Source organism: Acipenser ruthenus, chromosome 51, assembly GCF_902713425.1.
Source record: "Acipenser ruthenus chromosome 51, fAciRut3.2 maternal haplotype, whole genome shotgun sequence".
In the NCBI taxonomy this organism is placed as follows: Eukaryota; Metazoa; Chordata; class Actinopteri; order Acipenseriformes; family Acipenseridae; genus Acipenser; species Acipenser ruthenus.
This window is the reverse complement of record NC_081239.1, coordinates 7,004,773-7,148,951: the sequence shown is the minus strand read 5'-3', so window position 1 is coordinate 7,148,951 and position 144,179 is coordinate 7,004,773. Positions and strand designations below refer to the sequence as shown.

The 144,179-nt window shown below is 42.5% G+C and overlaps 2 protein-coding genes across 2 annotated transcripts; both read right to left on the bottom strand.

Annotated features, from left to right (window-relative positions):
• Positions 1-49,953: 49,953 nt before the first annotated feature.
• On the bottom strand, positions 49,954-66,688 carry LOC131722751 (Fc receptor-like protein 6). The gene is made up of 10 exons (XM_059015821.1): positions 66,558-66,688; positions 65,128-65,163; positions 61,739-62,032; positions 59,946-60,227; positions 58,182-58,448; positions 52,891-53,184; positions 51,645-51,920; positions 51,177-51,278; positions 50,919-50,949; positions 49,954-50,425 (listed from the first exon to the last, which is right to left on the bottom strand). Exons 4-10 carry the CDS (start codon positions 60,142-60,144, stop codon positions 50,338-50,340), a joined length of 1,257 nt encoding a protein of 418 aa, XP_058871804.1. The 5' UTR covers positions 60,145-60,227; positions 61,739-62,032; positions 65,128-65,163; positions 66,558-66,688; the 3' UTR covers positions 49,954-50,337.
• A 17,501-nt stretch (positions 66,689-84,189) lies between these two features.
• On the bottom strand, positions 84,190-139,081 carry LOC117419783 (macrophage mannose receptor 1-like). The gene is made up of 6 exons (XM_059015736.1): positions 139,015-139,081; positions 137,466-137,789; positions 132,791-133,132; positions 89,973-90,061; positions 84,607-84,729; positions 84,190-84,375 (listed from the first exon to the last, which is right to left on the bottom strand). Exons 1-6 carry the CDS (start codon positions 139,079-139,081, stop codon positions 84,190-84,192), a joined length of 1,131 nt encoding a protein of 376 aa, XP_058871719.1.
• Positions 139,082-144,179: the final 5,098 nt, after the last annotated feature.

The window sequence follows — 144,179 nt, the reverse complement described above, 5'->3', positions numbered from 1 at the left end:
GTGTCTAACTAACCTACTTGATTTTTTTGAGGATGCAACATCGACAATGGATAACTGCAAAGCATATGACTTGGTTTATTTAGAGTTCCAGAAAACATTTGACAAAGTTCTGCACAAAATATTAATTCAGCACGGAGAATCCGCAATGATGAATGATTGCAATTGTAAAATGATTTAATGGCTGAGAAGGGTGCTCAGGGCCTGATGAAATTGTAAATGATTTAATGGCTGAGAAGGGTGCTCAGGACCTGATGAAATTGTAAATGATTTAATGACTGAGAAGGGTGCTCAGGACCTGATGAAATTGTAAATGATTTAATGGCTGAGAAGGGTGCTCAGGACCTGATGAAATTGTAAATGATTTAATGGCTGAGAAGGGTGCTCAGGGCTGATGAAATTGTAAATGATTTAATGACTGAGAAGAGTGGTCAGGGCTGATGAAATTGTAAATGATTTAAAGACTGAGAAGGGTGCTCAGGGCCTGATGAAATTGTAAATGATTTAATGACTGAGAAGGGTGCTCAGGGCTGATGAAATTGTAAATGATTTAATGACTGAGAAGGGTGCTCAGGGCTGATGAAATTGTAAATGATTTAATGACTGAGAAGAGTGGTCAGGGCTGATGAAATTGTAAATGATTTAAAGACTGAGAAGGGTGCTCAGGGCCTGATGAAATTGTAAATGATTTAATGACTGAGAAAGGCGTTCAGGGCTGATGAAATTGTAAATGATTTAATGACTGAGAAGGGTGTTCAGGGCTGATGAAATTGTAAATGATTTAATGACTGAGAAGGGTGCTCAGGGCTGATGAAATTGTAAATGATTTAATGACTGAGAAGAGTGGTCAGGGCTAATGAAATTGTAAATGATTTAAAGACTGAGAAGGGTGCTCAGGGCCTGATGAAATTGTAAATGATTTAATGACTGAGAAAGGCGTTCAGGGCTGATGAAATTGTAAATGATTTAATGACTGAGAAGGGTGCTCAGGGCTGATGAAATTGTAAATGATTTAATGACTGAGAAAGGCATTCAGGGCTGATGAAATTGTAAATGATTTAATGACTGAGAAGTGTGCTCAGGGCTGATGAAATTGTAAATGATTTAATGACTGAGAAAGGCGTTCAGGCTGATGAAATTGTAAATGATTTAATGACTGAGAAGGGTGCTCAGGGCCTGATGAAATTGTAAATGATTTAATGGCTGAGAAGGGTGCTCAGGGCTGATGAAATTGTAAAAGATTTAATGACTGAGAAGAGTGGTCAGGGCTGATGAAATTGTAAATGATTTAAAGACTGAGAAGGGTGCTCAGGGCCTGATGAAATTGTAAATGATTTAATGACTGAGAAGAGTGCTCAGGGCTGATGAAATTGTAAATGATTTAATGACTGAGAAGGGTGCTCATGGCCTGATGAAATTGTAAATGATTTAATGACTGAGAAGGGTGCTCAGGGCCTGATGAAATAAATATTTATAGTGTCTCGTATAGCCGTTTTCTTTTATTGTATCAGTGATCAAATTCAGCTCTCTAAATAGTGTGCATGTACTGTACAGCAAGGACTATGGTTTCTTTATATTCAAATCCTGTTCCAGATTGTATGATTGAACCGATTAGACCTCCATCCAAACACTGAAATAATGAATGATATCATTTTTCCTGTTAAACATGGAGTGAACTGGCTTTCCACTTGCACTGTGGATCAAAAAGCTAAAAACAAAAAATGAATTCTGAATTAGTAATGGATTGTATTATCCAAAGCCAAAGCCTATTGCCAGCTGTTGGATACAAATATTGATATAAACACTGTTTTATTATTCAGGTGTTACAGGTGTAGACAAGCAAATAAGTCAGATAAGGTAATAAATGACCTTTGTATTATTATTATTTGTTTATTTAGCAGACGCCTTTATCCAAGGCGACTCACAGAGACTTGGGTGTGTGAACTATGCATCAGCTGCAGAGTCACTTACAACTACGTCTCACCCGAAAGACGGAGCACAAGGAGGTTAAGTGACTTGCTCAGGGCCACACAATGAGTCAGTGGCTGAGGTGGGATATAAACTGGGGACCTCCTGGTTGCAAGCCCTGTTCTTTAACCACTGGACCACACAGCCTCCTATTTCTTAGCAGACGCCCTTATCCAGGGCAACTTACAATTGTTACAAGATATCACATTATTTTTAGATACAATTACCCATTATACAGTTGGGTTATTACTGGAGCAATCTAGGTAAAGTACCTTGCTCAAGGGTACAGCAGCAGTGTCTCCCACCTGGGATTGAACCCATAACCCTCCAGTCAAGAGTCCAGAGCCCTGACCACTACTCCACACTTATACCCTAGATTCGTGTTACTTTACGGTTCCAGAGTTAATAAATGTACAAAGCAGGTATAAAGAGACATGGGCAGCACTGCTATGAAGTCCACAGTGAACCATTCTACAATGAAGGCGATTCTGCTGGCACTGTTCTGCTTGTGCTTTCTTGCAGTGTCCAGAGCAGAAGAGTTATCTGGACGTGGAAACCACAATAATGAAGAGCTCAATGCCTTAAAATTACGTTTGGCAAAAGTGGAAAAGGAACAACAGAGTCACATGACATATAATGGTATTGCTAATGTTACTCTTTTACAGTACAGTATTAAGTGGTTCCATGTTAATAATAATAATGATGTTGTGACACTAGTTTAGCCAGGATTGCTTGTGTTTATTTGAACTGATAACCTTGTTTTATTCTTGTTGATTCAGAGAAAATGAAGATTGCTTTTTCAGTAACCCTGAATAATGGAAATCGCCGACAACTGGGTCCTTTCACTACAGCCATAACCATAGTGTATCCTAAAGTTCACACTAATGTTGGGAATTCCTTCAACGTTCACACAGGTACATTAAAAATGACTACAATGTGTTTATATAATGTTCTTTATTCTGTCAAAGTTCATTGCCACTATCTGTATACACTGTATTACATATTGGAAAGCCTGGTTTTCTTTCAATTAGTATTGATAGTAAACAATTCAGAAAAGCACTGCAACATGCATTAAAGAAGTTCTGGGCACCAGGGTATACTTTATGAATTCATTATAAAAGAGAAACCCTGAAGCCTACATTAATAAAAGGAGTATTATGGGTTGTAAGCTTCGGGGGGGTGGGGTGGGTTGAGGCCTTCCAGCCTGTTTCTTCATCTTCTGGGACGATTGATAGGTTAATATTTTGTTCGCTACTGAAACAAAATCAAGTTAGCTTCGAAGAACACCAAAGTGTAATTCCTGATTTCACTGATTTTTCTGATGTGAGACCCTATCCATTGCTGTTAGAGTAATATATCAGAGAACTGAACTCGGAAAGTAATTGTATCTGTATAATAATTCCACAGTGTCTCTGACAAGCACATCCATTCCTTGTGTAGGTCTCAAGAGTGCAGTTCTAAAGAAACATTAGGGCCTGATTAAATCAAGCACAATTGCACACATTAACATCCTTCGTGACATCTCTTGTACTTTCTGGGTCCAAGTGGAATAAAGCATGGTAGAGTGCTGGTAAACATTGCAAATCCCAGAGAGATATGGTAAAGCATGTTCATTGACATGGCAAAGCCAGGTAAACCAGCATAGCATCACTTGGGGGGAAAACTATACAGCTGTAATACAATACAAAAGGATGGTTTCTGATGAGTGATTCTTTTTTGTATTTTTATTGCAGGTATTTTTACAGCAACTGTAAAAGGGTTTTACTTCTTTAGCTACACTGCATATACAGCACATGTTGTCAACACATTTGTGAGTTTGATGAAAAATAATGAGAAAGTGGCTTCCTTATGGGATACTGAATCTAGTGACCTCAATGACAGCGTGAGCAGCTCTGCCATCCTTAAACTAGAAGTAGGGGATCATGTCTACATGAGACTACATGAAGGAAAACAGCTTTATGATGACACTGCAAATTATAACACTTTCAGTGGATTTCTGTTGTTTCCTTTTTGAGTTTCCTTTGCACAGGGAACTATTTTTAAGTAGAAAATACTCGTCCTATTTGCTCATGTTTGTAATAGTTACGATTAATAGCATGATTACCATAATAACGAACAGAAGTTGCAGGATATAAATGTCTGTCATCACTCAAGGTTGTTTTACTCGGATCTATGATAATGTATTAACACTGTCTGTACTGCATGTTTTACTCTCTATTAAACAGTTTTTGAACCCCTTTGAAAGAATTTGTCATTTTTTTAGCAATGTCAATTTTGTAATTATCGTACATTATTTAAATAACATTTGTAATATTTCTTATATAGTATGATAGGGAACGGTGTTCGCTCCTCCAGGTGAACACAATGCTGTCGTCACAAGGAACAAAAAATCCTAGGAAGCCTGATAAACTACTAGAGGGTTTCATTCTTAACATTGAACATTCCCACATTGTAGAAGACCAGTCATTTCTTCTCTATGCTATGATAGAGGTGAAATGTCAAGGCAAATGCTACCTTTGACATTGTGGTTCTGTCCTTGCTTTTGAGGCTTTTCTACACCTGCAACAATTGAAAGCAGGCTGGGCTCTGTGGTATTAGCAAGATGCAGGTAATTAGGGTGCCAGGGGACACAACAGCAAGCATATGAAAATACAGCTTTACTATAACTTAGAATGGCAGCTCCTGGGTACTATAATAGAACAGTCATAAAAACAACAGTTGTCTGCTTCACTGAACTGTTGGCAAAACCCCAGTTGTAAAGTTGGCTCTGGCATAGTATCAACTTAAGATGTTTGACAGCATAACCTTTGAAAAAAGGTTGCTTTAGAGGTAAAGCTTCTCAGGTCAAACCTACTAGCAAACCTACTACTTTGTATCTGTCTCTGCTGCAGGCTTTCCTTGTGTGAGATGCACCTCAGAAAAGCCCTGAGTTGTGCAGTTCCCTGGGTGACAGTGAAGTGCAGTGCAGGAAGGTTAGGGTCAGGGTTGTAGCGGTTGCTTGTTTTAGGGAGTCAGGTATACAATTAGGACTACCAAAAAGAAAAAAAGAGAAAAGAAATGAAATGCAACACGCCACTAGAACTCAGTCCATCTAACAGACCCAAACTTCATTTACAAATAACTCCAAACCAGGGTAACATGGAATTCAACTTGTGTGTGTTTATTAGGGACTCAGCACTCTTTAAGCTGTTATTAGAATTAAAAAAAGAACCCATAAAACTGACAGATGGTTCCGATTTGGTAACAATAACTTTCAAACAAATAGACACATCATAATATTCATTTCCTGAGAAGACTTGGATGAAACATATTTTCTTTTTAATATATATATATATATATATATATATATATATATATATATATATATATATATATATATATATACAGGGACGTCACTAGAGATTCATGGATAGGGGGTGTGGCAATGTGCCCCGCCCCTGTGTGCATATTATATGTTGTATGTTGCGTGCGTGTGTTAATGTTGGTGTATAGTCATTGGTACACGGGATATAAACGGGTCTGTGTTTCACGTGTATTTAAAAAGGTAGATTTGTATTTAGGCACGAGGAGGGCACAAATCACTTCACGTGCTGGTTAAATGTAATATGTGAGCACGAGGTTGCACAGAATTAATTCACGTGCTGGGATTCAAGTGAATAATTAATTAGTAATTGAATCTCAGCACAACAGTATATATAGATGCACATTTCTGTCACTCGGGGTTGGGTGTTCGTGAGTGGAGAACGGGTGAGAGAGAGAGAGGATAAATAAAAGTTAGTTTAAATATCAATTGCTATTACGATACTTGTTTATTTAAAACTCACCGTGTTTGTTTGTGTGTCTGTCCGTGCACCGTTTGTTTACTGTATAGTCCATTTTGTTTGTCTCTTTATTTTGGCGTGAAGTGCTGTGTCCTGTTTTTGTGTTTAAAACCTTTTATTTTCTGTTCGGTTTATTAAATGCTGAGCGAAAGCATTCGCTCAGCTTCACCAAACTACATCTCTGTCTGTTTATTTCCTGCTTCTGGTCTGACGCCACCCACTCCGGCCGTCTTTGTGACAGGGGGCTAAGCCTCTTTTAGGGGGGGTCTGAGCATACTCTTTGTCTTTGTCACCTAAATCGCTCTCATTTCTGGAAGGAGTTGCTGCAGCGGCTTGATTACTTTCTTTCTCTGGATCTGTTTGTTGTCCCTCCCTCTCTGGATCTGTTTGTTGTCCCTCCCTCTCTGGATCTGTTTGTTGTCCCTCCCTCTCTGGATCTGTTTGTTGTCCCTCCGTCTCTGGATCTGTTTGCTGTCCCTCCCTCTCTGGATCTGTTTGTTGTCCCTCCCTCTCTGGATCTGTTTGTTGTCCCTCCCTCTCTGGATCTGTTCGCTGTTCCTCTCGCTCTGGATCTGTTTCTTGTCCCTCTTTCTCTGGACATGCTTGCTCTCTCTCACTTATACAGCTCACCTGTTGATCTCTGCCTTGCACAGAAGCCTCTCTTTCTGCATGACCCTTTAAGATATCATGAACATCATTTATTTATGCCTAACAAAAGTAAGACATATGCTGTCATATGCTTTACAAATTTAACTGAAAGCTTAAACATCTACTCGCTTTTTTTATCACTAACCTTCATCAGACATGCTCCCTCAGCCCTGTCAGCCTCCAGCTTCTTTCCCTCATTCTTGTCTGCTGTGTTTTGACATGTATTGTTATTAAACTCATATTTACAATAACTCAAGGCTTAATAGGTGATTAATCAGTTTAAGTTTTAATTTGTTTGTTTGAACTGGTAAAATCTTCATTTCTCACCGGACTGGCCTTCGGCAGAGCTGCTGGCACTGCCTCTCTTGAAGAATTTCCGTATATCCATCTAACGTGATTCGTTAGCTAGCCTACAGTTGAGAAATTGAGGATAATACAATGACATTGTTATCAACACTATGTCACCTTTTCTACACATGACCTACTGATAATTGTTTTGCAATGGCCTACTGAATGAAAGCAACTGAGTATGAAAAGATATGTGCATGATGTTACGTCATCTGTCCCATTTATAGCCTGGCACGGATTGCAAAACTACATTAAATACAACGTTAATTAGATACCATCGCTACATAACTTATGTCGAATTTAAAAGACACCGTTAACGTTACCGTTAGCTAGCTCGCAACGTCTGTTACACTGTAACTTACAGGCAGCCTCACATAAAAACGTATTGGGTAACAAAGCTTTGATTATGACCAAAGTCTATAGTAGTGAATACTCTCTCTCTCTCTCTGTTCTAACTTACCACAAATTCACATCGTAGCCTATCTGCATGAATCCGTCCTGTCAGAGCCTTTTCCTGTCCGTTTACTGTTAGCTAGCAGTCTCCAGCCACAGAAGTAGCTAACGTTAACCAACATGTTAGCTACAAGTAGGCCTAACAGTCACTAGCGTGTGCAGCAGCCTCCCCCAGGTCCTAGTGCACCCATTGCTCCCCTTAAGAAGTTTAACATGCGATGGAACGGTTGACGAAAAATAAATAAATCACAGAGAAAATATATTGACTGATATATTGATTTATTTAGGGGGGCTAATGAATATTTTAGGGGGGCTAAAGCCCCCCTAAAATAGGCCTAGCGACGTCCCTGGCTAAAAGTATACCTTTTTATCTCTATAATCGCTGTATTGCCAGTTCTGGAAGCTCGCCCCCTAGTGTGTTGGGCTGGTGTTACACTCCTGCTAGCTCTACAGTATTTTGAATTGGAATTTAAGTAATTGCGTGTGATTTATTGTGTGGTCTAGTGTGTTTTCTCTCTTTGACTTTATTTATTTATTCATTCACTTTTGTAGAAGTAGTTATCGTTTATTTTGTTTTGGAGTGTTTATTTTGTTCATTCGCTTGTTTATTTTGATTTGTTTCGTTGCTCTGCTGTGGGTCGAGCAGAGCTGCGTCTCCAGCCACCCACCCCTTCTGGTAGAGCCGTAAACATAATAAAAACCAAGGGATCTGTATTTCTATAAAACTTGTGTCGTGGGCTTTCATTGAGAGAACTTACCTGATTTCCAAAAGAGTCTGTGATGATGTGTATATAATACATACAGATAACATGTCTTCCTGCGTTATAATCTTTCCCTGGGATTGTAGTTGATATTACCCTTGCCTTATTGGCGAGGTGTTACAATATCAATGGATTCTAGAAATCATCTGTGCTAGTCTGCCCCTCAAACGGTTTAAAATATAATTTAGATTTAAATGGCAGTTAGTATATCAATCCATTTCTAAAACGGGTCGCATTTTGTAATTTAAATACGTATGAGCTACCAAAACGTATTTTTGTTTCATGACTTTACAATGCATTAGTAAGACCTCACCTAGAATATTGTGTTCAGTTGTGGTCACCTCGTTACAAAAAGGATATTGCTGCTCTAGAAAGGGTGCAAAGAAGAGCAACCAGAATTATCCCAGGTTTAAAAGGCATGTCGTATGCAGACAGGCTAAAAGAATTGAATCTATTCAGTCTTGAACAAAGAAGACTACGCGGCGATCTGATTCAAGCATTCAAAATCCTAAAAGGTATTGACAATGTCGACCCAGGGGACTTTTTCAACCTGAAAAAAGAAACAAGGACCAGGGGTCACAAATGGAGATTAGATAAAGGGGCATTCAGAACAGAAAATAGGAGGCACTTTTTTACACAGAGAATTGTGAGGGTCTGGAACCAACTCCCCAGTAATGTTGTTGAAGCTGACACCCTGGGATCCTTCAAGAAGCAACGGTAACGTTAACGGTGTCTTTTAAATTCGACATAAGTTATGTAGCGATGGTATCTAATTAACGTTGCATTTAAGGTAGTTTTGCTATCTGTGCCAGGCTATAAATGAGACAGATGACGTAACATCATGCACATATCTTTTCATACTCAGTTGCTTTCATTCAGTAGGCCATTGCAAAACAATTATCAGTAGGTCATGTGTAGAAAAGGTGACATAGTGTTGATCACAATGTCATTGTATTATCCTCAATTTCTCAACTGTAGGCTAGCTAACGAATCACGTTAGATGGATATACGGAAATTCTTCAAGAGAGGCAGTGCCAGCAGCTCTGCCGAAGGCCAGTCCGGTGAGAAATGAAGATTTTACCAGTTCAAACAAACAAATTAAAACTTAAACTGATTAATCACCTATTAAGCCTTGAGTTATTGTAAATATGAGTTTAATAACAATACATGTCAAAACACAGCAGACAAGAATGAGGGAAAGAAGCTGGAGGCTGACAGGGCTGAGGGAGCATGTCTGATGAAGGTTAGTGATAAAAAAAGCGAGTAGATGTTTAAGCTTTCAGTTAAATTTGTAAAGCATATGACAGCATATGTCTTACTTTTGTTAGGCATAAATAAATGATGTTCATGATATCTTAAAGGGTCATGCAGAAAGAGAGGATTCTGTGCAAGGCAGAGATCAACAGGTGAGCTGTATAAGTGAGAGAGAGCAAGCATGTCCAGAGAAAGAGGGACAAGAAACAGATCCAGAGCGAGAGGAACAGCGAACAGATCCAGAGAGGGAGGGACAACAAACAGATCCAGAGAGGGAGGGACAACAAACAGATCCAGAGAGGGAGGGACAGCAAACAGATCCAGAGAGGGAGGGACAGCAAACAAATCCAGAGAAAGAAAGTAATCAAGCCGCTGCAGCAACTCCTTCCAGAAATGAGAGCGATTTAGGTGACAAAGACAAAGAGTATGCTCAGACCCCCCCTAAAAGAGGCTTAGCCCCCTGTCACAAAGACGGCCGGAGTGGGTGGCGTCAGACCAGAAGCAGGAAATAAACAGACAGAGAGGTGTAGTTTGGTGAAGCTGAGCGAATGCTTTCGCTCAGCATTTAATAAACCAAACAGAAAATAAAAGGTTTTAAACACAAAAACAGGACACAGCACTTCACTCCAAAATAAAGAGACAAACAAAACGGACTATACAGTAAACAAACGGTGCACGGACAGACACACAAACAAACACGGTGAGTTTTAAATAAACAAGTATCGTAATAGCAATTGATATTTAAACTAACTTTTATTTATCCTCTCTCTCTCTCACCCGTTCTCCACTCACGAACACCCAACCCGAGTGACAGAAATGTGCATCTATATATACTGTTGTGCTGAGATTCAATTACTAATTAATTATTCACTTGAATCCCAGCACGTGAATTAATTCTGTGCAACCTCGTGCTCACATATTACATTTAACCAGCACGTGAAGTGATTTGTGCCCTCCTCGTGCCTAAATACAAATCTACCTTTTTAAATACACGTGAAACACAGACCCGTTTATATCCCGTGTACCAATGACTATACACCAACATTAACACACGCACGCAACATACAACATATAATATGCACACAGGGGCGGGGCACATTGCCACACCCCCTATCCATGAATCTCTAGTGACGTCCCTGTATATATATATATATATATATATATATATATATATATATTAAAAAGAAAATATGTTTCATCCAAGTCTTCTCAGGAAATGAATATTATGATGTGTCTATTTGTTTGAAAGTTATTGTTACCAAATCGGAACCATCTGTCAGTTTTATGGGTTCTTTTTTTAATTCTAATAACAGCTTAAAGAGTGCTGAGTCCCTAATAAACACACACAAGTTGAATTCCATGTTACCCTGGTTTGGAGTTATTTGTAAATGAAGTTTGGGTCTGTTAGATGGACTGAGTTATAGTGGCGTGTTGCATTTCATTTCTTTTCTCTTTTTTTCTTTTTGGTAGTCCTAATTGTATACCTGACTCCCCAAAACAAGCACCCGCTACAACCCTGACCCTAACCTTCCTGCACTGCACTTCACTGTCACCCAGGGAACTGCACAACTCAGGGCTTTTCTGAGGTGCATCTCACACAAGGAAAGCCTGCAGCAGAGACAGATACAAAGTAGTAGGTTTGCTAGTAGGTTTGACCTGAGAAGCTTTACCTCTAAAGCAACCTTTTTTCAAAGGTTATGCTGTCAAACATCTTAAGTTGATACTATGCCAGAGCCAACTTTACAACTGGGGTTTTGCCAACAGTTCAGTGAAGCAGACAACTGTTGTTTTTATGACTGTTCTATTATAGTACCCAGGAGCTGCCATTCTAAGTTATAGTAAAGCTGTGTTTTCATATGCTTGCTGGTGTGTCCCCTGGCACCCTAATTACCTGCATCTTGCTAATACCACAGAGCCCAGCCTGCTTTCAATTGTTGCAGGTGTAGAAAAGCCTCAGAAGCAAGGACAGAACCACAATGTCAAAGGTAGCATTTGCCTTGACATTTCACCTCTATCATAGCATAGAGAAGAAATGACTGGTCTTCTACAATGTGGGAATGTTCAATGTTAAGAATGAAACCCTCTAGTAGTTTATCAGGCTTCCTAGGATTTTTTGTTCCTTGTGACGACAGCATTGTGTTCACCTGGAGGAGCGAACACCGTTCCCTATCATACTATATAAGAAATATTACAAATGTTATTTAAATAATGTACGATAATTACAAAATTGACATTGCTAAAAAAATGACAAATTCTTTCAAAGGGGTTCAAAAACTGTTTAATAGAGAGTAAAACATGCAGTACAGACAGTGTTAATACATTATCATAGATCCGAGTAAAACAACCTTGAGTGATGACAGACATTTATATCCTGCAACTTCTGTTCGTTATTATGGTAATCATGCTATTAATCGTAACTATTACAAACATGAGCAAATAGGACGAGTATTTTCTACTTAAAAATAGTTCCCTGTGCAAAGGAAACTCAAAAAGGAAACAACAGAAATCCACTGAAAGTGTTATAATTTGCAGTGTCATCATAAAGCTGTTTTCCTTCATGTAGTCTCATGTAGACATGATCCCCTACTTCTAGTTTAAGGATGGCAGAGCTGCTCACGCTGTCATTGAGGTCACTAGATTCAGTATCCCATAAGGAAGCCACTTTCTCATTATTTTTCATCAAACTCACAAATGTGTTGACAACATGTGCTGTGTATGCAGTGTAGCTAAAGAAGTAAAACCCTTTTACAGTTGCTGTAAAAATACCTGCAATAAAAATACAAAAAAGAATCACTCATCAGAAACCATCCTTTTGTATTGTATTACAGCTGTATAGTTTTCCCCCCAAGTGATGCTATGCTGGTTTACCTGGCTTTGCCATGTCAATGAACATGCTTTACCATATCTCTCTGGGATTTGCAATGTTTACCAGCACTCTACCATGCTTTATTCCACTTGGACCCAGAAAGTACAAGAGATGTCACGAAGGATGTTAATGTGTGCAATTGTGCTTGATTTAATCAGGCCCTAATGTTTCTTTAGAACTGCACTCTTGAGACCTACACAAGGAATGGATGTGCTTGTCAGAGACACTGTGGAATTATTATACAGATACAATTACTTTCCGAGTTCAGTTCTCTGATATATTACTCTAACAGCAATGGATAGGGTCTCACATCAGAAAAATCAGTGAAATCAGGAATTACATTTTGGTGTTCTTTGAAGCTAACTTGATTTTGTTTCAGTAGCGAACAAAATATTAACCTATCAATCGTCCCAGAAGATGAAGAAACAGGCTGGAAGGCCTCAACCCCCCCCCACTCCCCCCCCCCCGAAGCTTACAACCCATAATACTCCTTTTATTAATGTAGGCTTCAGGGTTTCTCTTTTATAATGAATTCATAAAGTATACCCTGGTGCCCAGAACTTCTTTAATGCATGTTGCAGTGCTTTTCTGAATTGTTTACTATCAATACACTATTGCTGTTTGGTGGAAGTTAAAGTACAGAAAAAAACAATCTTAATTCTATTCTACTATCTATTCTATTCTACTATCTCACTCTATTCTACTATCATCTCTTGCTGACCTGGGGATCTCTGGCACTGCTCTGGCCTGGTTCTCCTCCTACCTCTCCAACCGCACTTACCAGGTAACCTGGCGTGGAGCAACCTCCACACCTCACCCTCTCTTGACTGGAGTCCCCCAAGGGTCAGTCTTGGGTCCTCTCCTGTTCTCTCTCTACACCCGCTCCCTGGGCCCCCTCATCGCATCCTATGGTTTCTCATACCATTTCTATGCTGATGATGCTCAGATTTTCCTCTCCTTCCCCACCTCTGACTCCACCATCTCCTCCCGTATCTCTACCTGTCTGTCTGCTATTTCCTCCTGGATGCACTCGCATCACCTCAAACTCAACCTCTCTAAATCTGACCTCCTTTTCTTTCCCTCCTCCTCCCCCTCCTCTGATCTCTCTATCTCTGTTCCTCTGGAATCTACCACACTCTCTCCCTCTTCCTCAGCTAAGAACCTTGGAGTCACCCTGGACCCCTGCCTCTCTTATTCCCAGCACATCTCCACTCTGGCACGCACTTGCAGATTCTTCCTGAGCAACATCCGAAGAATCCGACCCTTCCTCACCAACTATGCTACCCAGCTCCTGGTCCAGGCCCTGGTACTCTCCCGCCTAGACTACTGCAACTCCCTCCTGGCTGGCCTCCCTGCGTCCGCCACCCGTCCGCTCCAGCTCATCCAGAACTCTGCTGCTCGCCTGGTGTTCTCTCTACCTCGCTTCGCCCACGCTACTCCACTACTCCGCTCGCTCCACTGGCTCCCGATCACCGCTCGCATCCAGTTCAAGACTCTTGTACTAGCCTACAGATGCCTTGATCAGACTGCACCCAGCTACCTCCAGACCCTCATCTCTCCCTACACCCCCACTCGACCTCTCCACTCCGCCTGCACTAGAAGACTGGCTCTACCTCCGCTACGCTCCCCTGCCTCCCGAGCCCGCTCCTTCTCCACCCTTGCTCCGCAGTGGTGGAACGACCTTCCTACAGATGTCAGGACTGCCCAGTCCCTGACCACATTCCGGCGCCTCCTTAAGACTCACCTCTTCAAACAGCACCTGTAGAACTCCTCTGTTGTATCCTGGGACACTATCACCCTTCATTTAAATATGCTTTATTTTGCTCTTATCTGCCCCCTATTTTACTGCATTTAATCCTGTACCTCAGAATATTGTAATCTGCCAAGTGTTTAATCTGTAGTATTTTGTACTTAATCATATCCTGATGTAACTATCACTACTTAATCATATCCTGATGTAACTTTCACTATTATCTGCTGTATTATTGAATTGTGGTTTGTCACACTTGAGAATTATTGTATTTCTTGTTCTTATTGTATGACTTATATTGTAACACTTGAATGTATTTGTATTTGCTTGCGATTGTAAGTCGCCCTGGATAAGGGCGTCTGCTAAGAAATAAATAATAATAATAATAATAATTACTAAGTGAAAGAAAACCAAGCTTTCCAATATGTAATACAGTGTATACAGATCGTGGCAATGAACTTTGACAGAATAAAGAACATTATATAAACACATTGTAGTCATTTTTAATGCACCTGTGTGAACATTGAAGGATTTCCCAACATTAGTGTGAACTTTAGGATACACTATGGTTATGGCTGTAGTAAAAGGACCCAGTTGTCGGCGATTTCCATTATTCAGGGTTGCTGAAAAAGCAATCTTCATTTTCTCTGAATCAACAAGAATAAAACAAGGTTATCAGTTCAAATAAACACAAGCAATCCTGGCTAAACTAGTGTCACAACATCATTATTATTATTAACATGGAACCACTTAATACTGTACTGTAAAAGAGTAACATTAGCAATACCATTATATGTCATGTGACTCTGTTGTTCCTTTTCCACTTTTGCCAAACGTAATTTTAAGGCATTGAGCTCTTCATTATTGTGGTTTCCACGTCCAGATAACTCTTCTGCTCTGGACACTGCAAGAAAGCACAAGCAGAACAGTGCCAGCAGAATCGCCTTCATTGTAGAATGGTTCACTGTGGACTTCATAGCAGTGCTGCCCATGTCTCTTTATACCTGCTTTGTACATTTATTAACTCTGGAACCGTAAAGTAACACGAATCTAGGGTAGAAGTGTGGAGTAGTGGTCAGGGCTCTGGACTCTTGACTGGAGGGTTATGGGTTCAATCCCAGGTGGGAGACACTGCTGCTGTACCCTTGAGCAAGGTACTTTACCTAGATTGCTCCAGTAATAACCCAACTGTATAATGGGTAATTGTATCTAAAAATAATGTGATATCTTGTTACAATTGTAAGTTGCACTGGATAAGGGCGTCTGCTAAGAAATAGGAGGCTGTGTGGTCCAGTGGTTAAAGAACAGGGCTTGCAACCAGGAGGTCCCCAGTTTAAATCCCACCTCAGCCACTGACTCATTGTGTGGCCCTGAGCAAGACACTTAACCTCTTTGTGCTCCGTCTTTCGGGTGAGACGTAGTTGTAAGTGACTCTGCAGCTGATGCATAGTTCACACACCCAAGTCTCTGTAAGTCGCCTTGGATAAAGGCGTCTGCTAAATAAACAAATAATAATAATACAAAGGTCATTTATTACCTTATCTGACTTATTTGCTTTTCTACACCTGTAACACCTGAACAATAAAACAGTGCTTATATCAATATTTGTATCCAACAGCTGGCAATAGGCTTTGGCTTTGGATAATACAATCCATTACTAATTCAGAATTCATTTTTTGTTTTTAGCTTTTTGATCCACAGTGCAAGTGGAAAGCCAGTTCACTCCATGTTTAACAGGAAACATGATATCATTCATTATTTCAGTGTTTGGATGGAGGTCTAATCGGTTCAATCATACAATCTGGAACAGGATTTGAATATAAAGAAACCGTAGTCCTTGCTGTACAGTACATGCACACTATTTAGAGAGCTGAATTTGATCACTGATACAATAAAAGAAAACGGCTATACGAGACACTATCAATATTTATTTGATGCCTCAGAAATGACTTGCATCTTGCTAATTCCACAGAGCCCAGCTTGCTTTCACTCATCACAGGTATACAAAAGCATCAGAAGCAAGGACAGACCCAAACTGCCAAAGGTAGCATTTGCCTTCACATTTCACATTATCAAAGTAAATACAAGAAACACATTATCTTCTACAACATGTGACTGTTCATGGTTAAAAATGAAAGCCACTAGTTTATCAGGCTTCCCAGGATTTTATTTTATTTGATGAAAGCAACGTGTTCACCTGGAGGAGCCAACACCAATTCAAAGGGGTTAAAAAATGGTTTAACGGAGAGCAAATCTTCCTAAAAATATGCAGTATAGACAGTGGCGGGTTTACAGGGACAAATCATAACTTTTTTCTCTTGATGATTTGCTTGTCCATTTCAGGAATTGGGGCCCTGAATGCCTTTCTCAGTCATTAAATCATTTACAATTTCATCAGCCCTGAGCACCCTTCTCAGTCATTAAATCATTTACAATTTCATCAGCCCTGAGCACCCTTCTCAGTCATTAAATCATTTACAATTTCATCAGCCCTGAACGCCTTTCTCAGTCATTAAATCATTTACAATTTCATCAGCCCTGAGCACCCTTCTCAGCCATTAAATCATTTACAATTTCATCAGGCCCTGAGCACCCTTCTCAGTCATTAAATCATTTACAATTTCATCAGGCCCTGAGCACCCTTCTCAGTCATTAAATCTTTTACAATTTCATCAGGCCCTGAGCACCCTTCTCAGTCATTAAATCTTTTACAATTTCATCAGGCCCTAAGCACCCTTCTCAGTCATTAAATCATTTACAATTTCATCAGCCCTGAGCACCCTTCTCAGTCATTAAATCATTTACAATTTCATCAGCCCTGAATGCATTTTTCAGTCATTAAATCATTTACAATTTCATCAGGCCCTGAGCACCCTTCTCAGCCATTAAATCATTTACAATTTCATCAGCCCTGAACGCCTTTCTCAGTCATTAAATCATTTACAATTTCATCAGCCCTGAACGCCTTTCTCAGTCATTAAATCATTTACAATTTCATCAGGCCCTGAGCACCCTTCTCAGTCTTTAAATCATTTACAATTTCATCAGCCCTGACCACTCTTCTCAGTCATTAAATCATTTACAATTTCATCAGGTCCTGAGCACCCTTCTCAGTCTTTAAATCATTTACAATTTCATCAGCCCTGACCACTCTTCTCAGTCATTAAATCATTTACAATTTCATCAGGTCCTGAGCACCCTTCTCAGTCATTAAATCATTTACAATTTCATCAGCCCTGAGCACCCTTCTCAGTCATTAAATCATTTACAATTTCATCAGGTCCTGAGCACCCTTCTCAGCCATTAAATCATTTACAATTTCATCAGGTCCTGAGCACCCTTCTCAGTCATTAAATCATTTACAATTTCATCAGGTCCTGAGCACCCTTCTCAGCCATTAAATCATTTACAATTTCATCAGGTCCTGAGCACCCTTCTCAGCCATTAAATCATTTACAATTTCATCAGGTCCTGAGCACCCTTCTCAGCCATTAAATCATTTACAATTTCATCAGGCCCTGAGCACCCTTCTCAGTCTTTAAATCATTTACAATTTCATCAGCCCTGACCACTCTTCTCAGTCATTAAATCATTTACAATTTCATCAGGTCCTGAGCACCCTTCTCAGTCTTTAAATCATTTACAATTTCATCAGCCCTGACCACTCTTCTCAGTCATTAAATCATTTACAATTTCATCAGGTCCTGAGCACCCTTCTCAGTCATTAAATCATTTACAATTTCATCAGCCCTGAGCACCCTTCTCAGTCTTTAAATCATTTACAATTTCATCAGCCCTGACCACTCTTCTCAGTCATTAAATCATTTACAATTTCATCAGGTCCTGAGCACCCTTCTCAGTCTTTAAATCATTTACAATTTCATCAGCCCTGACCACTCTTCTCAGTCATTAAATCATTTACAATTTCATCAGGTCCTGAGCACCCTTCTCAGTCATTAAATCATTTACAATTTCATCAGCCCTGACCACTCTTCTCAGTCATTAAATCATTTACAATTTCATCAGGTCCTGAGCACCCTTCTCAGTCTTTAAATCATTTACAATTTCATCAGCCCTGACCACTCTTCTCAGTCATTAAATCATTTACAATTTCATCAGGTCCTGAGCACCCTTCTCAGTCATTAAATCATTTACAATTTCATCAGCCCTGAGCACCCTTCTCAGTCATTAAATCATTTACAATTTCATCAGGTCCTGAGCACCCTTCTCAGCCATTAAATCATTTACAATTTCATCAGGTCCTGAGCACCCTTCTCAGTCATTAAATCATTTACAATTTCATCAGGTCCTGAGCACCCTTCTCAGCCATTAAATCATTTACAATTTCATCAGGTCCTGAGCACCCTTCTCAGTCTTTAAATCATTTACAATTTCATCAGCCCTGACCACTCTTCTCAGTCATTAAATCATTTACAATTTCATCAGGTCCTGAGCACCCTTCTCAGTCATTAAATCATTTACAATTTCATCAGCCCTGAGCACCCTTCTCAGTCATTAAATCATTTACAATTTCATCAGGTCCTGAGCACCCTTCTCAGCCATTAAATCATTTACAATTTCATCAGGTCCTGAGCACCCTTCTCAGTCATTAAATCATTTACAATTTCATCAGGTCCTGAGCACCCTTCTCAGCCATTAAATCATTTACAATTTCATCAGGTCCTGACCACTCTTCTCAGTCATTAAATCATTTACAATTTCATCAGGTCCTGAGCACCCTTCTCAGTCATTAAATCATTTACAATTTCATCAGCCCTGAGCACCCTTCTCAGTCATTAAATCATTTACAATTTCATCAGGTCCTGAGCACCCTTCTCAGCCATTAAATCATTTACAATTTCATCAGGTCCTGAGCACCCTTCTCAGTCATTAAATCATTTACAATTTCATCAGGTCCTGAGCACCCTTCTCAGCCATTAAATCATTTACAATTTCATCAGGTCCTGAGCACCCTTCTCAGCCATTAAATCATTTACAATTTCATCAGGTCCTGAGCACCCTTCTCAGCCATTAAATCATTTACAATTTCATCAGGCCCTGAGCACCCTTCTCAGTCTTTAAATCATTTACAATTTCATCAGCCCTGACCACTCTTCTCAGTCATTAAATCATTTACAATTTCATCAGGTCCTGAGCACCCTTCTCAGTCTTTAAATCATTTACAATTTCATCAGCCCTGACCACTCTTCTCAGTCATTAAATCATTTACAATTTCATCAGGTCCTGAGCACCCTTCTCAGTCATTAAATCATTTACAATTTCATCAGCCCTGAGCACCCTTCTCAGTCTTTAAATCATTTACAATTTCATCAGCCCTGACCACTCTTCTCAGTCATTAAATCATTTACAATTTCATCAGGTCCTGAGCACCCTTCTCAGTCTTTAAATCATTTACAATTTCATCAGCCCTGACCACTCTTCTCAGTCATTAAATCATTTACAATTTCATCAGGTCCTGAGCACCCTTCTCAGTCATTAAATCATTTACAATTTCATCAGCCCTGACCACTCTTCTCAGTCATTAAATCATTTACAATTTCATCAGGTCCTGAGCACCCTTCTCAGTCTTTAAATCATTTACAATTTCATCAGCCCTGACCACTCTTCTCAGTCATTAAATCATTTACAATTTCATCAGGTCCTGAGCACCCTTCTCAGTCATTAAATCATTTACAATTTCATCAGCCCTGAGCACCCTTCTCAGTCATTAAATCATTTACAATTTCATCAGGTCCTGAGCACCCTTCTCAGCCATTAAATCATTTACAATTTCATCAGGTCCTGAGCACCCTTCTCAGTCATTAAATCATTTACAATTTCATCAGGTCCTGAGCACCCTTCTCAGCCATTAAATCATTTACAATTTCATCAGGTCCTGAGCACCCTTCTCAGTCTTTAAATCATTTACAATTTCATCAGCCCTGACCACTCTTCTCAGTCATTAAATCATTTACAATTTCATCAGGTCCTGAGCACCCTTCTCAGTCATTAAATCATTTACAATTTCATCAGCCCTGAGCACCCTTCTCAGTCATTAAATCATTTACAATTTCATCAGGTCCTGAGCACCCTTCTCAGCCATTAAATCATTTACAATTTCATCAGGTCCTGAGCACCCTTCTCAGTCATTAAATCATTTACAATTTCATCAGGTCCTGAGCACCCTTCTCAGCCATTAAATCATTTACAATTTCATCAGGCCCTGAGCACCCTTCTCAGCCATTAAATCATTTTACAATTGCAATCATTCATCATTGCGGATTCTCCGTGCTGAATTAATATTTTGTGCAGAACTTTGTCAAATGTTTTCTGGAACTCTAAATAAACCAAGTCATATGCTTTGCAGTTATCCATTGTCGATGTTGCATCCTCAAAAAAATCAAGTAGGTTAGTTAGACACGATCTCCCTTTCCTAAAACCATGCTGGCTGTCTCCCAGGATACTGTTCCCATATAGGTAATTTTCCATTTTGGATCTTATTATAGTTTCCATAAGTTTACATATTATAGAAGTTACCTGGTTTGTTTTTTTCCCCTGTTTGTGGATCGGTATTACGTTTTCTATTTTCCAGTCTGTCGGTACAACCCCTGTGTCAAGAGACTGTTGCATGATCTTGGTTAGCAGTTTGTAAATAACTTCTTTCATTTCTTTTTTTGTGATCAAATGTTTTTATTTTTTATTTTTGTGTAATTTTAAAGAAAACAATACAAACTTACAATGTAATAATAACAGAGTAACTAAACCCTCCCCCTGATGACATTAACTTTATTCGATGTAATAGCATGTAGGGAGGAGTGTATTTCTACACCGAGATATCGAAAATGCTTGACCACCAGTATATTGGAAGGCAGGATACATGTTCTCATTGCAGTATTCAGGGGCATTAGGACAGACTTAGACCAATTGATCTTATAACCTGATAACAAACTAAAATCATCAAAAATGGACAGTAGATGAGGAAGTGATTGGGACACGTTATCAACAAATAACAGCACATCATCGGCGTAAATCGAAATGTGATGCTGAGTGTCATTGACATTAATAGGATTAAACATAGTCGACTGGCGGACAGTCTGAGCTAATGGTTCAAGTGGCAGAGTGAACAGAAGCGGAGAGAGCGGACAACCTTGGCGAGTACCTCTAGAGATCGTAAACTGGGAAGAGCACTTGCTGCCAGTTAGCACCATGGGGCGTAATTTCCTCCTTAAACATCTCAAATACGGCGGACATGTCGTGAGTGGCAGCAGCGGGTTTTGCAGCTTTTTGGGTTGACAAAAGCAGGTCGGCAGTTTGCTTTTTCAGAGAGTTCGACATTCCTGGGCACATCAGAGAACGAATAGCCGACAAAAAAGTGGGTAAAATCAATCCTTCGTGGTTGAGATACAGATAAATTGGGCGAGATGAGGCAGAGCAAAACACTAAGCTGCCATCTTGATCAAAGGGTCACGTGATCTCCCCCTTCTTTCATTTCTTTGAGTACTATTGGGAGGATCTCATCCAGCCCAAGGGATTTGTTTATTTTAAGAGCGCCTAGTCCCTTTAACACTTCTGCCTCTGTTATGCTAAAGTCATTTAAAACTGGATAGGAACAGGTTGACATGTGTGGCATGTTTGCTGCTGATGTTACAGTATTCAACCATGCACTTAACCCAATCTGTAGTACTGTTTTACCTGCACTTGTATCTAACCTTTATATAACTATCTACACTAATCAGCTCTTGAACTGCCCTGATATCAAACTGTACTGTGCTTCTGTATTTGCCCTTACTAGGACTAAGTCATTGTATTTTGTATCTTGCTCTCAACTGAACTGTAATTGATGTATCTTGTATTATAACTGAAGTGATTGTATCTTGCTCTTAATTGAACTGTAATTCCTGATGTATTTTATTTGTACACAACTGTAAGTCGCCCTGGATAAGGGCGTCTGCTAAGAAATAAATAATAATAATAATAAAATAATAATAATGTTGTCTTGTAACAGGGCGAGCAGTCCTGTACATTGTTTATTTATTTTTAGATCGGGGTCTCCCCCTCCGCCCCTGTGCAGTGTATTTATTTTGTATTATTGTATTATTTATGACGGCGTAGCGCCGTGTTATTGTTTTGTTTATTTTTAAAACGTGTCCTGGCAGAGGCGAGATCGGTGCTCGTCCTCTGCCAGGAGTAATAATTAAAACTCGTGCAGAAGGTGGCCATCTCCCGAATTAATTAGGTGATTTAATTTATTGCTAATCGGGAGATGGTCACCTGTTATAAAAAGCCTGCAACTCACTAGTTCAAGGTGGGTGTCAGAAGGAGAGTGTGCGAGAGGAGTGACGGAGAAACGAGAGAGAAAGTAAACATAGGAACAGTGAAGGCAATCTGCCCAGCCTGACCTGTGTTGCAGTTATTATTTTGTGTTCGTGATTTGTTTTTGTTTACCCTTTTATTTTTGCTCTGTGAGCGAGTGTTTATTTTTGTTTAAATATTTATTTTTGGATTGCTTTAAATAAAACGGCGCCCGCACCACTGCACCATACCTTTTGTTTTGTTGTGCCTTCTTCTGGTCTGACGTCACCCACTCAGCCATTCCTGCCACACGTGGTGTCCTGCGTGGGATCGCAGCGCCTCCAGGACGCAGGCAGAAGAGGGTACTACATCTTTTTCATTTTTTTTTCGTTTTTTGATTGTGTGGAGTGAAGAGGAGGAAGGAAGATGGGAGGAAGAAGGAGGATGAGGAGACAGCAGCCGCTGCAGCAACAACAGCAGGCACAGGAGGAGATGAGCTGGGAAGCCCTTCTCCATAGCATAAGCCAGCTGAGTTGTTGCTGCATCTGTAGGGAGCAGGGGCATTTCCCAGTTAATTGCCCCCTCCCTGAAGACTGGGATTACAGCTGCTGGGGAGACAAGAGGGAGGAGTTGGTGCGTCCTACACCTAAAAGGGAGGAGCCCGAGCGTCCTGCGCCTAAAAGGGAGGAGCCCGAGCGTCCTGCGCCCAAGAGGGAGGAGCCCGAACGTCCTGCGCCCAAGAGGGAGGAGCCCGAACGTCCTGCGCCCAAAAGGGAGGAGCCCGAACGTCCTGCGCCTAAAAGGGAGGAGCCCGAACGTCCTGCGCCCAAGAGGGAGGAGCCCGAACGTCCTGCGCCCAAAAGGGAGGAGCCCGAACGTCCTGCGCCCAAAAGGGAGGAGCCCGAACGTCCACGGCCCAAGAGGGGGGAGTCGGTGCGTCCACGGCCCAAGAGGGGGGAGTCGGTGCGTCCACGACCCAAGAGGGGGGAGTCGGTGCGTCCACGGCCCAAGAGGGGGGAGTCGGTGCGTCCACGGCGCCTGAAGGGGAGGCCTTGGCCACCTGAAGGGGAGGACTGTGAGTCGCTCCCACCTCCGCCAGCAGAGGGAGCATTCCTGCTGGTTCCATCTCCATGGGAGGACTGTGAGTCGCTCCCAACTCCGCCAGCAGAGGGAGCATTCCTGCTGGTTCCACCTCCACCTCCGTGGGAGGACTGTGAGTCGCTCCCACCACCACCAGCAGAGGGAGAATACCTGCTGGTGCCGTCGCCGTGGGAGGACGACGTGTCGCTCCCACAACCACCAGCAGAGGGAGAATACCTGCTGGTGCCACCTCCGTCTCCGTGGGAGGATGACATGTCGCTCCCACCACCACCACCAGCAGAGGGAACATGCCTGCTGGTTTCCCTGTTGCAACCTGAAGGGGAGGAAGCCCTGCCGCCTTGGCAGCCTGAAGGGGAGGAAGCCCTGCCGCCTTGGCAGCCTGAAGGGGAGGAAGCCCTGCCGCCTGAAGGGGAGGAAGCCCTGCCGCCTTGGCCGCCTGAAGGGGAGGAAGCCCTGCCGCCTGAAGGGGAGGAAGCCCTGCCGCCTGAAGGGGAGGAGCCCCTGCCGCCTTGGCCGCCAGAAAGGGAGCAGCCCCTGCCGCCTTGGCCGCCAGAAGAGGAGGAGCCCCTGCTGTCTTTACCGTCAGGAGGAGAGGAGCAGGAGCTACCTCTACCTCCACCACCACCATCATTGGGAGAAGTGGAGCTCCTGCTGCCGCCTTCATGGCCAGGGGCTCCCCTCCCGCCGTCGGCATCGCCTGGGGTTGCCTGTGTCTCCCTTGCGTCTCCTAGGTTTGCTGCCGGTCCTGTGTCGCCTCCCGAGGGTCCGCTGCCGTCGCCTCCCGAGGGTCCGCTGCCGTCGCCTCCCGAGGGTCCGCTGCCGTCGCCTCCCGAGGGTCCGCTGCCGTCGCCTGGGGTCGCCAGGGATCCGGCTTCGCCTGGGGTCGCCAGGGATCCGGTTTCGCCTGGGATCACTACGTTATGGCCGGAGCCCCATGGAGGGGAACTGCCGGCCATGAAGAAGGTGGGGGAGGTCAGGAGACCAGCTCTCCCAGCCGCACTTTCGCGGCAGGAGTTTGTGTGGTCGGAGCCCCACGGAGGGGAACTGCCGGCCATGAAGAAGGGGGGGGAGGTCAGGAGACCAGCTCCCCCAGCCGCACTTTCGCGGCCGGAGTCTGTGTGGTCAGAGCCCCACGGAGGGGAACTGCTGGCCATGAAGAGGAGGGGGAAGGTCAGGAGACCAGTTCCCCCAGCCGCAATTTCGCGGCAGAAGAGAGTGTGGAGGGAGCTGCCGGCAACGAAGAATTGGGGGGTGCCGGAGATTCCACCATGGCCACCCCCCAGAAGCAACTTGCTTCCCCCTCTTCCAGGACATTGAGACTGAGGGGGGAGGTGGCCGTTGGGGCCATGTGTGCTTCGCACAAGGGGGGGGATATGTAACAGGGCGAGCAGTCCTGTACATTGTTTATTTATTTTTAGATCAGGGTCTCCCCCTCCGCCCCTGTGCAGTGTATTTATTTTGTATTGTATTATTTATGACGGCGTAGCGCCGTGTTATTGTTTTGTTTATTTTTAAAACGTGTCCTGGCAGAGGCGAGATCGGTGCTCGTCCTCTGCCAGGAGTAATAATTAAAACTCGTGCAGAAGGTGGCCATCTCCCGAATTAATTAGGTGATTTAATTTATTGCTAATCGGGAGATGGTCACCTGTTATAAAAAGCCTGCAACTCACTAGTTCAAGGTGGGTGTCAGAAGGAGAGTGTGCGAGAGGAGTGACGGAGAAACGAGAGAGAAAGTAAACATAGGAACAGTGAAGGCAATCTGCCCAGCCTGACCTGTGTTGCAGTTATTATTTTGTGTTCGTGATTTGTTTTTGTTTACCCTTTTATTTTTGCTCTGTGAGCGAGTGTTTATTTTTGTTTAAATATTTATTTTTGGATTGCTTTAAATAAAACGGCGCCCGCACCACTGCACCATACCTTTTGTTTTGTTGTGCCTTCTTCTGGTCTGACGTCACCCACTCAGCCATTCCTGCCACATGTCTGTATCCTCCTTTGTAAAAACTTGTAAAAGTAATCATTTAATATATTTGCTATTTTTTTCTCATCGTCTATGATTTTGCCATTTGTATCTCTTAGACATTTAACCTCCTCTTTGAATGTTCTCTTGCTGTTATAATATTGGAAACACGTTTTGGAATTGGTTTTAGCCCCCTTAGCAATATTGATTTCTGTAAATTGGAATATGAAACGTGAAAGGGTAAACTTAAAAATGCATTCAAAGTTATTATTAGCTCAATCATTATCAAAAATATAATTGTATGTGTGAATCAATTTTCTAACAACCCGTAGCAATGTGCCCCGCCCCTGTGTGCATTTCTGCGTTGTATGTTGCGTGTGGTGTGTTAATGTTGGTGTATAGATATGGCTGCACGGGATATAAATGGGTGTGTGCAGCACGAGTCTTTAAAATGTATTATTGTATTTAGGCACGAGGATGGCACATCACTTCACGTGCATTTAAAGTATTTAATATGTGAGCACGAGGTTGCACATAATTAATTCACGTGCTGGGATTCAAGTGAATAAATAATTAACTAGAATCCCAGCACAACAGTATATACAGATGCACATTTTACTCACTTGGGGTTGTGTGTTCGGTGAGTGGAGAACGGGTGTGGAGAGGAGAAAGTAAAGTAAGTGTTTGTCCACCCTGTTTGTTTATTTTACTCGCCATGTTTGTTTGTCTTGTCACGAAATCCGCATGTTCAGATTCTTTTACGTACTCTTTTTATTTGCTCAGCACACACTCTTATCTCAGGGGAGACGTTAGGAGGACAGAGATGTTATTACTCCTAGTGGGATACAGTTCGTGCTCTGGACCCGCAGTATATTCGGATGACCAATATAGTACCCAAGAAATTGACAGACTCATGTATCTAAAGTGTTTTTACAAATCAGAGTATGGCCAGTACTCCTTCGGTTTATTAACAGTTAAATATTGGATTGAGTAGCTACAGGCTACTTCATATCCCCAGCTGACAGACGTTCTGGGCAGTCCAGTGTCTTAACAGATATTAACGTTAACACTTTAATACATCTTTATGTATTCGTGCAGCCGGCAGGCCTGGCCACGACCACGACACTAAATACACCCAGTAGCCTCTTTTCAGCACATTCAACAAATGTTCTCCTATCTTCTAAACATAGTGTGAGTCCCTTATAGCAATACATGCAATACATGTGAGATAAAATAATAATTGATTAATGCTTACCCTTTAATATAAATCGTAAAAGGATATGACTGTCTTCACCAGGCAAATTAAACTGAGTTAAATCAGTTCAATTGTGTTTTTGGTTTGCAGAAGATGGACCACCTTGCCCTGTCTGAGATGAGTGTGGTACTCCATTGAAATTACTCTGGAGTTAAATAGGTTTTTCGTCTCATTGGAATACATGGGACGCCTCAATTAAATCCAATCATTAATCAGGTGGGACAGTTCTTATCCATTTTACAAATAATAGTTTTCAAAAGATCCAGACTAACTTTTCAGAATTAATAGGTGTCATGTACTTAATAAATTCAAGACTTCACATTTGTTTCAACTCTTATGATCTCATTTCTTTGCTTTCCTCCGAGCCCCTCCTTTATCTGAAAAGTTAAGTGAACCAAGGTTCCCAGGATCTTGGTTTATAATATAATATAAAAACACTACTGCATGCAAAACACTATTTTTATATGTGTTATATATGAGAGATGTTCTTAATATGTGACATCATCTTCTAAGTGATTATATTATGCTAAATTAAAGGTATGTGTTTCTTTTAACTTCATATTGTTTCATCATTTTGTTAATGAGTCAGTTTTTATCAATTAGCACTGAACCTGTTTCATTATAAGATAATCTTTCAATTAATTTACCTCTGTTTATCAGTTGCTATAATATTACTTTGGTGAATCCCTCTTAAGATTTCAATCCAAATATAGGCCAGTATAACTGCATTCAACTAGGCTTGACCCTTCTCTTTGTTCATACAAAATCCAGCCAAGACCTCTGGCTTGTTAGTTAATCTTTTGGTCATAAAGAGTCTTTTCTTATCTTGTGTTTTTAGGGCATAAATTTGTAGATTAACGTTCACTTTTAGCCGGAATGGTGCTTTTTTATCAAACGTCATACTTTCTGAAGATAAGATATACAAGTGGTAAATCGTTACTAAGTATTTAATTAAATGTCAAATCCATAACAAGAGTGGACTGACCTATTTCATGGAGCAAGAGAGCCATCCATTGGTGGTACAAGGATACTCTTTCTTTATCCTTCCTAATATCTTTGACACTTCATTTTATAATACATTCCATATTTGAAATTGCCTAGTACATATTCAGCATATCCCCACGTTTCCAGCAGGATTCTTCTGTGCCGGGTTCAGCTCTGGTTGGTTCCGCGAAAACGACAACAGGCCCCTTTATCCAAAGTTTAGCATCACAGGTGTGAGACACCATCTTCCTCACTTCGTACCTACAAGATACTTGGACACGTTTAGCTGGGACACCTTCTACACATTCCAATTTACCTAGATGTGCCCATTTCACTAAATGACCTCCTTCACAATTTATGCATTTAATCCTCTTAATATCCTTTGGATCTACATTTAGATGAGAAAAAGAAATTCCTTCAGAATCATTACATTCAAACAAGATTCTACAGTGTTTAGCTAAATGACTACAGGCTGGACAAAATTTAGGCCCAGTCACTGATGTCTTGCTTTGGCACATATTACATGCACACATAACAAGAGGATTATGTTTCAATTTGTGTGTCAGGGTTAATTCTGCACCATGTACAATAGTTCTGGATCTGTATACATTGTTACTATACATTCCCTTCTGTTCGCACAGAGTTACTTTGCGAGGTACGCCTTCCATCCAGAACACTGAAGGAGGCCAAAACTCACTGTTATTCATATTTTCTGGTTTCCAATTACTGTTCTGCCTCACATCATCAGTTGGTAGACACAATACAACTGAATCTGATTCAATTGATGAACCAACAGCTGTAGCTACTGAGATCCTCCATGCAAAAGGTGTCAATGTTTTACTATATGGAATAACTAGTTCAGCGTCACCTGCGACAGTCTGTCCGTTCATTGTTTAGTGTCAGTCCATTTTGTTTGTCTGTTTATTTTGGCCTCAAGCGCCGTGTCCTGTTTTCTGTTTAAACCTTTTATTTTGTTTATTAAACGCTGAGCGCAGCCATCGCGACTCAGTTTCACTCTTCAGCACTGTGTCTGTGTGATTCTCTCTGGTCTGAAGTCCTCCCTGCAGTTAGCCTGTCACACAACCCTATTAAAATTGTACAATATAGTGGTTCAGAAATCTAATTTCCTGTAATGGCAAAAGAGAGGGCAGCAATAGAGACGTAGACTTATCCTTCCAATTGCATGCATTGTTTCCTTCTTGAACACCCGAGAATGGCTTGCTAATCCCAGCTGGGACCATCTTCACTGAACACAGGGATCATCCTAATGGAGTTTCAGATCCTGGTAGAACACAAGAAGAAGCCTTAATAAGATTTGTGTTTTCCTTCAGAGCATCCTGGACATGTTTCTTTGCCATTTGGGAGACTTTGCTAGTGATTTGGTTAATTACTGCCTCCCAGCTACTCCCACTTAAGATTCCCTGCACCACAGAGGCATACTCAGTTATTTCTGTTTTGTTAATGAAATCCCCAGGGCACAAGGCTGGGCCCTCAGTGTATAGTGGTTAGGGCTCTGGACTTGCCTGGAGGAATGTTGGTTCAATCCCAGGTGGGGGACACTGCTGCTATACCCTTTGGAAAGGTACTTTAGATAGATTGCTCCAGTAAAAATCCTATTGTATTGGGTAATTGTATGTAAAAAATAATGTGATGCAATTCTAATTGTAAGTTGCTCTGGATATGGGTGTCTGCTAAGAAATGAATAATAATAATAATGAAATGTAACCTCATTACAAGAAATAAATAATAATTACAAGAGTGATTAATTACAGAATGCAGGTTCTGTTACATTTTTATCGTGGACTTAAACTTTTTCCACTCCATGGTGCTAGTTCTATAGATCTATAGTATAGTAGATTAGTGCAATTTCATATTTCATATGTGTACATTCTTGACCTTCTATTGTTGTCTAGGTTAATATATTTTTGTGGCATGATATTGATCCAAGGCAGTTACTTCAATAAAAAAGATTAAGTATGGGATAGGTAAGCATTAGCAGAAATCTGGATGTGAAGTAGTTATAAAATGACAGCGTGTCCTGTTTGCACTGGGAAGTCATTTGCATTTAACCACTGAAGATGTGTGATCATTTTGTAACTATTGCATACACTGTTTGCATTGGGAAGTCATTTGCATTTAACCACTGAAGATGTCTGATCATTTTGTAACTATTGCATACCCTGTTTGCATTGGGAAGTCATTTGCATTTAACCACTGAAGATGTCTGATCATTTTGTAACTATTGCACTCCAGGGAGTGTGACATTGTGCTTATAAAATATAAGGATAAAAAATAGCACATATTATTGTCAAACGTATAGTCCTTATCGCTATACCGCCTGGTGGATTATGGGAATTTAAATTAAAACCCCAGAGTGCATTCACCAACTAAAAGACTAGAGCAGTGAGGCAGGCACAGGTATGCAAAGCACCTTCCTTTATACAAATCCTGTCCCAGGCAGTTAGATGAGATCTGAGCCGTGAGCACCAGTGGGGCTTCATAGGGTTGGGCCACTTTTACTGCTTTCTTCTATTTTTCCCCCAGTCAAAGCTCTCAGTATATCACTGCTGTCTAATCTGTGTGTCTGTCTAAACTGACAATAATGTTTGTGTTTGTGTCATTATTTCAATCCTATTGAGTATTAAAGGGTATGTAGTGCCCTACCCCTAACCCTAGTGTTATACCTTCCCATGTGTTGCTGCTGCTGTACAAGTAATGGACCTGTCATGTTTCTTTTCATTGTTCTCATTTTGACAGCTTCTTACTCTTCTAAATGGAACATCTACTTCACTGTCTTTCACAGGCCTTTCCAAGATGTACCTTGAACTGCTACGAGTGCGTTTTCATGATTTCAATCATGCTAATATTTAACAAGCCAGGGGAAAAGGTAGAAAACTCATGTATTGATTTCTTGATTGATTGATTGATTGATGTGTGTGAAAGGGCGCACACAGTGACTGATCACACTTCATTGCCATGGCAATCCCAGCTCACTGAGAAACGCATGGCTCTTGTATTGACATGTTGTTTTGAGAAAGATTGGAACAAACCAGCTTTCTTTCATTAGGAATGAGACTGAATTAGTGGGGAGTCTGTGATGTAGGGAATTCAAGTGAATATTATGAAGGTGTTATAAATATTGCATTACCTCTTGCCAACTCATTTGTAGACATGCTCATTCTCTAATGTATTTGTATTCTCAAACAGCATTTCCTAGCTGTGTGTTGCTCTTTCCCATGTCTGTGTCCTGCAGTCCCTGGGAGGGCTTCTTCATTCACAGACCACACTTCATACTGTGTTGTGTTACTGATTGAAAGTCTTTTATTTTGTGTTTAACACAGTACTGGCTCAGGTTCAAGCATCTCTGTCTTGTTTTGGCTCCTTTCTTGAAATCGCTTCTTGCCGGGCGATTGCAGGTAAAATATATACTGCTGTGACATAATGGAATTTAATGATAGTTTCTAAATAAAACAGCATGTATTTCAATCCATATATGAAATAAAATATTTACCTTGAAATATTATCAAAATGTATACCATTTTAATATGAAATTGTTAAAAAAAAGCCTAGCCTAATTAATATACCTACAGTGACGTGACAAGGTTTCACATTGTATTTGGTCAGATTTTTTGTGGGTTGTAGTAGTATATAGGAGTCTGAGAGAAAAAAATGACACCAAAGTTTGGTGCTTCTTTCATTTGTTTGGTGTGCAAGGTAATCAAACATGCAATCTTCAGGTGTGAAAAAGTTATTGCCCCCCCCCTAGTTAACTCAACCCAATTAAAGGGATAATTAGGGTGAGCTGTTTGAGTACTTTGGTTAACAACCAGGCCTGATTTGGGCCAGCCCTGCCTAATATAAATCTGACTAACTTTGGCCCTTGTCATCAGAGTGAAGTTGTCAGCACACAGGTTCTAGAGGCACATCATGCCATGAACAAAAGAAATTCCCGAAGACCTCCGGAAAATAGATGTTGATGCCTCTCAGTCTGGAAAGGGTTACAAAGCCATTTCTAAGGCTCTGGGGCTCCACCGAACCACAGTCAGAGCCATATTGTCCAAATGGAGAAAGTTTGGGACAGTAGTGAATCTTCCCAGGAGTGGCCGTCCTGCCAAAATCTTTCCAAGAGCAAGGCGTAAAATCGTCCAGGAAGTCACAAAGAACCCTAGAACAACATCCAAGGATCTGCAGGCCCCTCTCGCCTCGGCTAAGGTCAGTGTTCCTGACTCCACCATCAGAAAGACACTGGGCAAAAATGGGATTCATGGCAGAGTAGCAAGGCGGAAATCATTGCTCACTAAGAAGAACATGAATGCTCGTCTCAAGTTTGCCAGAAAGCACATGGATGATCCTCTAGAGTTCTGGAACAATGTTCTATGGACAGATGAGTCAAAAGTGGAACTTTTTGGCCGACATGGGCCCCGTTATGTCTGGTGAAAACCAAACACTGCATTCCACAGTAAAAACCTCATACCAACGGTCAAGCATGGTGGTGGTAGTGTCATGGTTTGGGGATGCTTTGCTGCATCAGGACCTGGATCCCTTGCCATCATTGAAGGAACCATGAATTCTGCTCTGTATCAGATAATTCTACAGGAGAATGTCAGGCCATCCGTCCGTGAGCTGAAGCTGAAGCGCAGCTGGGTCATGCAGCAAGACAATGATCCGAAACACACAAGCAAGTCTACATCAGAATGGTTGAAGAACAAGAGATTTAAAGTTTTGGAATGGCCTAGTCAAAGTCCACACCTAAACCCCATTGAGATGTTGTGGCAGGACCAGAAACGAGCAGTTCATGCTCGAAAACCCACAAATGTCACTGAGTTGAAGCAGTTCTACATGGAGGAGTGGGCCAAAATTCCTTCACGGCACTTTCAGAGACTAATCAATAACTACAGGAAGCGTTTGGTTGCAGTTATTGCTGCTAAAGGTGGCGTAACCAGTTATTGAGTCTATGGGGGCGATTACTTTTTCACACGGGGGCATTGGGTGTTGCATAACTTTCTTTAATAAATAAATGAAATATGTATCAAATTTTTGTGTTATTTGTTCACTCGGGGTCCCTTTTATCTAATATTAGGTTTTGGTTGAAGATCTGATAACATTCAGTGTCAAAAATATGCAAAAATGCAGAAAATCAGACAGGGGCAAATACTTTTTCACAGCGCTGTATCCTGCGTAGCGGACGCTCTCCTCCTCGAGGTAAATAAAGCAAGCTTTCACTCAGCGCCTGTCTGTGTAGCTACGGCCGTGGCGCACTAGACTCGAACTGGCGCTGCTGCATTGAGGCTCCAGGGAATGCCCCCCAGCCAATCAGGACCTCCCGACTCCCGGGGCACGCCCCCCAACCAATCAGGGCCTCCCGATCAGCTCAGCTCCGGGCAGCCTTCCTGTTTATCAAAGCAGCAGCAATTCATTATGAGGCTCAGTTCTAATCAGAGCCCAGTGTTTTTCTACTTGCCAAGCAAAACTACAGTTCACAAAAAGGTAGAAAAATGTGCGAGTAATCACAACTTTAAATGAGAAGCAGCTCATAACTGTAATGCTGTGTGTGACAGCAGACTGGAAATGAGAAGCAGCTCATAACTGTAATGCTGTGTGTGACAGCAGACTGGAAATGAGAAGCAGCTCATAACTGTAATGCTGTGTGTGACAGCAGACTGGAAATGAGAAGCAGCTCATAACTGTAATGCTGTGTGTGTGTGACAGCAGACTGGAAATGAGAAGCAGCTCATAACTGTAATGCTGTGTGTGTGACAGCAGACTGGAAATGAGAAGCAGCTCATAACTGTAATGCTGTGTGTGTGACAGCAGACTGGAAATGAGAAGCATAACTGTAATGCTGTGTGTGACAGCAGACTGGAAATGAGAAGCAGCTCATAACTGTAATGCTGTGTGTGACAGCAGAGTGGAAATGAGAAGCAGCTCATAACTGTAATGCTCTGTGTGACAGCAGACTGGAGATGAGAAGCAGCTCATAACTGTAATGCTGTGTGTGACAGCAGACTGGAAATGAGAAGCAGCTCATAACTGTAATGCTGTGTGTGTGACAGCAGACTGGAAATGAGAAGCAGCTCATAACTGTAATGCTGTGTGTGTGACAGCAGACTGGAAATGAGAAGCAGCTCATAACTGTAATGCTGTGTGTGTGACAGCAGACTGGAAATGAGAAGCAGCTCATAACTGTAATGCTGTGTGTGTGACAGCAGACTGGAAATGAGAAGCAGCTCATAACTGTAATGCTGTGTGTGTGACAGCAGACTGGAAATGAGAAGCAGCTCATAACTGTAATGCTGTGTGTGTGACAGCAGACTGGAAATGAGAAGCAGCTCATAACTGTAATGCTGTGTGTGTGACAGCAGACTGGAAATGAGAAGCAGCTCATAGCTGTAATGCTGTGTGTGTGACAGCAGACTGGAAATGAGAAGCAGCTCATAACTGTAATGCTGTGTGTGTGACAGCAGACTGGAAATGAGAAGCAGCTCATAACTGTAATGCTGTGTGTGACAGCAGACTGGAAATGAGAAGCAGCTCATAACTGTAATGCTGTGTGTGTGACAGCAGACTGGAAATGAGAAGCAGCTCATAACTGTAATACTGTGTGTGTGACAGCAGACTGGAAATGAGAAGCAGCTCATAACTGTAATGCTGTGTGTGACAGCAGACTGGAAATGAGAAGCATAACTGTAATGCTGTGTGTGACAGCAGACTGGAAATGAGAAGCATAACTGTAATGCTGTGTGTGTGACAGCAGACTGGAAATGAGAAGCAGCTCATAACTGTAATGCTGTGTGTGTGACAGCAGACTGGAAATGAGAAGCAGCTCATAACTGTAATGCTGTGTGTGTGTGACAGCAGACTGGAAATGAGAAGCAGCTCATAACTGTAATGCTGTGTGTGACAGCAGACTGGAAATGAGAAGCAGCTCATAACTGTAATGCTGTGTGTGTGACAGCAGGCTGGAAATGAGAAGCAGCTCATAACTGTAATGCTGTGTGTGTGACAGCAGACTGGAAATGAGAAGCAGCTCATAACTGTAATGCTGTGTGTGACAGCAGACTGGAAATGAGAAGCAGCTCATAACTGTAATGCTGTGTGTGTGACAGCAGACTGGAAATGAGAAGCAGCTCATAACTGTAATGCTGTGTGTGACAGCAGACTGGAAATGAGAAGCAGCTCATAACTGTAATGCTGTGTGTGTGTGACAGCAGACTGGAAATGAGAAGCAGCTCATAACTGTAATGCTGTGTGTGACAGCAGACTGGAAATGAGAAGCAGCTCATAACTGTAATGCTGTGTGTGACAGCAGACTGGAAATGAGAAGCAGCTCATCACTGTAATTCTCTGTGTGACAGCAGACTGGAAATGAGAAGCAGCTCATAACTGTAATGCTGTGTGTGTGACAGCAGACTGGAAATGAGAAGCAGCTCATAACTGTAATGCTGTGTGTGTGACAGCAGACTGGAAATGAGAAGCAGCTCATAACTGTAATGCTGTGTGTGACAGCAGACTGGAAATGAGAAGCATAACTGTAATGCTGTGTGTGTGACAGCAGACTGGAAATGAGAAGCAGCTCATAACTGTAATGCTGTGTGTGACAGCAGACTGGAAATGAGAAGCAGCTCATAACTGTAATGCTGTGTGTGTGACAGCAGACTGGAAATGAGAAGCAGCTCATAACTGTAATGCTGTGTGTGTGACAGCAGACTAGAAATGAGAAGCAGCTCATCACTGTAATGCTGTGTGTGTGACAGCAGACTGGAAATGAGAAGCAGCTCATAACTGTAATGCTGTGTGTGTGACAGCAGACTGGAAATGAGAAGCAGCTCATAACTGTAATGCTGTGTGTGACAGCAGACTGGAAATGAGAAGCAGCTCATAACTGTAATGCTGTGTGTGACAGCAGACTGGAAATGAGAAGCAGCTCATAACTGTAATGCTGTGTGTGTGACAGCAGACTGGAAATGAGAAGCAGCTCATAGCTGTAATGCTGTGTGTGTGACAGCAGACTGGAAATGAGAAGCAGCTCATAACTGTAATGCTGTGTGTGACAGCAGACTGGAAATGAGAAGCAGCTCATAACTGTAATGCTGTGTGTGTGTGACTGCAGACTGGAAATGAGAAGCAGCTCATAACTGTAATGCTGTGTGTGACAGCAGACTGGAAATGAGAAGCAGCTCATAACTGTAATGCTGTGTGTGACAGCAGACTGGAAATGAGAAGCAGCTCATCACTGTAATTCTCTGTGTGACAGCAGACTGGAAATGAGAAGCAGCTCATAACTGTAATGCTGTGTGTGTGACAGCAGACTGGAAATGAGAAGCAGCTCATAACTGTAATGCTGTGTGTGTGTGACAGCAGACTGGAAATGAGAAGCAGCTCATAACTGTAATGCTCTGTGTGTGTGACAGCAGACTGGAAATGAGAAGCAGCTCATAACTGTAATGCTGTGTGTGTGACAGCAGACTGGAAATGAGAAGCAGCTCATAACTGTAATGCTGTGTGTGACAGCAGACTGGAAATGAGAAGCAGCTCATAACTGTAATGCTGTGTGTGACAGCAGACTGGAAATGAGAAGCAACTCATAACTGTAATGCTGTGTGTGTGACAGCAGACTAGAAATGAGAAGCAGCTCATCACTGTAATTCTCTGTGTGACAGCAGACTGGAAATGAGAAGCAGCTCATAACTGTAATGCTGTGTGTGTGACAGCAGACTGGAAATGAGAAGCAGCTCATAACTGTAATGCTGTGTGTGACAGCAGACTGGAAATGAGAAGCAGCTCATAACTGTAATGCTGTGTGTGACAGCAGACTGGAAATGAGAAGCAGCTCATAACTGTAATGCTGTGTGTGTGACAGCAGACTGGAAATGAGAAGCAGCTCATAACTGTAATGCTGTGTGTGTGTGACAGCAGACTGGAAATGAGAAGCAGCTCATAACTGTAATGCTGTGTGTGACAGCAGACTGGAAATGAGAAGCAGCTCATAACTGTAATGCTGTGTGTGACAGCAGACTGGAAATGAGAAGCAGCTCATCACTGTAATTCTCTGTGTGACAGCAGACTGGAAATGAGAAGCAGCTCATAACTGTAATGCTGTGTGTGTGTGACAGCAGACTGGAAATGAGAAGCAGCTCATAACTGTAATGCTCTGTGTGTGTGACAGCAGACTGGAAATGAGAAGCAGCTCATAACTGTAATGCTGTGTGTGTGACAGCAGACTGGAAATGAGAAGCAGCTCATAACTGTAATGCTGTGTGTGACAGCAGACTGGAAATGAGAAGCAGCTCATAACTTTAATGCTGTGTGTGTGACAGCAGACTGGAAATGAGAAGCAGCTCATAACTGTAATGCTGTGTGTGACAGCAGACTGGAAATGAGAAGCAGCTCATAACTGTAATGCTGCGTGTGACAGCAGACTGGAAATGAGAAGCAGCTCATAACTGTAATGCTGTGTGTGTGACAGCAGACTGGAAATGAGAAGCAGCTCATAACTGTAATGCTGTGTGTGACAGCAGACTGGAAATGAGAAGCAGCTCATAACTGTAATGCTGCGTGTGACAGCAGACTGGAAATGAGAAGCAGCTCATAACTGTAATGCTGTGTGTGTGACAGCAGACTGGAAATGAGAAGCAGCTCATAACTGTAATGCTGTGTGTGTGACAGCAGACTGGAAATGAGAAGCAGCTCATAACTGTAATGCTCTGTGTGACAGCAGACTGGAAATGAGAAGCAGCTCATAACTGCAATGCTGTGTGTGTGTGACAGCAGACTGGAAATGAGAAGCAGCTCATAACTGTAATGCTGTGTGTGTGACAGCAGACTGGAAATGAGAAGCAGCTCATAACTGTAATGCTCTGTGTGACAGCAGACTGGAAATGAGAAGCAGCTCATAACTGCAATGCTGTGTGTGTGTGACAGCAGACTGGAAATGAGAAGCAGCTCATAACTGTAATGCTGTGTGTGTGACAGCAGACTGGAAATGAGAAGCAGCTCATAACTGTAATGCTGTGTGTGACAGCAGACTGGAAATGAGAAGCAGCTCATCACTGTAATTCTCTGTGTGACAGCAGACTGGAAATGAGAAGCAGCTCATAACTGTAATGCTGTGTGTGTGACAGCAGACTGGAAATGAGAAGCAGCTCATAACTGTAATGCTGTGTGTGACAGCAGACTGGAAATGAGAAGCAGCTCATAACTGTAATGCTGTGTGTGACAGCAGACTGGAAATGAGAAGCAGCTCATAACTGTAATGCTGTGTGTGTGACAGCAGACTGGAAATGAGAAGCAGCTCATAGCTGTAATGCTGTGTGTGTGACAGCAGACTGGAAATGAGAAGCAGCTCATAACTGTAATGCTGTGTGTGACAGCAGACTGGAAATGAGAAGCAGCTCATAACTGTAATGCTGTGTGTGTGTGACAGCAGACTGGAAATGAGAAGCAGCTCATAACTGTAATGCTGTGTGTGACAGCAGACTGGAAATGAGAAGCAGCTCATAACTGTAATGCTGTGTGTGACAGCAGACTGGAAATGAGAAGCAGCTCATCACTGTAATTCTCTGTGTGACAGCAGACTGGAAATGAGAAGCAGCTCATAACTGTAATGCTGTGTGTGTGACAGCAGACTGGAAATGAGAAGCAGCTCATAACTGTAATGCTGTGTGTGTGTGACAGCAGACTGGAAATGAGAAGCAGCTCATAACTGTAATGCTGTGTGTGTGACAGCAGACTGGAAATGAGAAGCAGCTCATAACTGTAATGCTCTGTGTGTGTGACAACAGACTGGAAATGAGAAGCAGCTCATAACTGTAATGCTGTGTGTGTGACAGCAGACTGGAAATGAGAAGCAGCTCATAACTGTAATGCTGTGTGTGACAGCAGACTGGAAATGAGAAGCAGCTCATAACTGTAATGCTGTGTGTGTGACAGCAGACTGGAAATGAGAAGCAGCTCATAACTGTAATGCTGTGTGTGACAGCAGACTGGAAATGAGAAGCAGCTCATAACTGTAATGCTGCGTGTGACAGCAGACTGGAAATGAGAAGCAGCTCATAACTGTAATGCTGTGTGTGACAGCAGACTGTAAATGAGAAGCAGCTCATAACTGTAATGCTGTGTGTGACAGCAGACTGGAAATGAGAAGCAGCTCATAACTGTAATGCTGTGTGTGTGACAGCAGACTAGAAATGAGAAGCAGCTCATCACTGTAATTCTCTGTGTGACAGCAGACTGGAAATGAGAAGCAGCTCATAACTGTAATGCTGTGTGTGTGACAGCAGACTGGAAATGAGAAGCAGCTCATAACTGTAATGCTGTGTGTGACAGCAGACTGGAAATGAGAAGCAGCTCATAACTGTAATGCTGTGTGTGACAGCAGACTGGAAATGAGAAGCAGCTCATAACTGTAATGCTGTGTGTGTGACAGCAGACTGGAAATGAGAAGCAGCTCATAGCTGTAATGCTGTGTGTGTGACAGCAGACTGGAAATGAGAAGCAGCTCATAACTGTAATGCTGTGTGTGACAGCAGACTGGAAATGAGAAGCAGCTCATAACTGTAATGCTGTGTGTGTGTGACAGCAGACTGGAAATGAGAAGCAGCTCATAACTGTAATGCTGTGTGTGACAGCAGACTGGAAATGAGAAGCAGCTCATAACTGTAATGCTGTGTGTGACAGCAGACTGGAAATGAGAAGCAGCTCATCACTGTAATTCTCTGTGTGATAGCAGACTGGAAATGAGAAGCAGCTCATAACTGTAATGCTGTGTGTGTGACAGCAGACTGGAAATGAGAAGCAGCTCATAACTGTAATGCTGTGTGTGTGTGACAGCAGACTAGAAATGAGAAGCAGCTCATAACTGTAATGCTCTGTGTGTGTGACAGCAGACTGGAAATGAGAAGCAGCTCATAACTGTAATGCTGTGTGTGTGACAGCAGACTGGAAATGAGAAGCAGCTCATAACTGTAATGCTGTGTGTGACAGCAGACTGGAAATGAGAAGCAGCTCATAACTGTAATGCTGTGTGTGACAGCAGACTGGAAATGAGAAGCAGCTCATAACTGTAATGCTGTGTGTGTGACAGCAGACTGGAAATGAGAAGCAGCTCATAGCTGTAATGCTGTGTGTGTGACAGCAGACTGGAAATGAGAAGCAGCTCATAACTGTAATGCTGTGTGTGACAGCAGACTGGAAATGAGAAGCAGCTCATAACTGTAATGCTGTGTGTGTGTGACAGCAGACTGGAAATGAGAAGCAGCTCATAACTGTAATGCTGTGTGTGACAGCAGACTGGAAATGAGAAGCAGCTCATAACTGTAATGCTGTGTGTGACAGCAGACTGGAAATGAGAAGCAGCTCATCACTGTAATTCTCTGTGTGACAGCAGACTGGAAATGAGAAGCAGCTCATAACTGTAATGCTGTGTGTGTGACAGCAGACTGGAAATGAGAAGCAGCTCATAACTGTAATGCTGTGTGTGTGTGACAGCAGACTGGAAATGAGAAGCAGCTCATAACTGTAATGCTCTGTGTGTGTGACAGCAGACTGGAAATGAGAAGCAGCTCATAACTGTAATGCTGTGTGTGTGACAGCAGACTGGAAATGAGAAGCAGCTCATAACTGTAATGCTGTGTGTGACAGCAGACTGGAAATGAGAAGCAGCTCATAACTGTAATGCTGTGTGTGTGACAGCAGACTGGAAATGAGAAGCAGCTCATAACTGTAATGCTGTGTGTGACAGCAGACTGGAAATGAGAAGCAGCTCATAACTGTAATGCTGCGTGTGACAGCAGACTGGAAATGAGAAGCAGCTCATAACTGTAATGCTGTGTGTGTGACAGCAGACTGGAAATGAGAAGCAGCTCATAACTGTAATGCTGTGTGTGACAGCAGACTGGAAATGAGAAGCAGCTCATAACTGTAATGCTGCGTGTGACAGCAGACTGGAAATGAGAAGCAGCTCATAACTGTAATGCTGTGTGTGTGACAGCAGACTGGAAATGAGAAGCAGCTCATAACTGTAATGCTGTGTGTGTGACAGCAGACTGGAAATGAGAAGCAGCTCATAACTGTAATGCTCTGTGTGACAGCAGACTGGAAATGAGAAGCAGCTCATAACTGCAATGCTGTGTGTGTGTGACAGCAGACTGGAAATGAGAAGCAGCTCATAACTGTAATGCTGTGTGTGTGTGTGACAGCAGACTGGAAATGAGAAGCAGCTCATAACTGTAATGCTGTGTGTGTGACAGCAGACTGGAAATGAGAAGCATCTCATAACTGTAATGCTGTGTGTGTGTGACAGCAGACTGGAAATGAGAAGCAGCTCATAACTGTAATGCTGTGTGTGACAGCAGACTGGAAATGAGAAGCAGCTCATAACTGTAATGCTGTGTGTGACAGCAGACTGGAAATGAGAAGCAGCTCATAACTGTAATGCTGTGTGTGACAGCAGACTGGAAATGAGAAGCAGCTCATCACTGTAATTCTCTGTGTGACAGCAGACTGGAAATGAGAAGCAGCTCATAACTGTAATGCTGTGTGTGTGACAGCAGACTGGAAATGAGAAGCAGCTCATAACTGTAATGCTGTGTGTGTGACAGCAGACTGGAAATGAGAAGCAGCTCATAACTGTAATGCTGTGTGTGACAGCAGACTGGAAATGAGAAGCAGCTCATAACTGTAATGCTGTGTGTGATAGCAGACTGGAAATGAGAAGCAGCTCATAACTGTAATGCTGTGTGTGACAGCAGACTGGAAATGAGAAGCAGCTCATAACTGTAATACTGTGTGTGTGACAGCAGACTGGAAATGAGAAGCAGCTCATAACTGTAATGCTGTGTGTGTGACAGCAGACTGGAAATGAGAAGCAGCTCATAACTGTAATGCTGTGTGTGTGACAGCAGACTGGAAATGAGAAGCAGCTCATAACTGTAATGCTGTGTGTGTGACAGCAGACTGGAAATGAGAAGCAGCTCATAACTGTAATGCTGTGTGTGTGACAGCAGACTGGAAATGAGAAGCAGCTCATAACTGTAATGCTGTGTGTGTGACAGCAGACTGGAAATGAGAAGCAGCTCATAACTGTAATGCTGTGTGTGTGACAGCAGACTGGAAATGAGAAGCAGCTCATAACTGTAATGCTGTGTGTGACAGCAGACTGGAAATGAGAAGCAGCTCATAACTGTAATGCTGTGTGTGTGACAGCAGACTGGAAATGAGAAGCAGCTCATAACTGTAATGCTGTGTGTGTGACAGCAGACTGGAAATGAGAAGCAGCTCATAACTGTAATGCTGTGTGTGTGACAGCAGACTGGAAATGAGAAGCAGCTCATAACTGTAATGCTGTGTGTGTGACAGCAGACTGGAAATGAGAAGCAGCTCATAACTGTAATGCTCTGTGTGTGTGACAGCAGACTGGAAATGAGAAGCAGCTCATAACTGTAATGCTGTGTGTGTGACAGCAGACTGGAAATGAGAAGCAGCTCATAACTGTAATGCTGTGTGTGTGACAGCAGACTGGAAATGAGAAGCAGCTCATAACTGTAATGCTGTGTGTGACAGCAGACTGGAAATGAGAAGCAGCTCATAACTGTAATGCTGTGTGTGTGTGTGACAGCAGACTGGAAATGAGAAGCAGCTCATAACTGTAATCCTGTGTGTGACAGCAGACTGGAAATGAGAAGCAGCTCATAACTGTCATGCTGTGTGTGTGACAGCAGACTGGAAATGAGAAGCAGCTCATAACTGTAATGCTGTGTGTGTGACAGCAGACTGGAAATGAGAAGCAGCTCATAACTGTAATGCTGTGTGTGACAGCAGACTGGAAATGAGAAGCAGCTCATAACTGTAATGCTGTGTGTGTGACAGCAGACTGGAAATGAGAAGCAGCTCATAACTGTAATGCTGTGTGTGTGTGTGACAGCAGACTGGAAATGAGAAGCAGCTCATAACTGTAATGCTGTGTGTGTGTGACTGCAGACTGGAAATGAGAAGCAGCTCATAACTGTAATGCTGTGTGTGACAGCAGACTGGAAATGAGAAGCAGCTCATAACTGTAATGCTGTGTGTGACAGCAGACTGGAAATGAGAAGCAGCTCATAACTGTATTGCTGTGTGTGACAGCAGACTGGAAATGAGAAGCAGCTCATAACTGTATTGCTGTGTGTGTGTGACAGCAGACTGGAAATGAGAAGCAGCTCATAACTGTAATGCTGTGTGTGACAGCAGACTGGAAATGAGAAGCAGCTCATAACTGTAATGCTGTGTGTGTGACAGCAGACTGGAAATGAGAAGCATAACTGTAATGCTGTGTGTGTGTGACAGCAGACTGGAAATGAGAAGCAGCTCATCACTGTAATTCTCTGTGTGACAGCAGACTGGAAATGAGAAGCAGCTCATAACTGTAATGCTGTGTGTGTGTGACAGCAGACTGGAAATGAGAAGCAGCTCATAACTGTAATGCTGTGTGTGTGACAGCAGACTGGAAATGAGAAGCAGCTCATAACTGTAATGCTGTGTGTGTGACAGCAGACTGGAAATGAGAAGCAGCTCATAACTGTAATGCTGTGTGTGACAGCAGACTGGAAATGAGAAGCAGCTCATAACTGTAATGCTGTGTGTGACAGCAGACTGGAAATGAGAAGCAGCTCATAACTGTAATGCTGTGTGTGTGACAGCAGACTGGAAATGAGAAGCAGCTCATAACTGTAATGCTGTGTGTGTGACAGCAGACTGGAAATGAGAAGCAGCTCATAACTGTAATGCTGTGTGTGTGTGTGACAGCAGACTGGAAATGAGAAGCAGCTCATAACTGTAATGCTGTGTGTGTGACAGCAGACTGGAAATGAGAAGCAGCTCATAACTGTAATGCTGTGTGTGACAGCAGACTGGAAATGAGAAGCAGCTCATAACTGTAATGCTGTGTGTGACAGCAGACTGGAAATGAGAAGCAGCTCATAACTGTATTGCTGTGTGTGACAGCAGACTGGAAATGAGAAGCAGCTCATAACTGTATTGCTGTGTGTGTGTGACAGCAGACTGGAAATGAGAAGCAGCTCATAACTGTAATGCTGTGTGTGACAGCAGACTGGAAATGAGAAGCAGCTCATAACTGTAATGCTGTGTGTGTGACAGCAGACTGGAAATGAGAAGCATAACTGTAATGCTGTGTGTGTGTGACAGCAGACTGGAAATGAGAAGCAGCTCATCACTGTAATTCTCTGTGTGACAGCAGACTGGAAATGAGAAGCAGCTCATAACTGTAATGCTGTGTGTGTGTGACAGCAGACTGGAAATGAGAAGCAGCTCATAACTGTAATGCTGTGTGTGTGACAGCAGACTGGAAATGAGAAGCAGCTCATAACTGTAATGCTGTGTGTGTGACAGCAGACTGGAAATGAGAAGCAGCTCATAACTGTAATGCTGTGTGTGACAGCAGACTGGAAATGAGAAGCAGCTCATAACTGTAATGCTGTGTGTGTGACAGCAGACTGGAAATGAGAAGCAGCTCATAACTGTAATGCTGTGTGTGTGACAGCAGACTGGAAATGAGAAGCAGCTCATAACTGTAATGCTGTGTGTGTGACAGCAGACTGGAAATGAGAAGCAGCTCATAACTGTAATGCTGTGTGTGACAGCAGACTGGAAATGAGAAGCAGCTCATAACTGTAATGCTGTGTGTGACAGCAGACTGGAAATGAGAAGCAGCTCATCACTGTAATGCTGTGTGTGACAGCAGACTGGAAATGAGAAGCAGCTCATAACTGTAATGCTGTGTGTGTGAAAGCAGACTGGAAATGAGAAGCAGCTCATAACTGTAATGCTGTGTGTGTGACAGCAGACTGGAAATGAGAAGCAGCTCATAACTGTAATGCTGTGTGTGTGACAGCAGACTGGAAATGAGAAGCAGCTCATAACTGTAATGCTGTGTGTGTGACAGCAGACTGGAAATGAGAAGCAGCTCATAACTGTAATGCTGTGTGTGTGACAGCAGACTGGAAATGAGAAGCAGCTCATAACTGTAATGCTGTGTGTGTGACAGCAGACTGGAAATGAGAAGCATAACTGTAATGCTGTGTGTGTGACAGCAGACTGGAAATGAGAAGCATAACTGTAATGCTGTGTGTGACAGCAGACTGGAAATGAGAAGCAGCTCATAACTGTAATGCTGTGTGTGTGACAGCAGACTGGAAATGAGAAGCAGCTCATAACTGTAATGCTCTGTGTGTGTGACAGCAGACTGGAAATGAGAAGCAGCTCATAACTGTAATGCTGTGTGTGTGACAGCAGACTGGAAATGAGAAGCAGCTCATAACTGTAATGCTGTGTGTGACAGCAGACTGGAAATGAGAAGCAGCTCATAACTGTAATGCTGTGTGTGTGACAGCAGACTGGAAATGAGAAGCAGCTCATAACTGTAATGCTGTGTGTGTGACAGCAGACTGGAAATGAGAAGCAGCTCATAACTGTAATGCTGTGTGTGTGTGACAGCAGACTGGAAATGAGAAGCAGCTCATAACTGTAATGCTGTGTGTGACAGCAGACTGGAAATGAGAAGCAGCTCATAACTGTAATGCTGTGTGTGTGACAGCAGACTGGAAATGAGAAGCAGCTCATAACTGTAATACTCTGTGTGACAGCAGACTGGAAATGAGAAGCAGCTCATAACTGTAATGCTGTGTGTGTGACAGCAGACTGGAAATGAGAAGCAGCTCATAACTGTAATACTCTGTGTGACAGCAGACTGGAAATGAGAAGCAGCTCATAACTGTAATGCTCTGTGTGACAGCAGACTGGAAATGAGAAGCAGCTCATAACTGTAATGCTGTGTGTGACAGCAGACTGGAAATGAGAAGCAGCTCATAACTGTAATGCTGTGTGTGTGACAGCAGACTGGAAATGAGAAGCAGCTCATAACTGTAATGCTGCGTGTGACAGCAGACTGGAAATGAGAAGCAGCTCATAACTGTAATGCTGTGTGTGACAGCAGACTGGAAATGAGAAGCAGCTCATAACTGTAATGCTGTGTGTGACAGCAGACTGGAAATGAGAAGCAGCTCATAACTGTAATGCTGTGTGTGACAGCAGACTGGAAATGAGAAGCAGCTCATAACTGTAATGCTGTGTGTGACAGCAGACTGGAAATGAGAAGCAGCTCATAACTGTAATGCTGTGTGTGTGACAGCAGACTGGAAATGAGAAGCAGCTCATAACTGTAATGCTGTGTGTGTGACAGCAGACTGGAAATGAGAAGCAGCTCATAACTGTAATGCTGTGTGTGATAGCAGACTGGAAATGAGAAGCAGCTCATAACTGTAATGCTGTGTGTGACAGCAGACTGGAAATGAGAAGCAGCTCATAACTGTAATGCTGTGTGTGTGTGACAGCAGACTGGAAATGAGAAGCAGCTCATAACTGTAATGCTGTGTGTGATAGCAGACTGGAAATGAGAAGCAGCTCATAACTGTAATGCTGTGTGTGACAGCAGACTGGAAATGAGAAGCAGCTCATAACTGTAATGCTGTGTGTGACAGCAGACTGGAAATGAGAAGCAGCTCATAACTGTAATGCTGTGTGTGTGACAGCAGACTGGAAATGAGAAGCAGCTCATAACTGTAATGCTGTGTGTGTGACAGCAGACTGGAAATGAGAAGCAGCTCATAACTGTAATGCTGTGTGTGTGACAGCAGACTGGAAATGAGAAGCAGCTCATAACTGTAATGCTGTGTGTGTGACAGCAGACTGGAAATGAGAAGCAGCTCATAACTGTAATGCTGTGTGTGTGACAGCAGACTGGAAATGAGAAGCAGCTCATAACTGTAATGCTGTGTGTGACAGCAGACTGGAAATGAGAAGCAGCTCATAACTGTAATGCTCTGTGTGTGTGACAGCAGACTGGAAATGAGAAGCAGCTCATAACTGTAATGCTCTGTGTGTGTGACAGCAGACTGGAAATGAGAAGCAGCTCATAACTGTAATGCTGTGTGTGTGACAGCAGACTGGAAATGAGAAGCATAACTGTAATGCTGTGTGTGACAGCAGACTGGAAATGAGAAGCAGCTCATAAGTGTAATGCTGTGTGTGTGTGACAGCAGACTGGAAATGAGAAGCAGCTCATAACTGTAATGCTGTGTGTGTGTGACAGCAGACTGGAAATGAGAAGCAGCTCATAACTGTAATGCTGTGTGTGACAGCAGACTGGAAATGAGAAGCAGCTCATAACTGTAATGCTGTGTGTGACAGCAGACTGGAAATGAGAAGCAGCTCATAACTGTAATGCTGTGTGTGTGACAGCAGACTGGAAATGAGAAGCAGCTCATAACTGTAATGCTGTGTGTGTGACAGCAGACTGGAAATGAGAAGCAGCTCATAACTGTAATGCTGTGTGTGACAGCAGACTGGAAATGAGAAGCAGCTCATCACTGTAATTCTCTGTGTGACAGCAGACTGGAAATGAGAAGCAGCTCATAACTGTAATGCTGTGTGTGACAGCAGACTGGAAATGAGAAGCATCTCATAACTGTAATGCTGTGTGTGTGACAGCAGACTGGAAATGAGAAGCAGCTCATAACTGTAATGCTGTGTGTGTGACAGCAGACTGGAAATGAGAAGCAGCTCATAACTGTAATGCTGTGTGTGTGACAGCAGACTGGAAATGAGAAGCAGCTCATAACTGTAATGCTGTGTGTGTGACAGCAGACTGGAAATGAGAAGCAGCTCATAACTGTAATGCTGTGTGTGTGACAGCAGACTGGAAATGAGAAGCAGCTCATAACTGTAATGCTGTGTGTGACAGCAGACTGGAAATGAGAAGCAGCTCATCACTGTAATTCTCTGTGTGACAGCAGACTGGAAATGAGAAGCAGCTCATAACTGTAATGCTGTGTGTGACAGCAGACTGGAAATGAGAAGCATCTCATAACTGTAATGCTGTGTGTGTGACAGCAGACTGGAAATGAGAAGCAGCTCATAACTGTAATGCTGTGTGTGTGACAGCAGACTGGAAATGAGAAGCAGCTCATAACTGTAATGCTCTGTGTGACAGCAGACTGGAAATGAGAAGCAGCTCATAACTGTAATGCTGTGTGTGACAGCAGACTGGAAATGAGAAGCAGCTCATAACTGTAATGCTGTGTGTGTGACAGCAGACTGGAAATGAGAAGCAGCTCATAACTGTAATGCCCTGTGTGACAGCAGACTGGAAATGAGAAGCAGCTCATAACTGTAATGCTGTGTGTGTGATAGCAGACTGGAAATGAGAAGCAGCTCATAACTGTAATGCTGTGTGTGTGACAGCAGACTGGAAATGAGAAGCAGCTCATAACTGTAATGCTGTGTGTGTGTGACAGCAGACTGGAAATGAGAAGCAGCTCATAACTGTAATGCTGTGTGTGTGACAGCAGACTGGAAATGAGAAGCAGCTCATAACTGTAATGCTGTGTGTGACAGCAGACTGGAAATGAGAAGCAGCTCATAACTGTAATGCTGTGTGTGACAGCAGACTGGAAATGAGAAGCAGCTCATAACTGTAATGCTGTGTGTGACAGCAGACTGGAAATGAGAAGCAGCTCATAACTGTAATGCTGTGTGTGTGACAGCAGACTGGAAATGAGAAGCAGCTCATCACTGTAATGCTGTGTGTGTGACAGCAGACTGGAAATGAGAAGCAGCTCATAACTGTAATGCTGTGTGTGACAGCAGACTGGAAATGAGAAGCAGCTCATAACTGTAATGCTGTGTGTGTGATAGCAGACTGGAAATGAGAAGCAGCTCATAACTGTAATGCTGTGTGTGACAGCAGACTGGAAATGAGAAGCAGCTCATAACTGTAATGCTGTGTGTGACAGCAGACTGGAAATGAGAAGCAGCTCATAACTGTAATGCTGTGTGTGACAGCAGACTGGAAATGAGAAGCAGCTCATAACTGTAATGCTGTGTGTGTGACAGTGACGGCTGCAAACTGCCTCGTGTTCTTATATGGGTAATGCATCTTTGTAAATGCATCTTTATTTGATTTTTTATTTTTTTTCCCTCAAGTTGAAGGTGGGAAATTTAGGCTGCATGTTAAATTCGAGTGTGTCTTAAATTGTTAGGAATCCGGTCTATGGTAATCCCAATTACAAATACAATGACTGTTATTTGGCTCTTCATAGTCATGCACATACACTAGGTACTGCAGGAGCGCTTGTGTTCAGACTGCACTGCACAGCTCTTGATCCGCCCCTCCTGCTCTGCACTGGACTTGCCTGAACTGACCACCATGTCACTGGATCCTCAGCTGATGGACACGTTAGGACACAGAAACGCGTTGACCTGGGCCGGTCAGGGCCGGCCAGCACCAATCCGGCCCGCAGTGGAAACAAGGTAATAGTGCTGCACATGGAGCAGGTGCACAGCAGCAAGGACAGGCATGATAGTGCTGCACATGGAGCAGGTACACAGCAGCAAGGACAGGCATGATAGTGCTGCACATGGAGCCGGTGCACAGCAGCAAGGACAGGCATGATAGTGCTGCACATGGAGCAGGTGCACAGCAGTAAGGACAGGCATGATAGTGCTGCACATGGAGCAGGTGCACAGCAGCATGGACAGGCATGATAGTGCTGCACATGGAGCCGGTGCACAGCAGCAAGGACAGGCATGATAGTGCTGCACATGGAGCAGGTACACAGCAGCAAGGACAGGCATGATAGTGCTGCACATGGAGCCGGTGCACAGCAGCAAGGACAGGCATGATAGTGCTGCACATGGAGCAGGTGCCACAGCAGCAAGGACAGGCATGATAGTGCTGTACATGGAGCAGGTGCACAGCAGCAAGGACAGGCATGATAGTGCTGCACATGGAGCAGGTGCACAGCAGCAAGGACAGGCATGATAGTGCTGCACATGGAGCAGGTGCACAGCAACAAGGACAGGCATGATAGTGCTGCACATGGAGCCGGTGCACAGCAGCAAGGACAGGCATGATAGTGCTGCACATGGATCTGGCATGCTGCTCAGCTGCTCCAAGACATCAGAGTGGATAAGCAATGGCAAAACAAAGGGGCTGTTTGTTAAAGAATCGATGTGTTTATTTCCACAATGACTGTGGGGTCTCCCCTGCAATGCACTGTATTTGTATTTTTTATTATTCATTCTTGTTATTATTAGTGATGATACTGTTCACATTACACATTACTTTTTCTGGGTTAAATGCCCAGACTCAGCCAGTCTTGTCTGTATTGTCACTTTACCTTAGGAGGTGCAGCTCCCCCCTAGTGGGCACATAAAGAACACAATTAATTTTATACAGTATGTTGGTTTACAGAGCTACTGTCAAATCTAATACTGTACATAAACAAAGGTTTCATTTATTTAATACAACACTCCCAATGATTAGGAAACATATTATGTAATTAACCATTAATTTCTATAACCATTGTTGTTTGTTACCTCAAACCCCAATACTTTGAGTTCAAATCCATGCTGAAGGTGTATCATTAATAATGATATAAAACACCAGTAGAGTAAAGCAGTTTATTGATTACAGAATAGTTTACGAATACAGAAATAGTTCAGTTATGAACTTCAGTTAAAAATGCAATCAATCAAATAAATCAAAGAATTAAATCAATCAATAAGTAATCAACCATTACAAAATCCTCCAGTCTCTGGTAATGCAGCACTATTCCAGTTCCACTCCAGTCTCTGGTAATGCAGCACTATTCCAGTTCCACTCCAGTCTCTGGTAATGCAGCACTATTCCAGTTCCACTCCAGTCTCTGGTAATGCAGCACTATTCCAGTTCCACTCCAGTCTCTGGTAATGCAGCACTATTCCAGTTCCACTCCAGTCTCTGGTAATGCAGCACTATTCCAGTTCCACTCCAGTCTATGGTAATGCAGCACTATTCCAGTTCCACTCCAGTGTGCTGCACACGGCTGGAGAGCTCAATCCCCTCTGCTGACTGCTCCTGATCCTGATCCGAGGTTTTCCTGAGACAGATGTCAGAGACACACAAGGAGGGCTCAGAGTTTAACTGCAGCAATAACAAAAGCTTTAAAGGATGATGACACATCTAGGCGTCAGAGTAATCAAGTCCCATTGAAATCACAGAGTGCATTTCAGGGTAAGGAGCAGCTGTGTATCAACTGTAAAGACACTCTGTGGAGGCAGCAGCTTTGTGACATTACTGACAAAGGGTTATTATCAATACTCTAGATGGAAGAATCAAAGAATAAAGATTATGAGTCAAATATGTCAAAGCCTTAGATCTTTATCATCTGGAAACCAAAAAGCCAAATTAACCCCGTATAGCATCTTAGGACACAGGTCTAAGTGAAGGGTACCGTTAGAGTTCGCAAGAGGGATTCTTAAAGAGTGACTCAAAGTTTCCATCTCCATTTTCAGTGCTGTAAAGGATGATGACAGGTAGAGATAGCGAGTGCTGCCCCCTGTCTGTACACATACTGGCTAATACTGACTTACCTTGACTTACCACCAGCGAGACACGAGGAACCTGGAAAAATATATACAGATTGTTCAGTTTCTTTCTTATAATTGTGTTAACAAAAATAAATACAAACTTGCAAAATGTTTATTTTGTAAATGAGCTGTGCATGTTTAATGATGAAATAATGATTCTTAATGAACTATCTCTAAGACTGGGCTGTGCTGTTTAAGAAGAAGCCTGCATGTGTGCTGTGACAGGCCAGGTGAAATGTGTGCACTGACTGGGAGTCTCACCTTGGATCCTGCAGTATTGAAGGAGCATCAGATTGAACACAATGAAATGAATCAGAGTGAAGCTCACTCTGTAGCCAATAGCAACAGCGCTGTGCCAGGATGCTGGGGGAAGGAAGGTACAGTATGAGTGTGTGCGGGTGACTTCCATACACCTTGACTGAGCTGATAGGGATTCAAGAACATTACCCTGCTCACACTCGCTCTATAGGAACAGCCTTCAACTTGCCACTCTAAATCTAAAACATTAGTGGGAAATATACACCACTGAATTTGCAAGGTATAAAAACAGTGTCTGTGCTGTGCAGTATTTGTTACCAATCCATTGTGTTGGAAATGCTGGTAATTCTGTGGTCTGTTTATTCTGTTTCTTCAGGGAATGGGAATATAATGGGATCACAATGTGACCTATTTTACTGTGAGATCACTTTCAATCAAGGACAGTCATGTAGGACGGGTTTGTAATCTTACTTTGCAGTTCAATGTGTAGCTCCTGGCTGCTCTTCTTCACTCCCTGTGACTCCACAGCACACGTGTAGCTCCCAGTGTGGCTCTTCTCAGTGCTGGCTATGCTGTACAGTGCAGAGTCAGTGCTGTTAGTCACAGGCTCCCCGTCTCTCACAATGGTGTAGTGGAGTTCAGGGCGGGGGGTTTTGTTCACTGCTGCCTCACAGGTCAGGTTAAGAGCCTCTCCCTCCTTCACTGAGGCTCCTGGAGATGCTGTCAGAGTCACCCTGGAGAACAGAGCTATGAAAAGATGACATGAAGACAGGTTAGTGATTGTGAAACTGTCTGACCAAGATATTCAAACCAATCAGAACCAGCATCTTCCATAGAGTGGGATTCCCAGAACCTCCTGCTCCTTAGAGAGACAGAGGCAGTGCTGGAGTATAGAGGCTCCTTAGTGAGACAGAGGCAGTGCTGGAGTATAGAGGCTCCTTAGAGAGACAGAGGCAGTGCTGGAGTATAGAGGCTCCTTAGAGAGACAGAGACAGTGCTGGAGTATAGAGGCTCCTTAGAGAGACAGAGGCAGTGCTGGAGTATAGAGGCTCCTTAGAGAGACAGAGGCAGTGCTGGAGTATAGAGGCTCCTTAGAGAGACAGAGGCAGTGCTGGAGTATAGAGGCTCCTTAGAGAGACAGATGCAGTGCTGGAGTATAGAGGCTCTTTATCGCTTTGCCTGTAAAGGTAACACCAAATGTTTCAGTCAAGACAGGAACAAGCTATAAACAGGTCATTGAAACATCCCACAGCATCCTGCCCCCTCCCCTCCCTAGGTTCTAAACCCTTAGATGTATCTGCATTGATAATCTGCAAGTCATTCAAACACCACTATGAAGCATAATGAGTTGAGTCCTCACTTACAACAGTTAGTCATGAGTTTAAGTCCCACTCAAATCATTAAATTAATATGTCTGTGTTTTTTTTCTTGGTATTCAAAAATCAGCAATGAGATTATTATTGTTTTTAATATGCTTTGTCATGGTGTTCTATATATCAGATATTGCTTTGATTTTAGCTACTGTGTGGTAGAGTAGTTGAGAAACTTAGATATTTTAGTAGACAGAGAAGCACAGAGAGGAATATAATTAGAAATAGAGAATTAGAGGAATGCTGGAGGATTGAGGCTCCCAATCACCTCTAGCACAACCAAACAGCACCCCCTACTGCTGAGGGCAAAGCTTTAGTGAAAAGGAAGGAGATTCTGTATTACTCACCAGTTACATTTACCCAGTTGGGATCGCTGTATTGTGAGTAAGACGTGTTCCTGCCCCGTCCAGCTCCACACCAGTACTCTCCACTGTGGGACAGAGCAGCAGCACTAATTGTGTATCCGGCTCCAGTTCCACTGCTGCTGTCAGTCTGGTACACTGGAGCTCCCTGCCTGTCTTTGTACCAGAGATATCTCCAGCCACCAGAGCCCCCCTCAACCACACAGCTCAGGGTGACCGTGTCTCCTTCAAATATCTCTCCTGCAGGCTCCCGGGTCAGTGCAGGCTTTGGTCGTCCCTCTGAAATACAGAAGATGACAAATAAGGGCTCCTGTTTCCCTCAATTTGAGTGGCTTTGGGTAACACGATAACATAGTAAATATTTTGAACTTAAAAAAACGAATTACTACAAAATTTGAATAATTATAAAGAAAATACATGAATCTACTGGAATTACTTTTAATGTATTTGTTATTAATAAAAAGTAATTATAACAGCCATTACTAGGAAGTCTACAAAGTCGTCCATTCTTCAAGATGATATCCTACTAATGCCTTGGATCACTTCCTTTAACTGGCTTGAAGTATTACTGTTTCCAGTGCAGCTCCAATCAGTAACTGTTCTGTTCTGACACAAAGATAGTGTGAAAGATAAGAGGACAGAAATCCACAGGACTGAATGAATAGAATAACTTCCTATTAAAACAGCCCATATGAAACTGTTATATTTATACTTCAGTCCTGGGTAATTCTGTACTCCTATCTTAGTAATAAAAAGTATTTTAGAGTTAAGATACTTCCATCCCTCGGCCCTCTATAGTTAATTTCCATTACAGTTAATGTAACAGCAGCTCCGAGAGGACAGGACTGTGGTTAACATTGCTGTCTGTGAGGGGTCTGTATTGAGAGCACTGCTCTGTATTCAGCTCTGGCAGCTCTGGGTAAAGAAAGGAAAGAAGGCATGTTAGGAACACAGACCTGCCTGCCAAGGACAGAAATAAAACCCAGTTCAGCATGACCTGCACCCACAGGCTCTGTTCACATGGACTTGTTAACTGTGGTGGTCTCTAATAAAAGCATCTCGATGTTCCTGTCTCTCACGGGTATCGAGGGCATAGCTCTGGATTCTTGTAACATTTGTAGATTTTCTCTGTCTGTGAATTTGTTCTCTTGGTTGATTAGCCCTTATTTCCACACATAGACAGACAGTGCTGGACAGCACAGTGCAACATACCTATTCACAGCATGTAAAAACATGCATGATAATTCAAAATAATTCAAAATAATTATGTATTACCATTAGACGTTAACAAAGGACTGACTGATTCATAATTAAACTTGTTTAAAAGTGTTTCATAAAAAAAATGTTGACATGGATGACAAAAGCATGGATTCTATTTGTTTTTGTTTATAAATAAATGTTGGGGCACATTAGAAAATATGTAATTCAAAAGCATACATTTCCTGTATTAAAATGTATTGTTTAATAATAATAATAATAATAATAATAATAATAATAATAATAATAATATAAAGAGAGCCTGAGAGATGGGATGTGAATCAGATAATGTGGAGGCATATCAGCAATGTTAACATTCACTATTAATACCAGGAGTATTATTAGTAGGGACATCAGACTTATTAGCACAGCCCCACATCAATTACAGTACATGAACCCTCCTAATAAAGCAGGTGAATCTGACATGTGATTGTATTGAAGGCACTGCAGCAGCATATCACTGTGTTTTTACTGACATGTCAATGGTTCTGATTCACTGTGTTGCTGCTCCTGTGTGGCGTTTATAATTATGACTCATTATCACTCTGAATGATACTTTGCTGCTGCTTTGATTTTTAATACAATAATATAACTCACATGACTTACATGTTTAGTATCTGTGTCTTTCTTGGGTATTCTGTTTCATACGGTGTGTGTGTCACAGTAAAGTGAACAGATATGTATTCTATTTAAAACTATTTCATTTGAGCAGAATCTCTTCTGTGGTATAATCTGCAGTGTAATAATGTATAGAACCAATTTCTTATATCCAATCTGTACCCCCCTGTCTAGGGAGGGGTTACACATGATTAAAGATACAGTTTGCAATGGCAATACACATTCTATTACTACCACAATCAAACAGTAATACATTTTGAGAGGAAAAAGGCTTGAACATAACTAATGACAACTGTGACAGGCAGAGACCCTGCACACTGGGGAAGGCGGGTTCAAGGGGTTCAATCATAACTCATGACAACTGTGACAGGCAGAGACCCTGCACACTGGGGAAGGTGGGTTCAAGGGGTTCAATCATAACTCATGACAACTGTGACAGGCAGAGACCCTGCACAGCGGGGAAGGCGGGTTCAAGGGGTTCAATCATAACTCATGACAACTGTGACAGACAGAGGCCCTGCACACTGGGGAAGGCGGGTTCAAGGGGTTCAATCATAACTCATGACAACTGTGACAGGCAGAGACCCTGCACAGCGGGGAAGGCGGGTTCAAGGGGTTCAATCATAACTCATGACAGCTGTGACAGACAGAGGCCCTGCACACTGGGGAAGGCGGGTTCAAGGGGTTCAATCATAACTCATGACAACTGTGACAGGCAGAGACCCAGCACACTGGGGAAGGCGGGTTCAAGGAGTTCAATCATAACTCATGACAACTGTGACAGGCAGAGGCCCTGCACACTGGGGAAGGTGGGTTCAATGGGTTCAATCATAACTCATGACAACTGTGACAGGTAGAGGCCCTGCACACTGGGGAAGGCGGGTTCAATCATAACTCATGACAACTGTGACAGACAGAGGCCCTGCACACTGGGGAAGGCGGGTTCAAGGGGTTCAATCATAACTCATGACAACTGTGACAGGCAGAGACCCTGCACAGCGGGGAAGGCGGGTTCAAGGGGTTCAATCATAACTCATGACAACTGTGACAGGCAGAGACCCTGCACACTGGGTAAGGCGGGTTCAAGGGGTTCAATCATAACTCATGACAACTGTGACAGGCAGAGGCCCTGCACACTGGGGAAGGTGGGTTCAAGGGGTTCAGTCATAACTCATGACAACTGTGACAGGCAGAGGCCCTGCACACTGGGTAAGGCGGGTTCAAGGGGTTCAATCATAACTCATGACAACTGTGACAGGCAGAGGCCCTGCACACTGGGGAAGGCGGGTTCAAGGGGTTCAATCATAACTCATGACAACTGTGCATGGAGCTTTAATTAATGCCATTACGTGCACTCACTATTTAAGAGATAGGAACTTTTGGCAGAGGCAGACCAGACACTAAGAAACGCAAAGCAGACAGGAAGAAAAATACGAGCAGACGGGAACGCGAGACAGGGAGAAGACAGAACGGGGCAGTGCAAATCGAGGAATAGAGCGGAAGAGAGGCGCTGGCAGGAAGGGGAAGCGTTGGCGAAACGGTGAACAAGAGGGTTGAAAAGGAAGAACAGCGTGGTCAGGACTGTGACAGCCACCAGCCGGGACCAGACCAGGGATGGAAGGACAGCGGGTCGGCACTGTACAGTGACCAGTGTATGCGCCGCGAAGCACACCCCCTGCGGCTGCTGCTGATTTACAGAGATAAGTCGCGTATTAGTTTCGCTCTGTGTTATTTTAAAACAATTGTTTTAGTTACGCCTTGTTATTGATGCCTGTTTGTTTTAGGATTTTTAGTCTTTTGTTTTAAACTGTTGCTGTGGTCACCTATCGGGTTTTTATATTCTTTCCCTTTTAAAATCATAAAAGTATTTATGGAACAACTTTCTTGTAAGGTACAAATGTTGTAGTATCAATTATGGAAGGTAGGAATTGGGGCAACTGTGGCGAGTGGGAGCGACTGTAGCTAGTTTGTATATATTTTTTTGGTTGGAATTGATTTGTGTTTGTTTCTTTATTTCTGTTTGTTTGTAGTGGTTATTTTTAGCCTGGAGATGTTTTCCTGGTTTGATCCAGCGCCTCACTGTCTGCTACAGGAGGACGCTGGATGTATTCTTTCTGCACATTGGATTGCACCCTTTTTCCCTGAGTTTTCTTTGAATGGACACTGGAGTTTGCTGGACACTAGTTTGGTTATTGTTATAGTAAATTTTGTGTTATTTTTATTTGCTACTTTGGCTTCCAGTTAACTGAGGGAGCCCCTCTTATCTTTTTTGTTACTCCCAGCCAAGTGATGGAGTCTCTTAAACTTGTGTGTGATAATCTCTGTTTTGTGCAATAAACTTGGTATCAGGTTTGGACACGCTCCAAACTAGTGACAATTTGAACCTGTGGCAAGAGTGGGATAAAGTGCCTCTTAATATTTCCTTTCTTGTATCTAGGGTCCTAGTGCCCTGCAAAACACTGGGTGGCGTAGATCGGCAGACTACATTACTTAGATTGGGTGACACTAGCCAATATTATATTATATTGGGTGACACTAGCCATTTGAGTCAGGGCTGTGAAGGCTCTTGAGACGTAGCAGCTTGTGTCGCATAAGCAGGTCAAAAGGTGGGTCTCTTGTCTTTGTGGTGGCTAAGGCCTGGGGAGAGAGACCTGTGTGTGAACCTGAAGAGAAGGCACTGTGTTTAATGCTTGTATAGTACAGGTGTTTTGTTGCTGGTAAACTGCTTAGACGTCCAGTTGAGAAGTTAGGACTTGCAAAGTTCAATAAGCACTCTTTGGTACGGCCTCTTTCTGCTTTATTACAGCTTCTACACTACTCAGAGTATGAGAGTTACTCAGACCAGGAAGAGCTTTCATATTCATAAAACTTTGCAAGGACCTGTTACTTCAGCACCTGAGTTGTGTTGAGAACATTAACACAGCTGGAATAGACTCCAGTGTGAATGTATCTGTGAGACATTACAGACAGAGAAGGGGGTGAGGACTCTCTCTGTTAGAATGAACCTACCTCTCACTGACATCCGCACCTCTGCAGAGTCACATTAAACACAGCTGGAATAGACTCCAGTGTGAATGAATGTATCTGTGAGACATTACAGACAGAGAAGGGGGTGAGGACTCTCTCTGTTAGAATGAACCTACCTCTCACTGACACCCACACCTCTCCAGAGTCACATTAACACAGCTGGAATAGACTCCAGTGTGAATGTATCTGTGAGACATTACAGACAGAGAAGGGGGTGAGGACTCTCTCTGTTAGAATGAACCTACCTCTCACTGACACCCGCACCTCTGCAGAGTCACATTAACACAGCTGGAATAGACTCCAGTGTGAATGTATCTGTGAGACATTACAGACAGAGAAGGGGGTGAGGACTCTCTCTGTTAGAATGAACCTACCTCTCACTGTCACCCGCACCTCTGCAGAGTCACCAGAGTAAGGGGAGGAGTTCCACCACCACCATGCTTTGCACTTGTAGGACCCCTCGTCACTCTTTGAAACACGATCCACACTCAGCTCTGTATCAGCCCGGGACTGTAACTGTCTATTATCTTTATAAAATATAACCATGGTAGCTTTATAACCATAGCGTACATGACACCTCAGAGTCAGAGAGTCTCCCTCAAACACAGGCTGGGGGGGAGTCTGCAGGATCATCCGTCCATCTGAAAAGACAGAAAGAGTTCAGATCAGCAGGGCTGAGAGACGGGTCAGGATTGAGGAGTCTGCAGGATCACCCATTGATCTGAAAAGACAGAAAGAGTTCAGATCAGCAGGGCTGAGAGACAGGTCAGGATTGAGGAGTCTGCAGGATCACCCATTGATCTGAAAAGACAGAAAGAGTTCAGATCAGCAGGGCTGAGAGAGGGGTCAGGATTGAGGAGTCTGCAGGATCACCCATTGATCTGAAAAGACAGAAAGAGTTCAGATCAGCAGGGCTGAGAGATGGGTCAGGATTGAGGAGTCTGCAGGATCACCCATTGATCTGAAAAGACAGAAAGAGTTCAGATCAGCAGGGCTGAGAGATGGGTCAGGATTGAGGAGGCTGCAGGATCACCCATTGATCTGAAAAGACAGAGAGTTAGGATCAGCAGGGCTGAGAGACGGGTCAGGATTGAGGAGTCTGCAGGATCACCCATTGATCTGAAAAGACAGAGAGTTCAGATCAGCAGGGCTGAGGGACGGGTCAGGATTGAGGAGGCTGCAGTTTTACACACATGCTTGTAATGCTCTTTTATCTCATCCTGTTATAATTTATGATTCCCTGTTATGAGCTATATAAACTTCCTACAGGGTGGAAAACAAATATATTAGGAAACAATTTCCCAAGTGTAGATACTCCTTGATTTATATTTCCTAAGGCTCTTTGAACCCCAAAGGACTGAACATAAGACATGAATATGAAGTCCTGTAACAGGGTCTGTCACTTTGTAGGAACTCATATGGAATATTTCAAACACACGGTTCTTTGTGCAAGTTAGAAACGCTGTTAGAAATCCCAGCACGTGGGATCTGGATAACTGCAGAGAAAAAGACAAGCCAGCTCTCAAGTGCCAGGGTTGGTGTGTGTGTGTGTGTTGGGGGAGTGTGTGGGGGGGTGCATGTGTGTGTGTGTGTGGGGGGGGGGGTGTGCATGTGTGTGTGGGGGGGGGGGGGGGGTGCATGTGTGTGTGTGTGGGTGGGTGTGTGTGTGTGTGGGGGGGGGGGGGGTGGGTGTTGGGGGGGTGTATGTGTGTGTGTGTGTGTGTTGGGGGGGTGTGTGGGTGTTGGGGGGGTGTGTGGGGGGGTGCATGTGTGTGTGTGTGTGTGTGTGTGTGTGTGTGTGTGGGGAGGGGGTGTATGTGTGTGTGTGAGGGGGTGTATGTGTGTGGGTGTGTGTGGGGGGATATGTGTGTGGGGGGGTGGGGGGGTGTGTGTGTGGCAGGGGGGTAGGGGGTTGGTGGGAAGGTGTCCTAGGTTTGCTATTAAATCATTTAAAACCTATTTATGCCCATTTGACCAGCTGCTATCTGAAAACAGCAACAATTCATACTGACTGGAGATCCAGAGAAGCTTTACTCAAATCAGCAAGCCGATCAGAAGCTTACAATACCCTCTTAGCCAATCCGAGTGCAGGAGTATTCAACAGGGTCTGAATATTATCTATAATGTAAATGACTTACTGGACACAGTTAAGGTGACAGCATTACTGTGCTCCTGTCCTGATGCAGACTCACACCAGTACACTCCACTGTGGTAATGCTGAGAGTAACTGATTATGCAGCTGTCCCCATCTCTCCTGCTGTATTGATCACTGCACCCTGCCTCTTCACGGCCATTTCTGTACTGTTTAAACCTCCAGTCAGCAGAGCCCCCCTCCATCTCACAGCTCAGGGTGACTGTCTCTCCTGGGAATATCTGTGACCAGGCAGGCTGCAGGGTCAGGACAGCCCAAGGATGACCCTCTGAAACAGAGAAAAGAAAAGGATTAGGACACATTCCCCTACAATCAGTTAGGAGACAGATTCCAGTCCCCCAGCAGCATCTCTGCAGTGATACAGTAGGAATAGCAGCAGTGTGACCCATTGCAGGCTCTACTTGTGATACAGTAGGAATAGCAGCAGTGTGACCCATTGCAGGCTCTACTTGTGATACAGTAGGAATAGCAGCAGTGTGATCCATTGCAGGCTCTACTTGTGATACAGTAGGAATAGCAGCAGTGTGACCCATTGCAGGCTCTACTTGTGATACAGTAGGAATAGCAGCAGTGTGATCCATTGCAGGCTCTACTTGTGATACAGTAGGAATAGCAGCAGTGTGACCCATTGCAGGCTCTACTTGTGATACAGTAGGAATAGCAGCAGTGTGATCCATTGCAGGCTCTACTTGTGATACAGTAGGAATAGCAGCAGTGTGACCCATTGCAGGCTCTACTTGTGTGTTTTGAGTGAAAGGAATTCATGAGGAATCTCTCTCAATATGATAACGTAGGTCTCTGGTTAAAATCTCCAGTCGGGCAGCAATTAGTCCAGTTTACTGTAGCAGGATTATTCCTGTTAAACTTTTTTTTTGTAAATATTTTTAATGATTCAGTAATCCTGTTTAAGATAAGTGGGAAGATTACTGTTCTTAAAAGGCACCCAAACATTCTGTCTCTAACGGTGTTCTATCACTCAGTACAGATTAACCCTTTGCGGTCCATTGTCGGACTGGGTCCGACATTGCAATTATTCCTCACAGGTCCTTTGTCGGACTGGGTCCGACATCATTATAGCAACGCAATAAACGGGTGTTTAGTCGTTTTTTCTCCGGAAAAAGCCGAGAAAACCATTCAATTGCCGAGTGGTAGCGACAGGAGCCGAGACAAGTCGGGAAAAAAAAAAAAAAAAAAAAAAAAAGGCGTATTTCATGAATAGTCATACATGGTATCAGGTATCAGATAATGGGCGTCCATAGTAAACAAGCTGGCTAAGTGCGTCAGCGCACTGAGACTATCATGGACATTTGCAGAGCTTTTTTCAGATGTTATAATAATAAAATAATGACTTGGATCGCATTATTGAGGAGTTTGGTGATAAAACGAGTGATCCGGAGATGATCGATCGGTATGTACGACTATTATTATTATTATTATTTATTTCTTACACAGCTGAACGCTATAGCAAACAAAAGGCTGGGGCGGGGCTGGAGATGCCTAGTGAATGCTTTGTTGATATGCAGGGCCATTTAAACCCGTTTGACTGTGAAAAAAAATACTTTTAAACAGCGCGTATAAAATTAACTGCGCGTGTGAAAATTAATTAGACCTGGCGTGCCTGACGCGCACTTAATAAATGGACCGCAGAGGGTTAATAGACACATTATATTGCTTACAGTGGATAAGGGGTCTGTATTGAGGGCATTGCTCTGTATTCAGCTGGGTTAATTAACTCACCAGACAGTTACTGTCACAGGATCACTGTGTTAATAAACTCACCAGACACAGTTACTGTCACTTTATCACTGAGCTGTGAGTACAGTGGCTGATCTCCTCTTTGTCCTCGACAGCAGTACTGGCCCTGGTCAGATACAGCAGCTGCAGTGATTGTGTAGCTGTCACCATTTATACTGTGGTCAGCAGTCTGGAGCACTGGAGTGTCCTCACTGTCTTTGTACCAGAGATATTTCCAGCCAGCAGAACCCCCCTCAACCCCACACCTCAGAGTGACTGTCTCCCCGGTGAATATCTCTGGGAATGGAGGCTCCAGAGTGAGTGTAGTCTGGGGCAGCTCTGTAGAAACAGAGAAGATGAGAGAATTAGGATCTATATTAGAGAGAGAGAGAGAGGAGAGAGAGAGAGAGATGTTAGTGTGCAGCATGTGACATTTCATCAGAATGGTGAAATTACTGATAAATGTATAAAAAACGAATTGTTAGAAATGCTGATTACATTCTGTAAATATATGCAATATTCATGATGGGACGTAAAGCTGAGGTCCTATTGTAAGTGACTCTGCATTGAAGCCACCACCAGGGGGCAGCACTGCACTCACTCCTCTGTGAGAGGAACTCATCTTTTAAACATCTAATATGACAGACCACGGTCAATCCGGATTTCAATGTACATTTCTGACTGAAGTAGAGAGCAAATGAATACTAACCAGCGCTTTTAACCCAGCTTCTTATTACCTTTACTGGCATTATCACAGGTCCCTCTTTTATTGGGATGGGATGTTTGGCTCCTCCCCTGTTTTTTACATTAATGTGAGTTCAACCACAACACATGAAGTACAGGAAGCAGCAGAAACATTATCTGTCGTGATGTCTTTGAAATATCTGCATGTTCCAAATTGAAGTCTGAGAGACTAGAAACAATACAAGCTTTTCTACAAAAGAACATGAGAAAATCACTGCCTGTCTGGTCACTGGAAACCCTAACACTTGTTCTCACTCATTTAAACTGAGTTACATTCATTACTGTGTTGTTTCAAATGGATGTATTCATCAAGAAGCACTTATGTCGTTGAATTGGTCAGCAGTCAGCCAATGTAATATTCTCATCAAAGTGTTCCAACAATACCACACATAGCCTCTAGGTGGAGCACTCTATGGCACTGTAATGGTGTTTGATGGAGTCAATCATTGTTTTATTTAACCAACTTAAATTGTTATAGTGGGCAGAAGAAAAAGAAAGATGATTTCAGATTTTATATATATATATATATATATATTATATATATATATACACACACACACACATATACATACATATATATACACACATATACATACATACATACACACACATACACACACAGTATCGTTGGGCAGCAGTGTGGAGTAGTGGTTAGGGCTCTGGACTCTTGACCGGAGGGTCGTGGGTTCAATCCCAGGTGGGGGACACTGCTGTTGTACCCTCGAGCAAGGTACTTTAGATAGATTGCTCCAGTAAAAACCCAACTGTATAAATGGGTAATTGTATGTAAAATAATGTGATATCTGTATAATGTGAAATAATGTATAATGTGATATCTTGTAACAATTGTAAGGTCGCCCTGGATAAGGGTGTCTGCTAAGAAATAAATAATAATAATAACAGTACTGTGCAAAAGCTTTAAGCAGGTGTGAAAAAATGCTGTAAAGTAAGAATGTTTTCAAAAATAGACGTTAATAGATTATATTTATCAATTAACTAAATGCAAAGTGAGTGAACAGAATCAAATCCATATTTGGTGTGACCACCCTTTGCCTTCAAAACAGCATCAATTCTTCTAGGTACACTTGCACAAAGTCAGGGATTTTGTAGGCATATAGTCAGGTGTATGATTAAACAATTATACCAAACAGGTGCTAATGATCATCAATTCAATATGTAGGTTGAAACACAATCATTAACTGAAACAGAAACAGCTGTGTAGGAGGAATAAAACTGGTTGAGGAACAGCCAAACTCGGCTAACAAGGTGAGGTTGCTGAAGACAGTTTACTGTCAAAAGTCATACACCATGGCAAGACTGAGCACAGCAACAAGACACAAGGTAGGTATACTCCATCAGCAAGGTCTCTCCCAGGCAGAAATTTCAAGGCAGACAGGGGTTTCCAGATGTGCTGTCCAAGCTCTTTTGAAGAAGCACAAAGAAACGGGCAACGTTGAGGACCGTAGACGCAGTGGTCGGCCTAGGAAACTTACTGCAGCAGATGAAAGACACATCATGCTTACTTCCCTTCGCAATCGGAAGATGTCCAGCAGTGCCATCAGCTCAGAATTGGCAGAAAACAGTGGGACCCTGGTACACCCATCTACTGTCTGGAGAAATCTGGTCAGAAGTGGCCTTCATGGAAGACTTGCGGCTAAAAAGCCATACCTCCGACGTGGAAACAAGGCCAAGCGACTCAACAATGCACGAAAACACAGGAACTGGGGTGCAGAAAAATGGCAGCAGGTGCTCTGGACTGATGAGTCAAAATTTGAAATATTTGGCTGTAGCAGAAGGCAGTTTGTTCACCGAAGGGCTGGAGAGCGGTACACGAATGAGTGTCTGCAGGCAACAGTGAAGCATGGTGAAGGTTCCTTGCAAGTTTGGGGCTGCATTTCTGCAAATGGAGTTGGGGATTTGGTCAGAATTAATGGTCTCCTCAATGCTGAGAAGTACAGGCAGATACTTATCCATCATGCAATACCATCAGGGAGGCATCCGATTGGCCCCAAATTTATTCTGCAGCATGACAATGACCCCAAACATGCAGTGAAAGTCATTAAGAACTATCTTCAGTGTGAAGAAGAACAAGGAGTCCTGGAAGTGATGGTATGGCCCCCACAGAGTCCTGATCTCAACATCGAGTCTGTCTGGGATTACATGAAGAGAGAGAAGCAACTGAGGCTACCTAAATCCACAAAAGAACTGTGGTTAGTTCTCCAAGATGTTTGGGCCAACCTACCTGCCGAGTTCCTTCAAAAACTGTGTGCAAGTGTACCTAGAAGAATTGATGCTGTTTTGAAGGCAAAGGGTGGTCACACCAAATATTGATTTGATGTAGATTTTTCTTCTGTTCACTCACTTTGCATTTTGTTAATTGATAAATATAAACTATTAACATGTCTATTTTTGAAAGCACTTTACAGCATTTTTTCACACCTGCCTAAAACTTTTGCACAGAGAGACAGACAGAGACAGAGACAGAGACAGAGACAGAGACAGAGAAAATCAGGAAGCAGGATGAGAATCTTTACCAGTCTCATCACTTTGTGTCTGCATTGCCACAGCCTATTTTCAATACACAGACCTAAGATGAAAAGTGTCATTTCTCAAACGAGCTTCATGCTTTTCAACCATGTATTGTAAATCCTGTTTTTAAACTGTGTTCACATTGTAAACTGTTCTCTTACCTTCATACTGTCTGGAGCAGCTCACTACAGTCAGCACTGAAAAACACAACAGAGACAGTCAGGGACTAGACCCTTATAAAAGCACCACAGTCATGTTGCTGTTTCCAATGCTTTTACCATTGTTATACCGTGCTCATCAGTTATAGGTGCCTGCCATACATACATGTAACATGTGCTAACACAGGGAGAAGTAAGAGCCAGCGCCATCTAGTGATCTGACACTTTTGATCAGGTTTCCTTCTCTTGTTTTGTTAGTAACACACTGCTGTGCACTCCTTGGTGCTGGTGTATATAATAATATAAAGACACTCTAATCTAGCCTATATTAAATATGTGTATGACAGGCAGCTCCTGAACTCATAGTCAAAGCACCTTAACACAGACTTACCAAATAATACAAACACAAGATTTGAGTCATTTCAATAAGAACCCTGTGAATGATTGTAAAGGTGAGGGAAGAGTAAAAACAAAGCAAGACAATGCCACATGATAATAATCCTTCATTAACTTGGACACACGCATGGGGTTTAGAAAACTGACAGATCTGTAGCTGTAGTTCAGTATTCATACTGATTCCAGTGTTCATAGTGAAGAGAAGAAAGCAGACTTGAGTTGTAAATTCAATAACGGGTGTGATACGTGTAACAGGGAGAAGGCTGGGCACACACTGTCGACCACACACAGCGCAGGTGAGCATCTTAACCCCTATGCAAAAGAGCCAGGCTCCTCTGCATGTGTGCTTATAGAGCCTTTAACCTCATCTCACCAGCAGGGGTCAGAATCCATAATGGCAGTGCATCACACAACACTGCCTGTTACACTGGCAGCACAATTATCTATTAGTCTATTAATTGTGATCCATCAGGGTAAAATGATTCTGTTATTTTGCAATAGAGGTGTGTGTTGAGTGGTACATGACTAAAAGCAAAACATGAGCTCTATTTCATAAAAACTGTAACCAAATGATATTGAGAGGAATGGTACGTCCTCGTACATGTTAGGAAAACTAGTTTGAAACTACTGGAGAGTCTCTATACAACTCAAAGAGTTTAGCTGTTTTTACCATGTTGCAGCGGCAAAACTAAATCACTTAGAATTACCATCTGTACCACTATCAAAAGTTTGAAACTTTCTTACCTCAAATGTGAAAAAAACATACATACCTCTTATACACAATGAGATACAAGTCGTCAAACTAAGGCAAAATTGTTATTCTCCTTCCTCCTCTTCATCTACTTTTTAAGGGTGTGTAGCGACTATTCAAACAGAAAAGCTAAACAACTGGACATCTACCAATCCTGTGATTCCACATGCTGGTCAACGTCAAAACAAACCAGGGAATGCAAGCAGTTTGATATCCACACCATTTATATTAAACAATGTATCTATGTTTTAAAACAGCACATAGCGCAGGAAAAAAAAAAAAATACCGTGGTTTGAACTTGCATCATGACGTTCTTGAAGCGCACACGACCTTACCCCGCTGCACCGCTGCGCAGGTGTTGAAATGTGTTCATTTTTTAAGCTTACATCCAAGCCTGACCAGCTTTCACTGAAAACATGAAGGGGCTGCTCGATACTAGAAATGTTCTATTTCCTGTTTGAAAATCTCCCGTTTCCTGTATGTCTCAGTGTGTGTCTCAGTGTGTGTGTGTGTGTGTCTCAGTGTGACCAGCTTCGATTTCCTGTTTGAAAATTTGTAGTTTCCTGTTTGTTTGGTAGATACCATAGAATGGAACTGCACACAAGAGTGGCATGTAGCTTCCTTGTCTAAATCTCTGAACTCTGATAAATTGTAGTTCCTCATTTAATTAAAAATAAATAAAGGAATTATTTGGTAGAAATAAATAAATGATTTAAACAAATGCATAGAGGAATATACATTTAAAAATAAATATTTTTAAATAAATAAATGTAGAAATAAATACATGTTTATATTATAAATTTATAAATAAATTAATAAATAGCAAGCTAGAACACCACGTCCTATTAATTGATTTCGCTGATGCGTTTATCCACGGCAATTCACATTTATATACCTATATAAAAAAGAATTATATATATAAAAAAGAATTATATATATATTATATATATATATATATATATATATATATATATATATATATATATAGTAAAAGATCAAGTGTCGGAGTACTGATTGACACTGGTTTCCCGCTCCCACCAACCGGCACAGACTCGTTATATTCTCAGGTAAGTATATTTTATTTACAATATTTACACAAATAAACAGTTTCTACTCTAGCCTAAGCCCTGTACGGGCCTCTGACTAACTCACTTCTTCAACCCTCTCTAAGTTACTTCAAGACTACTACAGGCCTACAAGTGTTGGCCTGTGACAGACCCAACTGGAAGAGTCCAAGTTCCCCGGAGCGAACCTCACTAGCCAGAGTAGACGTGTAGCCCGATGAGCAGTAAAGAGACTCCTTCTCCTGGAGTGAGTCAGTTGACACCGGTAAGCGCAGGACCAACTCCCTTTGCCAGAGTCGTTCTGTACTGCAGGACAGGTTCCCTCTCCTGGAGTGATCCTGTAACGCAGGTAAGTAGAAAACGTGTTCCCTCTCCTGGGGTAATCCTGTAACACAGGTAAGTATAGAGCAAACTCCCGCTGCTAGAGTGGTCCTGTAAACACAGGTAAACACAGGTTAGGTCCCCTCCTTAAGAAGGGTTCCAGGAACACAAATGAAGTGACACCGGACGTCCAGAGACTACAGAGGAATACAGATGGCAATAAATTGTATCCAGACTGTGGGGAAGAACCCCGGCAGCCAAGTCCCGGTTGTCCACGGATGCAAGTTGAAAACAAACCAGAAACCACGTGTCCACCTGTCTTGTGCAAACCTCCTGGTCCCGTGTCATAAAACGTAAAAACAGACGCTGCTTGTTGTGACGGCGCACAACTACACACCGCGGAACACCGCGGAATCCCTTAACGATCGATCACTGAGAAGTAATATAAACTTCAAAAACAAACATTTCACAAGTAATAATCCACCTTTAACAAAACAAAAGGCTACCTCACCAAGAGGAAAAACGCACTTGCATTAACTGAATGCCAAACTACTTTTAAATACACGCGTTCACTTTACCTTCCAATCTTCTACAGCACACTGAAGATTACATGTTTCTTTGCTCAGGACAATAAGTAGGAGTTCCCCACGATCACCCATTGCCTAGATTGTTCTGCCCTGCTCCCTTATAAACCCAGTAACCCCTCCCATTTAATTGGTACTCGGGATTCTGGGTTGTGTAGTTTCCCGCACAGTGTCGCCATTCCTTAAAGGCGACACCGCTCTTTCCTCACAATATACAGTGCCTTGCAAAAGTATTCAGACCCCTGACCAATTCTCTCATATTACTGAATTACAAATGGTACATTGAAATTTCGTTCTGTTTGATATTTTATTTTAAAACACTGAAATAAAATCAATTATTGTAAGGTGACATTGGTTTTATGTTGGGAAATATTTTTTCAGAAAAATAATAAAACTGAAATATCTTGCTTGCATAAGTATTCAGCCCCCACACATTAATATTTGGTAGAGCCACCTTTCGCTGCAATAACAGCTTTAAGTCTTTTGGGGTAAGAATGTACCAGCTTTGCACACAGTGTTGGAGTGATTTTGGCCCATTCTTCTTGGCAGATTTGCTCCAGGTTGTTCAGGTTGGTTGGACGACGCTTGTGGACCGCAATTTTCAAATAGTGCCACAGATTCTCAAAAGGATTGAGATCAGGACTTTGACTGGGCCACTGTAGGACATTCATCTTTTTGTTCTTGAGCCACTCCAATGTTGCTTTGGCCTTGTGCTTGGGCTCATTGTCCTGCTGAAAGGTGAATTTCCTCCCAAGCTTCAGTTTTTTAGTGGACTGAAGCAGGTTCTCTTCCCTGTATTTTGCTCCATCCATTCTTCCTTCAATTTTAACAAGATGCCCAGTCCCTGCTGATGAGAAGCATCCCAACAGCATGATGCGGCCACCACCATATTTCACTGTAGCACTTTGAGTTTTGGCCAAAAAGCTCTATCTTGGTCTCATCTGACCACAAAACCTTTTCCCACATTGCAGCTCGGTCACTCTCATGCTTTCTGGCAAACTCCAGACGTGCTTTCAGATGGTACTTTTTGAGTAACAGCTTCTTTCTTGCCACCCTCCCATACAGGCCAGTGTTATGCAGAGCTCTTGATATGGTTGACTGGTGCACCATTACTCCACTCCCAGGCACTGAACTCTGTAGCTCCTTCAAAGTGATTGTTGGCCTCTCTGGGGCTCCTCTCACAAGTCTCCTTCTTGTTTGAGAGCTGAGTTTAGAGGGACGGCCTTTTCTTGGCAGTGCCTGGGTGGTGTGATGCAGCTTCCACTTCCTGATTATTGATCCAACTGTGCTCACTGGGATATCCAAACACTTGGATATTATTTTGTACCCTTTCCCTAATCTATGCATTTGTATTACTTTATCTATAACTTCTGTAGAATGCTCTTTGGTCTTCATTTTCCTTCAGATTCACAGCCTGACCAATAATCCTTCAACAGTGGGGTTTTTATCCAGAAAATGTGACAGCAACTTTAATGGTTCACAAGTGGAGGCCAATGGTAAGGTAATTGTGTCCTCGTTAGGGCAATTTCTTTCATCAGTGTAAACTGGGAGCTTCCACAGCACAGGGATTGAATACTTATGCAAGCAAGATATTTCAGTTTTTTATTTTTCTTAAAAATATTTCCCAACATAAAACCAATGTCACCGTACAATAATTGATTTTGAGTTTCAGTGTTTTAAAATAAAATACCAAACAGAACGAAATTTCATTGTACCATTTGTAATTCAGTAATATGAGAGAATTGGTCAGGGGTCTGAATACTATTGCAAGGCACTGTATATATATATATATATATATATATATATATATATATATATATATATATATATATATATATTGCAAGCTGCCTAAAATTAATAGCACATCAAAGAAAGTCACCGAGGTTGAAACATTTAATGGTAGCTACTGAGTCAACATTTACATTGTAATGTTTAAAACAATCTTTTAAAATGTAACAGACAAGGTCATTTAAATGTGTTGGCTTAAAAAAGTAACAAGCAGACAAAAGTGATTAAAACAAAACAAGTTTGAATGACAAATTTGGCAACATTGTCACACTCTAAATTATATATGACGCGCACGCAAGCTTGCTCACACACACGCGCGCGAGCACACACACATGCACATATTCACACACACACACACACACACACACACACACACACACACACACACACACACACACACACACACACACACACACACATACACACTCACACGCAGACAGACAGACACACACACACACACACACACACACACAGACACACAGACACATACACACTCACACGCAGACAGACACACACACGCACACACACATACTCACACACACAGACACACACACACGCACACAATCTCACACGCTCACACACACACACACACACAAATGATCTGGCCCTTGAGCAGAAAACTAGTTATTTGTTGAAGCCCAGCATGGTCAGCAGTGTGGAGAAGTGATTAGGGCTCTGGACTCTTGAACTGAGGGTTGTGGGTTTAATCCCAAGTGGGGGACACTGCTGTTGTACTAAAATAAATAACAATAATAATAATAATAATAATAATAATAATAATAATAATAATAATTGTTTAGCTTGTTGCAGTTTCAACACTTGTGGTTTGTCTTTTTTGTATAAAAATAATCTATAACAAAAACATTGTCAATGTAAAAAAACAAGTTAGAAAAACACAACAGCCGTTTAAAGGGGTGATATCAAACACAAAAGAACAAGTTAGGAGAAGCAATTAGGCCAATCTTGTCAAGCATCAAGCAAATAGGCACACTTGGAAAGGTGCTGGGGCCCAAGATTCACACAATTCTTGCTTCTAACTTGGCGCCTTTTTTTGATCGCTTCGCTCCACTTGAAATGCTCTTTGTATGACTTGAAGTGACTGAGACACACACACTGAGACACACACTCACACACTGAGACACACTCACACACACTGAGATTGTGTGTGTCGTAGTGTGTGTGTTTCTCAGTGTATGTGTGTCACGGTGTGTGTGTGTCAGTTTGTTGTGTGTGCCTCAGTGTGTGTGTGTGTGTCTCAGTGTGTATGTGTGCCAGTGTGTGTGTCTCAGTCTATGTGTATGTCTCAGTGTGTGTGTATGTCAGTGTGTGTGTGTGTGTGTCTCAGTGTGTGTGTGTGTGTGTCTCAGTGTGTGTGTGTGTGTCTCAGTGTGTGTGTGTGTCAGTGTGTGTGTCTCAGTGTGTGTGTGTGTGTCTCAGTCACTTCAAGTCATACAAAGAGCATTTCAAGTGGAGTGATCAAAAAAAGGCGCCAAGTTAGAAGCAAGAATTGTGTGAATCTTGGGCCCCAGCACCTTTCCAAGTGTGCCTATTTGCTTGATGCTTGACCAGGTTGCCCCAATTGCTTCTCCTAACTTGTTCTTTTGTGTTTGATATCACCCCTTTAAACGGCTGTTGTGTTTTTCTAACTTGTTTTTTTACACTGACAGTGTTTTTGTTATAGATCAATAAATACAGTAGAACATTTTCTAGCAGTATCAGAAATTGTAACATGTCCATTTAATTTACAAGCATTGACACAGACCTGTGAAAAACAACACATTAAAAGATAGCAGACCACAGGACTGGACCCACACTGCAGAGCTTCCTCCCTCCCACGCTGAGCATGTTTTTCAACCACTGACCACATCCTCAGCTACTACATCCTACAGCAAGCTCTAACCCCATGGTATTTGAAACCGTTTAACCCCTCCTGCCCTGCACATGAAGAGCAGGTTTTGTGTGTGTATGTCGTAAATAATACTGTGTAAAATGTACATTTATTGTAATTAATTCATAAAGTAGCTGACGCTCCTTTTTTATGGTACATTTTCTCAGTCTTGGTGTAATAATATTATGCAATGCAATTAACTGTACAGTAAAATACATTTCAATGAGGAAAAAATATGTATAATAATTGAGTGCTAATATCCAGAAAAAAAAACTGAAGGGGAAAAAATGTCTGTCAGTCAGAAATGAGGAATACGCATCACAAGCTGCTGTGCCTTGCACCGAGTTACCACCTTGCCAGAAGCTGCAACAGTTTATAAATTAGCAAGAAAAACAGCACTGTGTGGGATTTCTATATACGGTATATAAAAAACAGAAGATCAACACAGCAACTCCTGGTCCCCTATTTACTTCTGACTGTCAAGAAAAACATGTCCAGATTAGGCTGCACATGCAACACTAGCTGCCAAACAGTGATCTCTACACGCATGTGAAGTTGCAATGGCAGGGATTATTAAAAAACGATGCGTTGTCTCCTTTGTTTTTACCTGAAATGCACACTTTTTTTTAACCGCACCTACTGTATGGCATCCTTTGTTTTGTAGTTAAATCACAAGGGTAAAGTCAGGCCTTTCTTTCTTCTGGGATATTTTTCAACTTTAATAGCGTTACATATAATGACTTTAATACCGTTTGAATAAACCATGTTTGTTCCAGCAGTATAATAAATATATGTTACATGGATAGAATCAGTGTTCTATAAAGTACAGTATGTCTTACTATATTACTACTATAATATACATTTCATTTCACAGTGTGTCTGTCACACATGACATTGTGAACAGGATAACTGCCTTGATTTTGTACCAATCTTCACCAAGCTTTTACTTTATTATTCAATCCTAGCTTCCTTTGTATGCTTTGGATTGCATTTCACTATAATCTTTCACTCCCTTCCTCTTACTGTGTGATTATGAGGACCCTCTATATGCCTGCACTGGTTTTTATAAAAGGTAATGGCTTCAGATACCGGAATACATGGTTCTAGTTGATCATTCTGGATGACTCCTTATATCAACAGAAATATTATCTACATGAAAGTACTTCTGTATTTACATTTAGTTATTTTATAAACTTATTTCTTTTGTCCATTCAAATGTTTGAACGGAAAAAATTTTAAATGTGAAAGGCAGGAAGTGCCTCCGGAGTGCTGCAGTGACCCAGCTCCGGCTCCAGCATCCCCAGCTCCAGCTCCACTCTGGCTCCGGAGCTCAGCTCAGGAAACTGTCACGCTCCGCTCTGGCTCCAGGGCTCCACCCTAGCACGCACCCACATATTATATTATAGCATGATCACAATGAATCACCAGCCCCCCTTCTTTAAACCTCAGAATGATTTTAACAATATAATTCTAACTGATTTCTTATTACATAAAACACAGCTGCTATTATTATTATTATTATTATTATTATTATTATTATTATTATTATTATTATTATTATTATTAGTCATTTAGCAGATGCTTTTATCCAAAGCGAGTTACAGAGACTAGGAGGTGAACTATGCATCAACAACTGCTGCTGCTGCAGAGTCACTTAAAATATGACCCCGGTTTTACCTAAAACCATAATATATTAAAAGAAAAACTGCTGTCTACTCGTAAAATGAAATAAAAATATACACAGCAGTCTAGAACAGTTCCATGAATATCAAACAAGCAAAATCTTTTACTCTATAAATGTTCATGGAGGGTCAATGTTTGCAATCAATATTATAAAACTAATTTAGTCAGATTTTACATTCAGCTTTCAGAAAGCTATGAACACAGGAGACTTGCAATCACTGGGTAATGACATTTAAAAAATACTTTGATTGTAGAAAAAGGTTCTTTCCCTTCTGGGAACTGCCATTGCAACTTTAAAGTTTTTATTTTACCACCTACAGCTCTGGCCAAAAGTTCTGCATCCCCCTATAGAATGAACTGATTCTGCTTCATAAAGTCACAAGAAACCTGCTGAATAATGTGAAGTTAGCATATTAAATTACATACCACTTTGTATTATTACATATTCTTAACCAAAAACTGACAGAAAAATGTGACATTTGGAAATTTAACATGAAATACTACTCTACATGTCTCCAGTTAACTTTTGCAATTTAATTGTGTAGCTTCTTTTATTACATGACGTTAAATAAAATATCTAAATTATGTTCATACAGGTTTTTTTTTTTTATTTTGTATTATGTCTCAATTCTAAAATTCTAGGTGATGAAAACTTGTGTCCAGAGCTTTAGAACTGCTAAAGTTCTTTTAACATCTCATTTCCAAAAATATGTTAAAGAAAGAAAGAAAGAAAGAAATGCACACCCTGAATAAGTGAAGCATTAGTTTGCTTTAACACTTTCAACAGGAAGTGTCAGTGAGCTGCTGTAGCTGCAGTTCAGACCAGTTCAAAGGGCCTCAGCAGCATCAGCATACATTACTGTGAGAGGACTTTCTGTACCACTATTTACAAGTTTCCAGGTTCCTATATTTGATTATAGGTGGAAATCAATTTAGTTGTCTTACAATCCTTCTGCACACATTTTTTTTATTAATCTTTAATGATGCTTCCATGTTTGGCCATACTTCTACCATATTGTATCATGCATGTGCAATACTTTCATTCAGGGCCGTCATTTGCTATAGGGCAGGGTGGGCAGCTGCCCCCCCTCCCCCAGACACACAATATAATCACTATTAAGATGGTCGAAGTTTTCGTCACAAATGAATAAAATGCATTTTTCAAACATCGTTATTTTCTAATCTAACCCGGATCCAGAATGAAGTCAGCCACGGTTGCAAGGCGACATTCATTCATTTTCTATTGATAGTTCATCATTGTCCAGTGATTATATCGACAACACAGAATTACACTGCAGTCTATTATTTCTATAAGAATATAATATTATTGAGATCATGATGAGTCAACGGGAAATGTCGGACATGTTTATCACAGCAGGTGGAAAACAGAAGAATTAAACACAGCGAGACAACAAGGAGGGATTCACTTAAGAAACTATTAATATTGCTGATGCCCACGTACAATTATTTATACCTGCTCTAAAGAAAAGGTACCATAGATTTGAAACTAGATTTAGCCTCATGTGTAGAGCCGTGCTGTGCGTTTTCGGTTTGGATTGGCTGAAAATAATATTTAAGGTGGCACACTTGTTATAAATTAGTGCCGTGCTTTACAAATACTTGCATTGCAAATTTTTTATAATTTATTTTAAGAATAAAAACGATGCTGACAAAACGCACGTTATCTCATTGTAAACTGGACCAATTACTGCCTGTTTATATTCATTCATGATGCTAATTACTGTTTTAAAATGTTACATTGTTTAAATATGCATTTATATGGGAAAAAATGATTAGGCAATGCTATAAATGAAAATCTATGAATTTATTTTTCTAACATATTTTCGTATATATGCAGGCTGGTGTTGACACACATTTGCCTTGATGAAAGCGAGGCACCACCCTCTTTTATTTTATTTTATTCATGATTATCGGGGTAAACATGCTATTTAAAACTTTGCTACAGATTTATACTTTTGACATTCACAGAATTGTGGTGCTTATTTAGCAGTTCATGTTCATTGGTTTATATTTGATACAAACAGCATGATTTTCAAAAGGGGAAAAATAAGAACTAGGTTAGAAAGTGATTTCTAAAAGCTGATTTGGGTCACTAAGTATCTGGCTTTCAAAGGGTTTAGATGAAACGAGTCGTGAATTCACTTGTTGATGCTTTAAAAATACAAATCAAGTGATGTGGTTCCATTAATCAGGCTTTGAAAATCATTTTGCAACCTCGTTCTTGTTTTGCCCCTTTTGAAAATCATGCTGAAAGTGTCATTCTTTGTGGAAAGCAGGTGAAATGTATCAAACTTAACTCGAGGTTGTAAGTATATATCAAATCTGGTGAGATGTATTCGGATGGACGCTTTAAATTAAGTAGTTAAACTGAGTTGTTACCCCTGGCTTTTTTTGTAAAGCCCATGCAATACAGGACTTTCTTTTCCTTTTTTTCAATGATCTGAAATAAGAGTAGTCTAATGTCCCAAGCTGCTACTCTAAAACAATTTTAAAGAGATGATGTTGTACCACTATTTGTTTAATGTAGCAGTAGTGACGGTTTGCAACTGAAATGTTTAGTTAACTATATTGGAAGCTGGCAGTACAGTAATTCAGTTAGTGTTAAAGCCTTTACCTACTTTTAATGTTGACACAACATTGCTTCACCCCCCCAGAATTGTTCTGAAATGATGCCCCTGCTTTCATTTGATTCACCATACATTGACTAGCTTTTTCAACACTTAACTACACTTTTACCATGAAACTACCATGAAAAAAGGTTCCTCGCTCCCCTGTCCTTTATCATGTGCTTCCCTGCTTCACCATGCATACAGCATGTTTCACAATACTCTATTTCATCTACCTGGCTTGCACACTCTTCTTTTACCATGACATTTCCACAAGACAACAGCTAAAAATATATATTTTGAATTACGATCAAGTCATCAAAACCAGAATCTTTGACTCTAACTGTCCCCAAACCAGATGGATAATCAGCAGCATGTTTAATAAAGCACCAGCAATAATACTTACATATCAGTGCAGCGACTTCACAAGCCTGCATTCTGTCTGGAGGCACTTTCAAAAAGATGAGCTCAATGTAGGCACTTCACAGTTTTGAAGTTGTAAACATACAGGTTCCTCCCTCTACGCCTATTTATTAAATGACCACAAACGGATTCCTAATATGTCTGATTCTGTTGTCTGACAAAACATAGTCACGTGATCTCATTTCGGGGAGTATTTATTTTTACACTGAGCATCAAACAACTTCATTTACATGCAAGAAGCTAAAACTTCTATTAACCAACTGGCTGCTGGAAAACAAAAACACTTTACTCAAGAACTGGTCTGATGAAACCACTGTTCAAATGAGGGGATTGAAACACTTCTGTACACACACTTCTTTGTGCTCTGTGTGTGGGAATGTAAGGTTGGCAGGGATGGGGTTAAATCTGTCCCTCCAGCAATCACAGGTGTGGCCATTCCACCATTAGGTAATTGATGCTAATTGGGGAGTGGCCACATGTGATTGTTTTGTTTAATCTTTTGTTTTGGCCCTTGTGCCTTTTTCTTTGTTCCTGTGTTTGTTAATAAGCGTGCGCACCAGCACTTAAACTGCAGCTTTCTGTCTCTGGGTCTCTTCCTGCCGGTAACAGCTTGGGCCGTGACGCTACCCTGTCACAAAGGCAATAACAACGTGCGTTTATAATGCTACAAACAACATTCACCACAGTGATGTTGTACTGTATGTACCTACACAGAATTGCCATAATATATGCAAAATGTTTGTAAATGATCTGTATAAATGACATTTTCCAGCAGAAAGACATTGTCAGTACAAAATCTAATTTCTCTGCCGGGGATAAAAACTGAAAGATCAGAGCCAGGGTCCATCCGTCCGTCCATCAAATTGCACCCTGCTAACATACTTTGCAAAATATATTTTCTAAATAAAGTTGTTAAGGCAGGAGAAGGGCAGACAAAAATCAAGCACATCCTCTCGACTTAATTTACTAAACGTAAATAAATGACCATCAAAATAATTATATACAGTTCTGTACCAGTGGAGACTGGTGACTTCTAAGTCAGAAGAGACACGACTACAAGCCTGTTGTTCATCAATCTGCCCATTTCTTCTAGCACAGTAAAGAAAATGCATGAAATCAGGTCATTCTGTCATCTTAGTAAATATGGATCCTTATTTCCATGTAAGCAGCAAGTAACTTGTCATATTGAGCAATTATAATGTTGAATTTTGCATTACTTAAGATATGTGCATGCGTCAGAGTTTCATAGTAATGTATTCATCGCCATGGTTTCAAGGTGAACTTTTGCCATTATAATGAAATGCACTTTTTAGACATCAAAACATAAACACCAAAACACAAAACAGATCAAGTGAAACTTACATACTGTATTTATTTTTTTAAGCCCAATTGCTTGAACACTGTGCTCTACCTTTAAAAATGTCTGCACACAACAAGCACCAAGGGCTAAAGATGATAAAACAGCTGTGTTTAAATATACAGTGTTTTTCAAATGTTCCTACACTTATCATGGATTTCTTTTTTTTCTGATCACTTCTTAAAATCTCACTCATAGTAGGCCGACAGCAGTGTTTCAGCAGGGGGCGGGAGGGTTTGAGTTGATCCTCCAATTAAAAACAGGGATCTGCCATTGCTAGTACTGTACTGTGTGGTGGTTACAGGAGATAGGAGTTTATAACAGAGTCTTGCCTGCTCTGAGAACCCAGTGCTGCTGGTAATATAGGAATGTTGAATCTAGGGTTTTGGTTAAAGTGTAATTTTTTCTTGCATTTTAGACAATATTTTTGTTTTTGTTTTATTGAACATTGTTATATTATAATGCTATATATATATACTTTTGTTCATGTGAAATTGAGGAGGCAGGAGCCTCCACTGATACTTATATTGACTCATCTTGTCAATAGAGCCCACACCTCCAAGCACTAGCTTGTGAGCTTTGTGTATGTAAAGCTGTCTTATGTACTGTAGGCTACTCATATCCAGAGATCTAAATATATCAGCATATAATTATCAGTTGAATGATTTTGTTGCAATATGAAACATATATTCAAGTCAAAACTAAAAACTCACTTTTAGAAAATGGCTTTCTTATCCTAGTGGGTTTTAATGTAACTTTAAAATGGCTGTTTTTGTATTATTATTATGTGTACCAGTATACTGTTATTTAAATGGTCTGATTGTGTCAGTTGTGTGTGTGACATGCTATACAAATGCATTGTGGTTTGTTCTTTTTTCTGCTATGTACTGTACAGTGCTTTGTGATACTTTTGTATGAAAAGCTCTACAGAAATGTAATAAATGCAATAAATAAATATATAGGCAATATATTCTTTACACATTTCTAGTGTAAAAGACTAGAATTCTATAGTCAACATATCCTTATGGATTTCTAAAAAGTCAGTATAAATCTGTCTGTTATTTTATTTAATTCAGTGCAGTGTAGGGCTTCAGGGGCTGTGGTTGAGTGAGAGGAAGTGCTGGAGGATGAGCACACAGCAGGGTGCACAGGAAGTGATGGCAACACATTAAACTGACACTTTAGATTATTATTTAGAGGAGATGTTAATGTTAAGATCTTCAATCCCTGTGAACAGGGCAGGACATCCCTGGACAAGAGATGTTGCAACTCAGAGGATTCAGAAAGATTGAACTTGCACAGCTTTAGATGATGAATTCAATACTTCAGTGGGGTTCTTTAACAGCACTGCAGAAAAGTGTCTCACATGCAGAACTTCATCTCATGAGTTACAAGCTCAAGATAAAGCTTTGTGAACAGGGCCCTTCAGCTGGACAAACATTTCAGCTAAAGTATTCACCATCACACACTATAACAAAAACTCTGCCAAAGACAGACCTTTTCATTTCAGGATGCTCGGATTGCACCTGCTCTGTGAATAAATGGAGATGCACAAAAATAAATCATTTAAATACAATATTAGTAACATACCTCCCCAACCATGGATGTAAAATCAAGACAAGTCATCAGTGTCATGAGAAAGCCCCACGAGGACCTACATCCACTGAGTCTGGAAGCAACACCCCAGTAACGTTGTTGAAGCCGACACCCTGGCATCCTTCCAGGAGCTGGTTGATGAGATTCTGGGATCAATAAGCTACTAACAACCAAAACAAGCAAGATGGGCTGAATGGCCTCCTCTCGTTTGTAAAATTTCTTATGTTCTTAAATTCTTATGAATGTGCACAATGTGAATGTAACAGACAGACATCTCTTCATATTCCCAGGTTCTGGTTCTCTCAATACACTAAAGAACACCCTCACCAAGTGTCACCACAACTGCACTTCAAGATAGAAATGTGAATATGAACCAGGTAAAATCTCTATTAACTGAACTAATAGGGACCACGGATTGTTCATTAATTGTTCAGATAATTGCTTTAAAACTGTAAAATTGTTTATACGAGTCCAATAAAATCTATGATACCCCTTTATCTTTAACAATATATGTACAGTACTGAACTATATTTTAAATCCCGGAGGTTGAGGGCTGAATAGTGCATTTTCAACAGGGCAAAAAAGCACAGCACACAAAAAGACAGGATCACCAGTCCATCTGATCAGCAGGGCTGAGAGACGGGTCAGGATTGAGGAGTCTGCAGGATCACCCATTGATCTGAAAAGACAGAAAGAGTTCAGATCAGCAGGGCTGAGAGACAGGTCAGGATTGAGGAGGCTGCAGGATCACTCATTGATCCTGTTGCTAATAAAAAAAGTCTACTTGTAAAATAAAATAAAGATACACAGAGCAGTTTCACGAATATCAAACAGACTGAAAAGGGTCAGAACAATCTTTTACTCCATAAAAACGTTCATGGAGGGCAGCTGTTGCAATCAACATTATTAACTAGCAATACAAAGTATATTAGTAGGATTTTACATTCAGCTCTCAGAAAGCCATAAATAACACAGGAGACCCACAATCACTGGGTAATGAAATAAATACTTTAATCATAGAAAACGGTGCTTTCCTCTTGTGTGAATGAGCCATTACTAATGTAAAGTTTGTATTTCACCTCCCAGCAGTGCTGAATGTTTGTTTAACTCCCCCTCCCCACATTGTGTGGCCTGTGAAGCAAATATCAAATTCAGTGTATATTTCTTAAATAGAATGTGACACATGTTGCTAAAGCTGATAAATAAATCAAGCGCTCATGTGCTCTCTTCCTGTGCTCAGTTAACACTTTTTTTCAACAGGAAGTGTCAGTGAGCTGCTGTAGCTACAGTTCAGACCAGTAGCATCAGCATACATTACTGTGACAGGACTTTCTGTACCACTATATTATTATATATATATATATATTATTATATATATATATATATATATATATATATATATAGTGACCAAGTTGGCCGTACTTTTGGGTTCGTGACCCAGAGATAAAAACATTTATTCGAAACACAAAACAAACAAACAAAACCCCTGCTCTCATTGAGCTCTCACTACACACATGCAGGTTCCTGTCTAACATGCAGGACAGCTAAGCTGTGTACCTGAAATATAACACCAAAACACTTTAATACTATTTTGTAAAAAAAAAATGTAGGTTTTAAACAGACCTTTACGACTTTCCATCAGGCTCTTCACTAAACAGCAGCAGCCTCGAGCAGGCTGACTGCTTCCCTTTTATATCCTGCACCTGGCTCGAATTTTCAATAATTGCCAGGTGCAGGTGATAATTAAACAAAACAATAAAACAATTAAATTAAACAAAAGCAATTACCTTGGCAGGGAGGCTTTAGCTCTGTCCATGACATTATTATTATTTATTTCTTAGCAGACGCCCTTATCCAGGGCAACTTACAATTGTTACAAGATATCACATTATTTTTACATACAATTACCCATTTTACAGTTGGGTTTTTACTGGAGCAATCTAGGTAAAGTACCTTGCTCAAGGGTACAGCAGCAGTGTCCCCACCGGGGATTGAACCCACAACCCTCCGGTCAGGAGTCCAGAGCCCTAACCACTACTCCACACTGCTGCCCCATAAAACAAAACATTTTTATATTGCAGGCCCCCCCTGTCCTGCTACATCCTGCAGTACCTGGGTGTGTTTATTGGTATGGAGAATATTGTGCTGTCAGCTGTTCTTAGGAACTCATATGACAATAACAAGACAAAGACGCAGAGTGTGGTCTTCATTCTCCATGGCACTGTTCCAGAAAAAAAAAAATCCTTTTACTGAGTGAGATACATATTCAACTGCATTTGGTAAACCAATGGTCTTGGATAGATATGTGGCAATGCCATATTGCATAGTGGCAAGTGTGCCTAGTTTTGCATTGGAAGTAACAGTAGTAATTATGCAACACCTATATCACATCTATAGACAATAGTGCAAAGAGTGACCCGAGTGACAGTGAGCTCAATGAAAGTGTTCTTGTTTTGTCTATGATTGTGTCTACGTTGGCACGTACGCCAAGAAGCATGATAGCTACAGTCCAGCACAGAGAATTTTTTTTCCAGTGTAATGTCCATCTGGGTGGAGCATTTGTTATGTGATTAGTTATGTGAATATTCATGTTAAATTTAATGACAAAAACAAAAGACATATTCCTCTAGAGCAGGGGTGGGCAATTCCGGTCCTGGAGGGTCGGTGTCCCTCCTGGCTTTTGTTCCAACTGTGTTCTAAATTACTTAATTAGACCAATAATTGGTAATAATTGGTCCAATTAAGTAATTTAGGGCAAAGTTGGAACAAAAGCCAGGAGGGACACCGACCCTCCAGGACGGGAATTGCCCACCCCTGCTCTAGACGATTAGATTTGACCTCTGACCTAAGCAAAGACACCTTTATATTGTCTTTTTTTTAACATATACTAATATCGAGGTACTATAAAAAAAATAAAAGATGTACTTCAGTGAGTTACAGGTTCTGTGACTGTAAACTAAAGGTTTCCTAGTGTATGATGACATCACAGAAACTCTCCAAAGGTTTATTATTTTGGTAATGTCCTTCTGGGCAGTCTTGGTGGAGCATTTATCATGTGATTAGTCATTGCTGATGTCATTACTGATGTCATGTATGACATCATATCTGATGCGATGCATCGGCATCATAGGGGTGAGTTAAGGTTCCGTGCCTTAACATCCCATTTCCTGACACTTTGAACTGCAACCTTAACGTTATTTTAACAAAGTTTTTGTTAATGAATTTCCATAGTTTCTTTGTTTGTTTTACTTGAATCTACTACAGTATAAATTTCTAAAGTCCTACACACATCGAAGAAAATATGTTGTACAGCAACCCATGAAGTGGAGACCACACAGAAAAAGGCAGCCAGCCTGGTATAACGCAGGTGAAACAGGACTGTTCTAAGAGATCCAAGTAACACACCGCATCCCAACATATTTTTTTTGTTTTTCACCCAGGGTCAGGGACATAAAAATGTGAGATCAGCTACTGAAATGTGTCAACTGGCTTATTTATGAAAACATCTGTCATTATGCACATGACTTTATTATACACTACAGCAATCCAGTAATGAGACCAGCTTTGTTTTTGTGTGCAAAATTTTCTACTGCAAAAACATGCTAGTTATCATCTATTAGTGAAACATATATAATACTCCATACAGCATACCGCATATACAGTGTGATGAACATGAGACATAAATGCAGCCTATAGTATAAATATTACAATTGAGTACAAATGTTGAACTTATTTAAGCATTTGAACCCGAAGGAGCGCTATTAGAATATGGATCTGTTAAAAAATAAAATAAATAAATAGTTTTTATCCTGATTCAGGTTCTTTCAGTTTAATCCAAGTGGACCCTGTGGTCTACTTCCAGTTATGACGTAAATAGCATCTTCATACAGCACTGTATTTAATTTAAATATTCTACTGACATGCAGCTGTTCATACTCTGTTTTGTGAAGGGTTTGTTATCAGTAACTTTTTTTTCTTTATTTTTTTAATAGGGTTTGAGTGCATATTTTATGCAGCCAGCTGAATTTCAGTATGTTAGGCTATTATTATTATTTTTTTTAGGCTGAGGCGGGGCAGTTTGGGGTGGCTGTTTAGGGCGCTGGCTCTGAAAACGCCTCCTGTGACGCTGGTGTGTGGGCTGGCCACGTCCTGCATTCCCTCTGCCTGCCGGTTGGGCCCGGTTGTTTGCTGCTGATGTGCAGGCCTGTAGGCGATGCCTTGGTTCACCCAGCAGAGCCGTGGGGACTGGAACTGTTCTGGTGACAGTCCGCGTCTGAGAAGCTCGCCAGCGGCTCCACCTGCCCCAGGCAGAGGCGCGGGGAGGGAGCAACACAGCCATCTGCTGGGACGCCTTGTGTACCCGGTGGGATTTCTGTAGGATCTCCTCCACGGCTGGCCCAAATATATGTCCTGTGGATATAGGCGCATCAAGCAGCGCGGTCTTATCCACATCAGGAACTCTGGTTTGTGACAGCCACAGCTGTCTATGAGCCACGATCAAGCTAGCCAGGCTCCGGCCAAGAGCTTGCCCTTGGAGACCGAAGATCTGCAGCAGTGTCCAAGTAAGCAGTAAGCACACTCACTGTGTTAGACAGCTGAGTTGCCTGTGCCCTGCTGTATATGGTGGTTCGTCACCCTACACTGAGTGTTCGGCCACATCGAGTCCCTCGCCAATCCACCTACCGACGGGGCCTTAACCACGGCCACGATGGTGGAGTCTACCGGGGGGAACCCTGCCAGGCCAAGCTTATCCGCGCCCTCCAAGGAGGCAAGCTGTGCGGCATGTTTCAGCACACTAGGACTTGAGGCTGGATGATCCCAGGAGAAGTGTACCTCCTCCATGAAGTCTGGGAAGGCTGGGAACTGCTGAGGGCGAGGAGCCATCGCCTGCGTCCAGAATACGGACCGGCACGGTTTCGCTGGTGGCGTCCAGGGGACCTGCAAGAAAGCTGCAGCGCATCCCATAAGAGCTGAAACTGAGCTGGACAATGGGGGTGCACTGACTTCCGAGGCCACCTCGAAGCAAGGTTCTTCCTCAGCATGAGTCTCACCCACCTGCATGTCAGAGGAGAAGGAGGCCCCCTCCCCAGAGGCCGCTATGAAGAGCATGTCCTCCTCTTGCATTGGCTGGGAGGGGGGGGGTATGGCAATTGGGGCTGCAACGGGGCCTGGGCAGCTGGTGCCTGTTTAGCCAAGAGCTCTAAGACCTGGGCCATCTGGGCCTTGAAATCCATAATGTCCCTTGCCTGCTTGGAACGTTTCACCCTTCTCGATTGTGGTGATGGGGAGCGACTGCGGGCAGCCTGCGCATCGGGGATGTCTAGCAGGGGGTCCTGGGACAGGTCATGGAGGAGGAGCTCTGGGGCTCCAAGAGCTGCCGACGGTCCAGCCATAGAGGACATGGAGCTCATCCTCATGGCCCTCCCCAAACGAGCTTCTTTCACCCGGGGCTGGAAAGCCTCACAGATGCTACCACTTGCACTGCACTCGAGCACTAATAAGTGTGAATGCCATGCGCTCACCTACTAGCGCTGTAGCAGAGGGTACCTCACACCTAGCACTGCGCACTGTGCACCACGTACCGTGCCACACCATATGTCCATGCAGTAGTGTAGTACCAAGCACCGTGTGCACCGTGCACCGCGTGCAGAGCCCGTGCCCACCAAGCACTAGCGTTGTGGCAGTGGGTACCAAGCACCCTACGCACTGAGGACCGTGCAGCGCTGTGACTGTGCACTGACGCTGACGCACTGGGTACTGTGTGCCGTATGCACTGAGCAGTTGTGCACCGAGATACCTGAGTATCAAGGGCTATGCGTGCGCCACGGTACCGAAGCACCGGGAGGCCGCTACACAATGTGCCTACCCTAAACGCATGGTCAACACACTGGTCAGAACGTAGCTTATACCAGGGGGATACAAGGCCGAAGCCCCTGCTGGGCGTGCTGAAGCAGACAGCAAAACACTATTTGTTTACAAGGCCCGATTAACCGAAGTGGGCGGGCCTACACAGCCGGCAGGGTCTACTCGACAGCGGGGATGCGGCAAGGCCTAGCCCCGTGGAGGAACTGTGTACTCTCCAGAAGAATAGACAACCACTCACGGATGACTGCACAGGCAGTCGCTCACACATGACGGACAGATACAAAGAGAGGCCTACCACGCAAGCGAGGAGGCTGCTGAAAGACAGAAAGGCAAAAAAGACTTGGTCTGGGAAAGCGGCAAGCCAGCTTTCAGCACGAATGCAAGTGAAATACAATCGACTCGATTCGACTCGAGAAGATCTTTTCTATCAATACGCTCAGCTCATCACAGAGGTCTTACCGTACCGTCTTGAGAAGGAAAAAGAGAAATGGCTTCCTTTGGATGGCAGTTTGGTGGGTGGGATCGAGTGCATCATCCCAGGAAGGGGCCTATCGGCAGCTCTGGTATAGAGAGCTCAGCGATACCTATCTAATGAGCAGGCATATCCCATATGTAATGTCTTTGGTGGTCGTCTTCGAATTGAAAGGGAACCCCAATTCCGACAGAATGAGGAATGTTATACAAATGAAGTGGGAACCTAATTAACATATCCCCCGTGCAAATATCAAAAGGGTTGACGTGGTCGGAGTGAGTATTTTCCATCTAAAGTGGTTCCGTTTGTTTAAAAAAGTCATAATGGAGATGGGAACCTATTTCAATCAGGCTGCCCTGAATATTAAAGTGTCTTCCAACAGTTCAGAACTCACTGTCTCCATCTGTTTGAACATGACTCTTATCCTGAACGATCATGGCGGGCTAGGAACGAGCCAATAGGTGTTGAAGATAACACAATGGTAGACCTGTGGTCAGCGTACTTGCCTGCCATGACGTCAATGACAGCTGCAGGTGTGGTTAGGTAGGGGATCAAGGTTGGACCATGATTAATTCTCATTAGCCTTAATTGGCCTGCACCTGTAGCCTGTAACCGTCCAATTCCAAGATGATCCAGCACCTTTAAAAGAAAACCTTTACAGCCAGTCAAGGGTGGCTTCCAACCAGTGGGCAGTGTGAGCTTATCTACAACCAGTACTGAACGGGAATACAAAAGAGAAGCTAAAACTGCCTTTGCGACTGAAATCTTCATTCCTGGACCGACGCTGGTGGAAGGGAAATACAGCAAAGTGGAAAGAGACGCTGCTGGTTTTCACATGCTGGGGGACAGGCTGAAGCCAGCAAATGACCTGGTAAAACCCAGGAACCAATTACTTCAACTGGACGCGGTTAACTGTCCAGTTAGTTTACATTGTTGTTGGTTTGTTTTGTTCTACAAATCCTGTTTGAACTGTTTATTTTCTTTATATCTCATCTCGCAACCAGGATTGTATTTTCTTTTGTCAAGTAAGCGAGCAAGTTTATTTTTTTCCCCTTTGTGAAGTTTAATAAACAAACTTGGATTATATTGGAAACAACTGTCTGCGTCGTCTGTGCACCCACACGCTCACTATATATATATATATATATATATATATATATATATATATATATATATATATATATATAATTTGGATGGAGGTGTTTTATCAGTTTTTATTAGTTAAAACGAATATCAGAAGCCCTATTTATAATGCAATCTTCATTAACAGTAATAATAATAATCATCATGACCATGAAACATAAATGTATTAATTGTTATTACAATTGAGAGCAAGAATTTAACATATTGTTCATTATTTCCTAAAGTTAGAACTTAAAAGTGATTCTATTAAATGTAATATTAAACTGCAGTTCCAATGTGCCTATTGTTGGACCTGCAATTTATTGTTCAAAGCCTTATCTCCATTTGTGACATTTGGTCCTTGTTTTTTTTTTCAGGTCAAAAAAGTCCCCTGGGTCGACATTGCACCCTAGTGCTCCCTAGTGGTCATGATGGGAATGGTGACCTATTGTTTGACCCTGGGGCCCCAGTAGGCTAAGAGAGGTCATATCTACAGAGTAGATAAAAACTCAAAATGAACGCAAAAATGCATAACAGTACCAGATCTGTGACCTTAAAGTAGCATAGCCTGCTTCATGACAGGAGGCACTTTGAATAAAGTCATGCTGTAACCCTTTCAAGACCAGCTTATTTATTTAAACCTGCAGACAATGTCAGCAACTGCTGGTGAGCTGGTGATCAGCTATGACTTGGGAACTGTTACAAAGTGAACAGCAAATAGATTCATTTAGGAGTGTAGACAACAAACAGCTGATATAGATCCATTCAACCAGAACCCAGTCTCCTGAACCACACTGTATAGAAAGGGATCCATCGCTATAGAGCAGTCTCTGTTCAGCCCCTGTGCTGCCCATCACCCAGTCTCCTGAACCACACTGTATAGAAAGGGATCCATCGCTATAGAGCAGTCTCTGTTCAGTCCCTGTGCTGCCCATCACCCAGTCTCCTGAACCACACTGTATAGAAAGGGATCCATCGCTATAGAGCAGTCTCTGTTCAGCCCCTGTGCTGCCCATCACCCAGTCTCCTGAACCACACTGTATAGAAAGGGATCCCTCACTATAGAGCAGTCTCTGTTCAGCCCCTGTGCTGCCCATCACCCAGTCTCCTGAACCACACTGTATAGAAAGGGATCCATCGCTATAGAGCAGTCTCTGTTCAGTCCCTGTGCTGCCCATCACCCAGTCTCCTGAACCACACTGTATAGAAAGGGATCCATCGCTATAGAGCAGTCTCTGTTCAGCCCCTGTGCTGCTCATCACCCAGTCTCCTGAACCACACTGTATAGAAAGGGATCCATCGCTATAGAGCAGCCTTGTCAGGGGACTGCAGTCTCTGTGATAATAGTAATAATAATAAAAAAAGATGCCATAGATTGAAACTTTATTGAAATAAATCAGCAAAAATACATTCAGAAATACAGAGTAGTAGAGCATCATTATCATGCACAACGCTTCATACAATACAATGACATGAATCACATATTTTCTTTGGTACAGCTCGAGTGATTTCTATGTGTTTGCATGAGATGAACATGTTTCATGAATGCATGGATTTGCCCCCCTCCCCTCTGCTCCCCATACACTATAATGCGAAATAAAACTTTTTCAGTGACCCTGTTATTTTTATGTTTTTTACAGTAATGTAAATTAAATATCATCAGAAAAAATAAGACATTTCCATTTAAATCATAAACTGTAGCAAACCACCCTACTCATAGCCTTAATGACTTCACCCCATGTTGCATTGCACCCTGCAGACTGCACATATATTTCTGTGTGATAATGCAGACCTATTTAAAGACCATAGGGGGCGCCACAGTGCTAGTGTATGCTGCAGCTTCACTTGCATTGCGACAGGCTCCAGTCCTGGAGGGCTTTTCCTCCAGGTAGAAACGCAGCCATGGTTGGAACGCAGACCTGGACTGGAAGAGACCAGCTTACTGAGCTGCACTAGGACAACTCGTCTCACTTACCAGACAGAGGCTCAGAGTGACCCAGGCTAGAGCTGCCCATATCATTGCACTGGAGGATCATGTGAAAAAGAGAACTGTCCTTCACCTGCCATCTACCTTAGCCCTGTCCTCCTGATAAGCAATTCAACACCTGTATCCTGGCTGTTGTTTGTAATGTAGACCTTCCAGGTGATTGTATAATTATACAGGAGCTTGCTCCCTTCCTCCCTCAGTAAATGTGTTTGTGGTGCCCTCTATGGGATTTAATAGTACACTGCAAGTTGTACATTCATTCTGTAAATCCATGCTCTGCCATGCCATGGGGAAGAGGCCTGTTACTCTGTTACCACTCTGAATATATTCTTTACAAGGTGAAAGAAACTTGCACCAGCAACTAATGTAACCTCTATTAGAATCATTTACTACATTAAAACACACATCATCACCTTAATATAAATATGTGCTGCACCAGTAAATAATTAAATATATATTTAAATTAACATTAAAATTAAAAAAACACCCCCATCAACTTAATATAAACCAGTAGACAATGTAAGATTAATATAAACCAGTGCTGCTCTGAAAGCCCACGCTTGTCATTGTGGGCGCTGGTATCTCACGGCATGAAGTACTTCTCCTCCTCCTCCTCCTCCTCCTCCTCCTCCTCCTCTTCCTCCTTGTGGAATATCTTCCCGTCTTGTTTTCTCCAGCGCAGATTAACACCGTCCATTGGAAAGTTCTTGGAGAGGTGCTCCCGAATCTGAAACAGCAGCACAAGAAACACAGTGTTATCAAGGAGCACCACATCTCTCTGTGTATCTATCAGGGAAACGAGAGGAAACTAGAAGGAACTAAAGGGAAGCAAAGTCAACGTGAGATTAGCTCATCAGTGTCACACGAAGCCCAGTACACAGGAAGCAGTGTCAGTTTGGATTTCTGAAAGAGAATGTCACCTACCTGCTCTAAAATGGCTTCACTCACTTTGGGGTCTTCAAGATTCATTCCTTTGGGTACGTTTAGTTTGACCCTTGCTATTGCCATCTTATCTGTGCAGACAAACAGAAGAGTTCACACAGCCATTAACATAAGCATATTTGCATGTGTCTTGCAGATGATTCTCTGATTTCCCTGTTAAAATGCACGTCACATTAGTGCAGAGCTTGCATGTAAAACAATAAGACCCCACGTAGTGTGTAACGAGCAGCACAGAAGAGTTCACACAGCCATTAAATAAACCCCATGTCAAACAATAAGACCCCACGTAGTCTGTAATGTGCAGACAAACAGAAGAGTTCGCTTATATAGCTCTAGTGGATCACATGACACGTGAGGTGGGCTGTCAATCACACTGAACAAACTGCCATCTTCAAACTGCACTTACCTTGAGAGACCGGAGTGGAAGAGGGGCTCGAGGATTCTGCTTCTGTAACAAGAAAGAGAGAAAAAATAAAGTTTATAACAAAGCCAGATTCCTGCAGTGGTTCTGAATCCACTGAAGTGATTACACTGCATACCTTGAGAGACCGGAGTGGAAGGGGGGCTTGTGGGGTCTGAATCTGTAAAGAAAACACACAACAACAAGATTTAGAGTTTCCTGTTTCCAGTGTATTGTTCAAATGCATTTCAATGAAACTGTGTCTATGCTGCTATCTCCACCAGGGCAATGCTGACAATGACATGGTTTATTGTTTTCAAATAAATATAATAAAAAGACAGTATGAATGTATATCACAGCACACGTCTCTCCTGGGTATAACAATGAGGGGTAGCTGCTCCCTCTCACACTCTTAATGACCGGGCTGGTTTCTGGTTCTTCAGATCTCTAGGCTACACCCTGCCCTGCTCTGGAGGTCAGACAGCTACTGTAGGATCAGATGGACTGAGCCTCTGAGTCCCTGCTCACAGACTGGGGTACAAACACTGAGCTGAATAAGTAAATAAACCCCATTTAAAACAATAAGACCCACGTAGTCTGTAATGTGCAGCACAGAACGGGAGCAGCGTTCCCTTTTTAGATTTTGAGAAATGTGCCGTTATAACTGAGAAAGGATCAATTACACTATGTAACACAATTTTTGTTCCTGGGTAGTAAGTGTTATTTCCTAATTGCTTATGCCTCAAAAGTATAGAAAATGGCTATTATTCCCCACAAACTTTGCTTTTGTGACCAGGACAGTGATATTTGAAAATTTACCTATTTCCAATGAGAAAACGGCGAATTTGTGTCTTTTCGTTCACATAACGTCAGAAAAAAACAACATATGAATCCAAATTAACATGTATTTATACTAAAGTAATACAAAAATGACTACAAAAGATTTAGAAGTGAGTAGTTTTTCGAGATTTACAATTATACTGTAAATCACTTTCACGAATCAGCCCCCTTGTGTAGTCTCCCATCATGTTCTCGTTATACTGTCCTTGGTAGCGGCGTTCAAAGTCCAGTATATCCTGGTGGAAGCGCTCGCCTTGCTCCTCCGAGTACGCTCCCATGTTCTCCTTGAATTTATCAAGATGAGCATCAAGGATATGGACTTTGAGGGACATCCTACAGCCCATTGTGCCGTAGTTCTTCGCCAGAGTCTCAACCAGCTCCACATAGTTTTCGGCCTTGTGATTGCCCAGGAAGCCCTGAACCACTGCGACAAAGCTGTTCCAAGCCGCTTTCTCCTTACTAGTGAGCTTCTTGGGGAATTCATTGCACTCCAGGATCTTCTTTATCTGTGGTCCGACGAAGACACCGGCTTTGACCTTTGCCTCAGACAGCTTAGGGAAGAAGTCTTGAAGGTACTTGAAGGCTGCCGACTCCTTATCTAGAGCTCTGACAAATTGTTTCATAAGGACCAATTTGATGTGCAGTGGTGGCATCAGCACCTTCTGGGGGTCCACCAGTGGCTCCCACTTGACGTTGTTCCTCCCCACAGAGAACTCGGTCCGCTGTGGCCAGTGCCGCCTCACACATCTTAGCAGATGCTTCCACGGAGTACTTTTTCGCTCTTGTCTTGATAAATTGGCCGCAGACATAGCAAAATGCGTCTGCCGGATGCTTGCAGCCTCTTGATGCCATCTCACAAAAATGCAGATATGTATCCACTTAGGCAGCTGGAACTAAACTGAACTGGTGGGCTTGAGGCCCCTGTATTTATACTACTATTTATAATACTGGAAAGTTCTAGATGTTACTCCAAGTTTACTCAGCAATGAATCTATCTGGAATGTTCTGGAAAATAGGTAATTTTCAAAATATCACTGTCCTGGTCACAAAAGCAAAGTTTGTGGGGAATAATAGCCATTTTCTATACTTTTGAGGCATAAGCAATTAGGAAATAACACTTACTACCCAGGAACCAAAAATAAATAAATAATTGTTACACAGTGTTATCAGTGAGGAACCTTCGACGACGCACTAACCCTTTGAAAGTATTCATTTTGTTTCATTATACAATTTTGAAATATAATTTAATTTAAAAAAACTGCCTTGGTTTAATATTGCTAATTACAGCTTTATTAAAACACAGGTAGCATAGAAAGAAATAAAGTAAACAATCATTAAACATGCAATTCATTTTCCTTCCATACTTCAAGAAAGAGCCGCCTTGAACACAGTGTCTTAGATCTCAGTTTTCAGCATAGTGAATGCAGTGTCTTAGACCTCAGTTTTCAGTATAATGAATGCAGTGTCTTAGACCTCAGTTTTCATTATATTGAATGCAGTGTCTTAGACCTCAGTTTTCAGCATAGTGAATGCAGTGTCTTAGACGTCAGTTTTAAGCATAGTGAATGCAGTGTCTTAGATCTCAGTTTTCAGCATAGTGAAAGCAGTGTCTTAGACCTCAGTTTTCAGTATAGTGAATGCAGTGTCTTAGACCTCAGTTTTCAGTATAGTGAATGCAGTGTCTTAGACCTCAGTTTTCAGCATAGTGAATACAGTGTCTTAGACCTCAGTTTTCAGCATAGTGAATGCAGTGTCTTAGATCTCAGTTTTCAGTATAGTGAATGCAGTGTCTTAGACCTCAGTTTTCAGTATAGTGAAAGCAGTGTCTTAGATCTCAGTTTTCAGTATAGTGAATGCAGTGTCTTAGATCTCAGTTTTCAGCATAGAGAATGCAGTGTCTTAAATCTCAGTTTTCAGCATAGTGAATGCAGTGCCTTAGACCTCAGTTTTCAGCATAGTAAATGCAGTGTCTTAGATCTCAGTTTTCAGCATAGTGAAAGGAGTGTCTTAGACCTCAGTTTTCAGTATAGTGAAAGCAGTGTCTTAGACCTCAGTTTTCAGTATAGTGAAAGCAGTGTCTTAGATCTCAGTTTTCAGTATAGTGAATGCAGTGTCTTAGACCTCAGTTTTCAGCATAGTGAATGCAGTGTCTTAGATCTCAGTTTTCAGCATAGTGAAAGCAGTGTCTTAGACCTCAGTTTTCAGTATAGTGAATGCAGTGTCTTAGACCTCAGTTTTCAGCATAGTGAATGCAGTGTCTTAGATCTCAGTTTTCAGCATAGTGAATGCAGTGTCTTAGACCTCAGTTTTCAGCATAGTGAAAGCAGTGTCTTAGATGTCAGTTTTCAGTATAGTGAATGCAGTGTCTTAGACCTCAGTTTTCAGTATAGTGAATGCAGTGTCTTAGATCTCAGTTTTCAGCATTGTGAATGCAGTGTCTTAGACCTCAGTTTTCAGCACAGTGAATACAGTGTCTTAGATCTCAGTTTTCAGTATAGTGAATGCAGTGTCTTAGATCTCAGTTTTCAGTATAGTGAATGCAGTGTCATAGACCTCAGTTTTCAGTATAGTGAATGCAGTGTATTAGACCTCAGTTTTCAGCATAGTGAATACAGTGTCTTAGACCTCAGTTTTCAGTATAGTGAATGCAGTGTCTTAGATCTCAGTTTTCAGTATAGTGAATGCAGTGTCTTAGACCTCAGTTTTCAGTATAGTGAAAGCAGTGTCTTAGATCTCAGTTTTCAGTATAGTGAATGCAGTGTCTTAGATCTCAGTTTTCAGCATAGAGAATGCAGTGTCTTAAATCTCAGTTTTCAGCATAGTGAATGCAGTGCCTTAGACCTCAGTTTTCAGCATAGTAAATGCAGTGTCTTAGATCTCAGTTTTCAGCATAGTGAAAGCAGTGTCTTAGACCTCAGTTTTCAGTATAGTGAAAGCAGTGTCTTAGATCTCAGTTTTCAGTATAGTGAATGCAGTGTCTTAGACCTCAGTTTTCAGCATAGTGAATGCAGTGTCTTAGATCTCAGTTTTCAGCATAGTGAAAGCAGTGTCTTAGACCTCAGTTTTCAGTATAGTGAATACAGTGTCTTAGACCTCAGTTTTCAGCATAGTGAATGCAGTGTCTTAGATCTCAGTTTTCAGCATAGTGAAAGCAGTGTCTTAGACCTCAGTTTTCAGTATAGTGAATGCAGTGTCTTAGACCTCAGTTTTCAGCATAGTGAATGCAGTGTCTTAGATCTCAGTTTTCAGCATAGTGAATGCAGTGTCTTAGACCTCAGTTTTCAGCATAGTGAAAGCAGTGTCTTAGATGTCAGTTTTCAGTATAGTGAATGCAGTGTCTTAGACCTCAGTTTTCAGTATAGTGAATGCAGTGTCTTAGATCTCAGTTTTCAGCATTGTGAATGCAGTGTCTTAGACCTCAGTTTTCAGCACAGTGAATACAGTGTCTTAGATCTCAGTTTTCAGTATAGTGAATGCAGTGTCTTAGATCTCAGTTTTCAGTATAGTGAATGCAGTGTCATAGACCTCAGTTTTCAGTATAGTGAATGCAGTGTATTAGACCTCAGTTTTCAGCATAGTGAATACAGTGTCTTAGACCTCAGTTTTCAGTATAGTGAATGCAGTGTCTTAGATCTCAGTTTTCAGTATAGTGAATGCAGTGTCTTAGACCTCAGTTTTCAGTATAGTGAAAGCAGTGTCTTAGATCTCAGTTTTCAGTATAGTGAATGCAGTGTCTTAGATCTCAGTTTTCAGCATAGAGAATGCAGTGTCTTAAATCTCAGTTTTCAGCATAGTGAATGCAGTGCCTTAGACCTCAGTTTTCAGCATAGTGAATGCAGTGTCTTAGACCTCAGTTTTCAGTATAGTGAATGCAGTGCCTTAGACCTCAGTTTTCAGCATAGTGAATGCAGTGTCTTAGACCTCAGTTTTCAGCATAGTGAATGCAGTGTCTTAGACCTCAGTTTTCAGTATAATGAATGCAGTGTCTTAGACCTCAGTTTTCATTATATTGAATGCAGTGTCTTAGACCTCAGTTTTCAGCATAGTGAATGCAGTGTCTTAGATCTCAGTTTTCAGCATAGTGAATGCAGTGTCTTAGACCTCAGTTTTCAGCATAGTGAAAGCAGTGTCTTAGATCTCAGTTTTCAGTATAGTGAATGCAGTGTCTTAGATCTCAGTTTTCAGCATTGTGAATGCAGTGTCTTAAATCTCAGTTTTCAGCATAGTGAATGCAGTGCCTTAGACCTCAGTTTTCAGCATAGTGAATGCAGTGTCTTAGACCTCAGTTTTCAGTTTAGTGAATGCAGTGTCTTAAATCTCAGTTTTCAGCATAGTGAATGCAGTGCCTTAGACCTCAGTTTTCAGCATAGTGAATGCAGTGTCTTAGACCTCAGTTTTCAGTATAGTGAATGCAGTGTCTTAGATCTCAATTTTCAGTATAGTGAATGCAGTGTCTTCGATCTCAGTTTTCAGTATAGTGAATGCAGTGTCTTAGACCTCAGTTTTCAGTATAGTGAATGCATGCTTTGCCATTGTTGCCGTCTTATTTGCTTTCTTGTTCTCTCTACATGTTTATGACTGGCAATATGATCTTTTAATGGTATTGACTCATCCATGATCAATGGCAGCAAAACTTGAACAATAGTGTCCCACCATCCTCATAGAGATAATAGGATTTTGTTTCAGCAGAGACACGTGAGTGAAGTCACCTAAACTCAACTTGCAAACAAATGCACGTGGTATGTCATCTTCAATCACTACACTGTACTGTACATTACATTTTTACCAGTTTCTAAATGCTTGATATGATGGTATTTCTGAAATGTTTGTTTTTTAAAAGGGAAATAAAACAAAACCCGTGAAAGTATGAGTATTGTGATTTTAATTTATGTTTATTTATGTTGACTATTTATACTTCTAAATAATGCAGTAAGATTGTGCTTCAAAAACGTTTTCAATTATACGATGAGTTCAAAACTGCGACGTTCCTAAGCAGCACCGGGCAGCCCTCTCCATAGAGGCAGAATCTCCAGACTCCTGCTTCACCCGCCCTGCACTACTGGATTCACTGGAGCCCGAGCGAGCTCTGTACTAATGTGATGTGCATTTTAACAGGGAAATCAGAGAATCATCTCCAAGACACACGGAAACATGCTTATGTTAATGCTTTGCACGAATGCTCTCAAAATGAGATGTTGGAGTCTCGAGGGAGGCTGATATTTGATAACTTGTAAAAGTTAATAAACTGAGTGGAAGGTTGTTGCCAGTTACTGTGTAAAATGTGCGCATTTTACGCTTAGAGGGAACGCTGAATGTGAGTTAAGTGCAGGGCTCAGGTGAGGTGCTGGTACATAGAACACAAGAAGCAGACGTGTAGAGGTAGATTTTCAGAGATGAACTCTTGTGTTTAGATGTTTAGAGGAGTGTCTAATGTTAGGGCAGTTTTCAACAGTATAAAGAGGGTTACCTGAAGACAGATTATTTGTACTGGACAATATAATGTAACTCTATACATTAGGATTCCAAACCGAAAGACAACCGTCTGCTCTCCTAGTGTTGTTGCTGAATAGTTGCACACAGCTCTCCCACAGCTGATATAGCTCTAGTGGATCACATGACACATGAGGTGGGCTGTCAATCACACTGAACAGACTGCCATCTTCAAACTGCACTTACCTTGAGAGACCGGAGTGGAAGGGGGGCTTGTAGGGTCTGAATCTGTAAAGAAAACACACGACAAGAAGATTTAGTGTTTCCTGTTTCAAGTGTATTGTTCAAATGCATTTCAATGAATCTGTGTCTATGCTGCTGTCTCCACCAGGACAATAAATAAATACTAATACAATCAAACAATAAGTAATTTATTACAAAGCCACATTCAAACTGAACTAGTGCACTCCATACCTTTAGAGGCTGTTGATGAGAGAAGGCTTGAGAGGTTTGGATTTGCAGGAGTAAAAATATATCATTGCCTTTCTACATTATTGTTTAAATATATTTGAGCGACACCGTGTGTGTGTGTGTATGTGTGTGTGTGTGTCAGTGTGTGTGTATGTGTGTGTGTGTGTCAGTGTGTGTCAGTGTGTGTGTCAGTGTGTGTGTATGTGTGTGTGTGTGTCAGTGTGTGTGTGTATGTGTGTGTCAGTGTGTATCAGTGTGTCTGTGTGTGTTTGTCAGTGTGTGTGTCAGTGTGTATGTATCATTGTGTGTGTGTGTGTGTGTATAGTGTATTTGAGAGTGTGTGTGAGTATTTGTGTGTGTGTGTGTCAGTGGGTGTGTGTGTGTCAGTGTGTGTGTGTGTGTCAGTGTGTGTCTGTGTGTGTGTGTCAGTGTGTGTCTGTGTGTGTGTGTGTGTCAGTGTCTGTGTGTGTGTGTCAGTGTGTGTCTGTGTGTGTGTGTGTGTGTCAGTGTCTGTGTGTGTGTGTGTGTGTGTGTGAGTGTCTTTGTGTGTCAGTTTGTGTGTGTGTGTGTGTGTCAGTGTGTGTGTGTCAGTGTGTCTGTCAATGTGTGTGTGTGTGTGTCAGTGTGTGTGTGTCAGTGTGTGTGTGTGTGTGTCAGTGTGTATTTGTGTGTGTGTGTGTGTGTGTGTGTCAGTGTGTGTCTGTGTGTGTGTGTCAGTGTCTGTGTGTGTGTGTGTGTGTGTGTGTGTGTGTGTGTGTGTGTGGTGCTGTCCTCACCAGGGCAATAAATAAATGCTAATAAATTCAAACAATAAGTCATTTATTACAAAGCCACATTCAAATTGAACTGATACAATGGTGAACTCACTGTTAAATTAGTGAGGATGATAACAACACTGAGATTCATTTATAACTCATGGTGTGGGCTGTCAGTCACACTAAACAACCTGCCATCTTCAAACTGCACTTACCTTGAGAGAGCGGAGTGGAAGAGGGGCTCGAGGATTCTGCTCCTGTAACAAGAAAAAGAGAAAAAAAGAAAGTTTATAACAAAGCCAGATTCCTGCAGTGGTCCTGAATCCACTGAAGTGATTACACTGCATACCTTGAGAGACCGGAGTGGAAGGGGGGCTTGTAGGGTCTGACACTGTAAAGAAAACACACAACAACAAGATTTAGTGTTTCCTGTTTCAAGTGTATTGTTCAAATGCATTTCAATGAAACTGTGTCTATGCTGCTGTCTCCACCAGGGCAATGCTGACAATGACATGGTTTATTGTTTTCAAATAAATATAATAAATAGACAGTAAGAATGTATATCACAGCACACGTCTCTCCTGGGTATAACAATGAGGGGTAGCTGCTCCCTGTCACACTCTTAATGACCGGGCTGGATTCTGGTTCTTCAGATCTCTAGGCTACACCCTGCCCTGCTCTGGAGGTCAGACAGCTACTGTAGGATCAGATGGACTGAGCCTCTGAGTCCCTGCTCACAGACTGGGGTACAAACATTGAGCTGAATAATTAAATAAACCCCATGTCAAACAATAAGACCCACGTAGTCTGTAATGTGCAGCACAGAAGAGTTCACACAGCCATTAAATAAACCCCATGTCAAACAATAAGACCCCACGTAGTCTGTAATGTGCAGCACAGAAGAGTTCACACAGCCATTAAATAAACCCCATGTAAAACAATAAGACCCCACGTAGTCTGTAATGTGCAGCACAGAACGGGAGCAGCGTTCCCTTTTTAGATTCTGAGAAATGTGCCGTTTTAACTGAGAAAGGATCAATTACACTATGTAACACAATTTTTGTTCCTGGGTAGTAAGTGTTATTTCCTAATTGCTTATGCCTCAAAAGTATAGAAAATGGCTATTATTCCCCACAAACTTTGCTTTTGTGACCAGGACAGTGATATTTTGAAATTTACCTATTTCCAATGAGAAAACGGGCGAATTTGCGTCTTTTCGTTCACATAAAGTCAGAAAAAAACAACATATGAATCCAAATTAACATGTATTTATACTAAAGTAATACAAAAATGACTACAAAAGATTTAGAAGTGAGTAGTTTTTCGAGATTTACAATTATACTGTAAATCACTTTCACGAATCAGCCCCCAAATGTAGTCTCCCATCATGTTCTCGTTATACTGTCCTTGGTAGCGGCGTTCAAAGTCCAGTATATCCTGGTGGAAGCGCTCGCCTTGCTCCTCCGAGTACGCTCCCATGTTCTCCTTGAATTTATCAAGATGAGCATCAAGGATATGGACTTTGAGGGACATCCTACAGCCCATTGTGCCGTAGTTCTTCGCCAGAGTCTCAACCAGCTCCACATAGTTTTCGGCCTTGTGATTGCCCAGGAAGCCCTGAACCACTGCGACAAAGCTGTTCCAAGCCGCTTTCTCCTTACTAGTGAGCTTCTTGGGGAATTCATTGCACTCCAGGATCTTCTTTATCTGTGGTCCGACGAAGACACCGGCTTTGACCTTTGCCTCAGACAGCTTAGGGAAGAAGTCTTGAAGGTACTTGAAGGCTGCCGACTCCTTATCTAGAGCTCTGACAAATTGTTTCATAAGGACCAATTTGATGTGCAGTGGTGGCATCAGCACCTTCTGGGGGTCCACCAGTGGCTCCCACTTGACGTTGTTCCTCCCCACAGAGAACTCGGTCCGCTGTGGCCAGTCCCGCCTCACACATCTTAGCAGATGCTTCCACGGAGTACTTTTTCGCTCTTGTCTTGATAAATTGGCCGCAGACATAGCAAAATGCGTCTGCCGGATGCTTGCAGCCTCTTGATGCCATCTCACAAAAATGCAGATATGTATCCACTTAGGCAGCTGGAACTAAACTGAACTGGTGGGCTTGAGGCCCCTGTATTTATACTACTCTTTATAATACTGGAAAGTTCTAGATGTTACTCCAAGTTTACTCAGCAATGAATCTATCTGGAATGTTCTGGAAAATAGGTAATTTTCAAAATATCACTGTCCTGGTCACAAAAGCAAAGTTTGTGGGGAATAATAGCCATTTTCTATACTTTTGAGGCATAAGCAATTAGGAAATAACACTTACTACCCAGGAACCAAAAAAAAAAAAAAAATTGTTACACAGTGTTATCAGTGAGGAACCTTCGACGACGCACTAACCCTTTGAAAGTATTCATTTTGTTTCATTATACAATTTTGAAATATAATTTAATTTAAAAAAACTGCCTTGGTTTAATATTGCTAATTACAGCTTTATTAAAACACAGGTAGCATAGAAAGAAATAAAGTAAACAATCATTAAACATGCAATTCATTTTCCTTCCATACTTCAGGAAAGAGCCGCCTTGAACACAGTTTCTTAGATCTCAGTTTTCAGCATAGTGAATGCAGTGTCTTAGACCTCAGTTTTCAGTATAATGAATGCAGTGTCTTAGACCTCAGTTTTCATTATATTGAATGCAGTGTCTTAGACATCAGTTTTCAGTATAGTGAATGCAGTGTCTTAGATCTCAGTTTTCAGCATAGTGAATGCAGTGTCTTAGACCTCAGTTTTCAGCATAGTGAAAGCAGTGTCTTAGACCTCAGTTTTCAGCATAGTGAATGCAGTGTCTTAGACCTCAGTTTTCAGCATAGTGAATGCAGTGTCTTAGACCTCAGTTTTCAGCATAGTGAATGCAGTGTCTTAGATCTCAGTTTTCAGTATAGTGAATGCAGTGTCTTAGACCTGTTTTCAGCATAGTGAATGCAGTGTCTTAGACCTCAGTTTTCAGCATAGTGAATGCAGTGTCTTAGACCTCAGTTTTCAGCATAGTGAATGCAGTGTCTTAGACCTCAGTTTTCAGCATAGTGAAAGCAGTGTCTTAGATCTCAGTTTTCAGTATAGTGAATGCGGTGTCTTAGACCTCAGTTTTCAGCATAGTGAATGCTGTGTAGACCTCAGTTTTCAGCATAGTGAATGCAGTGTCTTAGATCTCAGTTTTCAGCATAGTGAATGCAGTGTCTTAGATCTCAGTTTTCAGCATAGTGAATGCAGTGTCTTAGATCTCAGTTTTCAGTATAGTGAATGCAGTGTCTTAGACCTCAGTTTTCAGCATAGTGAATGCAGTGTCTTAGATCTCAGTTTTCAGTATAGTGAATGCAGTGTCTTAGATCTCAGTTTTCAGCATAGTGAAAGCAGTGTCTTAGATCTCAGTTTTCAGCATAGTGAATGCAGTGTCTTAGACCTCAGTTTTCAGCATAGTGAATGCAGTGTCTTAGATCTCAGTTTTCAGTATAGTGAATGCAGTGTCTTAGATCTCAGTTTTCAGTATAGTGAATGCAGTGTCTTAGATCTCAGTTTTCAGTATAGTGAAAGCAGTGTCTTAGATCTCAGTTTTCAGTATAGTGAATGCAGTGTCTTAGATCTCAGTTTTCAGTATAGTGAATGCAGTGTCTTAGACCTCAGTTTTCAGCATAGTGAATGCAGTGTCTTAGATCTCAGTTTTCAGCATAGTGAATGCAGTGTAGACCTCAGTTTTCAGCATAGTGAATGCAGTGTCTTAGATCTCAGTTTTCAGCATAGTGAATGCAGTGTCTTAGACCTCAGTTTTCAGCATAGTGAATGCAGTGTCTTAGATCTCAGTTTTCAATATAGTGAATGCAGTGTCTTAGACCTCAGTTTTCAGCATAGTGAATGCAGTGTCTTAGATCTCAGTTTTCAGTATAGTGAATGCAGTGTCTTAGATCTCAGTTATCAGCATAGTGAAAGCAGTGTCTTAGATCTCAGTTTTCAGCATAGTGAACGCAGTGTCTTAGATCTCAGTTTTCAGTATAGTGAATGCAGTGTCTTAGATCTCAGTTTTCAGTATAGTGAATGCAGTGTCTTAGACCTCAGTTTTCAGCATAGTGAATGCAGTGTCTTAGATCTCAGTTTTCAGTATAGTGAATGCAGTGTCTTAGATCTCAGTTTTCAGCATAGTGAAAGCAGTGTCTTAGATCTCAGTTTTCAGCATAGTGAACGCAGTGTCTTAGATCTCAGTTTTCAGTATAGTGAATGCAGTGTCTTAGATCTCAGTTTTCAGTATAGTGAATGCAGTGTCTTAGATCTCAGTTTTCAGTATAGTGAATGCAGTGTCTTAGATCTCAGTTTTCAGCATAGTGAATGCAGTGTCTTAGACCTCAGTTTTCAGTATAGTGAATGCAGTGTCTTAGACCTCAGTTTTCAGCATAGTGAATGCAGTGTCTTAGACCTCAGTTTTCAGTATAGTGAATGCAGTGTCTTAGATCTCAGTTTTCAGTATAGTGAATGCATGCTTTGCCATTGTTGCCGTCTTATTTGCTTTCTTGTTTCCTCTACATGTTTATGACTGGCAATATGATCTTTTAATGGTATTGACTCATACATGATCAACGGCAGCAAAACTTGAAAAATAGTGTCCCACCATCCTCATAGAGATAATAGGATTTTGTTTCAGCAGAGACACGTGAGTGAAGTCACCTAAACTCAACTTGCAAACAAATGCACGTGGTATGTCATCTTCAATCACTACACTGTAGTGTACATTACATTTTTACCAGTTTCTAAACGCTTGATATGATGGTATTTCTGAAATGTTTGTTTTTTAAAAGGGAAATAAAACAAAACCCGTGAAAGTATGAGTATTGTGATTTTTATTTATGTTTATTTATGTTGACTATTTATACTTCTAAATAATGCAGTAAGATTGTGCTTCAAAAACGTTTTCAATTATATGATGAGTTCAAAACTGCGACGTTCCTAAGCATCACCGGGCAGCCCTCTCCATAGAGGCAGAATCTCCAGACTCCTGCTTCACCCGCCCTGCACTACTGGATTCACTGGAGCCCCAGCGAGCTCTGCACGAATGTGACGTACATTTTAACAGGGAAATCAGAGAATCATCTCCAAGACACACGGAAACATGCTTATGTTAATGCTTTGCACGAATGCTCTCAAAATGAGATGTTGGAGTCTCGAGGGAGGCTGATATTTGATAACTTGTAAAAGTTAATAAACTGAGTGGAAGGTTGTTGCCAGTTACTGTGTAAAATGTGCGCATTTTACGCTTAGAGGGAACGCTGAATGTGAGTTAAGTGCAGGGCTCAGGTGAGGTGCTGGTACCTAGAACACAAGAAGCCGACGTGTAGAGGTAGATTTTCAGAGATGAACTCTTGTGTTTAGATGTTTAGAGGAGTGTCTAATGTTTGGGCAGTTTTCAACAGTATAAAGAGGGTTACCTGAAGACAGATTATTTGTACTGGACAATATAATGTAACTCTATACATTAGGATTCCAAACCGAAAGACAACCGTCTGCTCTCCTAGTGTTGTTGCTGAATAGTTGCACACAGCTCTCCCACAGCTTATATAGCTCTAATGGATCACATGACACGTGAGGTGAGCTGTCAATCACACTAAACAGACTGCCATCTTCAAACTGCACTTACCTTGAGAGACAGGAGTGGAAGAGGGGCTCGAGGATTCTGCTCCTGTAACAAGAAAAAGAGAAAAAAGAAAGTTTATAACAAAGCCAGATTCCTGCAGTGGTTCTGAATCCACTGAAGTGATTACACTGCAAACCTTGAGAGACCGGAGTGGAAGGGGGGCTTGTGGGGTCTGAATCTATAAAGAAAACACACGACAAGAAGATTTAGTGTTTCCTGTTTCAAGTGTATTGTTCAAATGCATTTCAATGAATCTGTGTCTATGCTGCTGTCTCCACCAGGGCAATAAATAAATACTAATACAATCAAACAAAAAGTAATTTATTACAAAGCCACATTCAAACTGAACTAGTGTACTCCATACCTTTAGAGGCTGTTGATGAGAGAAGGCTTGAGAGGTTTGGATTTGCAGGAGTAAAAATATAACATTTGCCTTTCTACATTATTTTTTAAATATATTTGAGCGACCCCGTGTGTGTGTGTATGTGTGTGTGTGTGTCAGTGTGTGTCAGTGTGTGTGTCAGTGTGTGTGTATGTGTGTGTGTGTGTCAGTGTGTGTGTATGTGTTTGTGTGTATGTGTGTGTGTGTATCAGTGTGTCTGTGTGTGTTAGTCAGTGTGTGTGTCAGTGTGTATGTATCATTGTGAGTGTGTGTGTATCGTGTATTTGAGAGTGTGTGTGAGTATTTGTGTGTGTGTGTGTCAGTGTGTGTGTGTGTGTCAGAGTGTGTGTGTGTGTCTATGTGTGTGTGTCAGTGTGTGTCTGTGTGTGTGTGTGTGTCAGTGTCTGTGTGTGTGTGTCGGTGTGTGTCTGTGTCTGTGTGTCAGTGTGTGTCTCTGTGTGTGTGTGTGTGTCAGTGTGTATTTGTGTGTGTGTGTGTGTGTGTCAGTGTGTGTCTGTGTGTGTGTGTCAGTGTGTGTGTGTGTGTGTGTGTGTCAGTGTCTGTGTGTGTGTTGTGTGTGAGTGTCTGTGTGTGTGTCAGTGTGTGTGTGTGTGTGTGTCAGTGTGTGTGTGTCAGTGTGTCTGTGTGTGTCAGTGTGTGTGTGTGTGTGTGTCAGTGTGTGTGTGTCAGTGTGTCTGTGTGTGTGTCAGTGTGTGTGTGTGTGTGTCAGTGTGTGTGTCAGTGTGTGTGTGTGTGTGTGTCAGTGTGTGTGTGTCAGTGTGTCAGTGTGTGTGTCTGTGTGTGTGTCAGTGTGTGTGTGTGTGTCAGTGTGTGTGTGTGTGTGTGTGTGTGTGTTAGTGTCAGTGTGTGTGTCAGTGTCAGTGTGTGTGTGTGTGTGTGTGTGTGTGTGTGTGTGTGTGTGTGTGTGTGTGGTGCTGTCCTCACCAGGGCAATAAATAAATGCTAATAAATTCAAACAATAAGTCATTTATTACAAAGCCACATTCAAATTGAACTGATACAATGGTGAACTCACTGTTAAATTAGTGAGGTTGATAAGAACACTGAGATTCATTTATAACTCATGGTGTGGGCTGTCAGTCACACTGAACAGACTGCCATCTTCAAACTGCACTTACCTTGAGAGAGCGGAGTGGAAGAGGGGCTCGAGGATTCTGCTTCTGTAACAAGAAAAAGAGAAAAAAGAAAGTTTATAACAAAGCCAGATTCCTGCAGTGGTCCTGAATCCACTGAAGTGATTACACTGCATACCTTGAGAGACCGGAGTGGAAGGGGGGCTTGTAGGGTCTGACACTGTAAAGAAAATACACAACAACAAGATTTAGTGTTTCCTGTTTCAAGTGTATTGTTCAAATGCATTTCAATGAAACTGTGTCTATGCTGCTATCTCCACCAGGGCAATGCTGACAATGACATGGTGTATTGTTTTCAAATAAATATAATAAATAGACAGTAAGAATGTATATCACAGCACACGTCTCTCCTGGGTATAACAATGAGGGGTAGCTGCTCCCTCTCACACTCTTAATGACCGGGCTGGATTCTGGTTCTTCAGATCTCTAGGCTACACCCTGTCCTGCTCTGGAGGTCAGACAGCTACTGTAGGATCAGATGGACTGAGCCTCTGAGTCCCTGCTCACAGACTGGGGTACAAACATTGAGCTGAATAATTAAATAAACCCCATGTCAAACAATAAGACCCACGTAGTCTGTAATGTGCAGCACAGAAGAGTTCACACATCCATTAAATAAACCCCATGTCAAACAATAAGACCCCACGTAGTCTGTATTGTGCAGCACAGAACGGGAGGAGCGTTTCCTTTTTAGATTCTGAGAAATGTGCCGTTATAACTGAGAAAGGATCAATTATCAGTGAGGAACCTTCGACGACGCACTAACCCTTTGAAAGTATGCATTTTGTTTCATTATACAATTTTGAAATATAATTTAATTTAAAAAGACTGCCTTGGTTTAATATTGCTAATTACAGCTTTATTAAAACACAGGTAGCATAGAAAGAAATAAAGTAAACAACCATTAAACACGCAATTCATTTTCCTTCAAAACTTCAGGAAAGAGCCTCCTTGAACACAGTGTCTTAGACCTCAGTTTTCAGCATAGTGAAAGCAGTGTCTTAGACCTCAGTTTTCAGTATAGTGAATGCAGTGTCTTAGACCTCAGTTTTCAGTATAGTGAATGCAGTGTCTTAGACCTCAGTTTTCAGCATAGTGAATGCAGTGTCTTAGACCTCAGTTTTCAGCATAGTGAATGCAGTGTCTTAGACCTCAGTTTTCAGCATAGTGAATGCAGTGTCTTAGACCTCAGTTTTCAGTATAGTGAATGCAGTGTCTTAGACCTCAGTTTTCAGTATAGTGAATGCAGTGTCTTAGACCTCAGTTTTCAGCATAGTGAATGCAGTTTCTTAGACCTCAGTTTTCAGCATAGTGAAAGCAGTGTCTTAGACCTCAGTTTTCAGCATAGTGAATGCAGTGTCTTAGACCTCAGTTTCAGTATAGTGAATACAGTGTCTTAGACCTCAGTTATCAGCATAGTGAATGCAGTGTCTTAGATCTCAGTTTTCAGCATAGTGAAAGCAGTGTATTAGACCTCAGTTTACAGTATAGTGAATGCAGTGTCTTAGACCTCAGTTTTCAGTATAGTGAATGCAGTGTCTTAGATCTCAGTTTTCAGTATAGTGAATGCAGTGTCTTAGACCTCAGTTTTCAGCATAGTGAATGCAGTGTCTTAGACCTCAGTTTTCAGCATAGTGAATGCAGTTTCTTAGACCTCAGTTTTCAGCATAGTGAAAGCAGTGTCTTAGACCTCAGTTTTCAGCATAGTGAATGCAGTGTCTTAGACCTCAGTTTTCAGCATAGTGAATGCAGTTTCTTAGACCTCAGTTTTCAGCATAGTGAAAGCAGTGTCTTAGACCTCAGTTTTCAGCATAGTGAATGCAGTGTCTTAGACCTCAGTTTTCAGTATAGTGAATGCAGTGTCTTAGACCTCAGTTATCAGCATAGTGAATGCAGTGTCTTAGATCTCAGTTTTCAGCATAGTGAAAGCAGTGTATTAGACCTCAGTTTACAGTATAGTGAATGCAGTGTCTTAGACCTCAGTTTTCAGTATAGTGAATGCAGTGTCTTAGATCTCAGTTTTCAGTATAGTGAATGCAGTGTCTTAGACCTCAGTTTTCAGCATAGAGAATGCAGTGTCTTAGACCTCAGTTTTCAGCATAGTGAATGCAGTGTCTTAGATCTCAGTTTTCAGCATAGTGAATGCAGTGTCTTAGACCTCAGTTTTCAGTATAGTGAATGCAGTGTCTTAGACCTCAGTTTTCAGCATAGTGAATGCAGTGTCTTAGACCTCAGTTTTCAGCATAGTGAATGCAGTGTCTTAGACCTCAGTTTTCAGCATAGTGAATGCAGTGTCTTAGACCTCAGTTTTCAGTATAGTGAATGCAGTGTCTTAGACCTCAGTTTTCAACATAGTGAATGCAGTGTCTTAGACCTCAGTTTTCAGCATAGTGAATGCAGTTTCTTAGACCTCAGTTTTCAGCATAGTGAAAGCAGTGTCTTAGACCTCAGTTTTCAGCATAGTGAATGCAGTGTCTTAGACCTCAGTTTTCAGTATAGTGAATGCAGTGTCTTAGACCTCAGTTATCAGCATAGTGAATGCAGTGTCTTAGATCTCAGTTTTCAGCATAGTGAAAGCAGTGTATTAGACCTCAGTTTACAGTATAGTGAATGCAGTGTCTTAGACCTCAGTTTTCAGTATAGTGAATGCAGTGTCTTAGATCTCAGTTTTCAGTATAGTGAATGCAGTGTCTTAGACCTCAGTTTTCAGCATAGAGAATGCAGTGTCTTAGACCTCAGTTTTCAGCATAGTGAATGCAGTGTCTTAGATCTCAGTTTTCAGCATAGTGAAAGCAGTGTCTTAGACCTCAGTTTTCAGCACAGTGAAAGCAGTGTCTTAGATCTCAGTTTTCAGCATAGTGAATGCAGTGTCTTAGATCTCAGTTTTCAGTAGAGTGAAAGCAGTGTCTTAGACCTCAGTTTTCAGCATACTGAAAGCAGTGTCTTAGATCTCAGTTTTCAGCATAGTGAAAGCAGTGTCTTAGATCTCAGTTTTCAGTATAGTGAATGCAGTGTCTTAGACCTCAGTTTTCAGCATAGTGAGTGCAATGTCTTAGACCTCAGTTTTCAGTATAGTGAATCCAGTGTCTTAGACCTCAGTTTTCAGCATAGTGAATGCAGTGTCTTAGATCTCAGTTTTCAGTATAGTGAATGCAGTGTCTTAGATCCCAGTTTTCAGCATAGTGAAAGCAGTGTCTTAGATCTCAGTTTTCAGTATAGTGAATGCAGTGTCTTAGACCTCAGATTTCAGCATAGTGAATGCAGTGTCTTAGATCTCAGTTTTCAGCATAGTGAATGCAGTGTCTTAGACCTCAGTTTTCAGCATAGTGAAAGCAGTGTATTAGATCTCAGTTTTCAGTATAGTGAATGCAGTGTATTTGATCTCAGTTTTCAGCATAGTGAAAGCAGTGTCTTAGATCTCAGTTTTCAGTATAGTGAATGCAGTGTCTTAGACCTCAGTTTTCAGCATAGTGAATGCAGTGTCTTAGACCTCAGTTTTCAGCATAGTCAATGCAGTGTCTTAGATCTCAGTTTTCAGTATAGTGAATGCAGTGTCTTAGACCTCAGTTTTCAGCATAATGAATGCAGTGTCTTAGATCTCAGTTTTCAGTATAGTGAATGCAGTGTCTTAGACCTCAGTTTTCAGCATAGTGAATGCAGTGTCTTAGACCTCAGTTTTCAGCATAATGAATGCAGTGTCTTAGATCTCAGTTTTCAGTTAAGTGAATGCAGTGTCTTAGACTTCAGTTTTCAGCATAATGAATGCAGTGTCTTAGATCTCAGTTTTCAGCATAGTGAATGCAGTGTCTTAGATCTCAGTTTTCAGCATAGTGAATGCAGTGCCTTAGACCTCAGTTTTCAGCATAGTGAAAGCAGTGTCTTAGATCTCAGTTTTCAGTATAGTGAATGCAGTGTCTTAGACCTCAGATTTCAGCATAGTGAATGCAGTGTCTTAGATCTCAGTTTTCAGATTAGTGAATGCAGTGTCTTAGACCTCAGTTTTCAGCATAGAGAATGCAGTGTCTTAGACCTCAGTTTTCAGCATAGTGAATGCAGTGTCTTAGATCTCAGTTTTCAGCATAGTGAAAGCAGTGTCTTAGACCTCAGTTTTCAGCATAGTGAAAGCAGTGTCTTAGATCTCAGTTTTCAGCATAGTGAATGCAGTGTCTTAGACCAAAGTTTTCAGTATAGTGAATCCAGTGTCTTAGACCTCAGTTTTCAGCATAGTGAATGCAGTGTCTTAGACCTCAGTTTTCAGTATAGTGAATCCAGTGTCTTAGACCTCAGTTTTCAGCATAGTGAATGCAGTGTCTTAGATCTCAGTTTTCAGCAAAGTGAATGAAGTGTCTTAGATCTCAGTTTTCAGCATAGTGAAAGCAGTGTCTTAGATCTCAGTTTTCAGATTAGTGAATGCAGTGTCTTAGACCTCAGTTTTCAGCATAGAGAATGCAGTGTCTTAGACCTCAGTTTTCAGCATAGTGAATGCAGTGTCTTAGATCTCAGTTTTCAGCATAGTGAAAGCAGTGTCTTAGACCTCAGTTTTCAGCATAGTGAAAGCAGTGTCTTAGATCTCAGTTTTCAGCATAGTGAATGCAGTGTCTTAGACCAAAGTTTTCAGTATAGTGAATCCAGTGTCTTAGACCTCAGTTTTCAGCATAGTGAATGCAGTGTCTTAGACCTCAGTTTTCAGTATAGTGAATCCAGTGTCTTAGACCTCAGTTTTCAGCATAGTGAATGCAGTGTCTTAGATCTCAGTTTTCAGCATAGTGAATGCAGTGTCTTAGATCTCAGTTTTCAGTATAGTGAAAGCAGTGTCTTAGACCTCAGTTTTCAGCTTAGAGAATGCAGTGTCTTAGACCTCAGTTTTCAGCATAGTGAATGCAGTGTCTTAGATCTCAGTTTTCAGCATAGTGAATGCAGTGTCTTAGACCTCAGTTTTCAGTATAGTGAATGCAGTGTCTTAGACCTTAGTTTTCAGCATAGTGAATGCAGTGTCTTAGACCTCAGTTTTCAGCATAGTGAATGCAGTGTCTTAGATCTCAGTTTTCAGCATAGTGAATGCCGTGTCTTAGACCTCAGTTTTCAGCATAATGAATGCAGTGTCTTAGATCTCAGTTTTCAGTATAGTGAATGCAGTGTCCTAGACCTCAGTTTTCAGCATAGAGAATGCAGTGTCTTAGACCTCAGTTTTCAGCATAGTGAAAGCAGTGTCTTAGATCTCAGTTTAAAGCATAGTGAAAGCAGTGTCTTAGACCTCATTTTTCAGCATAGAGAATGCAGTGTCTTAGACCTCAGTTTTCAGCATAGTGAATGCAGTGTCTTAGATCTCAGTTTTCAGTATAGTGAATCCAGTGTCTTAGACCTCAGTTTTCAGCATAGTGAATGCAGTGTCTTAGATCTCAGTTTTCAGCAAAGTGAATGAAGTGTCTTAGATCTCAGTTTTCAGCATAGTGAAAGCAGTATCTTAGATCTCAGTTTTCAGTATAGTGAATGCAGTGTCTTAGACCTCAGTTTTCAGCTTAGAGAATGCAGTGTCTTAGACCTCTATTTTCAGCATAGTGAATGCAGTGTCTTAGATCTCAGTTTTCAGCATAGTGAAAGCAGTGTCTTAGATCTCATTTTTCAGTATAGTGAATGCAGTGTCTTAGACCTTAGTTTTCAGCATAGTGAATGCAGTGTCTTAGATCTCATTTTTCAGTATAGTGAATGCAGTGTATTAGACCTCAGTTTTCAGTATAGTGAATGCAGTGTATTAGATCTCAGTTTTCAGCATAGTGAAAGCAGTGTCTTAGATCTCAGTTTTCAGTATAGTGAATGCAGTGTCTTAGACCTCAGTTTTCAGCTTAGAGAATGCATTGTCTTAGACCTCAGTTTTCAGCATAGTGAATGCAGTGTCTTAGATCTCAGTTTTCAGCATAGTGAATGCAGTGTCTTAGACTACAGTTTTCAGTATAGTGAATGCAGTGTCTTAGACCTCAGTTTTCAGCATAGTGAATGCAGTGTCTTAGACCTCAGTTTTCAGCATAGTGAATGCAGTGTCTTAGATCTCAGTTTTCAGCATAGTGAATGCAGTGTCTTAGACCTCAGTTTTCAGCATAATGAATGCAGTGTCTTAGATCTCAGTTTTCAGTATAGTGAATGCAGTGTCCTAGACCTCAGTTTTCAGCATAGAGAATGCAGTGTCTTAGACCTCAGTTTTCAGCATAGTGAAAGCAGTGTCTTAGATCTCAGTTTTCAGCATAGTGAAAGCAGTGTCTTAGACCTCATTTTTCAGCATAGAGAATGCAGTGTCTTAGACCTCAGTTTTCAGCATAGTGAATGCAGTGTCTTAGATCTCAGTTTTCAGTATAGTGAATCCAGTGTCTTAGACCTCAGTTTTCAGCATAGTGAATGCAGTGTCTTAGATCTCAGTTTTCAGCAAAGTGAATGAAGTGTCTTAGATCTCAGTTTTCAGCATAGTGAAAGCAGTATCTTAGATCTCAGTTTTCAGTATAGTGAATGCAGTGTCTTAGACCTCAGTTTTCAGTATAGTGAATGCAGTGTATTAGATCTCAGTTTTCAGCATAGTGAAAGCAGTGTCTTAGATCTCAGTTTTCAGCATAGTGAATGCAGTGTCTTAGACCTCAGTTTTCAGCATAGTAAATGCAGTGTCTTAGATCTCATTTTTCAGTATAGTGAATGCAGTGTCTTAGATCTCAGTTTTCAGCATAGTGAATGCAGTGTCTTAGATCTCATTTTTCAGTATAGTGAATGCAGTGTCTTAGACATCAGTTTTCAGCATAGTGAATGCAGTGTCTTAGACCTCAGTTTTCAGCATAGTAAATGCAGTGTCTTAGATCTCAGTTTTCAGCATAGTGAATGCAGTGTCTTAGATCTCAGTTTTCAGCATAGTGAATGCAGTGTCTTAGACCTCAGTTTTCAGCATAGTAAATGCAGTGTCTTAGACCTCAGTTTTCAGCATAGTAAATGCAGTGTCTTAGATCTCAGTTTTCAGTATAGTGAATGCAGTGTCTTAGATCTCAGTTTTCAGCATAGTGAATGCAGTGTCTTAGACCTCAGTTTTCAGTATAGTGAATGCAGTGTCTTAGACCTCAGTTTTCAGCATAGTGAATGCAGTGTCTTAGACCTCAGTTTTCAGCATAATGAATGCAGTGTCTTAGATCTCAGTTTTCAGTATAGTGAATGCAGTGTCTTAGACCTCAGTTTTCAGCATAGTGAAAGCAGTGTCTTAGATCTCAGTTTTCAGCATAGTGAATGCAGTGCCTTAGACCTCAGTTTTCAGCATAGTGAAAGCAGTGTCTTAGATCTCAGTTTTCAGTATAGTGAATGCAGTGTCTTAGACCTGAGATTTCAACATAGTGAATGCAGTGTCTTAGATCTCAGTTTTCAGTATAGTGAATGCAGTGTCTTAGACCTCAGTTTTCAGCATAGAGAATGCAGTGTCTTAGACCTCAGTTTTCAGCATAGTGAAAGCAGTGTCTTAGATCTCAGTTTTCAGCATAGTGAAAGCAGTGTCTTAGACCTCAGTTTTCAGCAGAGAGAATGCAGTGTCTTAGACCTCAGTTTTCAGCATAGTGAATGCAGTGTCTTAGATCTCAGTTTTCAGTATAGTGAATCTAGTGTCTTAGACCTCAGTTTTCAGCATAGTGAATGCAGTGTCTTAGATCTCAGTTTTCAGCAAAGTGAATGAAGTGTCTTAGATCTCAGTTTTCAGCATAGTGAAAGCAGTGTCTTAGATCTCAGTTTTCAGTATAGTGAATGCAGTGTCTTAGACCTCAGTTTTCAGCATAGTGAATGCAGTGTCTTAGATCTCATTTTTCAGTATAGTGAATGCAGTGTCTTAGACCTCAGTTTTCAGTATAGTGAATGCAGTGTATTAGATCTCAGTTTTCAGCATAGTGAATGCAGTGTCTTAGACCTCAGTTTTCAGCATAGTGAATGCAGTGTCTTAGATCTCATTTTTCAGTATAGTGAATGCAGTGTCTTAGACCTCAGATTTCAGTATAGTGAATGCAGTGTATTAGATCTCAGTTTTCAGCATAGTGAAAGCAGTGTCTTAGATCTCAGTTTTCAGCAAAGTGAATGAAGTGTCTTAGATCTCAGTTTTCAGCATAGTGAAAGCAGTGTCTTAGATCTCAGTTTTCAGTATAGTGAATGCAGTGTCTTAGACCTCAGTTTTCAGCTTAGAGAATGCAGTGCCTTAGACCTCTGTTTTCAGCATAGTGAATGCAGTGCCTTAGACCTCAGTTTTCAGCATAGTGAAAGCAGTGTCTTAGATCTCATTTTTCAGTATAGTGAATGCAGTGTCTTAGACCTGAGATTTCAGCATAGTGAATGCAGTGTCTTAGATCTCAGTTTTCAGTATAGTGAATGCAGTGTCTTAGACCTGAGATTTCAGCATAGTGAATGCAGTGTCTTAGATCTCAGTTTTCAGTATAGTGAATGCAGTGTCTTAGACCTCAGTTTTCAGCTTAGAGAATGCAGTGTCTTAGACCTCAGTTTTCAGCATAGTGAAAGCAGTGTCTTAGATCTCAGTTTTCAGCATAGTGAAAGCAGTGTCTTAGACCTCAGTTTTCAGCAGAGAGAATGCAGTGTCTTAGACCTCAGTTTTCAGCATAGTGAATGCAGTGTCTTAGATCTCAGTTTTCAGTATAGTGAATCTAGTGTCTTAGACCTCAGTTTTCAGCATAGTGAATGCAGTGCCTTAGACCTCTGTTTTCAGCATAGTGAATGCAGTGTCTTAGATCTCAGTTTTCAGCATAGTGAAAGCAGTGTCTTAGATCTCATTTTTCAGTATAGTGAATGCAGTGTCTTAGACCTCAGTTTTCAGCATATTGAATGCAGTGTCTTAGATCTCATTTTTCAGTATAGTGAATGCAGTGTCTTAGACCTCAGTTTTCAGTATAGTGAATGCAGTGTATTAGATCTCAGTTTTCAGCATAGTGAATGCAGTGTCTTAGACCTCAGTTTTCAGCATAGTGAATGCAGTGTCTTAGATCTCATTTTTCAGTATAGTGAATGCAGTGTCTTAGACCTCAGTTTTCAGTATAGTGAATGCAGTGTATTAGATCTCAGTTTTCAGCATAGTGAAAGCAGTGTCTTAGATCTCAGTTTTCAGCAAAGTGAATGAAGTGTCTTAGATCTCAGTTTTCAGCATAGTGAAAGCAGTGTCTTAGATCTCAGTTTTCAGTATAGTGAATGCAGTGTCTTAGACCTCAGTTTTCAGCTTAGAGAATGCAGTGCCTTAGACCTCTGTTTTCAGCATAGTGAATGCAGTGTCTTAGATCTCAGTTTTCAGCATAGTGAAAGCAGTGTCTTAGATCTCATTTTTCAGTATAGTGAATGCAGTGTCTTAGACCTCAGTTTTCAGCATAGTGAATGCAGTGTCTTAGATCTCATTTTTCAGTATAGTGAATGCAGTGTCTTAGACCTCAGTTTTCAGTATAGTGAATGCAGTGTATTAGATCTCAGTTTTCAGCATAGTGAATGCAGTGTCTTAGACCTCAGTTTTCAGCATAGTGAATGCAGTGTCTTAGATCTCATTTTTCAGTATAGTGAATGCAGTGTCTTAGACCTCAGTTTTCAGTATAGTGAATGCAGTGTATTAGATCTCAGTTTTCAGCATAGTGAATGCAGTGTCTTAGATCTCAGTTTTCAGCATAGTGAATGCAGTGTCTTAGACCTCAGTTTTCAGCATAGTAAATGCAGTGTCTTAGATCTCAGTTTTCAGTATAGTGAATGCAGTGTCTTAGATCTCAGTTTTCAGCATAGTGAATGCAGTGTCTTAGATCTCATTTTTCAGTATAGTGAATGCAGTGTCTTAGACCTCAGTTTTCAGCATAGTGAATGCAGTGTCTTAGACCTCAGTTTTCAGCATAGTAAATGCAGTGTCTTAGATCTCAGTTTTCAGCATAGTGAATGCAGTGTCTTAGATCTCAGTTTTCAGCATAGTGAATGCAGTGTCTTAGACCTCAGTTTTCAGTATAGTGAATGCAGTGTCTTAGACCTCAGTTTTCAGCATAGTGAATGCAGTGTCTTAGACCTCAGTTTTCAGAATAGTGAATGCAGTGTCTTAGATCTCAGTTTTCAGCATAGTGAATGCAGTGTCTTAGACCTCAGTTTTCAGCATAATGAATGCAGTGCCTTAGATCTCAGTTTTCAGTATAGTGAATGCAGTGTCTTAGACCTCAGTTTTCAGCATAGTGAAAGCAGTGTCTTAGATCTCAGTTTTCAGCATAGTGAATGCAGTGCCTTAGACCTCAGTTTTCAGCATAGTGAAAGCAGTGTCTTAGATCTCAGTTTTCAGTATAGTGAATGCAGTGTCTTAGACCTGAGATTTCAGCATAGTGAATGCAGTGTCTTAGATCTCAGTTTTCAGTATAGTGAATGCAGTGTCTTAGACCTCAGTTTTCAGCATAGAGAATGCAGTGTCTTAGACCTCAGTTTTCAGCATAGTGAAAGCAGTGTCTTAGATCTCAGTTTTCAGCATAGTGAAAGCAGTGTCTTAGACCTCAGTTTTCAGCAGAGAGAATGCAGTGTCTTAGACCTCAGTTTTCAGCATAGTGAATGCAGTGTCTTAGATCTCAGTTTTCAATATAGTGAATCCAGTGTCTTAGACCTCAGTGTTCAGCATAGTGAATGCAGTGTCTTAGATCTCAGTTTTCAGCAAAGTGAATGAAGTGTCTTAGATCTCAGTTTTCAGCATAGTGAAAGCAGTGTCTTAGATCTCAGTTTTCAGTATAGTGAATGCAGTGTCTTAGACCTCAGTTTTCAGCTTAGAGAATGCAGTGTCTTAGATCTCAGTTTTCAGCATAGTGAAAGCAGTGTCTTAGATCTCATTTTTCAGTATAGTGAATGCAGTGTCTTAGACCTCAGTTTTCAGCACAGTGAAAGCAGTGTCTTAGATCTCAGTTTTCAGCATAGTGAATGCAGTGCCTTAGACCTCAGTTTTCAGCATAGTGAAAGCAGTGTCTTAGATCTCAGTTTTCAGTATAGTGAATGCAGTGTCTTAGACCTGAGATTTCAGCATAGTGAATGCAGTGTCTTAGATCTCAGTTTTCAGTATAGTGAATGCAGTGTCTTAGACCTCAGTTTTCAGCATAGAGAATGCAGTGTCTTAGACCTCAGTTTTCAGCATAGTGAAAGCAGTGTCTTAGATCTCAGTTTTCAGCATAGTGAAAGCAGTGTCTTAGACCTCAGTTTTCAGCAGAGAGAATGCAGTGTCTTAGACCTCAGTTTTCAGCATAGTGAATGCAGTGTCTTAGATCTCAGTTTTCAGTATAGTGAATCTAGTGTCTTAGACCTCAGTTTTCAGCATAGTGAATGCAGTGTCTTAGATCTCAGTTTTCAGCAAAGTGAATGAAGTGTCTTAGATCTCAGTTTTCAGCATAGTGAAAGCAGTGTCTTAGATCTCAGTTTTCAGTATAGTGAATGCAGTGTCTTAGACCTCAGTTTTCAGCTTAGAGAATGCAGTGCCTTAGACCTCTGTTTTCAGCATAGTGAATGCAGTGTCTTAGATCTCAGTTTTCAGCATAGTGAAAGCAGTGTCTTAGATCTCATTTTTCAGTATAGTGAATGCAGTGTCTTAGAACTCAGTTTTCAGCATAGTGAATGCAGTGTCTTAGATCTCATTTTTCAGTATAGTGAATGCAGTGTCTTAGAACTCAGTTTTCAGTATAGTGAATGCAGTGTATTAGATCTCAGTTTTCAGCATAGTGAAAGCAGTGTCTTAGATCTCAGTTTTCAGCATAGTGAAAGCAGTGTCTTAGACCTCAGTTTTCAGCATAGTAAATGCAGTGTCTTAGATCTCAGTTTTCAGTATAGTGAATGCAGTGTCTTAGATCTCAGTTTTCAGCATAGTGAATGCAGTGTCTTAGATCTCATTTTTCAGTATAGTGAATGCAGTGTCTTAGACCTCAGTTTTCAGCATAGTGAATGCAGTGTCTTAGACCTCAGTTTTCAGTATAGTGAATGCAGTGTCTTAGATCTCAGTTTTCAGCATAGTGAATGCAGTGTCTTAGACCTCAGTTTTCAGAATAGTGAATGCAGTGTCTTAGATCTCAGTTTTCAGCATAGTGAATGCAGTGTCTTAGACCTCAGTTTTCAGCATAATGAATGCAGTGCCTTAGATCTCAGTTTTCAGTATAGTGAATGCAGTGTCTTAGACCTCAGTTTTCAGCACAGTGAAAGCAGTGTCTTAGATCTCAGTTTTCAGCATAGTGAATGCAGTGCCTTAGACCTCAGTTTTCAGCATAGTGAAAGCAGTGTCTTAGATCTCAGTTTTCAGTATAGTGAATGCAGTGTCTTAGACCTGAGATTTCAGCATAGTGAATGCAGTGTCTTAGATCTCAGTTTTCAGTATAGTGAATGCAGTGTCTTAGACCTCAGTTTTCAGCATAGAGAATGCAGTGTCTTAGACCTCAGTTTTCAGCATAGTGAAAGCAGTGTCTTAGATCTCAGTTTTCAGCATAGTGAAAGCAGTGTCTTAGACCTCAGTTTTCAGCAGAGAGAATGCAGTGTCTTAGACCTCAGTTTTCAGCATAGTGAATGCAGTGTCTTAGATCTCAGTTTTCAGTATAGTGAATCTAGTGTCTTAGACCTCAGTTTTCAGCATAGTGAATGCAGTGTCTTAGATCTCAGTTTTCAGCAAAGTGAATGAAGTGTCTTAGATCTCAGTTTTCAGCATAGTGAAAGCAGTGTCTTAGATCTCAGTTTTCAGTATAGTGAATGCAGTGTCTTAGATCTCAGTTTTCAGCATAGTGAATGCAGTGTCTTAGATCTCATTTTTCAGTAAAGTGAATGCAGTGTCTTAGACCTCAGTTTTCAGCATAGTGAATACAGTGTCTTAGACCTCAGTTTTCAGTATAGTGAATGCAGTGTCTTAGATCTCAGTTTTCAGCAAAGTGAATGAAGTGTCTTAGACCTCAGTTTTCAGTATAGTGAATGCAGTGTCTTAGATCTCATTTTTCAGTATAGTTAATGCAGTGTCTTAGACCTCAGTTTTCAGTATAGTGAAAGCAGTGTATTAGATCTCAGTTTTCAGCATAGTGAAAGCAGTGTCTTAGATCTCAGTTTTCAGAATAGTGAATGCAGTGTCTTAGACCTCAGTTTTCAGCATAGTAAATGCAGTGTCTTAGATCTCAGTTTTCAGTATAGTGAATGCAGTGTCTTAGATCTCAGTTTTTAGCATAGTGAATGCAGTGTCTTAGATCACATTTTTCAGTATAGTGAATGCAGTGTCTTAGACCTCAGTTTTCAGCATAGTGAATGCAGTGTCTTAGATCTCAGTTTTCAGCAAAGTGAATGAAGTGTCTTAGATCTCAGTTTTCAGCATAGTGAATGCAGTGTCTTAGATCTCAGTTTTCAGCATAGTGAAAGCAGTGTCTTAGATCTCATTGTTCAGTATAGTGAATGCAGTGTCTTAGACCTCAGTTTTCAGCATAGTGAATGCAGTGTCTTAGATCTCATTTTTCAGTATAGTGAATTGTGGCAAAGTGCCCCCCTGTGTATGTTATATGTTACGTGTTGTGTGTAAATGTTGGTGTATAGGCATTGGTACACGGGATATAAGCAGTCTGTGTTTCACGTGTGTGTAAATTGTATATTTGTATTTAGGCACGGGGATGGCACATCACATCACGTGCAAGTAAAAAGTAATATGTGAGCACGGGGAATTGCACTTTAATTAATTCACGTGCAGTTGTACCGAGATTCCAATTGAATGATTGACTAGCAATCGAATCTCGGTACAACTGCATAAAAGCTGCATGTTTTCACTCACTGGGGGTTGGTGTTCGGTGAGTGGAGAACGGGTTAGGAGACGGAGGGTATTGTAAAAGTAAACTAAGTAGTAAAAGAAGCTCACCGTGTTTGTCTGTGTAGTCCGTTTTGTTTGTCTGTTTATTTTGGCTCAAGTGCCGTGTCCTGTGTTTTGTTGCAAACCTGTTTATTTTCTGTATTAAATGCTGAGCGCAATCACGCGCTCAGCTTAACCAAAACCCAAATCTCTGTCTGTGTATTTCCTGCATCTGGTCTGACGCCACCCACTCCTGCCGTCTTTGTCACACGTGGTGTCAGAACCGGGACGACGGCGCCTCCAGGGCTCAGGCCAGAGCGGGAACCGCAGTTTTTTTTTTTGTTTGGAAAAAAAAAAAAAAAAAAAAACAAAAGGAGAAGAAATGGGGAGAAGAGGCTGGAGAAGAGCACAGGAGGGCAAAGGGAGAAAGGCGGAAGCAGGGCTGTGGTGTTTCGACTGTGGCCAAACTAGCCACACCACCATACCCTGCTCCGTCCACAGGACCCTACAGGCAATGGCCCAAAGACTGGGATGGGGGGAGTGGTGCCCTGGCTGTGGGGCATATGGGCACACGTTGGCCCTATGCCCCATGCAGGATGAAGAAGAGGAGCCCTTGCTGCCACGTCCACAGCCCAAGCGGGAGGAGCCTGAGCGTCCACAGCCCAAGTGGGAGGAGCCTGAGCGTCCACAGCCCAAGTGGGAGGAGCCTGAGCGTCCACAGCCCAAGTGGGAGGAGCCTGAGCGTCCACAGCCCAAGTGGGAGGAGCCCGAGCGTCCTGCGCCCGAGTGGGAGGAGCCCGAACGTCCTGCGCCTGAGTGGGAGGAGCCCGAACGTCCTGCGCCTGAGTGGGAGGAGCCCGAACGTCCTGCGCCTGAGTGGGAGGAGCCCGAACGTCCTGCGCCTGAGTGGGAGGAGCCCGAACGTCCTGCGCCTGAGTGGGAGGAGCCCGAACGTCCTGCGCCTGAGTGGGAGGAGCCCGAACGTCCTGCGCCTGAGTGGGAGGAGCCCGAACGTCCTGCGCCTGAGTGGGAGGAGTCGGTGCGTCCACGGCCCGAGAGGGAGGAGTCGGTGCGTCCACGGCCCGAGAGGGAGGAGTCGGTGCGTCCACGGCCCGAGAGGGAGGAGTCGGTGCGTCCTGTGTCCGGAGGGGAGGAGCTGAAGGCCCAAACCCCTAATTTTTTTTGGGAGGGACGAGGGCGTGAAGCTCAGGCTCCACAGCAGCCGCTGTTTTTGCTGCTGAAGGGAGCCCAGCGGAGACGCCCGCCACCAGCCCTAACCCCGCTGTCGGAGGAGCCGGCAGCGCCACCAGCCCTAACCCCGCTGTCGGAAGAGCCGGCAGCGCCACCAGCCCTAACCCCGCTGTCGGAGGAGCCGGCAGCGCCAACAGCTCTAACCCCGCTGGCGAAGGAGCCAGCAGCACCACCCGAGGGAGAGGAGCAGGAGCTGCCTCTGCCTCCACCACCCGAGGGAGAGGAGCAGGAGCTGCCTCTGCCTCCACCGCCACCACCCGAGGGAGTGGAGCAGGAGCTGCCTCTGCCTCCACCACCCGAGGGAGAGGAGCAGGAGCTGCCTCCACCGCCACCACCCGAGGGAGAGGAGCAGGAGCTGCTTCTGCCTCCACCACCCGAGGGAGAGGAGCAGGAGCTGCCTCTGCCTCCACCACCACCACCCGAGGGAGAGGAGCAGGAGCTGCCTCTGCCTCTGCCGCCACCACCCGAGGGAGAGGAGCAGGAGCTGCCTCTGCCTCCACCACCCGAGGGAGAGGAGCAGGAGCTGCCTCTGCCTCCACCACCACCACCCGAGGGAGAGGAGCAGGAGCTGCCTCTGCCTCCCGAGGGTCCGCTGCTGCTGCCGTCGCCTGGGGTCGCCAGGGATCCTGCTTTGCCTCGGGTCGCTACACTGTGGCCGGAGCTCCATGAAGGGGAGCTGCCGGCCATAAAGAAAGGGGGGGAGGTCAGGAGACCAGCTTCCCCCGCAGCAGTTTCGCTGCTGGAAATTGGGTGGCCGGAGCCCCACGGAGGGGAACTGCCGGCCATGAAGAAGGGGGGGGAGGTCAGGAGACCAGCTCCCCCAGCTGCTCTTTCGCGGCAGGAGATAGTGTGGCTGAAGCCCCGGAAGAGGGAGCTGCCAGCCACGAAGAATTGGGGGGTGCCAGACATTCCACCATGGCCACCCCCAGAAACAACTTGCTTCCCCCTCTTCTGGGACTTTGGGACTGAGGGGGGAGGTGGCCATTGAGGCCATGTGTGCGTTGCACAAGGGGGGGTATATGTGGCAAAGTGCCCCCCTGTGTATGTTATATGTTACGTGTTGTGTGTAAATGTTGGTGTACAGGCATTGGTACACGGGATATAAGCAGTCTGTGTTTCACGTGTGTGTAAATTGTATATTTGTATTTAGGCACGGGGATGGCACATCACATCACGTGCAAGTAAAAAGTAATATGTGAGCACGGGGAATTGCACTTTAATTAATTCACGTGCAGTTGTACCGAGATTCCAATTGAATGATTGACTAGCAATCGAATCTCGGTACAACTGCATAAAAGCTGCATGTTTTCACTCACTGGGGGTTGGTGTTCGGTGAGTGGAGAACGGGTTAGGAGACGGAGGGTATTGTAAAAGTAAACTAAGTAGTAAAAGAAGCTCACCGTGTTTGTCTGAGTAGTCCGTTTTGTTTGTCTGTTTATTTTGGCTCAAGTGCCGTGTCCTGTGTTTTGTTGCAAACCTGTTTATTTTCTGTATTAAATGCTGAGCGCAATCACGCGCTCAGCTTAACCAAAACCCAAATCTCTGTCTGTGTATTTCCTGCATCTGGTCTGACGCCACCCACTCCGGCCGTCTTTGTCACATGAATGCAGTGTCTTAGACCTCAGTTTTCAGCATAGTGAATGCAGTGTCTTAGATCTCAGTTTTCAGCATAGTGAATGCAGTGTCTTAGATCTCATTTTTCAGTATAGTGAATGCAGTGTCTTAGACCTCAGTTTTCAGCATAGTGAATGCAGTGTCTTAGACCTCAGTTTTCAGTATAGTGAATGCAGTGTCTTAGATCTCAGTTTTCAGCATAGTGAATGCAGTGTCTTAGATCTCATTTTTCAGTATAGTGAATGCAGTGTCTTAGACCTCAGTTTTCAGCATAGTGAATGCAGTGTCTTAGACCTCCGTTTTCAGCATAGTAAATGCAGTGTCTTAGATCTCAGTTTTCAGTATAGTGAATGCAGTGTCTTAGATCTCAGTTTTCAGCATAGTGAATGCAGTGTCTTAGATCTCATTTTTCAGTATAGTGAATGCAGTGTCTTAGACCTCAGTTTTCAGCATAGTGAATGCAGTGTCTTAGACCTCAGTTTTCAGTATAGTGAATGCAGTGTCTTAGATCTCAGTTTTCAGCAAAGTGAATGAAGTGTCTTAGACCTCAGTTTTCAGTATAGTGAATGCAGTGTCTTAGATCTCATTTTTCAGTATAGTGAATGCAGTGTCTTAGACCTCAGTTTTCAGTATAGTGAAAGCAGTGTATTAGATCTCAGTTTTCAGCATAGTGAAAGCAGTGTCTTAGATCTCAGTTTTCAGAATAGTGAATGCAGTGTCTTAGACCTCAGTTTTCAGCATAGTAAATGCAGTGTCTTAGATCTCAGTTTTCAGTATAGTGAATGCAGTGTCTTAGATCTCAGTTTTTAGCATAGTGAATGCAGTGTCTTAGATCACATTTTTCAGTATAGTGAATGCAGTGTCTTAGACCTCAGTTTTCAGCATAGTGAATGCAGTGTCTTAGACCTCAGTTTTCAGTATAGTGAATGCAGTGTCTTAGATCTCAGTTTTCAGCAAAGTGAATGAAGTGTCTTAGATCTCAGTTTTCAGCATAGTGAATGCAGTGTCTTAGATCTCAGTTTTCAGCATAGTGAATGCAGTGTCTTAGATCTCAGTTTTCAGTATAGTGAATGCAGTGTCTTAGACCACAGATTTCAGCATAGTGAATGCATTGTCTTAGATCTCAGTTTTCAGTATAGTGAATGCAGTGTCATAGACCACAGTTTTCAGCTTAGAGAATGCAGTGTCTTAGACCTCTGTATTCAGCATAGTGAATGCAGTGTCTTAGATCTCAGTTTTCAGCATAGTGAAAGCAGTGTCTTAGATCTCATTTTTCAGTATAGTGAATGCAGTGTCTTAGACCTCAGTTTTCAGCATAGTGAATGCAGTGTCTTAGATCTCATTTTTCAGTATAGTGAATGCAGTGTCTTAGACCTCAGTTTTCAGCATAGTGAATGCAGTGTCTTAGATCTCAGTTTTCAGCATAGTGAATGCAGTGTCTTAGACCTCAGTTTTCAGCATAGTGAATGCAGTGTCTTAGATCTCAGTTTTCAGCATAGTGAAAGCAGTGTCTTAGATCTCAGTTTTCAGTATAGTGAATGCAGTGTCTTAGACCTCAGTTTTCAGCATAGTGAATACAGTGTCTTAGACCTCAGTTTTCAGCATAGTGAATGCAGTGTCTTAGATCTCAGTTTTCAGTATAGTGAATGCAGTGTCTTAGACCTCAGTTTTCAGCATAGAGAATGCAGTGTCTTAGATCTCAGTTTTCAGTATAGTGAATGCAGTGTCTTAGACCTCAGTTTTCAGCATAGTGAAAGCAGTGTCTTAGACCTCAGTTTTCAGCACAGTGAAAGCAGTGTCTTAGATCTCAGTTTTCAGCATAGTGAATGCAGTGTCTTAGATCTCAGTTTTCAGTAGAGTGAAAGCAGTGTCTTAGACCTCAGTTTTCAGCATACTGAAAGCAGTGTCTTAGATCTCAGTTTTCAGCATAGTGAATGCAGTGCCTTAGACCTCAGTTTTCAGCATAGTGAAAGCAGTGTCTTAGACCTCAGTTTTCAGCATAGTGATTGCAGTGTCTTAGACCTCAGTTTTCAGTATAGTGAATCCAGTGTCTTAGACCTCAGTTTTCAGCATAGTGAATGCAGTGTCTTAGATCTCAGTTTTCAGTATAGTGAATGCAGTGTCTTAGATCCCAGTTTTCAGCATAGTGAAAGCAGTGTCTTAGATCTCAGTTTTCAGCATAGTGATTGCAGTGTCTTAGATCTCAGTTTTCAGCATAGTGAATGCAGTGTCTTAGACCTCAGTTTTCAGTATAGTGAATGCAGTGTCTTAGATCTCAGTTTTCAGCATAGTGAATGCAGTGCCTTAGACCTCAGTTTTCAGCATAGTGAATGCAGTGTCTTAGACCTCAGTTTTCAGTATAGTGAATGCAGTGTCTTAGATCTCAGTTTTCATTATAGTGAATGCAGTGTCTTAGATCTCAGTTTTCAGCATAGTGAATGCAGTGTCTTAGACCTCAGTTTTCAGCAGAGAGAATGCAGTGTCTTAGACCTCAGTTTTCAGCATAGTGAATGCAGTGTCTTAGACCTCAGTTTTCAGTATAGTGAATGCAGTGTCTTAGATCTCAGTTTTCATTATAGTGAATGCAGTGTCTTAGATCTCAGTTTTCAGCATAGTGAATGCAGTGTCTTAGACCTCAGTTTTCAGTATAGTGAATGCATGCTTTGCCATTGTTGCTGTCTTATTTGCTTTCTTGTTTCCTCTACATGTTTATGACTGGTGTCACAAAGACGGCCAGAGTGGGTTGCGTCAGACCAGAAAGGAATTCAAACACAGACGGTGGTGATGATGAGCTGAGTGCAATGGCTTCACTCAGCGTTTATTAACAAATAAAAGGTTTGAACAATGGAATACAAAACAGGACACGGCACTATAGCCAAAATAAAGAGACAGACAAAACGGACTAACACTAAACAAACGGTGCACGGAGACAAACAAACACGGTGAGAACAAACACTTATCTTTACGATCTTTCACTACTACTTATTCCTCTCTCTCTCTCACCCGTTCTCCTCTTCCGAACACCCAACCCCGACTGAGTGAAAATGTGCATCTATATATACTGTTGTGCTGGGATTCAATTACTCATTAATTATTCACTTGAATCCCAGCACGTGAATTAATTCTGTGCAACCCCGTGCTCACATATTATATTTAACCAGCACGTGAAGTGATTTGTGCCCTCCTCGTGCCTAAATACAAATCTACACTTTTACACACACGTGAAACACAGACCCGTTTATATCCCGTGTACCAATCTATACACCAACATTAACACACGCAACATACAACACATAACACACAAAATACACACAGGGGCGGGCACTTTGCCACATATACCCCCCCCTGTGCAAAGCACACATGGCCTCAACGGCCACCTCCCCCCTTAAATACCCAGCAGTCCAGGCCAAAGTCTCGGGCTGGGAAGGGAGGCTTCAGTGGGCCCATAGCTGGAAATGCTGTCAGCTCCCCTGCCGGTAATGGCACGGCTGACAGCATGCTGGTCCCGTCCTGCAGCGAAAAAGCTGCGGGGGCAGGTGGTCCCCCGACCTCCCCCTTCTTCGTAGCCGGCAGCTCCCTCCTGTGGGGCTCCGGCCACAAGAACTCCTGCAGCGAAACTGCTGCTGGGGAAAGTGGTCTCCAGACCTCGTCCCCCTTCTTCGTGGCCGGCAGCTCCCCTTTCTGGGGCTCCGGCCACCGTACTCCCTGTGGAGGTACGGGCAGCAGAGGCAGCTCCTGCGGTGGCGGAAGCAGAGGCAGCTCCAGCTCCTCTGCTCCTGGCGGTAGTGGAGGCAGAGGCAGCTCCAGCTCCTCTGCTCCTGGCGGTGGTGGAGGCAGAGGCAGCTCCTGCTCCTCTGCTCCTGGCGGTGGTGGAGGCAGAGGCAGCTCCAGCTCCTCTGCTCCTGGCGGTGGTGGAGGAAGAGGCAGCTCCAGCTCCTCTGCTCCTGGTGGGGGTGGAGGCAGAGGCAGCTCCAGCTCCTCTGCTCCTGGCGGTGGTGGAGGCAGAGGCAGCTCCAGCTCCTCTGCTCCTGGCGGTGCTGGAGGCAGAGGCAGCCCCTGCTGCTCTGTTCCTGCCGGTGGAGGTGGCGGAGACAGAGGCAGCTCCTGCTGCTCTGTTCCTGCCGGTGGAGGTGGCGGAGGCAGAGGCAGCTCCTCTGCTCCTGGCGGCGCTGGCTCCCTCCGCTGTGGCGGCTGGGCTGGTGCGCCCCGTGCTGCCTTCAGCAGCATGAATAGAGGCTGCTGGGGGACACCAGCCTCCTGCCCCTCTCCCCCCCAAAAATTTTCAGGGGGTTGAGCCTGTAACTCCTCCCCTTCCGGCTCTTGGGGCTGAACCAGCAGGCATTTTCCCTCTGCTGGTGGCTTGGGTCCCAGGGCTGTGGAAGCCCCGACTTGCCTCCCTTTGGGCTGTGGACGCACCGACTCCTCCCTTTTGGGCTGTGGACGCACCGACTCCTCCCTTTTGGGCTGTGGACGCACCGACTCCTCCCTTTTGGGCTGTGGACGCACCGACTCCTCCCTCTTGGGCTGTGGACGCACCGACTCCTCCCTCTTGGGCTGTGGACGCACCGACTCCTCCCTCTTGGGCGTAGGACGTTCGGGCTCCCCCCACTCAGGCGTAGGACGTTCGGGCTCCTCCCACTCAGGCGTAGGACGTTCGGGCTCCTCCCACTCAGGCGTAGGACGTTCGGGCTCCTCCCACTCAGGCGTAGGACGTTCGGGCTTCTCCCACTCAGGCGTAGGACGTTCGGGCTCCTCCCACTCAGGCGTAGGACGTTCGGGCTCCTCCCACTCAGGCGTAGGACGTTCGGGCTCCTCCCACTCAGGCTGTGGAGGCAAAACCAGCAGGCATTCACCCTCTGCTGGTGGAGATGGGGACAGCAGGTACTCACCCTCTGCTGGTGGAGATGGGGACAGCAGGCATTCACCCTCTGCTGGTGGGCCTGCTACCTGGGCTGCTGTTCCTTTTATCGTTGCCTCCAGGTAGCTGAGGAGAAACTCCACACCTTCCTCCAAGGTGTTTGGGGTGTGTTCCTCCTGATATGCCTCCCATCTCTCACTGTCCATCATCCACAGGGCCCGGACGACTATGGGTAGAGCCTGGGCCTCCAGCCCAGCATTCTCCAGGAACCAGCCCCGCAGTTTGATGGCGTCTTCTGCCATTGACTTTTTTTTTTTTTTTTTTTTTTTAATCCAGACCCCTCCTGGTCTGACGCTTGGAGGCGCGGCTATCCCACGATGACACCACGTGTCACAAAGACGGCCAGAGTGGGTTGCGTCAGACCAGAAAGGAATTCAAACAGAGACGGTGGTTGTGATGAGCTGAGTGCAATGGCTGCACTCAGCGTTTATTAACAAATAAAAGGGTTGAAACAGCACAAAAACAGGACACGGCACTTGACGCCAAAATAAACAGACATACAAAACGACTAAACACTAAACAGACGGTGCAGGACAGACGAACAAACACGGTGAGAACAAACACTTATCTTTACGATCTTTCACTACTACTTATTCCTCTCTCTCTCTCACCCGTTCTCCTCTTCCGAACACCCAACCCCGACTGAGTGAAAATGTGCATCTATATATACTGTTGTGCTGGGATTCAATTACTCATTAATTATTCACTTGAATCCCAGCACGTGAATTAATTCTGTGCAACCCCGTGCTCACATATTATATTTAACCAGCACGTGAAGTGATTTGTGCCCTCCTCGTGCCTAAATACAAATCTACACTTTTACACACACGTGAAACACAGACCCGTTTATATCCCGTGTACCAATCTATACACCAACATTAACACACGCAACATACAACACATAACACACAAAATACACACAGGGGCGGGCACTTTGCCACACTGGCAATATGATCTTTTAATGGTATTGACTCGTACATGATCAACGGCAGCAAAACTTGAACAATAGTGTCCCACCATCCTCATAGAGATAATCAGATTTTGTTTCAGCAGAGACACGTGAGTGAAGTCACCTAAACTCAACTTGCAAACAAATGCACGTGGTATGTCATCTTCAATCACTACACTGTACTGTACATTACATTTTTACCAGTTTCTAAACGCTTGATATGATGGTATTTCTGAAATGTTTGTTTTTTAAAAGGGAAATAAAACAAAACCCGTGAAAGTATGAGTATTGTGATTTTTATTTATGTTTATTTATGTTGACTATTTATACTTCTAAATAATGCAGTAAGATTGTGCTTCAAAAACGTTTTCAATTATACGATGAGTTCAAAACTGCGACATTCCTAAGCAGCACCGGGCAGCCCTCTCCATAGAGGCAGAATCTCCAGACTCCTGCTTCACCCGCCCTGCACTACTGGATTCACTGGAGCCCCAGCGAGCTCTGCACGAATGTGACGTGCATTTTAACAGGGAAATCAGAGAATCATTTCCAAGACACACGGAAACATGCTTATGTTAATGCTTTGCACGAATGCTCTCAAAATGAGATGTTGGAGTCTCGAGGGAGGCTGATATTTGATAACTTGTAAAAGTTAATAAAATGAGTGGAAGGTTGTTGCCAGTTACTGTGTAAAATGTGCGCATTTTACGCTTAGAGGGAACGCTGAATGTGAGTTAAGTGCAGGGCTCAGGTGAGGTGCTGGTACCTAGAACACAAGAAGCAGACGTGTAGAGGTAGATTTTCAGAGATGAACTCTTGTGTTTAGATGTTTAGAGGAGTGTCTAATGTTAGGGCAGTTTTCAACAGTATAAAGAGGGTTACCTGAAGACAGATTATTTGTACTGGACAATATAATGTAACTCTATACATTAGGATTCCAAACCGAAAGACAACCGTCTGCTTTCCTAGTGTTGTTGCTGAATAGTTGCACACAGCTCTCCCACAGCTGATATAGCTCTAGTGGATCACATGACACGTGAGGTGGGCTGTCAATCACACTGTACAAACTGCCATCTTCAAACTGCACTTACCTTGAGAGACCGGAGTGGAAGAGGGGCTCGAGGATTCTGCTTCTGTAACAAGAAAGAGAGAAAAAAAGAAGGTTTATAAAAGCCAGATTCCTGCAGTGGTTCTGAATCCACTGAAGTGATTACACTGCATACCTTGAGAGACCGGAGTGGAAGGGGGGCTTGTGGGGTCTGAATCTGTAAAGAAAACACACGACAAGAAGATTTAGTGTTTCCTGTTTCAAGTGTATTGTTCAAATGCATTTCAATGAATCTGTGTCTATGCTGCTGTCTCCACCAAGACAATAAATAAAAACTAATACAATCAAACAATAAGTAATTTATTACAAAGCCACATTCAAACTGAACTAGTGCACTCCATACCTTTAGAGGCTGGTGTTGAGAGAAGACTTGAGAGGTTTGGATTTGCAGGAGTAAAAATATATCATTTGCCTTTCTACATTATTGTTTAAATATATTTGAGCGACACCGTGTGTGTGTGTGTAAGTGTGTGTGTGTGTCAGTGTGTCTCTGTGTGTGTGTGTCAGTGTGTATGTATGTGTGTGTGTGTGTGTCAGTGTGTGTCAGTGTGTGTGTCAGTGTGTGTGTATGTGTGTGTGTGTCAGTGTGTCTCTGTGTGTGTGTGTCAGTGTGTGTGTATGTGTGTGTGAGTATGTGTGTGTCAGTGTGTATCAGTGTGTCTGTGTGTGTTTGTCAGTGTGTGTGTCAGTGTGTATGTATCATTGTGTGTGTGTGTGTATCGTGTATTTGAGAGTGTGTGTGAGTATTTGTGTGTGTGTGTTTCAGTGTGTGTGTGTGTGTCAGTGTGTGTCTGTGTGTGTGTGTCAGTGTGTGTCTGTGTGTGTGTGTCAGTGTCTGTGTGTGTGTGTCGGTGTGTGTCTGTGTGTGTGTGTCAGTGTGTGTCTGTGTGTGTGTGTGTGTGTCAGTGTGTATTTGTGTGTGTGTGTGTGTGTCAGTGTGTGTCTGTGTGTGTGTGTCAGTGTGTGTGTGTGTGTGTGAGTGTCTGTGTGTGTGTCAGTGTGTGTGTGTGTGTGTGTGTCAGTGTGTGTGTGTGTCAGTGTGTTTGTGTGTGTGTCAGTGTGTGTGTGTGTCAGTGTGTGTGTGTCAGTGTGTGTCTGTGTGTGTGTGTGTGTGTCATTGTGTGTCTGAGTGTGTCAGTGTGTGTGTGTGTGTGTGTGTGTGTGTCAGTGTGTGTGTGTGTCAGTGTGTGTGTGTCAGTGTGTGTCTGTGTGTGTGTGTGTGTGTCAGTGTGTATTTGTGTGTGTGTGTGTGTGTGTGTGTGTCAGTGTGTGTCTGTGTGTGTGTCAGTGTGTGTGTGTGTGTGTGTGTGTCAGTGTGTGTGTGTGTGTGTGTGTGTGTGTGTGTGTGTGTGTGTGTGTGTGTGTGTGTGTGTGTGGTGCTGTCCTCACCAGGGCAATAAATAAATGCTAATAAATTCAAACAATAAGTCATTTATTAAAAAGCCACATTCAAATTGAACTGATACAATGGTGAACTCACTGTTAAATTAGTGAGGTTGATAAGAACACTGAGATTCATTTATAACTCATGGTGTGGGCTGTCAATCACACTAAACAACCTGCCATCTTCAAACTGCACTTACCTTGAGAGACCGGAGTGGAAGAGGGGCTCGAGGATTCTGCTTCTGTAAAAAGAAAGATAGAAAAAAAGAAAGTTTATAACAAAGCCAGATTCCTGCAGTGGTCCTGAATCCACTGAAGTGATTACACTGCATACCTTGAGAGACCGGAGTGGAAGGGGGGCTTGTGGGGTCTGACACTGTAAAGAAAACACACAACAACAAGATTTAGCGTTTCCTGTTTCAAGTGTATTGTTCAAATGCATTTCAATGAAACTGTGTCTATGCTGCTGTCTCCACCAGGGCAATGCTGACAATGGTTTATTGTTTTCAAATAAATATAATAAATAGACAGTAAGAATGTATATCACAGCACACGTCTCTCCTGGGTATAACAATGAGGGGTAGCTGCTCCCTCTCACACTCTTAATGACCGGGCTGGTTTCTGGTTCTTCAGATCTCTAGGCTACACCCTGTCCTGCTCTGGAGGTCAGACAGCTACTGTAGGATCAGATGGACTGAGCCTCTGAGTCCCTGCTCACAGACTGGTGTACAAACACTGAGCTGAACAAGAGCACAGACTGAACAGGGAGCCTTCAGTCACAGCAGAACAAGGGGTACTGATAGCTGCAATCCACATCACCCCATTACCTCTGGAAGGATATTGACCATCCCATCAGCCTGAGCAGGGAGCCTGTGATTGATTCCACCGTGTAACACAATTTTTTTTTTTTTTGTTCCTGGGTAGTAAGTGTTATTTCCTAATTGCTTATGCCTCAAAAGTATAGAAAATGTCTATTATTCCCCACAAACTTTGCTTTTGTGACCTGGACAGTGATATTTTGAAATTTACCTATTTTCCTGAACATTCCAGATAGATTCAGTGCTGAGTAAACTTGGAGTAACTTCTAGAACTTTCCAGTAATATAAATAGTAGTATAAATACAGGGGCATTAAGCCCACCAGTTCAGTTTAGTTCCAGCTGCCTAAGTGGATACATATCTGCATTTTTGTGAGATGGCATCAAGAGGCTGCAAGCATCCGGCAGACGCATTTTGCCATGTCTGCGGCCAATTTATCAAGACAAGAGCGAAAAAGTACTCCGTGGAAGCATCTGCTAAGATGTGCGAGGCCTACAAGGCATATTTCGGCATGCCTGTCGGGGATCAAGACAAACCCTGGGCACCTCATTTCACCTGCGAGCACAGCAAAAAAACTCTGGAAGGTAAGATGGACAATTGTTGCTCGGAATTTTATGTTATAAAATTTGTTAAAATTTTTAAAATTGTAAAAGTTTTTAATTTTAAAATGTTTTACAATTTTCAATGTTATTGAAAAAATATATCATATATGAAAAATGTTGCGAGAATCTCTTACACATTAGTCATGGGTGAAATAAATGTATTTTTGTAGGATGGTACAGAGGGGAAAAGAGAGCCATGAAGTTCGCTATCTCAAGAATTTGGTGGGAACCCACTGACCACTCAAGCAACTGCTACTTCTGCATGGTGGACCCTTCCAAGCGGACCGAGTTCTCTGTGGGAAGGAACAACGTCAAGTGGGAGCCACTGGTGGACCCCCGGAAGGTGCTGATGCCACCACTGCACATCAAATTGGGCCTTATGAAACAATTTGTCAGAGCTCTAGATAAGGAGTCGGCAGCCTTCAAGTACCTTTAAGACTTCTTCCCTAAGCTCTCTGAGGCAAAGGTCAAAGCCGATGTCTTCGTCGGACCACAGATAAAGAAGATCCTGGAGTGCAATGAATTCCCTAAGAAGCTCACTAGTAAGGTGAAAGCGGCTCGGAACAGCTTTGTCGCAGTGGTTCGGGGCTTCCTGGGCAATCACAAGGCCGAAAACTATGTGGAGCTGGTTGAGACTCTGGTGAAGAACTACGGCACAATGGGCTGTAGGATGTCCCTCAAAGTCCATATCCTTGATGCTCATCTTGATAAATTCAAGGAGAACATGGGAGCGTACTCGGAGGAGCAAGGCAAGCGCTTCCACCAGGATATACTGGACTTTGAACGCCACTACCAAGGACAGTATAACGAGAACATGATGGGAGACTACATTTGGGGGCTAATTCGTGAAAGTGATTTACAGTATAATCGTAAATCTCGAAAAACTACTCACTTCTAAATCTTTTGTAGTCATTTTTGTATTACTTTAGTATAAATACATGTTAATTTGGATTCATATGTTGTTTTTTTCTGACGTTATGTGAACGAAAAGACACAAATTCGCCCTTTTTCTCTTTGGAAATAGGTAAATTTCAAAATATCACTGTCCTGGCCACAAAAGCAAAGTTTGTGGGGAATAATAGCCATTTTATATACTTCTGAGGCATAAGAAATTAAGAAATAACACTTACTACCCAGGAACAAAAATTGTGTTACATAGTGTTTTCAAAGTGGAAACTGGTAGATTTGTCACCACCAGGACCTACTGAAGATCACTGAACTAAATCAGAACACAGTCTGAACAGGGTCCTCACCCTCACAGCAGAAGAAGGACTTCTGATTGTTGCAGGGAGCATCATTCCATCCACCAGTCTTACTCATCATCACACACTTCTCATCCCCTCCCCAATTGTTTGGTTCCCCATTGCTCCAGCTGTGAAATGTGTAGTTATCCCCCTGGTGTGACCACTTCCAGGGCTCATTGAACAGGCCTATCCAGAAGGGCTTGCCCTGCGCTTTCTTCACTATTTCTTCATTTTCACCGGCGTTCTTTATACTGACGAGGTCGGTGTGGTGTTCTCTACAGTACTGCTGAGCTTCAGTCCAGGTTTTCAGAACTTCAATCAGGGTGTATCTCTCAGTGATGTTGCTGGTCTCTGTGAACACAAACAGATCAAAATCAATGTGATCTGTGGAGGTGCGCTGGCTCTCCTGTTGTATGGTGATTGAACCCGAGTCACACCCGGCTCAGCTATCAAGGTCATGAAAAGCAGCATCTCTAGCAGTGCATGGGAGTCTCTTTAGTTTATGTCTGAAAAGTATTTAATCGCAAAGTGGGGGATGGGGGAGTCTATTTAATGATTTAGGAATAATCACTGTTCTTTTTCAAATTGATCATTCATTTTCCTCACAGTCGGTGCACAATCAATATGAAGCAAACAGTATCATTATAAACACCCCCCCCCCACCCCACTCCCCATGTGCTTTCATGTCTTTCCTGTACTGGCTGGTATTTTTCTATTTTGAAGTCAGCCTGTTCCAATGACAGTTTCAACATTCTAAGCTCTGAGGACGTCGACTGAATGATAATGAGCACTCTACCAGGAACCTGATTGGCTGAGGCAGTGCAATGACTGTTTAGTTCAGGTGGCTGTGGTATTTATTATTATTATTTATGGTGAATAATAATTTCCTATAACCGTTGTACACGGTGATGGTGTGAGACCCGTGTGTCATAAGATTGCCTGTGTATGATAAGCGGGATGATAAAACTACTAACCTCAATCTCTAAAAACAAACTCTACCACCAGTGCATGAACACAACAACACTGTTTAAAGAGAAATACAAGTTACATTTGTCACGAGCAACAAGACTGGCTCATCACTGTGGAGGCTGTACCTCATGAAACATGGCATTTATGTAGCCTAGTGTTGGTTAGAGAAGCACCTGCCAATCGAGCACATGTTGTGCTATCAGTCTGTCAGATCCTCTGCTCATGATGACTGAAAATAACTTGTAACAGGGAGATGCAGCTTTTATATATTGCAGAATACCTGTCAGACCTAATTTGCATAACAAACGAATCAGTCATGTGAGGTTCAGCCCACTACACACAATACAGCAAAGCTACAACCCTCTTTATCACCTTTTATTCTAATACAAATAGTTATTTAACTGCTAAACATATTTCTTCTACACATCTAATAAGGGCTTGTCACAAAGACGGCCAGAGTGGGTTGCGTCAGACCAGAAAGGAATTCAAACACAGAGACGGTGGTTGTGATGAGCTGAGTGCAATGGCTGCACTCAGCGTTTAATAACAAAATAAAAAGGTTTAAACAACGGAATACAAAACAGGACACGGCACTTGACGCCAAAATAAACAGACAGACAAAACGACTGACACTTAACAAACGGTGCACGGAGACAAACAAACACGGTGAGAACAAACACTTATCTTTACTATTTTACACTATTTAGTTTCTCCTCTCTCTCTCACCCGTTCTCCTCTTCCGAACACCCAACCCTGAGTGCAAGAAATGTGCGTCTATATATACTATTGTGCTGGGATTCAATTACTAATTAATTATTCACTTGAATCCCAGCACGTGAATTAATTCTGTGCAACCCCGTGCTCACATATTACATTTAACCAGCACGTGAAGTGATTTGTGCTCTCCTCGTGCCTAAATACAAATCTACACTTTTTAAACACACGTGAAACACAGACCCGTTTATATCCCGTGTACCAATCTATACACCAACATTAACATACGCACGCATACATACACAAAACACACAAATGCACACAGGGGCGGGGCACTTTGCCACATATACCCCCCCTTGTGCGCAGCACACATGGCCTCAACGGCCACCTCCCCCCTTAAAAACCCAGCAGTCCAGAACAAAGTCTCGGGCTGGGAAGGGAGGCTTCAGTGGGCCCTTGGCTGGCAATGCTGTCAGCACCCCTGCCGGTAGTGGCACGGCTGACAGCCTGTTGGTCCCGTCCTGCAGCGAAAAAGCTGCGGGGGCAGGTGGTCCCCCGACCTCCCCCTTCTTCGTAGCCGGCAGCTCCCTCCTGTAGGGCTCCGGCCACAAGAACTCCTGCAGCGAAACTGCTGCTGGGGAAAGTGGTCTCCAGACCTCCTCCCCCTTCTTCGTGGCCGGCAGCTCCCCTTTCTGGGGCTCCGGCCACCGTACTCCCTGCGGAGGTACGGGCAGCAGAGGCAGCTCCTGCTCCTCTGCTCCGGGCGGTGGTGGAGGCAGAGGCAGCTCCAGCTCCTCTGCTCCTGGCGGTGGTGGAGGCAGAGGCAGCTCCAGCTCCTCTGCTCCTGGCGGTGGTGGAGGCAGAGGCAGCTCCAGCTCCTCTGCTCCTGGCGGTGGTGGAGGCAGAGGCAGCTCCAGCTCCTCTGCTCCTTGCGGTGGCGGTGGTGGAGGCAGAGGCAGCTCCAGCTCCTCTGCTCCTTGCGGTGGTGGTGGCGGAGGCAGAGGCAGCTCCTGCTCCTCTGCTCCTGGAGGTGGTGGAGGTAGAGGCAGCTCCAGCTCCTCTGCTCCTGGCGGTGCTGGCTCCCTCTGCTGTGGCGGCTGGGCATGTGCACGCCGTGCTGCCTTCAGCAGCATAGCGAGAGGCTGCTGGGGGACACCAGCATCCTGCCCTTCTCCCCCCCAAAAATTTTCAGGGGGTCGAGCCTGTAACTCCTCCCCTTCTGGCTCTTGGGGCTGAACCAGCAGGCATTTTCCCTCTGCTGGTGGCTTGGGTCCCAGGGCTGTGGAAGCCCCGACTTGCCTCCCTTTGGGCTGTGGACGCCCCGACTCCTCCCTGTTGGGCTGTGGACGCCCCGACTCCTCCCTGTTGGGCTGTGGACGCCCCGACTCCTCCCTGTTGGGCTGTGGACGTTCGGGCTCCCCCCACTCAAGCGTAGGACGTTCGGGCTCCTCCCACTCAGGCGTAGGACGTTCGGGCTCCTCCCACTCAGGCGTAGGACGTTCGGGCTCCTCCCACTCAGGCGTAGGACATTCGGGCTCCTTCCGCTTGGGCTCCTCCCATTTGGGCTGTGGATGCTCAGGCTCCTCCCATTTGGGCTGTGGAGGCAAAACCAGCAGGCATTCACCCTCTGCTGGTGGAGATGGGGACAGCAGGTACTCACCCTCTGCTGGTGGAGATGGGGACAGCAGGTACTCCTCTGCTGGTGGTCCTGCTACCTGGGCTGCTGTTCCATTTATGGTTGCCTCCAGGTAGTTGAGGACAAACTCCACACCCTCCTCCAAGGTGTTTGGGGTGTGTTCCTGCTGATATGCCTCCCATCTCTCACTGTCCATCATCCACAGGACCCGGACGACTATGGGCAGAGACTGGGCCTCCAGCCCAGCATTCTCCAGGAACCAGCCCCGCAGTTTGATGGCGTCTTCTGCCATTGATTTTTTTTTTTTGTTTTGTTTTTTTTCCCCCAAAACAATATTTGTAATCTTTTTTTTTTTTTTTTTTTTTTTTTAATCCAGACCCCTCCTGGTCTGACGCTTGGAGGCGCGGCTATCCCACTTCTGACACCACGTGTCACAAAGACGGCCAGAGTGGGTTGCGTCAGACCAGAAAGGAATTCAAACACAGAGACGGTGGTTGTGATGAGCTGAGTGCAATGGCTGCACTCAGCGTTTAATAACAAAATAAAAAGGTTTAAACAACGGAATACAAAACAGGACACGGCACTTGACGCCAAAATAAACAGACAGACAAAACGACTGACACTTAACAAACGGTGCACGGAGACAAACAAACACGGTGAGAACAAACACTTATCTTTACTATTTTACACTATTTAGTTTCTCCTCTCTCTCTCACCCGTTCTCCTCTTCCGAACACCCAACCCTGAGTGCAAGAAATGTGCGTCTATATATACTATTGTGCTGGGATTCAATTACTAATTAATTATTCACTTGAATCCCAGCACGTGAATTAATTCTGTGCAACCCCGTGCTCACATATTACATTTAACCAGCACGTGAAGTGATTTGTGCTCTCCTCGTGCCTAAATACAAATCTACACTTTTTAAACACACGTGAAACACAGACCCGTTTATATCCCGTGTACCAATCTATACACCAACATTAACATACGCACGCATACATACACAAAACACACAAATGCACACAGGGGCGGGGCACTTTGCCACAGGGCTACATATTTAAGACGAGGATTTTGCTGTCTGGAATATAAACAATCTAAACAAAACAATAAGAACTTTGAAGAATTCACATTTTCTTAAGTTTCGTATGAAGGAAAAAAAAATTATAAGAAAATGTGTTGTGAATAACACACCTTCTTAACATTTTTCTTAATAACAAACTTAGAAACATACTGTATTTAAGAAGATGTTTCTTGTTTTGAATGTTTCAAGATTACGGCCCCTGTGCAGTATCCAGGGGACCTGGCTTCAACCCCCAGTCCAGTCAGCTGTGTCATTAACAAAGGAATTGAATCTCAACTCACCGCTGTAGCACATGAAATAGTTACTCTGACTGCAGAGTGAATCCTCCCACTCTCCCTCCGCATTGACTGAAGCACAGAAGAGGTATCGTCCCCAGTTGGAGTAGATGACATCACCTCCACTGGACCACTGCCAGTTCTCCTTGTCATGATACAGCCCGATCCAGTGACCCGAGTTACTAGTTGAAGGTATAAGACCTATAAGCTTATTAACCCTGGCCTGGTCTTGAATGGTGGGCAGGTCTCTGCCTTGGTTTCTGCAGTAGCTCTGAGCTTCCTGCCATGTCTTCCCAGATCCTTCACAGAAACACTGACCAGAGGAGCCGCCTGGGGAGAGGGGACAGCACAATAAAGATGAGTGAAAACGTGTTCTTCAGAGAAAAGAATTCCACTGGAAATGGAACCAACAGTCACAGATCATTGGTCTTGTAAGAATGTAGGTGTAACAGGGCGAGGAGCCCTGTACAATTATTTGTTATTTATTTTTAGAACCAGGTCTCCCCCCTCCGTCCCTGTGCAATTTGTTGCTTTGTATGTGTTTCTTTTATGATTTATTGTATTTATATAAAACGGCGAAGTGCCATGTGTTTTGTTATTGTTTTTATTTAAAACGTGTTCTGGCAGAGGCGAGGTTAGTAGCTCATCCTCTGCCAGGAGTAATTAATAAACTCATGCAGAATAATTACTAGCTCGTTAAACCCCTCGGCCACGGTATATAAACCTACAGCTCTCTGCACTCCAGGTGGGTGTTCGAGAGGAGGAACGAGAGTGAGTGAGGAGAAATTTGAAACGAAAAGAATAGGAACAGTGACAGCAATCTGCCCAGCCTGACCTATTGGTTTTGTGTTTGTGTTTTTGTTTAAATATTTATTTTGCTCTGTGAGCTGTGTTTTGTGTTTAAATATTTTATTTTATTTTTGTTGTTTAAAATAAACGGTGCTGCAGTGCCTTTTGAACTGCAGTACTGCATCTTGGTCTTAATCCTGCATCTGGGCTGATGTCACCACACGCCATTCCTGTCACAGTAGGACACTAATAGAACTGTATGGTGATAATAAATATACTAACATGCTTGTGGTTTGTACTGTAACATGAGTATCATTCTGGCATGAGTGACGAAGGTCATGGAAACACCAGGTAGACAAAGAAATCGTTGTGAGAAACACTCAATTCACTGTCAATCAATGCTAATGTTGTTTTAGAATGTGTAAAGGAACATGTCTTGTTATTATAGGATATTGCACAGCACAGCACAATACCTTAAAGCCTAAGGAAATATAACTGGGGTTTTGTTTACTCTTTTAACCCCAATTAGACCCTCTGTGATTGATTCTCAAAGTGGAAACTGCTAGATTTGTCACCACCAGGACCTACTGAAGAGATCTAATCATGCTTCCCTCTTTCAACCTCTGGAAGGATATTGACCATCCTATCAGCCTGAGCAGGGGGCCTGTGATTGATTCTAAAAGTGGAAACTGGTAGATTTGTCACCACCAGGACCTACTGAAGATCACTGAACTAAATCAGAACACAGTCTGAACAGGGTCCTCACCCTCACAGCAGAAGAAGGACTTCTGATTGTTGCAGGGAGCATCATTCCATCCACCAGTCTTACTCATCGCCACACAGTTCTCATCCCCTCCCCAATTGTTTGGTTCCCCATTGCTCCAGTTGTGAAATGTGTAGTTATCCCCCTGGTGTGACCACTTCCAGGGCTCATTGAACAGGCCTATCCAGAAGGGCTTGCCCTGTGCTTTCTTCATTATTTCTTCATTTTCACTGGCGTTCTTTATACTGACGAGGTCAGTGTGGTGTTCTCTACAGTACTGCTGAGCTTCAGTCCAGGTTTTCAGTTCTTCAATCAGGGTGTATCTCTCAGTGATGTTGCTGGTCTCTGTAAACACAAACAAACAGCAGCTGAGAGGCTGGGAGCTGTGGAGGGGAGCTGGCTCTAAACCCAAAACAAACTGTGTGTTTTCATCAATTCTACAATTTATCACAAACTGCGTCTTGTCTACAGTCAAGTACATCTGTGTGTTATTTAAAAATAAGGGGAAAAATTCTCAGAAACTTGTTACGCCAAAAATATATATTTTTAGTTGGCTAATTTACTCCTGTTTCAGTGTTCAATGAGATTCAATAATATGAGAATCAATCATAGAGGGTCTAAATGGGGTTAAAAGGGTAAACCAATAGGGGCTTCCGAGTGGTGCATTCGGTAAAGGCACTCCGTGTGGAGTGGAGGATGTTCCCTATAGCTTGGAGTTTTTAAGCTAAGCGATTAGAAGAGAATCTCTAGAATTCTCTAGAAGTTGCTTTGACTCGAATGTTATTATTGTTAGTTCATTGATAAATTGTTGTCTAAATGCCTTGTTTGTCGTAAAATTGTTTAATGGAATATTGGCTGTGCAGTTGTTTGAATGTGTTGCCTGCTTCATTGTTCACGTTGATATTAGACAGCTAACACACAGTCTGTCTCAGACAATGTAAGAAGGATAAGGACCCGAGAGACTTCTACAAGGAACTAAAACTCCTTTACTATGCAGGTGAAGCACAGTTTCAAGCTGCTGTTCATACGTAAGCTGTCTGCAGAGGTCAGAGGTGCCGTGAGCACAGAAGTAAATGCAGACAACTCAATGCCCACCATCCGGAAGCTGCGGAGAGTATGGTGAAATATACAGATACCTGGCCCAATACCAGCAGCACTCAGGTACTAGGAGATGAAGCAGAGCCTGACTTTCCTGCATCTGAAAGAAATGAACTGCCACAGAACTCCCAGAGAAGATTTCAACCTTCACACAGCAAACCCCAGCCCAGAGGGAAAGGTAAACCTGACAGCCCTACACCTCACCAGAGGGGGGAAACACAGTCTTATTGAGCCATCCATCTATCACTAATGAAATTTAGGTATTTTTTAACTGCCTCTGAAACACACCAAATACATCTAATAACCGTATGTTTTTGTATCCTTTCAAGGGCAACTTGGATTCAGGGTTTTGACTGAAAATATTTGCAAGCTGAAATAGTTTGAGATATTATCAGCTGTAGGAGTGGGTGGATTTGCAAACTCATACAAGCTCCCCTCACAAGGATGCTTAATAATTATAAGAACAGAAATAAATGAATAATCAATTGCAATATAGCAACAATTACGTCTTTACCTTTGTAGCACATGAAGGCTTTCTGAAGGTTGCAGGGTAAATCAGTCCACTTTCCGTCTGAATTGACTGAAGCACAGAAGACGTCTGCCCTCCAGTTGGAGTAGATGACATCATCGCTGTTAGACCACTGCCAGTTATGTGTGTTGTCACGATACAGCCCGATCCAGGAATCCCCGAGAGAAGCTCCTGTAATATTTAAGAGCTGCTTTGCTTCCTCCTGGCTGCGCACAGTGGCCAGGTCTGTGTGCTTCTCTCTACAGTAGCTCTGAGCTCCAGACCAGCTCTTCACAGTTTCCACAAACACGTGTTTTCTGATCTGGTTGTTTGCAGGCACACAAAACCCTGATAAAGAAAAAAAAAGAAAACGTTTTTTTGGATTTTCCTAAATATATGTACTAATTACCCTGACAAAGAAAGAATCGTGTAGCAGCAAAAATTAGCGAGATAAAATACTGTCATACCTATTCCAACCAGGAGCGGACAAATCCACCGCTGCATAGAAAACATATTATAACAATGAGGTGATGCGGTATTATTTGTATTCATCAGTCAGGACTTGCAGCCATGTATTGAAGTTTGATTATATCAGTCTGCATTCCTCAAATGAGCGGTCTGTTGACATTTCTATTGTTTCAATTAGCCTTCTTATAGGCCATCAATCAGCCTTGACAGCTCACGGTGCCAGGCTGTGTGCGGAGCGGAGCGAGCCCATTGTATATGGAGCGAGGGAGCGGAGCGGACATTTCCAGCCTGCTCTTTCACAGCACTAACAACTGAGCACGGGTTGATTTTTCTTAAATACATGTTTGGCCAGGGAGTTTGCACAGGAAATTAAAGAAAAAAGAAGCAGTCACTATACAGTATTTTGCATCATGCCTGTGCCTGGTCATTTTCCAGTTTCAAACCAAAATTAGGCTTTGCAGACTTGAGAATTGCATTTTTTTAAAAGATTTTATATTCAATGTGATTGGCATTGCACTTTATAATTCATTATGGAGGGAAAAATATATATTCTCCCGATGGTGTTAGTGTGTTAGTGTCTGTTTCTTTCTGGCCTGACGTCATCCCTACAGCCAGCCTGTTCACACACCAATACAGAACGGACCAGTAGCAGCATTGCATTCGATAGAACAAAACTATGGACTGAAAAGCCTTCTTGCCGGCTGCAGATATCCACATTTGAATTTCTTTCAGCCTCCCGCATTGTACATGTTTACCTTTACCTGCCTTTTTTCTAAAATTCCAACCCCCAAATGAAAAAGGACAATTTCTAAAATTTAAAAAAGGCATACTGTGCACATCTGAGACAGGTCAGGTGTTTAAAACTGGCCCTAAAACTGAAATAAGTGAATACGTAAATTGAGCCTGATTCATACATTGTATCCTGCAGACTGATGCCTCTGACGTAGCAGGACTAGGGACAGATAGAGTGCATGGGGCATTTGATATTGTACATTAGCGGGAAGCTGCTTGCGTGAAAGACTCAGAGACCAGGTATGCTGTATTAGAGAAAGAAATGCACAGCCGTCATAAAAGAACAAAATTACAAAAGCAAGCTTCTGTGCGCCTCTCTTCCAGTGTGTGTGGGCCCATCCACCCGCATGCAGTTTTTGTCAAGTCCCAAACAAACGGTGACCTCGCGGGGGTTCAATTCTGCTGGGGGCCTTATGTTAGAACAGCAGTGTGGAGTAGTGGTTAAGGCTCTGGACTCTTCACCGGAGGGTTGTGGGTTCAATCCCAGGTGGGGGACACTGCTGCTGTACCCTTGAGCAAGGTACTTTACCTAGATTGCTCCAGTAAAAACCCAACTGTATAAATAGGTAATTGTATGTAAAAAATAATGTGTAAAAAAATAATGTAATTGTATGTAAAAACAATGTGATATCTTGTAATAATTGTAAGTTGTGTCTGCTAAGAAATAAATAATAATAATAGAGCGTAATTCGCGCATAGGTTAATCCGGCCCTGCTCTGATCTATGTTTTAGATGCACATGTTTCTATACAAGTCACGTTTTTCTAACACATTGAAAATGGATCACGGAAGACGCAGGACAGCAAAGCAGTGTTTGGAATTACTGCAACATTTACCAAACAACGCTTGTGATGCAGCAGAGACAGACAATGACGAGTCTGGCTCTGAAGCAGACTGGGTTTGCAAAGATAAATCTTCCAGCAGCAGTGTGTAGGTTCTATAGACATTGTTATCTCAAATATATTTATAATAAATACCATCTTTCTAAGAAGAGATTCCCAGTATTGAACCATTCACTCATGTTGAACAAACACGATTTATGAACTTTGAACTGTCTGGAATGTGCTCTATTTTTGGCTTGTTGTAACATGTAAATCTGCCATCGTTTTCAGAGAGCGATATTAAAAATGGGTTTGTACATTATAATAGGACACTGTTTATTGTAGAGGTCCCACCGAGATCTTGACTATCGAAGGTATCTCTTTATCTCCTACAGTTTTTGGAGGTCCTTTAATTTATTGCTTTTAAGAATATATTAACTGCCTACAATAGTACCCACAAGTGACAGTGAGGAGGATGTCAGCGAAGTGCCAGGACTGAGTGCGTGAAGAGATGTAGTAAGCAACGGATGTTATTGCAGCAGTTATTGTATCAAGCCAAATCAGACCTTGCAAATCCAAGAATGCCAAGTAAAAATTGGCAGGCAGTCCATCGATTCCTGGAGAACAGTCCCTTTTAGCAGATTTAACTGCCTGTAACAAGTCATCTAGAAATATTGGAGCGTCCAGCATCATTGCATCTTCCAGAGAAATGCTGGGAAGGTTGAGATTTTGTAGAAAAGCAAGACATCGCTCCGGGGTGAATGAGATGTCAGATGAGTAAAAATTAGCAAAAGAGGATTGAAAGGTTTCATGAATTACTTTGGGATCAGAAACCAGCCCCTCTGTTTGATTTTTGGAATGGTAAATCGACTGGCGTTTCAACTTTAAAGCAAGAAGGCGAGATGGTCTACTACTGTTTGTATAGTATTTGTGCTTGGTAGAGTGCATGCAAAATTCAACCCTCTGTTTTAACAAATTATTCAGTTCTGCCCGTTCTGCCCTCAATTTTGAATCAAAAGCACTGCTGTAATGAGAATTTAAAGTGTTTTCTAAGTTGCTACAGCTAGACTCCAGCTGAGATATCAATTGCAATTTCGACTTTTTTAGATGGGATGAAAACCAAATCGCATTACCACACATAAAACTCTTGATAGCAGCACAACTCATTGCTTGATTGTTTACCAAACCAACATTAATATTAACAAATTCTGTACATTTTGATCTAAACTGAGTCAGAAAATCCTAATTCTGGAGAAGTTAAGTATCTCCACCTGGTCAATTTGCCTTGGCTGGGAGCCAGGTTAAATACAGACACAACTGCATAGTGGTCAGAGATATTTCTAGTCAGTATATCCACATTACCAGAGCAGCATGAAGTATTAGCAAAGGAAAGAATAAAATCAACCCTAGAGAATGTTTTTTGATATGAAGAAAAATATGTGAAATCCTTGGCAGATGGATTTTGAAATGGCCATAAGTCAA

What these genes read in the sequence shown, in the direction of transcription:
- LOC131722751 (XM_059015821.1), bottom strand. Translation starts at nt 60,144, where the DNA reads ATGGAGGGGGGCTCTGCTGACTGGAGGTTTAAACAGTACAGAAATGGC. An exon ending in GGTGCGGGTGACAGTGAGAG is followed by an intron (nt 53,185 to 58,181) that starts GTAGGTTCATTC and finishes TCTGTATTTCAG; the next exon opens with AGGGACGACCAAAGCCTGCA. An exon ending in TCAATACTGCAGGATCCAAG is followed by an intron (nt 50,950 to 51,176) that starts GTGAGACTCCCA and finishes ATATTTTTCCAG; the next exon opens with GTTCCTCGTGTCTCGCTGGT.
- LOC117419783 (XM_059015736.1), bottom strand. Translation starts at nt 139,081, where the DNA reads ATGAGTAAGACTGGTGGATGGAATGATGCTCCCTGCAACAATCAGAAG. An exon ending in GTCCTTCTTCTGCTGTGAGG is followed by an intron (nt 90,062 to 132,790) that starts GTGAGGACCCTG and finishes TTGTCTGCACAG; the next exon opens with ATAAGATGGCAATAGCAAGG. An exon ending in GTGAAGCCATTTTAGAGCAG is followed by an intron (nt 84,730 to 89,972) that starts GTAGGTGACATT and finishes CCCCCCTCCCAG; the next exon opens with CCAATGCAAGAGGAGGACAT.